General features: G+C 43.3%; 2 protein-coding genes, 2 long non-coding RNA genes and 1 pseudogene across 6 annotated transcripts; 3 read left to right on the top strand and 2 right to left on the bottom strand.

Moving 5' to 3' along the window:
- The first annotated feature begins 26,455 nt into the window (after positions 1–26,455).
- Positions 26,456–27,064, top strand: LOC110303439 (peptidyl-prolyl cis-trans isomerase FKBP1A pseudogene; annotated as a pseudogene).
- A 13,912-nt stretch (positions 27,065–40,976) lies between these two features.
- Aldh8a1 (aldehyde dehydrogenase 8 family member A1) lies at positions 40,977–60,463 on the bottom strand. Its single transcript, XM_021174063.3, has 7 exons — positions 60,265–60,463; positions 56,474–56,621; positions 54,982–55,137; positions 52,603–52,752; positions 48,243–48,499; positions 45,846–46,007; positions 40,977–42,184 (listed from the first exon to the last, which is right to left on the bottom strand). The coding sequence occupies exons 1-7, from the start codon at positions 60,400–60,402 to the stop codon at positions 41,732–41,734; spliced, it is 1,464 nt and encodes a 487-aa protein (XP_021029722.1). The 5' UTR covers positions 60,403–60,463; the 3' UTR covers positions 40,977–41,731.
- A 369-nt stretch (positions 60,464–60,832) lies between these two features.
- On the top strand, positions 60,833–63,883 carry LOC147002571 (uncharacterized). The gene is made up of 3 exons (XR_015048515.1): positions 60,833–61,390; positions 62,598–62,753; positions 63,784–63,883. It is a non-coding gene; the product is annotated as an uncharacterized LOC147002571 (long non-coding RNA).
- Positions 63,884–66,127: 2,244 nt separating this feature from the next.
- On the top strand, positions 66,128–69,884 carry LOC110302954 (uncharacterized). Its single transcript, XR_002378882.3, has 3 exons — positions 66,128–66,962; positions 69,570–69,711; positions 69,800–69,884. It is a non-coding gene; the product is annotated as an uncharacterized LOC110302954 (long non-coding RNA).
- On the bottom strand, positions 68,824–141,135 carry Hbs1l (HBS1 like translational GTPase). Of its 3 annotated transcripts, XM_021173802.3 has the most exons (18): positions 140,941–141,131; positions 138,293–138,358; positions 133,485–133,598; positions 130,257–130,451; positions 100,649–100,757; positions 95,777–96,042; positions 95,189–95,354; positions 92,541–92,658; positions 90,352–90,498; positions 88,368–88,442; positions 85,683–85,800; positions 85,115–85,183; positions 82,926–83,030; positions 79,267–79,357; positions 78,800–78,908; positions 72,812–72,912; positions 69,866–70,010; positions 68,824–69,390 (listed from the first exon to the last, which is right to left on the bottom strand). In XM_021173802.3, exons 1-18 carry the CDS (start codon positions 140,981–140,983, stop codon positions 69,379–69,381), a joined length of 2,049 nt encoding a protein of 682 aa, XP_021029461.1. In that variant the 5' UTR covers positions 140,984–141,131; the 3' UTR covers positions 68,824–69,378. The 3 variants fall into 3 exon arrangements, with proteins under 3 accessions (XP_021029461.1, XP_085698804.1, XP_021029460.1); XM_085842678.1 differs by lacking the exon at positions 68,824–69,390 and having other exon boundaries at positions 69,845–70,010; positions 140,941–141,132; XM_021173801.3 differs by lacking the exons at positions 68,824–69,390; positions 69,866–70,010; positions 72,812–72,912; ... (9 more) ...; positions 95,777–96,042; positions 100,649–100,757 and adding an exon at positions 124,189–128,948 and having other exon boundaries at positions 140,941–141,135.
- Between the last annotated feature and the right edge of the window lie 3,044 nt (positions 141,136–144,179).

The raw sequence follows: 144,179 nt of genomic DNA, 5'->3' as shown, positions 1-144,179 counted from the left end.
TAACTTGGAAAGGAGAACTTTAACACACACACACACACACACACACACACACACACACACCCTGCAGCCCAGCAATATTGTATTATAACAGCCCAAACTATCACAACTTCCCAAGCAGTCCCACGTCTGCCTATGATAAATGAACAGCAGGCCTCTGACACTGGCGTTCACTGAGGTCTCATCCCACATCAAAAATAAACTTCGCCTGCTTCTCTGAAGACTTCCCACTTCATCTTAGCCAAAAAGCCACGAAGGAAATCTAATGGCATTTATTCTAGTTCATTCTCAAGAAGCCACTGTAGGTTCAAGTGTGCAATAGTAGACGTGATAAATGAACCAGAAGACAACTAACTGTCCAATCAGATTGATCGTGATTTCATCAATCACTTCCTATGCAAACTTCATAATACAAAGATCACTTCTATAGAGTTCACCAAATTCTCTAGAAGCATCTAAGTATTGTTCCAGGTCCTTGGGGACCCCAGGCACCCTGGATGGCTTTATCAACTTAGATTCTCCTTGTACCATTTCTGTATGTGACAGCCATTTGTGAGAGCAAGGGTTGAGAGCAAAGGGAGGCTTTCTCTGCAAATCTCATATATCTGGGCCTTTAAGGGGACAGTTTGGCACCAGTCTGCTCAATTTTCAGATCTCCAAGTTAAAACAAAATGTTCCAAAATATGCCTACTTGTTGTGGATTTGGTCTAACACTTGTATTATGTTAATTGGGTCCCCAAAATTGCACGAGAATCTTCACATAGGATGCTGAGGTTGGTTTTGATAGGTAAATAAAGTTGCCGGAAGCCAATGACTGGGCAGGGAGACAAAGACATAGGCTGTGTCCTATGCTGTTTTCACAAATAAACTTGAGGCAAGAAAAAAAAATGCATAATCTTGTGTGAAATTTATCTGATTAAAGAAAAACAGCTTAGTTCTGAACCTCTACATTCAAAGGTCACTTGGGAAAAGAACAAGGAATTAACCGTACCTCTAGCATTGGGGGCTGGTTTTTGTTCACTGTGTGTTTCAGATGCAGATTTCTGTGCCCAGAGATCTGCCTGCAGTCCTGACCTTGTTGTCCATCACCTCTGATTGGCTAATAAAGACCAGGCCACCAATAGCTGGGCAGGAGCAGGACTTCAGATTCCAGTCAGGGGGTCCTAATGACAGAGAGAGGGGAGGGGAGGGGGCAGGGAGAGAAGGAGGGAAGGGAAAGAAGGGGAGGGAAAGAAGGAGGGAGGGAGGGAGGGGAAAGAAGGAAAGGGGAAGAAGAGGGGAGGAGAGAGGGAAGGAGAGGAGGGGGACCATGAAGATTTGCCCTGAGTGGGCTTCAATTCTCATGAGAGGATGACAATTGAATGAATCAAGAAGAGCCAGGGCAAAACTGAAAATTAGGCCAGGCCAGCATAGTCGGGTTAAAATATCTCAGTATCTGTCCAGCTATAGTTCAAGAAGTTCATTAATAAAAATATCATGTCTCTGTGTTATTATTTCAGGGCAAGGGTGGGTGTAGATTTTAATCCTGAAGTCTGTAAAAGTTTTCCCACCTTTCACCCACTCCTTAAAAACTAATCGGCTGCTTTGAAGAGCTAATTTTTTCCCTCAAGGTCTATTATTTAAGAAACTCTCCATAGACACATTTTTTAAAAGACAGAACCTTTTATTGTAGACTAGGCTGCCCTAGAACTCACAGCTATTCTTTTACATCAGCCACCTGAGTCTGGAATTAAAGGTACGTGCTACCACACCTGGCTAATCTCTAGTAGACTTAAGTCCTAGAAATAAGACAGATTCTATGTGTGCTTAAATTGAGCAAGTTAGAGACACTTAGGCCATCATCAGTTATTACTCAGAGTGGAACATACTGCTTTCACAAACACATGTTCATCCAAAGAAGAGAAAATAAAAATTGTTAACTAAGTCTCAACCTTAAACTTCCTAAATGTACAATTTTTATTGTGTTGCAGTAAATCTCCAACCCAAATATGCTCTGGCAATGAAAACACAACTCAATTAATATGAATACATGCTGTGCGCCTAGATTGGGCAGACCTACTGCTACACTTGGAGAGAGAGAAGAAGGAGAAAATGGAAAAGGGAGAGGATGCAGAGGAGGAGGAAGAAGAAAAGCGGAGCAGAAACACATGGCCTGGAGAAACCGCAAGTTCTAAGGGGTCTCTTATATGGAGAAGATGGTAGTGTAGTGGTAGATCTGTCCAATCTAGTCACACAACATGTATTCATATTAATTGTGTTGTTTTCATTGCCGGAGCATTATTTGGGTTGGAGATTTACCACAACAAATTGTGGTTGAAAAACTGCTTTTGAGCATAGATAATTGAGCCCTGTTCACACCAAGAATATGAAAAATGATTTTTCTTCAAAACCTCTGATAACATATGGCAAGTCTGAAATCTGCTACCAGGGGCATTTTCATTTTGTTAGCTCCTAGGAGGCTACTGCAGATAAATTCCATCTCTAGATACCATAGTCGATAAGAAACAACAGAGTGGGCTGTGTCTCAGTATTAAGACATCACTGTTCCTAAGGGAGCTACAGATGGACAGAAAACATATAGGGTAATAATAGTGCCCAGGGTAGAGAACATGTTGTCATAACAGACTATGGTGTGTGTGTGTGTGTGTGTGTGTGTGTATACATGCATGCCTAGTACATAGACCCACAAATACGATAGTAAAGGAAGCATGAATTCAGATGAGTAATAAGGCAGGATGCTGAACAGGTTGAGACGCTTATTGCACAAGCCTGAAGACTTGAGTTCAATCCCCAGGACCCACTGAAAGGTGGAAAGAGACATCGAACATGACATAGTTATTCACTGACTTCTGCATGCCCACCACAGGGCATGTACACCTCCTACCACACACATATATCATATACATATGCACGCAAGTACACATGTATATACACGCAAGCATTCGAGAGTGTGTGCAATGCCCACAGTAAATGTAACTGAAACATTTTTACAGAGAGTAAATGTAGCAGGTAATACTTCCTTTCACCGAGCTTCATTTGCACAACAATGCCAGAAATTAATAGAAAGGAATTAAATCTGTAAGAGCTAAAGTCTAGGCAATCACTCTTGCTATTGATCCAAATATTTTTAATTTAATTTTAAGACAAGATACGCATTTTCTATTTTAAATAATGAATCAAAGTCAGAAAATTATTTGTGCAAGAATGAGATCTGTACTAATCATACAGTGGATAGCCTGCAGCTAGTGCCCTTTCTTTGATTATAATCTAATCTCAAAGGAGCCCACAAAATCAGACATAACTCAAGTTCTTTTATTTCATCTTTATAATCCTTACACTAGCTTGTTTATTTTATTCTACTACTCAAGTGCAATAATATCCCAATGAATTGAAGATATAAACTTTATCAGTACTGAACTTGAAATATTGTTATGAGCTTGCCCCAGAAATAGGCTTGTCCTAGTTAGAGTTTTCATTGCTGTGAAGAGACGCCATGACCAAGGCATGTCTTCTTATAAAGACAACATTTAATTGGGCCTGGCTTACAGATTCAGAGGTTCAGTCCATTATCATCAAGGTGGAAACATGGCAGCAACTAGGCAGGCAAGATGCTGGAGGAGCTGAGAGTTCTACATCTTGTTCTGAAGGCAAACAGAAGAAGACTGGCATCCAAGCAGCTAGAAGGAAGGTCTCAAAGCCCACCCCTACAGTGATGCACTTCTTCCAACAAGGCCATACTTCCTGATAGTATCACTCCCTGGGCCAAGCATATTCAAATCACCACAAGGCTTAAGTAACCAAATCATTGTTATGTTGAGAGCCAACTGGATAGTAATAAAGGGCAAGTAATAAATGTATAGAATACACACAGACACACACACATAGACACACACACAGACACACACACACAGACACACACACAGAGACACACACAACATACACACAGACACACACACACATACACACACATATACACACAGACACACACAGACACACACACATATACACACATACACACACACACAAGCTTGTGGTTGGCACATACATTATTGGAACTTGTGTGATACTTAAGCCAACAACAGACTTTCTTCCAGGACTGTTTCATCCAGACTTAGAACTACTTTATTACATGGCTTAGATTTAGCACACACTGATAGCAAATGGTGGTTTACTGGTTGTCACTTTTATCGATGGTAATTTGTATTGCTACATAAAGGTCTGACCCAACTGGAGGTCCACCCTCCATCTACTGCTACATCCTACTATTGGATTGAAGATACATATATGTGAGTGTTTTGTATGTATGCTCGCCACATGCATGACTGATGCCTGCAGAGGTCAGAATAGAGCATCAGACCCCTGGAACTGGAGTTACAGATGGTTGTAAACCACCATGTAGGTGCGGAGAACCAAACCCAGGTCCTCTGCAAGAGCAGCCGGTGTTCCAATTGTTTAGCCATCCCTTCAGCTTCTCTGTGCTGCCTTTTGGACTGCTTCATTCAAACATGCATGTAGAGAATGGTGGACACTTAATCTGCTGTTTTAAGATGCTATTTGTTTGAAACTTAACTAGCTCTCTGTAATAACTTTGAGTATTCCATTCACCTCAGAATTTTTCTGAAAGATTTATAGAGCCTGTTTGTGTTCATAATGGTGAATATTGAAGAGTTATAAGTTATTTAATATGTGCAGAAATGCCCAAACTTTTTGCTCATTTTAATGGCTCTGGCTTCCAAATTCCAAGCTTGAACTCGTTTTGATCCCATTTTAGAAATGTGTTGTGAACAGGAAAAGGCTACCAAGTTAGTTGTCCTAACGCCTTTCCCTAATATATTCACACCCATATATATCAGTGGTGCTAATTAGACATAAAACTGGTCTGAGAAAGAAGAAGACCAAGCTCGACACTCTAACTGAGCTGTATTTGCAGATAATAAACCCAAATGCTCAACGGGTCAGAAACTATCACATGCACTGGGGATCTGGGGTCCCGAGGTGGCCTGCACTCCACCTTTGGAACCTGCAATGACGACAGTGCAGTGGTTGGGCCAAACACACCTGTGTTTCCCATTCATGAGCACCTGCTGACTAATACCTCCGTGTTGTGCCATGATGGCCAGCAAACTTCTTTACCGTAATATTTTAACCTGGTCCCTCCCAGCAGTGATGCAGATGTCTGTGTCTTAATCTGCCCCAACTGCACATACACAGCGGTAACCTGGAAGCAGCTTGTATCAGCTGTTGAAAACTGACAGTTAGATAGCCTCGCCCCCAATACCTGTGCCCAGTAATTTGCACTTGTGACTTAAAATCAGCCTGATAAAAACATTTGTAAGACAGAAAAGTTCAAACAGCATAAATCCAGGGGCTCACTCCTTCTTCCTCTACAGAGCCTGTTTCTAAACATTTTCCATTAAGTAACAAGACGTACACATCTATTCCTATGTCATTTTTGTAAACTCTCCCAGCTTAACCACTAGCAAAAATTCCAAGAACAAATATATAGCAAGGATTCAAAATTTACAGGAACCCCCCCCCCAAAAGGTCCATGACAGAGGTCTGAATTCTTTCTGCATAATGTAAACAGAAGGAGAAATGGTGTGTTGGTTCAGGAACACACAGTGACTCTGTAAGAAGGGCAGTGTCCTCAGAGCGAGAGTCAGTCTCGGCCAGAGCCCAACAGACAGCGTTCACTGAGGCTGGTGTAATGAAATTATGGGCAGCTTCAAGGGAGACAAAGGTGGTGACATGTCCAGAGGCCAGCAACAGAGAGTAGCCGTTCCCAACCCAGAGTCTATAGGACCAAACTGGGAGATATACAGAGTCAATCGCCAAGAGCACTAGCAGAGAATGTTCCAAACCGTGATAAGCCAAGACCCAGAGAAGCAAGAGAAGATCAAGACCAGACATCTCTAGCACCTATGGGGCAGCCAACCAGGGAGTCCAGGGTGCACACTCAGGCGATGCAGGCACGGACATAGGATGGAGAACACCAGAGGACACAGACCTGGGCAACAGAAGGAAATGAAGCAGCCCACCCCACCCAGACTTGCTTTCCTTTCAGTCTGGATTTGTTCTTCCTCCTCTGCGCAGCCTCAGAGGCGTCAAATCACTCTGCCATGCATTCGCACATTTTGACTTGGTTGAGGTTAGCCTACTGTGACTCCAACTTCAAGCAGCACTCAAATGGAAATCACTTGTATAACGTATATAGAAAACCCACACAGATTAGAAAATAGACTAGCAATGTGGAAATACATCATCTTTAACAGGCAAAAACAAAAGTTGGAGACATCTTTCTTTCAAACAGAACAGCAATAGCATTGTAATAGTTCTGCAGACTTGACCAGCTAAACTGGGGGATTGCTGGTGGGTCTCTTGAGCCTGTCACCCCACAGCTTTCACTGAGAAAGTGCCCCGTTTCTACTTCTTATCTACACCACAGATATAAAGACAGTGCATTTTAAGTTTGTAAAAGTTCGCCAGGCATAGTGGGGTACACCTTTAATCCCAACACTCAGGAGGCAGGGGCAGGTGGATCTCTGTGAGCTTGAAGCTAGCCTGGTCTACACAGTGAGTTCCAAGATAGTCAGAACTACATAGTGAGACCCTGTTTCAAAGGGGGGGAAGATGGTAAAAGTTGTTGCTATGATACACACAGCAAAATGATAATAGCAGCCACTCCCACCCAGTGAAGCATTATGTAAGAGGCAACATCTCTTCATGGTTTGGCTAGTGTAATTGTTGTCTAGGGCTGACATAAGAAACTGCCACAGACTGGGTGGCTTAAACAGCATACATCCTTTTTCTCCCAGTTCTGAAGTCATGAGACCAAAACATGGGTTCCCCTGAAGGCATCTTGCTCTACTAGCTACTATGAACCTGTTAGATACGGTTTCATCTTGTTTTCTGCATAACAATGTAGCAAAGAGCTACATTTAAACAAACAAGCAAACAAACAAACAAACAGGGCTTAAAGAAAGGTCATTAGTCATTGGAAGAGTGTCCTCGGAAGGAATTCGGGTATTTTTCCTTGTGAGACCCCCAGTTCTCATTGTGAATTCCCTCTCTGTCCCACCACAGTGAACCCACCTGCCATGAGAGCATCTCTGGAGCTGAACAGAAGCCAGCATCCTGACAGAATACTTTTAAACATACCCACCTTGAGCATTTTGGTACAGTAAATAAAAACAGACAAATGCACTGGCGGGAAGCTGCTTCCTCCAGGGTCTTCCCCCTGTGTCTTCCTACATCTTAATCTCCAGTTCTTTCATAGGGATGAGGCATACTTGTGAGGGTCTACCGTTTTGAACCTATTGTCTTTGTCTTGTCTTTGAAGACTGCCTCCAAATGCATTTACAACCTGGGATGCCGAGGGTTCGACTTCAATGTAAGAATTGTGTAGAATGTTCATACAACGTCTCTCCTACGTATATCATGCCACAGGGGCCTTGGGGTGTGTGTGTGGGGAGGGAGTGGGGGAAGGGGAGGGATCTACCATTGGCCTTCCTTAGCTTCTCCTTGGTCTAAATGTATCATTCCTTGGCTCCTTTCTACCTTCACATGCTCAGCCAAATTACCTGATTAATTATAGTTGAAAAGGAATCTGATTCTTTCAGCATGTGGGCCTATTCATCTCTCCAGTCACAGGAGCTTTCTTGAGACCATGCCAACACTGATACAGGACTAGAATGCAGTGATTCCAAATATCTTTAAGGACAGAAATAGGGGTGTCTGAGAAAAGAGGATGATTTGTGCTCTGCTTCAGGCTAAGAGGAAACAGTAAAGGGCACATGGCAGGAGAGGCTGCATCCTTGCTAGTTCCTCCTGTACTGAGGCAGATACCTCACACATCATCACTGCCCCTAACTTGAATGGCCTTTGTCTTGATTCAGAGTTCCTGAAAGTCTTTCCCTACAGACTTCCAATGTTCCAATGTGATTTTATAAAAGCTTTTGAAACAACAAACTCTCTCCAATTTCTCTTAAACAACTTTAACAAATTTTAACAAATATTCTTAAGGTGAAAAAAATTTTTACTTTTAATCATGGTTTTAGAACTGGGATCCACGAACTAGTGCCTTGGGCAAATGCTGCCCTGTTTTCTAGACATCCCTCAGAGTGAACTTCCTTCTATCAAACATTTTAAAAAGGGGCTCGTGACTTGTGAGACTGCATGAAACTCAAATGGCAGAATTTTATCCAGAAATGAAGTTAGTGACACATAGCCTTGACCATTAGCCTCCATATTGTCTGTCTGCTCTCACACGGTAGTGAGAACACTTACTAGGAGGTCAGAAGGCACATGAAACCGAAAAGATTTACTCTTTGGCCTTTCACAGGATAGGTCTGCCAAGCCTCATCTAGGTCAGTAGTGTGTCTACATCCTCCCTCCCCTCAGATACTCCTCCCCTCTGTGATGCTTCAGTCACCAGGTTTACCTGCAAACGGCCAGAGCCCTTTCACCTCCAGGGCACCAGAATCATCACTGCGTTTACCTGGAATTCTCTGGTCCTGACTGCTATCACCGACTTCCTTCTCCTAGGGATTTAGTTCTAAAAATCAAATCTCCCAAGAGGCTTTTTTTTCCCCCAGGCATTCCCTAAAGCCACTTTCCAGTCTGTGCAACTTCAGTAGTCTTCCCCCAGTTACACACACACATACTAAAGTGTTTAGGTAAATTGTAACTTTTGAGCTGTTGAAAACAAAATAATTGACTGAGGTGTGTGTGTGTGTGTGTGTGTGTGTGTGTGTGTGTGTGTGTGTGTGTTAGGTTAGGTTATATGGTTAGGTTATATGATCATGTGTGTATGTATGCGTGTGGGCATCTATGGGGAGGTCAAAGGTCAATGTTACACATTTTCTTTTACTCTCTACCTTGTCTTTTTGAGACAGGATCTCTTTCTGAACCTAGAGCTTATGAATTCAATTGGACTGGAGGAATCCAACTACCTCTACCTCACTAGCACTGGGACTGCAGATGTGCAGGACCCTGCACAGCACTGGGACTGCAGATGTGCTGGACCCTGCACAGCACTGGGATTACAGATGTGCAAAACCCTGCACAGCACTGGGACTGCAGATGTGCATGACCCTGCACAGCACTGGGATTGCCGATGTGCACGACCCTGCACAGCACTGGGATTGTAGCTGTGCACCACCCTGCACAGCACTGGGGTTACAGATGTGCACCACCCTGCACAGCACTGGGGTTACAGATGTACACTACCCTGCACAGCACTGGGACTGGAGATGTGCACCACCCTGAACAGCTTTTACTTGGATGCTGAGGATCCAATCTCAGGGCTCATGCTGGTCCACCCAGCTTCACCAACTAAATCGTCCTTCCAGCCCCAACTTTAACTTAAAAAAAAAAATCCATAACATATTTTCTTAATTTGATGTTTAAAAGTGATTGTCTATTGAGTAAATCTTGGAAATTATAGGAGATTGCAAAGCAGAAGAGAAAATTTAAATAACAACTATAGAAAATTCATCAGTGCACATGAGAGAGAGCAATAAGAAAGTGCGCTAGTGTGTAGAGTTGGCCTGAACAAGGGCCTCCTGAGAATGCTGGCCTTGAACACGGGCCTCCTGAGAATTGCCCTCTTTGAAGCAGAGAGAAAGAGCTCAGCAGGCTTCTAGAATTTACTAGAACCTTGACTTTGGACTTTCTGGCCTCAAGAACCAGGAACACTAACTTCTGTCATGTATAAATTGTCTCAGCTAAGATCTTTTGTTAGAACAGCCCAAATAGACTAAGACACTCGGCAATGGAATGGTGGGCATTTCCTCTCTAGGGCTCCTCTCTCTCCGGGGTGACCTGTGTGTTCTGAAATGGGTTGGATGGCCTGGAGGTCATTCAGAACTTTAGCAAAACAGTTTGTGTTTCACAAGCAGAGCTATGTGGAGAACGCATTCACTCTGTACACAGGATGTAGCCAGCAGCTGAACTGTTTTTTTTCTTTATTAGATATTTTCTTTATTTACATTTCAAATGTTATCCCCTTTCCTAGTTTCCCCTCCAAAAATCCCCTGCCCCCCCTCCCCAACTCACCCACTCCCATTCCTGGTCCTGGCATTCCCCTATACTGGGGCATCAAGCCTTCACAGGACCGAGGGCCTCTCCTCCCATGGATGACCGACTAGGCCATCCTCTGCTACATATGCAGCTAGAGCCACAAGTTCCACCGTGTGTTTTCTTTAATTGGTGGTTTAGTTCCAAGGAGCTCGGGGGTGCTGGTTAGGTTATATTGATGTTCCTGCTATGGGGCTGCAAATCCCTTCAGCTCCCTGGGTGTTCCTCTGGCTCCTTCCCTGGGGACCCTGTGTTCCATCCAATGGATGACTGTGAGCATCCAGCTGAACTGTTGCTCTCTTTATTTCTTCTTGAGGAATAGTTTTGGGTTTTTTGTTTTGGTTTGGTTTGGTTTGGTTTTTCAGGGAAGGACTTTGTCTTAAATAGGAGAGGAAACTCAAAATCATGAGAATATTCCAAAACTTAGTTCAAGTATAAATACTCACTGTTACTTCAAGTTCCTTCTTAATGTTTCATCCGTTGTCGAAAGACAGGAACTATACAACAGGGGTGGGGCCATAGGGTATTTTATTGCAGTTTCTTTCCCCAGGAAGACTTTCAAGAGCCATCACGTCACTCTGACCCATTTCATACAGTGGAGACCAGGGTGTTATAGACTAACTGAAAACCATTTGCCACTCCTGCCATTAGCCCAGTGCAAGAGACAAAGCCACTGGGAGAGACAGAGAATTCAGTTTTCCTGCTGCTTGTATTTACTGGTTTTCATTTTTTATTCAAACACAATGCTCGTGGACTGCTGGGAAGTCCACGGCTCTGAGATGCTCTGTTCAGGAAAAGTTGAGGTCCGTCAGATGAAATGTTTCAACTGTCCTTCCAGGCTTCATCAAATGTCTATTCATCCCCAGGAATGGCTGGGACTGGAGTGAACGCCACAGAGCCTGTTCAAAACTTGTCTGCACAAAAATGTAGATGACAAAGCAAACGAAGCGAGGCTTGATCTTCAGCTCCAGAGAGCGGTGAGTGACTGACAGGGGCACCACCACTTGGCCTGTTCGTGTTTGCAACCCACAAGGAGATGGATGTTCAGGGATGAAGATGGTGGAGAGAGGCTCCTTGGAGTGTCTCCATGCTATCATCCATCCTGTGTGTGTTTGGTTGTCCAAAAGCTCTGGGCCTGTTCAGTTTTTCAAAAAAAAAAAAAAAAAAAAAGTTAAAAGAGCTTGAAGGGCAAGACTTGAACACATTTTAATAATAGAATTTTGACTATATTATGGAGTGCTCTTGATTAGTAGCAGTGAGGTCTCTCAAGATTTACCTGTCTCTAGGCTCAAAGTCATTAGTCTACCAGACTTGGTGCAATACCTGTCACCTACACACTGACATCTTGTATATGTGTGTATATATAGCACACATATACAAAATGCTCTTCTATTTAACTCTGGTTTCCTTCCGGGACACTTTTAATAAACCAAACTAGTTTCCATAGTGACTCTGGGGGTTATCATGGTTCATTCTTGTGCCTCGCTATCAGCAGTGAGCCACCAAAATTCAACCTCTTTAAGAACTTTGTCATTCACCCTCTCCTCTCCGTACCCATTGCTGTTCCCAAACTCTCTTTCTTTCCTAAAGGCACAGCTCTAGCCTCGCATGGTCTTAGGGCCCTGGCTCACACAGTGTTTGGTACCTAGTGGAACCCCTATGCTGTGTATTTTAGCACAAATTCTTGTTTAATTTAGAAGAACTTATGGCTGCCCGGGCATAACGTGAGTAGCAGTGGAATGCAAAAGTGATTGAGCCATGCATCCCTCCTAGCAGGATTACCTGCCAGGAATCACCACTGCAGAATAGGTTCAACTGAGCTAAGATATTACATCTCCAGGTGGCCTGTGATAAACAGTAATATATTATCCGAGGTAAGAATTCTCACTCCTGTTCATATCAATGTGCTTTGCCAACTCTTGAGATTGGGAGAATGTAGAACAGAGCTGAGTCCCACAGGTGACCAGATCCACGGAGATGTGTCACATAAGGCTCTTGCCGTGAGAAGGCAAAGGGAGAAAGCTCAGTGGCAAATGTAGCTCAGGCTGTGCCTCTAACACCAGACACACCATGAGAAAAAAAAACAAAAAACGATAATTCACATTTGAGTGAGAAATAGGAGAGTCTGTCCCTCCTCTCTGGGCTCTGCTTCCTCACGCTGCTTACCTTAGGAACAGTGGCTCTTATTCTAGGTGATAATCTAATAAAGCTCTGGTTAGATTTCCTGAAATTTTTTAACTGTGGATATGAATGCATTCCCAAAATCTTCCATGTTCCTCTTGAAAGGACATTTTCCATGATGTTGGGAGAGGGGATGAAGGCCACTGTCAGGCATCTGAGGGTGGCTGCCACACTTGACCAGGAGGCAGGGAAGATTTATTCTCCTTGAGATAAAGGAGCTGCTGAACTCATCCTGCGATTTATCACCTGCATCAAAGCAGGATAAACTGGGAGCTAATAAAACAATCCGCTTGGCCAGGGACCATTTCAGAGATTGCTCAAAACCTAGTGAACCATCTCAGCTTCCGGAAAACGCCACTGATTATTAAGCATTGCTACAAATAACCGGGTCTTTCTCCCACCACACCCCCTCTCTCCTTCTCTCTGTCCCTCATTCTTTTCTCATTTCTTTCTCATCTTTTGTGTCTCTGTTTTCTTCCTCCCTTCCTTCACTTCTGTTCCTCTTTATTTCCTTTTTTCTCACCTAAGCTAATTTTGGAGATTAGTCAAGCCTGGAGAACTTGAGTGACATGAAGTGGTGTCCGCAGGTTCTTGCACGCGAAGCTTGCTTCTGTGCTACTAACTGTTTTGCAGGTCGTAGATCCTTTAACTGAGGTCTGGCTCCATGATGCACATTACTAGGCTGAAGACTGGGAAGTTCAAACCTTTCCCTTACCCAGCTCTTTTCAGTCCCTAGGCCGCAAGCACACTGTATTTCCCTCTGCTGCACATCCCTGCCATCCTGGACTGAGCCAGATCCAACATATTTCACACAGAGAGAGAGAGAGAGAGGGAGAGGGAGAGGGAGAGGGAGAGGGAGAGGGAGAGGGAGAGGGAGAGGGAGAGGGAGAGGGAGAGGGAGAGGGAGAGGGAGAGGGAGAGGGAGAGGGAGAGGGAGAGGGAGAGGGAGAGGGAGAGGGAGAGGGAGAGGGAGAGGGAGAGGGAGAGGGAGTATAGAAAGCTGGTGTTGGCCGGGCAGTGGTGGCACACACCTTTAATCCCAGCACTTGGGAGGCAGAGGCAGGCAGATTTCTGAGTTCGAGGCCAGAATGGTCTACAAAGTGAGTTCCAGGACAGCCAGGGCTATACAGAGAAACCCTGTGTCAAAAAACAAAAAACAAAAAAAAAAAACAAAAAACAAAAAAAAAAACCGGAAGCTGGTGTTGGAGAAGTGGTGTCACCACTGTCATTGGCCTTGGGGACCCGTCTGTGGGCTGAATTTGGAAGACTTCAGAGCTAGCAATACCCTCGAATGATGTGAGTCCCCACTTCATGGGCAGTTCTGATTAGAGTTATGAGACCAGCAAGCTAAGAGAAATGTAAACAGTCAAGATTGCACTCCTGAGGCTTCAGGTGGGGACTGAGCTAGAGGTCATTCAGCTTATATCCTGGCAAAGAATATGGCTAGGTTTTTCCCATGTCTTAAAAGTCTAAGTGAAGATGCTTCAATATGAATGCGCTAATCTGTTTGACGGTATTCCAGTGGCAGGGTTACTGCTCGCCGTTTGCAGTCAGATTTATAGTGAGCCCAGAAGGGAAATGGCAAAGCCTAAGAACATGAAAAACTCCTGGTCTGGCAAGAAGATGAGTGTGAACTCAGAGTCACACGTAAGGCAGTTGTGTTAATAAAGGCGTTGCCACGAAAGAGTCTGCACTTCACAGTGGGACAATGGAAGGAGTCTCGTAGGAGTCAGACTCTACTCAGCAAAAGCTGTAGGTTATAAAAATACTGATTCTCTCAGGCTCCCCAGGCCTGCTCTTTGGCTCACAGATGGTTTTCTTTTTCTGCATCCATTTCCAGTGTGCCCTGGCATCTCTATGTAGGTTCATCTCCTTATAGGGGCACCTCAGTAAGGTTGCATTAAGGTCATTCTAAAAGCTTCATTTTTAGCTTTATCATCACGCTGAAATCCATCACATTTTGAGACAAAATAAATTGTAATTAACGTATTGGGAAGAGGTGAAGACACAGCTCAGTCTGTAAAGCACCTCCTGCTTCCTGTCCTTCATCTCTTCCTTTCTTTCATTCCAGGTTTTATTTTCTCAATAAATACTTACTGAGGACTTAGCAGGGGCCAGATACTACAAAGAAAATGAGACAAAATCCTCTACAAAATCCTTTTTGTATATACATACACACTCTCACACACACTCTCATACACATACACACACACTCACATACACCACAGACACACTCATACTCACACATACATTCACACACCACACACATACACAGTCACACAACACACACTCACACATACACCATACACATTCACATTCCACACCACACACCATACATGCACATTCATGTTCACACATACACACACTCATGCACACACACCACACCACACATACACCATACACACACACTTATACACACACCTACAAAAGTCTGTTCTGTGACTCCTCTGGCATCTTCTAACATTGAGACTGAGACTGGTTCTTGTCACATTGCAATTAGTGGCAGAGACCTTACTAACCAGCAGGGTCAACACCAAGACAGTATGGGATAATGGCCCCACCGATTATACTCGCCAGGAGGTAGATTTGTGATAATAAATGAAAACCAGTGCCCAGCGTGAGAGATGTTAAAATCAAAGTGCTTTTGGTAAGGAAGAAATGGCCCGTGCTTGAAGGGCCACCCGGAAGAGCGATTTAACCTGAGTAGGGCTTTTTCAGAGAATAGCTTGAGATAAGGGAGGAAAGGGAAGTTGAAACGCAGGCCGACCATTGAATAAAGGCAAAGATAAGGTTACGCTTGTAGGCGGCTTAAAGGCGTTGAAGATTCTGGGAAAGAAAATGAAGCATCACAAACCGTATCCTAGGCTAACTTAGCTGCCAGTTATAAGCAGAAGAAAGTGGCTGTAAGGTAGGAAAATATACCCCAAAGCAAAAGAGAAGTTTAAGACCACAAGTATATAATTGAAATCAGAAAAGAAATCTGGCTCTTAGATAAATTTTTGTGTTGATGAGTATACTAATAAGACATTTCTAAATATTAAGCCAAGGGAGCGCCTTCAATGAGGAATTGAAGAGGATGGAGAGAAAACGCCAGAAAAGGATTCAGACACAAAGCCCACGAAAAACAAAGCAGGGGATTAAAGATGGCAGTGAACAAGGTTTCAGAAATGACTTGGTTAAATTTCATAATATCTTACAAATAATTCATAATAAATAAGTAAACTAATGGGTTATTTAACTTTCTGGCATAGCAAAGGGAGGGCAGCTCCCCCTCTCAGGACATTAAGAATATGTGTGGCGACCTTATAAAAAGCCTGCTTGCTTCAGGGCCTTATCCAGTGCGCAAGACTGGTCAGGGGTTTGCAATTGCTCTGATGTACATCTCAGAACTCACTCATTGTCCCCAACACATTTTTATTCTAAGGTTAAATCACTACACTCATTTTACACCAATGTTTTTCATAAGTGAGGGTGCAAACTCTAAATTGCTAAAACTGCCCCAGGAATCAAAGCTTCAAACCGGATGATAATCCCTCCCTCTGAGTGCTTGGTTCATGGAGCACACATAGCCTGGAGAAGTGCAGTCTGGTTCTGTGCTGGACTTGAGTAAAGCAAGGATTTGTTTGTTTGTTTGTTTGTTTGTTTTTATTGGAAGCTCAAGTAAACAAGGTCTCCTTGGTCCTGTATTTGTTCGATTTGATTGTACTGATACCAAATGGGGCCTATATTTTATCTTATTTCCTATAACTACAGTTCTCAGTGTTCTGCTAAAATGCCTGACAGAAATGCCTCAAGGAACGACAAAGTTATTTTGACTCACAGTTTGAAGATGCAATCCACGCTGGCAGGGAACACATAGGTCAGGAGTGTGAAGCGGAAGTTCACAGTGTGGCTGCAGCATGAAGCGGAAGTTCACAGAGTGCCTGCAGCGTGAAGCGGAAGTTCACAGTGTACCTGCAGCGTGAAGTTCACAGTGGTGTGCCTGCAGCATGAAGTTCACAGTGTGCCTGCAGCAAAGGTCGAGAGCCACGAATGCCGGTGATGATTGTTTTGTGCTTTACTCAGCCCAGGATGGCAGCCTCTGACGTGGTCTAACCTCCACTCGGGGTGGGACTTCCCTCCTCTGTTAACCTCTCTGGAAACAGCCTGACTGATACAGTCAGTGGGCTCTTTCTAGGTATTTCTCAATCCAGCCAATACAATGACAGAGATTACCGATCACACTTGCTTTTAGAATCTCCTCTTCTTGTTCTTATTCCACACTGGTTCTGATACCTGATGTTCATCAGGAAGTATTTGGTAGGTAAATAATGAGTTTCCAATGTTCAATTAGGTCAACAGGTATATTAAACCTGACCAGTGTACCATATCAGTTAGGGATGCTTCAGCCAGTGAGTAATAGAAGATTTCTCACACAAAAGTCTGAACATGGAAGCAGAGGCCCTAGGCTCGCCTTGCTGCTCAGTGACATCCCGGGAGACCACGGCTCACGCCATCTTTTCATACCCATAATACTTAGCAGATGCTTTCATCCTGGTTCTTTGCTCTTGGTCACAGTGTGCCTGTTTCGTCTGCACCATCAGGGTATGCTCCAGGGGGGAGCAAGGGATGCCAGCAAGGCTTGTCTCTCCTCTATAAGGAAAGAAAGAACTTTTCCAGAAGCATCCCTAAGCATTCTCTATGTTGTCTCATTGGCTAACACTGGACCCCACAACCATTCCTAAACCAGTTACCAACCTTTGAACATCATATAACTCACCCTAGCTGAAATTGGTAAATTAGTTTAGGATAATCATTTGTCAATCACAGAATCCAAGGGTATATTCTACACCCCTGAAACCAAAGAAGCCAAGCAAATGGGATTCCATTGGCTTGGAAACAAGGATAGATGTAGGCTAATAACAGAAAATGCCTTTTATTATGCAGTTTTGGGTGAGCAAGTATTTGTATATCTCTAGTCAAGGTCACTAAGCCATATGTAGACTTTACTAGTAGACCCTAAACATGACCTGTTTTCCTGTCCAACAACATTGCTTAATTTCCACCATGAACCTAGAAAGGGAATTTAGAGCTGGAGATACAGCTCAGTGAAATAACATTTAATAACATTAAAATTTCAGCATCTCACACACACACACACACTTACATACATATATATACTCAAACACATATACACATTTACACACATATACATACACACACTCAGACACACATAGACACCCACTCATACACATATATACATTCACATGCACACATACACACTTGCACACACATTCATATACACGTGTACACTCACTTTTACACTCACACATACACACAAAGTCCGGGGGGCAGTGGAGATGGCAATAGATGTCTGGCTGATTTGATGAATCCACTGGTATCTGGCAGTTTCGTGTCTTCCCCTTATGTTCTGTGCTTGGCTTTCCACAGAAATGTGAATGTTTAGGGCTTTGCTCATGCCTTATCCACACCCACATCAAAAGACCTAGCACAGCAATTGGTATGAGCTCAATAGATATGTTTTTAAATAAGTTCAAGCTATGGATGGATTAAACAGAATGTTACAAAAGAGAGAAAAACTTCCTGGAGACTTTTATGGTTATGACTGACACTGAGAAGTTTGGTTGTTTATTATCTGAAGAACTATAGAGTGTCAATACATATTTTTTAAGTATTCAACATCCTCAGCTATCAAGGAAGTACAAATGAAAACTCTTGCAATTCCATTTTACCCTAGTCAGACTGGCTATTATCATCAAGAATTACAAACGCTGGTGAGGGTCTGGGGGAAGGGGAATCCGTATTCACTGTTGCTAGGAGGATAACCGGATGCAGTCGCTGTGGAAACCATATGACCGAGCTCTATCACTCCGAGGCATATAGGACTATATACGTGTCTTAATCAAGACTGTATTGCTGCAACAAAATGACCATGAGCAAAAAGCAGGTTGGGGAGGGAAGGGTTAATTCAGTTTATAAGTCCACATTGCTGTTTATCACTGGAGGAATTCAGGTCAAGAACTCAAGCAGGGTGGGAACTTGGAGGCAGGAGCTGATGCAGAGGCCATGGAGGTGTGCTGCTTGCTGGCTTGCTCCTCCTGGCTTGCTCAGCCTGCTTTGTTATAGACCCAAGGACCACCAACCCAGGGATGGCACCACCCACAATGTCCTGGGCCCTCCCTCACTGATCAGTAATTGGGAAAATGCCTTACAGCTGGATCTCATGGAAGCGTTTCCTCAACTGAGGCTCCTTCCTCTCTGATGACTCCAGCGTGTGTCAAGTTCACACTAAGCCAGCCAGTACAATACCCTATCATACTGAAGAGATGCCTACATGTGCATACTTATTACTGCTGTATTCATAACAGCAAGGGAGTGAAATCAGCCTATCTGGTCATCAGCAGATGAAGGGGTAAAGAAAATGTGATACATATACACAGTGGAATTTGTTCCTCGATAAAAAAAGTAAATAAAAATGGCAGAAATTTTGATAGAACTGTAAAATACTATATTATATAAAGTAACTCAAGGCTCAGTAAAACAAACACCACATTGTGTCTCTCACATACAGACCTTAGCTTCTCATTTGTATTTGTGTGTGTTTCTGTGGGAGTGAGCATGTATACAGGCCAGGAAACTCAAAAGTCACCTGCTAACTTGTTGGTCAGGAAAGCCTGAGGCTCCCAGAACAACACAGGACACTGCCGCTGCAGTTGGCTGCTCAGCAGATAAGATCATAAGACCCTACTGCCAAAGACACTGTCGCCTTTGGTTGCAGGACATTCTAAGTCAAGCTGGGACTGAGCTGGAAACTTCTTTCCCTGCTGGATGGCTTCATAGTGCCAAAAGTGCCACGTGGATTCTGGGAAAGGACTGTCCTCCCCAGATTTTCTCAGCTGTGGACCTTGCATGATACACTCCACACTTGCCAGGCAAGATGGTCTCACCAGTGCATAACTTGCATAATTTGGTGACGTAACTGCTATGGGAGTAGACTGCAGCTTTCTAGTTGAAGTTCACGCCCATGAAGTAGGAGATAATCCGGGCCTGGTACAGCCTGGTCAAAAGCCCATAGCTGGCAAAATTACAAGCCATAGTATAGAAACTATGCTAAATTGAACTTTTCTATCCACCAGCCTGCCTTCTAAATATTTCTTCGTATGCCCACAGATAAGTGGTGTTCCTAGCTGGTTTTGAAGGTTTGTTTGTTTGTTTGTTTGTTTGTTGAGGAGAGGGCTTTGCAGGTGGTGAGTTTTTTTATTTCTGTTTACTTGCTTTGTTTTGCATTACTACAGAGACCATGACTGGTCAAAGTGCGTCTTAAAAGTGAATAGTGGATGCTCAGTTCTAAATGTGGCATCTCTTCCCTGTCCCCTCGATGGCTCAGGGGACATTGTGAAAGAGGGAGCAAGCATTAAGAACACAAAAGGAGGAAACAGGAAGAGAAGTTTATGTGGAATTGCGGAACCTTGTGCTCTGGACAGGACATGAACAATTGAGCTCACAGCAGTTATGATTGCCAGACAAGAGCTGCACAAGATCCAGTTTGTCAGCATCCCCCCGTGGATGAAGGCCAGGCTCAAGAGGCCTCACCCCTTCCTGATAATTTGTGGGCAGTTCGGGATCACCAGCGGAGAGAGACTCCACAGCTCCCTGAAAACTATTGGCAGTTAACGGCCACAGGGGGAAGGAGAAACATTTTCTTCAGTGCCATAGCCCCTGGTAAGTTGCCTGTGTTACAATAAATAACCCCTTAGGCTTAAGCATGCATAAACCTTAGTTAAATTCTGTGCATCACCACAAAACGATGGAAGGGAAACACGGAAGTAGAAAGGGTTCCTTAGGAAGGAGTGGTGGGGAGACAAGATGGGAAAATGGGGCAATGAACAGTATCACAGCGTATTACATACATGTATGCAAACATAATGAAATTCACGGTTACATATAGCTAATATATGCCCATAAAAATGTAAAGAAATGGGTAGATTATATAGTGTGCAAAGTGTCCATGAATAATAGTTGTCTTCGTTTTATGTTGTTACTGGTTCCTGAACAATCCACTTAGAGAATAAGCTGTGTTGGCTCATGGCTTTAGAAGCCACAGATCATGGTCAGCTGTTTTCATTATTTCTGGGCCTGTAGTGAGTCAGAACATCATGGGATAAGGTGTTGAAGGGCACAGGCATTTGTCGTGTGGAACCTGGGAAATGGAAAGGGATAAAAGAAAGGACCAAAGACAAAGTGTCACTTCCTTGACCCCAAGGACCCACCTCCTCCAACCAGACCAGGTTCCTAATTCCACTGCCTCACTTTATGCTGTCACACTATAAACCCAGGAGCAGGGCAAGGGTAAGTTTCCATTTAGGAAGTTTTCCCCATACTGTGTAGCACCAATCTGCATGAAGTTCCAAGAAGACCCGAGACTCTAGCTTTTAAAGAGTCTATCACTGCCAAGTGTGCCCTTTAAGTCACCCTCTTCTGCTGGCTAGTGTTAGGTCAACTTGATACAAGCTAGAGTTATCTGAAAGGAGGAAGCCTCAATTAAGGAAATGCCTCTATAAGATCCTGCTGTAGTGAATTTTCTTAATTAGTGATATATGGGAAGGGCCCAGTGCATTGTGGTTGGTGCCATCCCTGGGCTGGTAGTCTTGGGTATTATAAAAAAAGCAGGCTGAGCAAGCCAGTGAGCAGCACTCCTCCATGGTCTGTGCACTAACTCCTCCTGAGAACCATTCCCTGCTTGAGTTTCTGTCCTGACTTCCTTCAATGTTGAACAGTGAGGTGGACATGTGAGTCAACTAAATTCTTTCCTCCCCAGCTTGTTTGTTGGTCATGGGGTCTCATCATAGCAACCTAACTAAGTCACCTATGTTCTACCTAGATTGAAAATTTTGGTATCATTCAAGTTTCAACAAAACTCATTTCCATATGTCCCATATAAAATCTTCTCCCTTTGTATCTTTCCCTCTGCCATGGATCTTCATAAAAGCACATCAAACAAATCTGTTTGACCATTTTAGTTAGATAATGTACCCTCAAAGGAACGGAAAAACATTTTGGAGGGTAGGAAACTAGGGATGGAACCCAGGGCCTCTTGCATGTTCAACAAGTGTTCGGCCACTGAACTGCATGCCCAGTTCATTCATAGTTTTCATTGATTTGTAAAATAGAACAAAGAAGAAAACAAAAGAGATAATTTGCTCTTGTCAAAAGAGACTAGGTGTGAGTGGCTGGTAGAGGTGTGAATGGCTGGTAGAAGTGTGAAAGGCTGGCAGAGGTGTGAAGGGGTGGTAGAGGTGTGAATGGCTGGTAGAGGTGTGAAAGGCTGGTAGAGGTGTGAAGGGGTGGTAGAGGTGTGAAGGGGTGGTAGAGGTGTGGAGGGGTGGTAGAGGTGTGAAGGGGTGGTAGAGGTGTGGAGGGGTGGTAGAGGTGTGAAGGGGTGGTAGAGGTGTGGAGGGGTGGTAGAGGTGTGAAGGGGTGGTAGAGGTGTGAATGGCTGGTAGAGGTGTGAAAGGCTGGTAGAGGTGTGAAGGGGTGGTAGAGGTGTGAAGGGGTGGTAGAGGTGTGGAGGGGTGGTAGAGGTGTGAAGGGGTGGTAGAGGTGTGAAGGGGTGGTAGAGGTGTGGAGGGGTGGTAGAGGTGTGGAGGGGTGGTAGAGGTGTGAAGGGGTGGTAGAGGTGTGGAGGGGTGGTAGAGGTGTGAAGGGGTGGTAGAGGTGTGAAGGGGTGGTAGAGGTGTGGAGGGGTGGTAGAGGTGTGAAGGGGTGGTAGAGGTGTGAAGGGGTGGTAGAGGTGTGGAGGGGTGGTAGAGGTGTGAAGGGGTGGTAGAGGTGTGAAAGGCTGGTAGAGGTGTGAAGGGGTGGTAGAGGTGTGGAGGGGTGGTAGAGGTGTGAAGGGGTGGTAGAGGTGTGAAGGGGTGGTAGAGGTGTGAAAGGCTGGTAGAGGTGTGAAGGGGTGGTAGAGGTGTGAAGGGGTGGTAGAGGTGTGGAGGGGTGGTAGAGGTGTGAAAGGCTGGTAGAGGTGTGAAGGGGTGGTAGAGGTGTGGAGGGGTGGTAGAGGTGTGGAGGGGTGGTAGAGGTGTGGAGGGGTGGTAGAGGTGTGGAGGGGTGGTAGAGGTGTGAAGGGGTGGTAGAGGGGTGGAGGGCTTGTAGAGGTGTGAATGGCTGGTAGAGGGGTGGAGGGGTGGTAGAGGTGTGAATGGCTGGTAGAGGGGTGGAGGGCTTGTAGAGGTGTGAATGGCTGGTAGAGGTGTGGAGGGCTGGTAGGGTGCAAGCCTAGCACGTGCGAGGCTTGGGTTGGATCCCTCAGAGTGTGAACATCACACACTGCATTGTAATACTCCCTGCATCCGTTCTCCATATATGAACTACAAAGAGGTGCATAAGGAAAGAAGAACTGAGGAGGAAGGAGAGCACCATGCACTGAGGAGAGAGCATTGGTGTGTCTATCGTATTCACAAACAATGTTGACTCTTTCTATGCTCTGGCTCAATCCAGGCCCAAGAAGTGCTGCAGGTACAACCAGAGGTGGATCTGTGCCCAGAGCAACAGTGCCCAGCTGCCTGCCTCCTCCACTGTGGAATCTCATAAAGACCCTCGATGGGTGTCCTAGTATCAGAGCACCCAAGGACAGCACACATGGAGGTATTCAGGCTGCCTAAGGGAGGAGAGGAACAAAAGCCAGCAGTAAGATGGGTGACAGGCCCCTTTACACACTACACTGCTGTGAGTTCAGAGTCCCGAGAGACCGGCAATAGACAAAGGTGACACTGAAGTACCATACTTTGAAAGATCAATACTTACAGATGGGTAAGCCTTGTGTTGCCAAGTATAAACCGATAAGGACATGTGTGCACAATATAAGATTGTGGATCTAAGTACCTCTCAGCACAACACTTGGCTATAGCTATCAAAAACTTTTAGGATTGACTCTTCAGCTAATAATTCTACATTTAATGTTACTTTATGTTTTTAAGATGTATTTGCTTTATTTTATGTGTTATTAGTGTTTCCCCATCTAATGTCAGTCAACAGGTGTCACAACAGAGGGTGGGAGGCCAAACCATCGGAAGTAGTGGCCACTAGAGGAGGCCTGTATATAGATATAGATGCATGAATATAAGCAAATGCAAAAGGAAGGAATAGCCCCTCAAGGCCTTCCAGAATGTGCCCAGCTGTGAGACAGCACTGAGCTCAGGTGGGCCGCAGACATGTTGAAAAGAAAAACATATGTCTGGGACTCAGGGCCTAGCCTCGGAACCTCAAGCTACTCCTGCTGAGCAGGTCATAGAACTAGGCTCCTTCCTGAAGACAAGCTGAAACAACCCAAAGACAACCACTGAGAACAGAGCAGCAAACTCTCCCCCAAGAAGTCCCAACACTGCCAACAGTCCTTCTAAAAGCGCCAAGCGGATCAAGCCATAAGCCAACGATGGACCCTGTGGCGTGAGATAATAAAAGGGCAAATCACGCTATCACTGGCAAGGTACCAGCGGGCCATGTTCTCATCTCTGGAGGACTCTATAACCCGGAGCTCCGAAATTTTGCCACCCGACAGGCTAAGTTCCCACTGGTAGGTCACTACCACACTAGCCCCACTCTTCCAAATTCCCACAGCCTCTTGGGGTGCACTTCTTGCAAACCCATGCGTTGCAGCCGTACCTTTCTCTCTGGAACCCGGTGAGCCGCCGCTTGAAGGAAAACACCACACAAACGTAGTTCAGACTCAACAGGTAACTCAATCGCTGGGCTCCACAACTAGCATCCTAATCATGTAAGCCATATTAAATCTAAATCCTCCGGTGGCAAATCCTGGTGGAGTCACCATCTAAACCGGGTGCCACTTGTAGCTACATCTTGTCCTCCCCACTGTTCCCGTCCAAAAGCCCGTATCTCTCTCCTGCCTCTTCTCTTCCTTTCTCCCACCTGGAAGTCCTGCCTACTCCCCCAGTGATTGTTTCTTTATTCATTAGAAGGATCATATGAAGTCCCGAGTATGTAATTCACTCCTCATCCCAGGCAGCCCCTCTTGGCGAAGCTGAATTAGCATCAAAATACAAACAGCACAAGGGCTACCCCATAACACTCCCCCTTTCTGTCCAATTAAAAGACTCTTTTACCTCAGCCATAAATTGAGCACAACTATCACCATTCTGTAATGTATAAAGTACAAAATACACTGAACACCCAGTCCATCATTTTTGTCAATTAAATAGAACACTGTTATCTATCCTAACTTAAAATAGGCTTATAAAGCCATGTTATAATCTGGTTTAGCCTGCATACTACCTGAAAACCATCTTCTCAAATATATTTTCTCAATGTTAATTGCCTAGGTTGGCTATGAGAATATAACTAGTCTTTCAACCCTGTCAGAAATCTGAGAGTGACCCACATTATCTGAAAATATAGGAAGCCTAACACAGCTTCCAGAACTGAGACAAGTTGTAGAGGCAGCTGCCTAGGTATACAGCCTCAGTAAGACAGGAAGTTGGAGAATCAGGACCCCTCTGAAGGGTTTAATCTAGGCAGGAGACAGAACCACAGGGTCTTGCAGTGAGATCTGTTTTAACCTGTTGTTTGCACCTCAAGTTAGTATATTACCACTTAGGGTAGGAGCAGAAGGTTGTCTTCTCAAGCTTAAACTTTGCCATTATTTTTCTTGATCAAATTTTATACCCAACAAAGGCTATTTGTGTCCAGTGACACTGAGCTGGAAATGCCAGCTGCTTCACCAGAGTCATGGGTGTGTCTAAGCCCCACCCCACCTCAGCTACAAAACCTTAATGGTGTAACTAACAGCAGATTAGAGCGGTCCAGGCCCGTTTCCATTCTGTAGGCGGCATGAATGGCTATTCCCTGTCTCCTTCTGGTGTTTACCCTTTAGCCATGTGGCCTGCAACCTGAACAAGGTGGGAGTCTCCACCTAGCAAGTCAGGCACCCAAACGTGAGTAGTCCAAGTTTGTCATCCTTCCAGCAGTGATTCCTTTCATGGCTATAACACTCTCTGGTTTTACCACAAGCCTTCTCAGGATAACTTGGTCCCTGTGAAGTGGGTCACAGGGTTAGAATGACTCTCCTGCAAACAGGAAGGGGTTTTGGGGAGTATGGGGACTCGTCCAACAGTGCCCAGAAGAAGTGGAGAATGACACTTTCCAGGCCACTGTACTGGGTGTCCACCCGGCCTTTTCTTCTCATGACCATAAAGACCCATGCTTCCTATATTGATATTGGTTGGCTCTGGCCACTCTGGATTTTAAACTTTTACTGAAGTAAAATATATTTGATACAAAACTTACCATCTTAAGTACACAGTTCTGTAACATTCATGTTGTATGACTATTGCAACATTTTCCCAAAACACTGTCCTCATGCCCACTAAGAGGCTGTTTCTCATAACACTACTATCTCCTCTCCTCTTCCTCCTTCCCTGCCTCATATTCTCCCTTCTCCTCTTCTTCTACCCACTCTAGAGATCCCCCCTTCTATCTGCATGAACTGAGTGCTCTGCGAATTTCAGATACAACCCTGTGTTTTTGCACCTAGACCTTGGCGTTCTTTCAAGGCTTGTCTGTGCTGTAGTGTGTGTCTGGACTCCAGTCCTGTTTACCAAGCTTAATTGGAAGTACCCCATTGTATCTGTAAAACTATTCTGCTCAGACATTTGTACTACACTTCTAACTCCCTCCGGGAGCCACCACTTATACTGTCGGTTAAGGAACTGGCTCTCCTCTTTTCATAAAGTCTGGCAGCTTCTCTTTGCTGGAATGAAAAACAATATGACAACAGAATAAAAATGAGACAGGATTTTTCAAACGCACACATGTGCACACATGGCTTACCCAGGCCAAGCCAAGCAATAGTTTTGGCTACACTGGGATATTCTGTGTCTGATTTTTTTCCCCAAACCTGGTTTCCTAGCTTTCTTATGACCATGAGACTTTGGTGGTGTGACCATGAGACAATATTAGAATTGGAAACCCAAGAGTTCTATCATCCATCAAAGCTAAAGAGGTGCCCTCTTTTATAACATCCGTTTTTTGTGGATATGATGTTTTTCCTTTATAGAGTATGTGCTATGACAAGAGAGGAATGAAGCCGAACCTTTGAACCACTGGCAGAACTTTTGAACCACCGCCAGGTCTGCTTCGGCTCCGCCTATTGCGTGCTGCCACCCGCATTCTTCTCCTCCTCTGCTGCCGTGGGAGTGCAGGTGGAGACCATCTCTCCTGGAGACCTGTGCACCTTTCTGAAGCATGGCCAGAGGTGCACTACATGGGGATACTTGAAGATGGAAAGAACTTTGACTCCTCTCAGGACAGAAGCAACCTTTTAAGTTTACACTAGGTAAGCAGGAGGTGATCTGAGAAGGGGTAGCCAGATGAGGGTGGGTCAGAAAGCCAAACTGATAGTGTCCTCAGACTACACCAATGGAGCCAGCGGGCCCCCAGGCATCGTCCTACCACATGCCATTCTTGGTTTTGATGTGGAGCTTCTAAAACTGGAATGACCGAAGTAGCCTCCTCCCTTAGCTCTGCATGTGGATCTGCCATGGAGGAATCTGGTACCTCCAGATGTGTGCACATGAATATGTGGGGAGCTTTGCCTGACGTCACCACCCTTTATAGACACCTACCCGACTGAATGTGTTCTGTCACTTAAGCTTTGCTTAAGATACCTCCATGTCCTCTTCCCCCTTCTGTATGTATGTTGTCCTAACCTATATGCCATAAACCTCAAGTTACTTTATTTGGGAGTGAAGACTCAGTTTCTGTCTTTCAGATCTAAGTTTCCAATGAAGTATATTGTCGTGTTAACAACACAAGTGATGGGTTAATTTTAGAATATGAATTGGTGTGGTGGTGGTGGGGGATTTGCAAGAATTTTTATTTTATTTTAATTTTTTGGATGAAAATGTTATCTATTATATATTAAGACATTCTGTTACTGTGCTGCAAAGCCATAGCAGATTCAAGATGCTGTTGAGGGCTGGATTTTTCTCCAGTGAGGGAGGTCCTGTTAAACTGAAAGCCCTACCCAAACTGAGGTGGGAAGGGAGGGAGGGAGAGAGCCTTTGCTTCTGATAGTCCTCCCATCTTCTGAAACTAGCTGCCTTTTAAAGCAGGTCCCTTCACTGCTGTGTTGGACACTACAATATCTGTCCCTGGGACAGCAGGGACCTCTGAAGCCTTCTTTGTGACCTGGGTTACTTTGTTTTTCTTCCTATGGTTTTTCTAATAGATTTTCTGGACTTTTGTAATCATGTATCTAACCATGCTTCACTCCCTAAATTTAAGAACTTCAGTGGACAGTTTGAATTGAAGGTGCTGTTTGTAGACTTACCACCCAACAGATGCCCAGCCACCACGACAAATCCCTGAGTGTTCTCTAAGAAAATGATGCTGGTCATCACAGTTTCAGCATCTCCTGGGTTTTGATGCTTAACTCTTTGCTGATCTTGGCTTCCTGGCTTTTCCGCCTTCAGTTCCTTCTCAGCCTCTGCTGTCCTTGTGTAGTGATTTGGTGAGAGAAAGCTTTTGTCCCCTGCCCTCTGTACTACATATGCAATTCAAGTTTTATTATTGCAATAAAAGTGCTTTATGCTGGCTTTTCTCAAAAAGAAGGCTTTTCTCAAAAAGAGAAGAAGAAGAAGAAGAAGAAGAAGAAGAAGAAGAAGAAGAAGAAGAAGAAGAAGAAGAAGAAGAAGGAGGAGGAGGAGGAGGAGGAGGAGGAGGAGGAGGAGGAGGAGGGAAGGGGGAGGGGGGAGGCGGGAGGGGGGAGGCGGGAGGAGAAGGAAGGTGTTCTGTGCCTGGCTATGATTACAATAATAATAATAATTATTATTATTATTAATTTATTTATTTAAATCAATTTGAGGGAGGGATGCAGAGTATAGGGGATAGAAAATGGGTAATTAGGATGGAAGTGTTTGCCATGTATTTGTTCTATTGGCGAACTGGGATTTCTTTTGAGAATGTGTGTGTATTTACTTTATTGTCTATTAAATCTGAGCCATGGTATAAAGATTTTCTAGTCAGTATTACTAGGTAGTATAACTGTCAATTCTGGTCTCCCAAAATTCATTGAGAAAGTTGAAATATGTTTCCAGAATAGGCTACATTTCCTAAGTGCTCTCTAGTTCTAAATACCAAGTCTCTCTCCTGTTTTCTTCTATAGAAAAATAAAGTTCCATATTCCTCATTTATTAAACAATTACTGAACACCTAAAATATATAATGCATTGGACAGAGATCCAGGGGCCCATCAACAAATAGGACGCTCAAGTTGTCCACTTGCCGGTATGGAAGACCAACTGGACTTAACAATCAAGCAAGCACATGAGGTTTAGCCTGAGCCCTGGAAGCTCTGAAGGTGGATGCCCCCCAGTCCAGAATGCAGAAAGAGCTTCCTTGAGCACAGATGAGTTAAAGCTAACAGTAGGCTAACTAGGACTTTCCTGGGTAGACCAGAGAGGGGAGGTGGAGTCAGGCAATCCAGAGCAGACACTGTAACAATAGTTCCATGATTGAAGATGGCCAACATCTCTGGCTCCTGAAAGTTCAATATTTCAGTTCTAGTTTCACTTCCTGCTTTTCCCGTGTATTTTTCTTCTTGAAATTTTTTGGTATACCGTATGTGATGTTATTACAGCCTGTGATTCACTGAAGAATGATATCCTGGACTTACATCATATGCAAAAGCAAAGAGGGTTTATTCAGCTGAATTTCCTGCATGCAGGTGTCTCCCCATTTGTGAATGTGACCCCTTGTTTTACTGTTAGTTGGGGGAACTCTAGAGAGGGATATGTGCTTTTTTACCTTGACTGGTTAGCTCTGTCTCTAGTGTCTGACTGATTCTACAATTGGTTAGGCTCTGGAAACTTCCCAGGGGGTGGCTTACTCATTCTAGCTACCTATTCTTACTTCAGGCCAGATGACAAGGTGTTCTCAGACTGGCTGCCTGTGGCTGTGGTTGGCTGACCACAGATTCCTGGATCTGGGTTCTCATTTCTGAGAAACAGAAATGTAGGCCTAGTCTCCCAAACTGCCAGTTTGCAGCCTGTCATGGAGTCAGCCTGGCTCCGGCAAGTCAGTCCTCTCAATGTTAAATTCCCAACAGCTCTTTAAAGTAAGAGCTATGGGGCTTGAAAGAGGGCCCTTGTCTACAGTTCATGTCTGTGCTGGATAATCTGTGTCAACTTAACACAAGTTACAATCATCTCAAAGGAGGGAACCCCAATTAAGAAAATACCTTCATCAAATCCAGCTGTAGGCAAGTCTGTAGAGCATTTTCTTGATTAGTTGTTGATGTGGGAGGACCTACCCTTTGTATGTGGTGCCACCCCCAGTCTGGTGATCCTGGGTTCTATAAGAAAGCAGGCTGAGCAAGCCATGGGGAGCAAGCCAATAGGCAGCATCCCTCCATGGCCTCTGCATCCATCAGCTCCTGCCTCCAGATTGCTGTCCTGTTTGAGTTCCTTTCCTGAGTTGCTTCAGAGTAGACATAAGCCCTTTCCTCCCCAAGTTGCTTTTGGTCATGGTGTATCATTGCAGCTATAGTGACACTAAGACAATGTCACCCCCACCTCCTTCCCTTCTATACACACACCGCACACTTAGCATTGCTGTATAATTCTCCTGATAAGGAAAGGGGGTGCTGCAGAATGACCTTCCCGATGCCGTCTGTCATCAGGGCTGCACTCTGTCTGGCACTGGTTTCTTCCTATCTCCCTGTGGGGATTCAGAGCCCCATCCTGGATTCTAGCAGAGCCCAGCTGTCTTCACCAGACTTCTAGAGCCCATGTTGCTTACCAGAATGTAAGACTCTCTTGTGCTCATTTCCATTTTATCGTTTTACACCTGGTAGGTAGTTCAGGGGTGGCCCCAAGCCCCTGGCTACCCTGGTAGCAGCCTCCAGTGGATCTGGCAAGCCCATCATCAAGGTGGCACTTCCTGTTTCTTTTCTGTTGGGTGGCTAGCCCTTAAGGAGCCACCTGCCTTAGTCCTTTTAGAGTCTCCACTGCAGAGTTCTGGTTGTTACTAGTTTGCCACAGGTAAGCAGGCCCAGTCATTCATGACTCTAGGCAGTAGAACCACCCACTCTAGCCCCCAGCCCAGGGCTCAGAAAACTCTATCCAGGCCTTGCAACTAGTAAATAGCACAGCACTAATAACTGGGATTTGTAGACATCGTTTAGATGAAAATATATAATTCATGATTATTTTACTTTCATTATTTGAGAAGCTTTGTCATCCACAGAGTGACATGTCCCTTCCTGGTCAAGACACTTCTGTAATGAGGACGTTTGACCGTGGTGAAGCTCACCTCATCTACAGACTGCCAGAGCTGTAAGCCAAGTGACTGAAAGTCACAGTGATTAGATCAGCATCTACAAGTGAATCTGACCAGATCTCACCTGCTTCCCTCCCCTAAGAGGGACAGGGAACAGGCTGTACATGGCTGCAGGCTTTCTATGTCCTACACTCTCAGCAGCCTGGGCCTGACTGCTCAGCATGCTGCAGGCACTAGGACAGTGGAAAGCACTGACAGTTCCTTCTAAAGCCGAGAAACTCTGAGGAGGGAGACGTTAGAACCCAGGCATCCCACGCCCTCACAGGTCAGGGCACCAGCCAGCCACACTGGACTTGTCTTTCTCTCTGTTTCTGATCTCTGGCCCAATTCACAATGGTGGGGGGTGGGTCCCCTAACCTATCCCCACTCCCTGCCACCTAACTAGAACAAAACCACTCAGCCATTTCCTTAAGAAGCCAGGTTGCAGAAAGGCCACGCTAGGAAGAGATGCCAGGGAACATTAGCTGTCACACTTTCTCACATGGTGTCACAGAAAGGTAACCTGATATGAATTCATAATCTTAACGCCCCATCTTACTTAGTCTTGCTCAGTGACACAGGAGCATGAACAGAGCTCTGAGAACAGGCTGTTCCTACCATATCTGAGAAATACCTAAGGGCAGGGGAGGGAGGAGGGGGAGGGAGGAGGGAGGAGGGAGGAGGATGATCAGTAATGCAAATATTTTAAAACTCCACGGATCTGAACCCTAATAAAACTGCTATGTAAAACACACTGAAAAATGTGAAAGAGGGCCAAATGTACAAGGAAAAGGAGAAGAAAGAAGAGGGAAAGAAAAGCAATTGTTTCCTAGTGTTGTGATACACAGCACAAGGGAAAGACACCTAGGAGGAAAAGGGCTTACTTGGCTCACAGGCCCAATCTCATCTGAAGGGAGCAGAGGCAGACCCCGTGATGCAAGTCTCTCACTGGCTCCCTCAGCAAGTTTTCATAGACAGCCCAAGCTCACCCTACTCAGAGATGATAGGGGATGATAACGCCCATAGTGGGCTGGCCCTCCTTCATGAATTACAAACCACAGGGTCTGGAGACGTGGCTAGCTAGCTCTTCCAGAGGACTCAGGTTTGATTCCCAGCACCTACATGGCAACTCACAACCATCTTCTACTCCAGTCCCAGGAGCTCCAGTGCCCTCTTCTGGTTTCTATGAGCACAGATACACACAGTACACAGACATGCAGACAAAATTACACCCACCACATAAAATTAGAAACAATTTTAAAAGAAGAGAATGTTCCACAGGCCTACAGGCAGTCTGACCTAGACAATTCCTCAGTTGAGGTTTGTTCTTCCCAAGAGACTTTGATTTGTATAAAACTCACAAAAAGGAAGGCCCACACAAGGCCTCCTGTATCCTTCCATCCTGTGTGCCCAACAGCTAAGGCACCTCATGGAAAACACTCATCACCAGGGGCCTCCCACTAGGGCCTACAGAGAGAGCTTTGTACGCAACTATTTCCTCAATCTTGTGGGTAGGTACGACCAGCCAGAGTAACAAAAAGTTATCTCAGGTCAACACAAAAAAGCTCTGAACGCAAATGAAAGTGGGAGCTGAGCCCACCCGCCCCACAATTCCTGAACAGTGTTAAATGGAGTTTGTTGGGCTCATTCTCGATGAGAAGAACTTGAGCTGGTACCAGTGGATTCTCATGTTGTTTGTTTATTTGTCTGTTTGGTTTTTTTTCTCCTATCTTTGAGGTGAAGTCTCTCGTAGTTCCTGCAGGCTCTGAATTCATAAGCAGCTAAGAATGACCCTGAACTTTTGATGTGCTTGCTACCTCCATTTTTCAGGTGCTGGGGTGACATGTGTGCATTATCACATTATCACATTATCACATCTAATTGATGATGTGCTAAGATTGAATCTGGGGATTCGCGCATACTAGGCAAGCACGTTTCCCAACTGCCATACATCTTCAGCCCAGGGTTCTGTCTTCTCGTTGGCTTTTATTAGTTTCCTGCCTCAGGTTTTGGCACTGTTCAAACCTTTGTAAAGAAATTGCAGGATGGCCAACGCTGCCAGACAGCCCTCAGCATTAACATTTTCTGTGCAGCAGACCCGCAGAGAGAGCACTAAAGACAAAGTAGGTCTGAGTGTTGAGCAGCCATGAGTGTTTGAGCTATGGGTGTGTATGGCTGCACAGCCATCTCTTCAGCTGTAGCCATCGTTTCCACGCTGAGTAAACAGTCGCGGTGCAGAATGTGCACTTTAAGCCTCGTCCCACCATATTTAAGGTGGTCCCAATCCACAAACAAAGCAACTTATAAACCCAGCCTGCAAAAGACCTTAAGGAGAAGTAAAAGGAGTGTTGTTCAGAACAACACACACGCCCTTGGATATGTGATTACTCAACCCAGGAAAGCCAGGCTTAGCTAAAAATCAGAGAATTAAAATAGGTGGAGACGTGCGTCAATTCCAAGCTAAAAGAATGAATATCCAGCAGGCCAAGGCCAGGTTAATAGGAGATCAAAATCCCTGAAGGAAAGGAATGAGAAGGTAGTGCTCATTGCAAACCAGATAGCTCCATCGAATGTGTAGGTCTCCAAATTAATCATAGAATGAACTGGGGGGGGGGGGGGTCTATGGCTCACATGTCCCAATCATAGTCCCTCGCTGAGGGCAAGCCATGGCGGGAACCCAAGTAGCAGTGGAGGCAGAAGCCATGCACAGCTGTCTACAAGCTTGCATTCCTGAAAGATGTGCCTGGCTAGGGATTAGGGTCTACCCTGAACCAGAGGACTTGGCCTTTTTCTAAGGATGCATATAGGAGACACAATAAAAGATAATTGTTATTTTTAAAGACATCTTTTGTAAGGTGGTAATTCCTGAAGCGTAGACTCGGCCTTCAGAAAAGACTTGAAAACATTTGTGAACACATCTGTCCCCCAGTGTTCCTGAGTGCTTCCTTCCAGTAGTCAACTAAGCCTCAGGTTTTCAGACCTCCCGAATATTTCTTCAGAAGGCAAATGCCAGTTTACTGTAACTAGCAGCCTGTTTTATATTTTATCTTTCAATGGTCTTTCATTCTCCCTCACATAAAAAGTTCTGTGAAGTGAGCGGTCATCGAATCTACATTCCTTCCGGTCTCCATTGATAAATCCTCTAAGTATGCAACGGGCACCCAGAACAGTCCAGTGGAATCTTGACACCACAATGCATTAAAAAAAAATTAAGTCCTGGATGAAATCTCTGCTCTGAGACATTACTGAAAAGATTTCTCCCAGATATAATTGTGACTAGAAGCACCCGGTTCTACAGAAGAGGGAATACGTCCACTTCCATGGTACACCACGCAGAACTTCCCTGCCACTGTCTCGAGATGTGGACACAGCTTAGTGTGTTAGCTCACCCTATCCAGGGGCACTCTTTCTTCGTTTCAGTTCTAGGCTAAGCTTGGAATCAGGAAGGGGAGGTTCAGACTGCGATTGTGCTTCATTGTGTTCGTGTGGTATCCTCGACTGTAGAAGCTGAGAAGGCCTGCTTGCTTACCCAGAGCACCCACGTCCCTGGCTCTCTAACCAGGCCTGTTTGGTTCTCAGAATATATTACCTGAGTATTCCAAATGTTTCTTCATAGACTTTGTTGTCTGTGTGCTTTATTCTTTATGGAGAGATATACTCAGAATATGCCTCTCTAAAATGTATTACTTTGGCGTAAGAATTACTTTGAGTGCAAGCCAGCAGAGGAGGAGCCCTCTGCCTTCCCCTGTGGACTTCAAACAAAGACCTTAGCTGTCTTGTGAAGAGTCACCTCACCTCCCATACCAGGAAGAGGAGGGTAGCTATCAACAGACAGGGACGTCCAGTGTGTCTGCATAAACAGGCCTCATGGAATAAATTGCTACCACTCATTCCTCATAAATACCTCCCATATTTACTGCCAACCATCTCTCCTTCCCTTGGCCATTTCTCCACAATTTATCACCAGTTGTTAAAATGGTTAGCCCAGAAGTTTAAATATTCCTTTAGTCTTCCTTCCTTCCTTCCTTCCTTCCTTCCTTCCTTCCTTCCTTCCTTCCTTCCTTCCTTCCTTCCTTCCTTCCTTCCTCCCTCCCTCCCTCCTTCTCTCCCTCCTCCCCCACCTATTCCCCCCTCTCTATCTTTTTGTAGAATCCCCATGCATATAAAATTAAATTTCAAAATGCCTTTTGTTCTTAATCTGTCCTCTCTAGGTTTCATTTGCCGGGCTCAGCTGAAGATATTTAAGAAGACACAACAAAAGCTTTCCCTCCCCGCCCCCAAACAAATACGGTGAAAACCAAGTTTATGTTCCTGTAGATCATGCACAACAAGTCACCGCTGCATCCTTTTGGGACTAGAGAATAACAAACTTTCTGGCCCAGGCTCTTATCTCCTTTCTCTGTGACCAGATCATCTTACTAGAAGACTTCATTTTATGGAAGGAATTCATTGTTTCAATGACTTTAATCCCAAGACATGCAAGTCCCTCTTTGGTTTTGAAATTCCTCCAAAATGCTAATCTGGCTTTAATATCTCTATAGCCTTTCCCTTACTGCACTGACTTGCAGTACCTACTCCCTCTCTTCTGTCTGAAACTATAGTGTTTGCTTCTTCTCTTACTCCCATCACGTGACCATTACACACTTACAAGGAGTTATAGTGCAGTCGTGATGGAGATCACAGCCTGTCAGCCACGCCTTGAAGAAGGGGCCCCCGAGGGGGTACAGTAGAGGGTCACACTTAATAAACTCCTGTATACAGTGCACTTATGCAGAGGGGGAGGCCAGGCCACACCTCCCTGAGAACGTCCATCCCCCAGGATTCAGACCTCTGTCTTCTGCCAAGCAGCTGGCCTCTGGCATCCATTGTGCAGTCTGATGAGCGGGGACCCTGGCTGAATTATTCTCTCTAGCTGGATGTCTGGGATGTCCTTGGAAATCAGTGAGAAGCTTGCTCTTGCTTTATAGTCAAGTGTGTGCTTTCTCTAGGACTATGAATGACACTTCATACAGTGATTCTGATTTTTTATGCAATTCAGTACAGCAAAGATTTTTTTATATATACAATTTCTGCTTCTGTCAAAGACAATGAGCTCAGATCTATAGCTATAAAAGCAATCTTGACAAAGATCCGATATGAACTCCCCCTTTTCAGGGAAGGTACACTCTGTGGAGAACAGAGTGGTGAAACCCATTTTTAGGACACCATTTCAGAAGCTCAAAAATTATGCTTTAACATATTTCAAATTAATATAAACCAAAGAAAGAAAAGAAAAGAGATAAAAGGCAGGAGACACTGTAAAAACTTTTGAAATATGGCAAAGAAATGTTGCTTTCTCTATGGCTGGGTCTCAAGCAGTCAGCACAGGATATAAAAAGCTTTGCATTACTGCCAGTATTAAATCAGTCTCCAAACTGTATGTGCAGAGACAAAAAGATGCATTTTCTGCAGCAAATGGGGGTGAAAGAATGTACAGTCCCTTCATTGCTGCATGCACTTGGGAGTCTGAAGCTCAGGCCTTGGCTTCTTACAGCAATTCTTAGTGAACAGTATATACAAAGGCAGAAAGAGCCACACTTGCCTTATCACGCCATGGGGGATGTCATAGTCTGTCTCGAAACAATACAGGCCAAAGGTTCAGAGGGAGTGGGGAGTCTGACCCCAAGCAGTTTCCTCTCCTTGTCATTTCGACAGTCACATGAACTCCAGAGAAGGGGTTTTCTTGTCTAATTATTTCTAACTTTAACACTCAGGGAGTTGGTCTTGCTGGAGATTAGGATGCACTAAATATATCCAGAGGACCCTTGCTCTAAACAAGTCGAGGAGACGCAGACTTTCTCCTTTATATGGGGCAGCAGAGGACGATGCCAGGTCGGGCAGCAGAGGGAAGGAAGGTCAGAGTAAAAACCCAGCAAGCATTTTAGTGTCACTTCCACGGAGGCAGCAGCCTCAGGGACCTTATCATATCCTCGCTGATGACAGAACTTGGCCTGAACACAAACCATTCACTGAGCCCAGGTCAGAGTCAGCGGCCCCAGAAACCCAGAGCTATAAATAACCCCCCAGCACTGATATTGAGTGCTTATCACTAATAAGCAGGATACCGCATCCCCCCAATGCAAAGAGGACTTCCAAAGGATGTAGCTTACTGAGCTTTTAGGATTAGAAAAAAAGTCCAAAAACATCCCTCCAAAGAAGTAACATTCTGGCCTATCTCTGTGATTCTTGCACACTTTGATTTCTTAAGATACTCCCTGCTTGGAAATTCATGGGCTCCTGCTCTTGCTTCCATAGGCGGTCAATGTGACCCCACATGTAAACTCATAATGGGATGATGAATCTAGAGAGCCGTGTGTCCCTCCCAGGACCTGCTCCCCCACACACACAGCAGGCGCCTGGACCTGCCGAGCCCACAGCTCACAGGCTACCCTAACAATTACAGACTGTCAAGTCTGCTTCCCATCCAGAGGCCCAACTGCCCCCACACAGAGACCACCAGCCGCAGAGTCCTCCACAAACAGGTTTCTGTTCTCTCCTGTCATTCACTTCTCTGAGCTGCAAGCATTAGAGAGAAGTTGTTCTTGTTTTAGACATAAATTCAATTCCAGAAGCTATGATTAAGAATAATTTTGCCTCCATAACTCATCTTCCGTGGGAGCAGAGGCCAGCTGCTTAGGATATGGGCTGAGAACTCTAAAATACTTCTCAGAATTCGAGATGACTTTTTCGTTGTCCTCAGAAGGCCTTTAACACCTCTACGTGTGTGTATTTCTGGGCGTCCTGTGTATTCTATACCAAGCACTACCTACAAACCCCTTTTGCTGTTAAGATTCTTAGCAAGCAGGTAACTTCGTTGGCATCTCATTGTTCATCTAAGGGAGGGGAAAGGGGCCTCAAGATCTCTGGCAATCTGATTTGTTATGATTCATTCACTTTATTTAGCCAGTCCTTAATATTCCAGTGAGTAATTTCCAAAGCTCTGGGGGAGATTGTTGAGTCACGCCGGAATGAAATGCAATTATGATATTGGAGAATAATGACTTCTCCATGGATAAGAGTGGACTGAGCCGTGTGGAGGAGGGATGGGAGGAGGTGTGGGATGAGAAACCCGTCATCACATTCATAGAGATGGCTCATCTTCAGATAATAGGCAAAGTTAGGCAAATCATTGTCACATAACGCATGGCCAGCTGCAATCAGAAATATGCTTCTTCTTTTCTTCTTTTCTTCTTTCTTCTTTCTTCTTTCTTCTTTCTTCTTTCTTCTTCTTCTTTCTTCTTCTTTCTTCTTCTTCTTCTTCTTCTTCTTCTTCTTCTTCTTCTTCTTCTTCTTCTTCTTCTTCTTCTTCTCCTTTCCTTCTCCTTCTCCTCCTCCCCGTCCTCCTCCTCCTCCTCCCCCTCCTCCTTCTCTTCCTCCTCCTCCTCCTCCTTCTTCTTCTTCTTCTTATTTATTAGATATTTTCTTTATTTACATTTCAATTGTTATCTACTTTTCTAGTTTTCCCTCAGAAAATCCCCTATCCCTTCCCCCCTCTGCCTGCTCCCCAACCCACCCACTCCAGCTTCCTGGCCCTGGCATTCCCCTATACTGGGGCATAGAATCTTCACAGGCCTAGGACCTCTCCTCCCATTGGTGACCAACTAGGCCTTCCTCTGCTACATAAGCAGCTAGAGCCCTGAGTCTCACCATGTGTTTTCTTTGATGGTTTAGTCCCAGGAGCTCTGGGGTTACTGGTTAGTTCATATTGTTGTTCCTCCTATGGGGCTGCAAACCCCTTCAGCTCCTTGGGTACTTTCTCTAGCTCCTTCATTGGGGACCCTGTGTTCAGCCCAATGGATGGCTGTGAGCATCCACTTCTGTATTTGTCAGGCACTGGCAGAGCCTCTCAGGAGACAGCTTTATCAGGCTCCTGTCAGCAAGCTCTTGTTGGCATCCGCAATAGTGTCTGGGTTTGGTGGTTGTTTATGGGATAGATCCCGAGGTGGAGCAGGCTCTGGATGGTCATTCCTTCAGTCTCTGCTCCAAACTTTGTCTCTGTAACTACTTCCATGGGTATTTTGTTCCCCTTTCTAAGAAGGATTGAAGTATCCACACTTTGGTCTTCCTTCTTCTTGAGTTTTGTGTGTTTTGCAAATTGTATCTTGGGTATTCTGAGCTTCTGGGTTAATATCCACTTATCAGTGAGTGCATGTGTGTTCTTTTGTGATTGGGTTACCTCACTCAGTATGATAACCTCCAGATCCATTCATTTGTCTAAGAATTTCATAAATTCATTGTTTTTAATAGCTGCGTAATACTTCATTTTGTAAATGTACCACATTTCTGTATCCATTCCTCTGTTGAGGGGCATCTGGGTTCTTTCCAGCATCTGGCTATTATAAATAAGGCTGCTATGAACATGCTTCTTATGAGAGCTGCCTGCCACCATTTGGCAGAGAGGCCTTGGAGTCATGGTGACAGTGGATTGCTTGGGCTTTTGGGTGATCAGCAATGCCTGAGTGCAGTTCAGCTTGACAGCCAAGATAGATGTGTAAATGTTCCAGACCATTCAACACAGAGATAGTGACTGCCAGGATGCATCCCAGAAGCCACCCTTTAGGTACTCACAAACAAAACATACAAAGACAGCACTCCCAAAGCCTCACTGGTAAGCCTGAATTGAGAGGCTTGTCCACGGAGGAATAAGTCTGCCTACTATGAAGAGTTGTGCACATCTGTAGGGACCCCTACAAAGAGGACCTTAGAAACTCACAGGAGACTAAGGCCAGAGTGAGATAGACTGAGGGTCTTAAAGACCTGGGATCTCAGAGCAGCCACTTGTCACCACATCCAGGGCAGGAGGGAACAGGTCTACCTCCCAGGTCTTCTAATGAGAGAAAGAAGCTCTGAGACTGGAGAGGACACTCCTTTGGCCTGACCCAGGCAGGTGTCAGTGGGGGGAAAGTGATCTTTCCAGTGGCCTGTGCTAGCCTCCCAAGATATTAGGCACTCTCGACCCTCTAAAAGCAGCTTTGTTACAGAGCTAGATGCCTGGTGTATCCCTCAACAGCATAGAACATGGTTCCATACTTCCACTTCCTGAAAAAGCATCACACAGGAGTGTGGAAATACGTCACTTTCTAAAGCCGGCTGGTAACAACATGTTAACAAGTGAACCAGTCAAAGAGAATGCACCGTTCACAAACAAAACAAGATAATCTATCTCTTCCTGAACACAGACATCTCCTTTCCCATCCTCAGTTCTTTTTCCAGAAGGGGGAAAAAATTGAGATACTTTCTCACTTTGTAGCCCAGGCCAACCTGAAACTCATAGCAATCCTCCTTCCTCAGCTTCCCAAGTGCTAGGATTATAGAAAAGTACATTTCACCAAATCCAGAGCAATCAGTCTTAAGTAGCTCTGCTTTTAGATCTCCAATAGCATTAAACTACACAACACTTACAGGTGTACGTCTGACTTTACGAACTTCAAGTAAGGATCTGTACCCTCGCATACTTTCCCGAGCCTGCTACGTCTATGTTTTACCTCCATTTTTTTCTAGGTTACATTACTATATTAAGGGTTTTGCTAGTTAAAGGTATAACTTTTTAAAATGTGCACTAAGTGTTCCTTTCTTGACTCCTCTGTGGTTGCCATTAGCGACCCATTTCTCGTCAGTAAGACAAGGAAGAATCCAGAGCTATGAGCCTCTGTTCTCTCCCCAGTCCAACTAGCCAGCTGATCAATAGCTACCACACAGATAGCAATTGCTAAAGACTAGGGCTACGGAAGTCTCTTCTGCTAATACTCGAGAATTGGTCTTGGACTGAGCTAACACAGGTTGTGGGCATTGCATTCTCTTCTGCGAGCTCATTCTGAGCCCCTTCTGTGGTGCCAGGCATCGTGGAATATATTCAGAGTTCAGGAGGGAGTAATTGATCTTGGGGCCTTCAGGAACCAGCCAACCGGGAATCAGATGGCAAATCAATAGTTTGAATCCGTGGGGAGCGGCAAGAGCTGGAGGGGGCTCCTAGCTGCACAGCCGTTGTACATCTCCCTCACTCAAGTGGGATGGGACCAATGAGAGAGGAAAGGCAAGGTGGGAGACCAGAAAGGGAAAAGAGACCCGGAACAATGTGTGCTGGAATCACAGTGCCTCTCCCCTTCTGGAGCGGAGCCCATGGCAGCAGTGAGGCTGTCAGAAATCCTGAGCTGTAGAATCTGAGGTTCTAATCCCACCTCTGCCCCATACCTTCTGTGGAGCCCTGAAGCTGCTATGGGACTTCTGTAAACTTCAACATTTTCCACACTGTATTCAGAGGATATGGGCAATGGGGCATTGGACGTATTTTTATTAATAAAAGTGTACTTTTAAGAGAATGAGGGTAAGGAGAGTAATGGACAGCTCAAGGCATATGCCATACTGGTGAACAATTTATTGCTTCTTTGAAGAATTAGAGTTGACTAGACTTGACAGTGAAAATGGACCAGACTATGTTTTGTGTTCCGAGTTAACCTCTAAAAAATAATAACTACCGTGTTTTCCCTTACTTGTATCAGACATATTTAGTAAGATCTATCGTGTGTGACGCTCACAAGCTCTTCAGACAACCATCACTTCCCGATATGAAGGGCTCAGCCAATTAGCAGTTGAAGTTGGGTAGTGGCTATGGGGCTGAGAGGTTCATCTTCAAAGCTTTGTCAAGGGAGAAATTGATGGTGCATTGTTTTTCTTCAGGCTTCTTGTTGTTGTTGCTGCTGCTGCTGCTGCTGTGTGTGTGTGTGTGTGTGTGTGTGTGTGTGTGTGTGTGCTGTGTTGTGTTATATACCACCAGGTCAGTCTTTTGCACTGATGCTGGGATCTGAGCTCAGGGTCTTGTGCTCATACAACAAGCATGCTACCCACTGAGCCATCTCCCAGGCCTTTGTTTTGTTTTTACTGTGTATTTGCAAATAAAAACACCTGATTTGGGCAGGTTTTCAAAAATTCATAAAAACTGCCTTTTTTTTTTTCCTTCACAAGCCGGTAAAAATGCCATCAGTGATCATTGAGAGCCAGTCTCCTGGCAAGCAGCGGCATGACTGAACATGTCCTAGGATCTCTGTTGACTGCACTGACGAGCGATTCTCTGCTGGCAGGCATCAACCACAGCAGCTGTAGGATGGTAGGGTCAGTATTTAATAGTAATGGTTTTTATTTCAGTAAAGAAGTCATATGAGTCCTTGGCTCCTTCTCTTCCTATTCCAGAGCTCTTCATCCCTCCAAAGGGCAGGTTCAGCTCCCTGATGAGCCAGCAGTTGGTCCAGACCAGCCCCGACTGAAGCTTCTTAGCTACCCTGTGGATGCGCCCCACATCCTTGGACCACACTGTGGCTGCCAGCCCGTACCTAACACTGTTAGCTCTTGTAGTCACTTCCTCTTCACTATCAAAAGGGACAACACACGTCACTGGACCAAAAATCTCTTCCGTCATGCAGCAGGACTCATCCTTAATGTCTGTTATCACCGTGGGAAGCATGAAGTAGCCTGCCTGGTTCCTGAGTGGAAGGCTCAGCTGGTCCACACCCTCACCACAGAGAATCCGGGCACCCTCAGTCTGAGCTTTCAAGACATAACTTCTGACCTGGGGGAGTGAAAACCATAATTACAAACCTCTTACTGTTGGGTGTTTCACACACATCAGCAGAGTAAGGTCAATGCTAAGGGATTTGGGGTTATCTTACCACAACAGCAAAGCTTAAGGCCGAGCAGTTTCCACCAGAGTTTGCATATTCCTCCCTTCTGGGAAAGGTTGCAGATTATTTCATGCCTCAGTACCAGGCACTAATGTAAGTGATTTTATGTATGTCACTTGTAACTCTATGGTTTTTTTTTTTTTCATCTCCAAGTTGTTCACCTTATCAATGTGCCTCGAAAAGTATAATAGGATCCATGCAACTAGTAAACAACAACGCTTAATTCACATTCAGGCATACCCTGTAGTTAGGTGCAAAACTCTGTGTGTATACGTGTGTGTGTGCACCCGTGTGTGAGTTGTGCATGTGTATATCTGTGTGTGTGTGTGTGTGTGTGTGTGCATTTTGCAAGGGACAGAAGTGTTTTCATTGTAAGAAGTTGGAATATGCCCTATAATAGGGTGGCAATGCCCTTATTAGACACCCCAGGCTAACAAGTAAAACATCCAGTGCCAGGAATGGATTACACCTATTAGAGCTATTAGCCAGCGAGTTCTCATATTACAGACTATTGCCTTTGCTCTTGCTTACCCTCTAGAACATGATGTTACTGAAAACATCAACATACTTGAATCACAGAACATGGAGGAATGAAGCTGTTATTGATGTGCAAACATCATCCCTACTGACTAGCTTTCATAGTCATGGAAGGTACTATGCACATTTCAAGAGGAAAAAGATAATTATCACAATTATCCGGATGTGAACCCTGCAAGCTACAATAATGGTGTACACAGACAGATATGTGCATTGGTCCAGTATTAGCATAAATATCATGGGATCAATAAATTGTCTTCTGGTTGGATTTAAGGTCTGCTCCACAAAAAAAAAAAAAAAAGGAATCCTTATCTGGTACCATTATCAGGCGTCAAGAATCTGTGACTCAACAGGCCATGGGCCCTAGAGGACAATCTACAACTATTATTTTGTTAAGGAGACATATTAAACTGACTCTTAATGATTTATTGTTATACCATAGATTAGTAGATTTCTCAACCCTCATCAGAAAAGCTTTTTACCCCCTAAGATGATGATAATTAACACATAGATCCACAACTCGTCAAGGTGCAGACAATAAGAAACTGAAGAGTGAGTGAAACAAGGCCGTCGTCTGCTACATATGCAGCTGGAGCCGTGGGTCCTTCCATGTGTACTCTTTGGTTGGACATCAATGGGAGGAGAGACCCTTGGTCCTGAGAAGGCTCAATGTCCCAGTGTAGGGGAATACCAGAACAGGGAAGGGAGAGTGGGTGGGATGGTGAGCGGGGGGACGGGGGATGGGATAGGGGTTGTCAGAAGGGAAACCAGGAAAGGGGATAACATTTGAAATGTGGATAAAGAAAATATCTAATAAAAAGAGAAGAAAAGAAACTGAAGAGTACTAAGCCATAAATGGGACATCTCTATCACACCATCTCCTTGGGGATCTTTGCAGAAGAAGAGAGCAGAAAGACTATGAAAGGCAGGCAGAACCAGTAGATGACCACACAGAAATAGTGTTTTCTGGGTGGCATAAGGCAACTGCACATATGAACTTATAGCAACTGTGACAGCACACAAAAGACCTGCACAAGCTCAAGACAGATAAAATTTCAGCATTGAGAGAGAAGTAGGCATGAGGTTCCCTCCCTTAGCGGAGTAGCTGTAGGTAGCTGACAGCTGCTTGGAGAGATTGGCCACATTCCAGTGGACAGCCATACACCCAAGAATACATAGGCGATACACAGGACTTGATGTGGTAAAACCTGAAACAAATTTGGGTGAGTATGGAATGGGGATGGAACTTGGAGGAATTGGGGGCATGGTGAATCTGATCAAAATATACTATGTTAATTCCTCAAAGACTTAATAAGGGAAGAAGAAGAAGAAGAAGAGGAAGAAGAAAGAGGAGGAGGAGGAGGAGGAAGAAGAGGAAGAAGAGGGAGGAGGAGGAGAAGGAGAAAGGAAGGGGAGAAGGAGAGAAGGAAGGAGGAGAAAGAGAGGGAGAAGGAGAAGGAAGAGGAGGAGGAGGAGGAGAAGAAGAAGAAAAGAAGAAGAAGAAGAAATAGAAATCTCTAATTTTCAGTCTTATTACTGATTATACTCTAAAAACAAATGTAGGTAATGTAGTGTAGCTGATTATAATGTAAAATAAATTATGCCATAAGCTAACCCAGTGACTCGGAGACAATGATGCAAGTACTTTTCTGAACAGAGGCTGGGTAATGGAGTTTGTTTTCCATTTGGAGTCTATGCTGATTCATGCCAGCAAGGGAGATGTCCAGAACCTGTATGTTTAGACCCAGTTCCAAGTACTTTAAGCCAAGCACCAAAGAGAATTTTTAAAAGAAACTAGGTACCTTGAGTTTAATGTTCTGAACACAGTTCTGAAACCCAGAATATAGTGTCACCACGATTCTTCCAATGAATACTGACAACTGCTGTATTTCTGGTGACTTTCTAAAGTCTCGGGACACAACAGTACATAAACCTGACTACTCTCTGCTTAGGGGGAGATGGTGAGTAAGAGAAGAAGTGCACACTGTGCATTAGGCAGTGTTGAGAATCATGGAGCGAGCTAGAGAGACGGCTCGGTGGTCAGGAGCATGTGATCCTGGCCAAGGATCTGGACAAGGACCTGGACTCAGTTCCCAGCACCCACGTAATGGCTCACTACCATGTCTACTATCCAGTGCCTTCTTCTGACCTCCTTGGGCTACATGCATATCCACAGTGCACAGGCCCACCTGCAGGCAAAACTCTCACACATTCAAACAATGTAAAACAAGAAACGTGAGAAAAAGTAGGCACTGGAGACTTGGGGGAGCTCCGGGCAGTGTAGTTAGGCTAGGCTGGAAAGCTCTCTTTCAGAAGGAACCATTTGCTTACGGATGGGGAGAATAGGAACAAGCACACGAGAAAGTGTCCCATACCCGATAATTTCTCAAAAATAGTAATATCTCAAGGTCTGATACATAGTATTCTGCTTATCCCGAGCTTCTCTTTAAGATTTGATTTATTCTATTTATTTGTGCATGTGTACGTATGTGTGTGTGTGTGTGTGTGTGTGTGTGTGTGTGTGCCCATGGATGTCAGAAGTGGGTGTTGATCCCTGGGAGCTAGAGTTACAAGCATTTGGAGCTTCTCAATGTGGGTCCTAGAATCCAAATTCAGACCTAATCCCTCTGAGTGACTTTTCCAAGACCTGAGTTCCACCCCCACTCCATTTCTGCTTCTCTCCCTCTTTCTTTCTGTCTCTCTCTACATTTCTCTCTTGGTTTTTTGTTTGTTTGTTTGTTTGGTTGGTTGGGTTTTTTTGGTTTTTTTTTGTTTTTTGTTTTTTTGTTTTGTTTTTTGTTTTGTTTTGTTTTGTTTGAGACAGGGTCTCACTATGTAGCTCTGGCTGTTCTAAAACTCACTATGTAGACCAGGCTAGCCTTGAACTCACAGAGCTCCACCTGCCTCTGCCTCCTGAATGCTGGGGTCAAAGGTGTGAGCCACCACACAAAGCCTCTCCGTTTCTCTTTACTTAAGAGCTTTCTGGAATGTAGATGGCAGAGATTCACTTACTTTCTCCAAATGTGCTTTGCTTATCAAAGCACCCATGTTGGCTGATGGATCAGAAGGAATACCAACTTTCCACTTTCTGGTAGCTTCCACAAACCTCTTCAGAAATTCACTGTAGATGCTTCTCTGGACAAAGATTCTGCTGGTACAAAGGCAGATCTCCCCCTGTCAAAAGGGAAGGGAAGAAAATGATGATGTTGGGGACATTCTTCACAGATAGATGCCTGCATAGTTTTGATCACCTGCCGTGTACCAGGCACTGGTCCAGGCAATGAGATCCAGCTGTCAACAGGACTAGTCCCTACCACACAGAACACATAATCTCAAAGGAAGACAGACAAAAAATAAATAAACATTCACTACACCATATGACTTCACAGAGTTATCAAAACAATAGAAGAACATTAGGCAAATGATAAAATTAAGAATTTCAATGAAAAAATTCATGGGGGATATTTACAGAGTGCCTATTTGAAGGGACTTGTGGTTAACATGAGGGAAAAGAGAAAGACATAGCAGGGTTGACCCAAGCTTTAGGCCCTGTTCCACTTTGGATGGAATACTAGAAGAGACACTTTTCCAGTGGGTGGAGAGAGAGGGCGGATCAAGACTTCATGCTGTGTATGTTCAATCCTGATGCCCACTAGGCATATAAACAGAGATGCTGAATGACCAGGGGAAAGGTCCTGCTAGGTTTTGGAGAGAAAAATAATCCTAACTGCCATTTAAATATAACATTAAGTAGTTTATGAGCCACATCTAAACATTTCAAAGCAAACTGTGAATGTGTATGGATGCACAGATATTGATAACATTTCATCGCGTCTATATTTAATGTTCACAGTAATTCTAGGCAACAGAATGATTCTAATTATCTTGGTATTTATACAAAGGCTTAGTGTCCAAAACAAGCGGTTAATGTTCTGAGATAATGAATTCTTTCTCCAACAGGACAACTATGAGAACCATCTGCCTGTGTGACTTGGAAGATGGGCAAACACCTGTTGGATTCATTTGCATAAGTTCCTTATGCAAAAGAAGGACGTGGTGGAGAGAATAGTTCTAACAAATTTCATCATTTAGTGCTAGGAAAATGTAGGTCACACTGAGCTCAGAAACGATGACTCCCAAGAAAGCCTCATGCACCGAATCTCCATGCCATTGCAGGCCCTGATTTGGATATTTTCTCCATGAAAGCTTTGTGGTGTGTGAGTATTCTCAGTCCATGATTAGAAAATGGAGTTTTGAATTAATAGATGCTCAAGGCCACCCTGGGAGTTCACCCCTACCTCGCTCGAAACCAATCATCTTCAATTAAGAGGAATATGTTCTGTCTGGAACTCATCAATCAGCTAAGCAAACAAAGCAAGATCGATAGTTTGCTTAAAATCCATCTTGGCTTGAACATCCCTTTTATTTCATTTATACCTTAAAACATCATCCCCCAAAGAAAGGTTTGATGGGCCAACCCAAATCCTAAAAGAATCCTGGTAGATGAGCATCTCCTTGCTTAGCATATGGCTACCTTACACAATGTGTCAACTGAGTTTCGTTCACTTCAGCTCTCAGAGTTTGTCCCTCTCGCTGTCCTGAAGCCCGGGTACAGGTAGTTTAGTGGTTTACTGATATCTGCTCAGTTTGATGATGAAATCATTTGTGTTATAACACGGACTTGTCTATCAATACCCAAACAATACATTTCTAGCCCTCTTCTTTGGAAATTATGGTAAAGGAAATAACCATCATTTCAATTTTCATGAAAATATTAATTAAAAGCCACGTTTCTTACTAAACGTTCACAGAATCCCTTTGGAACGTGGCATTGTTCAATTGATTATAACGGTAAAGAAATAGAGACCTTGTTCCCATCTGTGGGAAGCTGCTGTTCAGTTAATCTGGTCTAGTATTCTTAATCCTCGAAGAGGCTGTGCCTTTGAAGAACCTGAATAAACAGAGCCCACAGAAACACCTCTGATGTGATAATAATAGGAGATGCAAAGATGTCCTGAAGTTCTCTGTCATTCCAAGCTCAGAATGTTACAGGGAATGGGAACTTGTGCAGGCATCAGGAATAGTTCTGGGAGAGAAGAAAATTTACTGCCAGTCGGATGCATGACTGCAGGGAAGAGCCAGGCAGCTGCGTGAATAAATAAATGCAGCAGCCGGGAGTAACGAAGTCGATGGTTCCACCATGCTGGCACTGGATAAAACTTGTGTAACTTAAGATGAGGAACTTGACAGAAAGGCTCCATGACCATACCAGGCGCTCCCCGCAGCCAGAGTAGCTCTGTCATTGATTCCACTTTTAGAAAAATAACAGACCACTGTCAACCCCCCTGGGCTTTGCACTGTGATAAAATAGATCCAACCGGACAGGGCCTTAATAAGCCGGACTCATACCTGGTTAGCAAAGCTGGACCTAACGGTTGCCGGGATACACTCCTCCAGGTTGGCATCCTCAAAGATGATAGCAGGATTCTTGCCTCCCAGCTCCAGGGAGAGCTTCTTGCAGTGGGGGGCACTGAGCTGGGTAATCCGCTCAGCTGTGGGCTGGCTCCCGGTGAACGAGATCAAGGGCACCTCGGGGTGAGACACAAGGGCTTCACCAACCCTCGGCCCTGTTCCAAACACAATATTGATCACACCTGGTGGGACACCTGGATGGGAAATGAAACCAGTGGTAGGAATTCTCCCAGGGTTACCAGGATACTGGAAGTGGCGTGCAGACTCTCCTCTGGGAGTCCAAAAGCTGGTACGTGGGGGTGGGGTGGGCTGGTGTGACTGCACCTGGAGGTTTTACGACAAGCTCAAGTTAATAACAAAGCCAATCTACAAAGTCACCTCTGCTTATAGAATCCACCTGCTGGGGTTTTCTGGGTGCTTTGGCCTGGAAAGATGCAGAGTGGGGACATTCTAAGAAACTCTGACACTGACTAAGCCCTTGGGGCTAATGTAGAAGTACCATTGGGCAGACCAAACCTCATGTGGAGCGGGGACTGGCTCCAACTGGATACCTAGAAGTTGTAGACCAAGGTGACTTTGTTAAGTAAGTAGATATTTGAATCTGCAGAAATGTGAAGAGATCAACTCTCCTGGCTGAGAGAAGCAAGAGTAGGCTTCCCAGAGGGGGTGATTTTGACTCAAGATCCTGTGCCCTTGGTTATATACAGCATTGCTGCAACCAAGATCAAGTGACAAATACCAAGATCATACAAAAACCAGTGCCTCAATCTATTCTACTGCAAGACCCTTTAGACCCAAATTTACATGTTTGCAGGATTAAATTCTTTAGGGTATGTGCATATGTGTTGTTTGCATGTGTCTATGTATTCATGTGACTGTGCATGTGTGTGTACATGTGTCTGAGTGTGTATTTATGCGAATGCATGTGGATACCTATGTGTGTGCACATATGTCTGAGTGTGTATTCATGTGAATGCATGTGGATACACATGTGTGTGCCAATGTGTCTGAGTGTGTATTCATGTGAATGCACATGTATCGAGAGGCTCAGTGCATTCCTCAGAAGCCATCCTTTTGGAGACAGAGCCTCTCATTAGCCTGAGCTCCTGCAGTGAGCTACACTGGCTGCCTCTAAGTATCTGAGATCAACAGGCATGCACACATGCACACATGCATGCATGCACACACACAGGGATCCCCTGTTCCTGGCACCCGGATTTCTCCTGTGTGTGTACCTCCACACCTGACTCTGTTCCCTGGGCTGTACAGACTGAATTCAGATCCTCTCGCTATGAGATAAGCACGTAACTTACTAAGATATCTCCCCAACCATGAATCTACTTCTCTACATTGGGCACCAAGTGCAGAAGAACTATCTGAATCTTCTTCCCCGTTGTATGCCGTGAGCCATCAGTAAATGCTGACACACGCTGGCTGCTTTGTGAGCATAGCTATTGCTACAGGTAATGTGTGGTCATCCTCTGTTTTCTATGGTTTCCATTACCCAAAGTCACTTATCATTTGAAATATTTGTCTTTTCATTTGGAGAAAATGACCACTTGCACATCATGTTTTATTATAGTACATTGTTAGGCCTTTTCTATTCTATTATTAATTTTTCATAATGCCCAATTTATAAATTAAACTTTACCATGGGTATATATGCATATATAAAAAAAGGCACACAGAGAGACCAAAGCCATCCACCGTTTCAGGTGTCTACTCACAATCTGGAAACACATCCCTCCCTTATAAGGGGAGATTACAGATGGGTTTCTGGCCTCACAACCCTGTAAGGTACTCACTATTGATTATTAGCTTGCTTTTCTGGTGAGAAATGTGGCGAAGTAAAGCTAAATGATAATCAGCAGTCTGGTCAGAGCAGGTTAACGAATGTTAGCGGCTGAGTGCACCGACCTGTGCTTAGCAGTCAGCATCCGCACAGAAACAAGTTTAGAAATGGAGAAGCCTGACATGGTCTCATTGTATTTGCATCTAGGAGGTCCCTCTGTTTCCTCAGGCGACTAGAGCAGGTGCAGAAATCCTGTGTGAGAAGCTTTTGGAACAGTCCGCAGCTCCTGTCTCCTCTCCTTCCCCCAGTTAGGCATCTCTCTTCAAATCAAACCAAATCTTCAAGGATGGGACCTTAAAGTATAAATGATGCTTTCACATTAACAACCCAGTATTATCCAGAACTCACTTCTACTGAGCCGCACCATAAGCCTGGTCACTTTGAGGGGATGGTGAAGACCCCCTCGCCCCATGCCGTCACCACCAAGCAGCTCCTTAAAGGAGACAGGTGGGACGTCAATGTTGTGATGAATCTGTCAGTGTCACACCTAAGCCCTCAGCCTCTATATTCACTGTATGAGTTTATTGAGTCTAGTTTAGATTAATATTCGTTCATATTCATAGACAGAAGAGCTCCATGTACCATGTAGAAGAACTCGGTCCTCAGAACAAAGAAGATTCTAGAAGGACAGCCACTGGCAGGGTAAAAGCAAGGCCATGCTTCCCACCATCCCTTGAGGCCCTGAGCTCCAGCAGCGGGCCATATCATTGGGTAGTCAGTAGAGTAAAGGTATAAGGGGGGTCGAGTAATGTTAATAAATTCTGAATGGTAAAATGAACTGAGTTGTGTCTAATGCTTACTGTGATGTTCTAACAGAAGCTGAGAGAAAACACGGGAACACTGTGTATGTGTCAGCCCAAGGCAGCGAGCTCATTCCACAGAGCACCTGATTCCCACATGCGTTATCATCCTGACTCCTTGAGTTCTGATGACAGCGTGCTAAGAGGCAGCAGAAACAAAATGTTTGTACAGGTATCTGCCCTCTAAGCTTGTAAGAGATTCTGGTTACAAGAGAAGAACAGTTTAGTTGGCACACAGAAATTACAAATAAAACTAGGTTAAGTGGCTAGCAGATAATACAGGAATACATGAACCCACCAGAATGAAGCCTTTTAAGAACTAAGGCTTGATGAAAAGGCGAAAGAATTTTAAACTTAATGGAGCAGGTTAAAAACTCATGGGAAGGACTGTAAAATCTCTCCAGGAATAAGATGTGGTGCCTTAAGAAAACAAGGAGATTTGGAATTCCCAGAGAGATATTTGCTGCCTGCTTCTTCATGTCTTTGTTCTGCAGGACGATTGATCACGTTTGTAGAAATGCTCAAGGCTACACGAGTAAACACCCAGGATATACTGCCACTTTGATTTACCCTTCACACTCATGCCCTTCAAGGTTTCTCCTGCATTATAGAAAAGTAGAATTTCGTATGTATGACTCACACATCAATCCAATCCCAATGCATAACCAAGGGCAGTTTGAGCAGCAGTGGGGGAAGACTGGGTGATGCCAGCCCAGGGAGAAGAGGAGGCTGCCTTGGAGTGACGGCTAGGAAATGAAAGCAATAGTAAGCAAACCACAGAAAGTGGAAAATCCTTATGATGAGGGAGGGAGGGAGACACACACACACACACACACACAGAGAGAGAGAGAGAGAGAGAGAGAGAGAGAGAGAGAGAGAGAGAGATTTATCCTTGCTGCACATTCCATTCTGTGGAGGCAGAAGCACCCAGCAGTGCCTCCCCTGTGTCAAAAGTCAGTAGGCACACCACACGCTGACACAGACAGAAGGCTGATAAATCCTTCCCCACTACCCAGTCATCTTTTCCATCCTAGCTGTATGGGTTCATAAGCTGAAGATGTTGACAGAAACATCACTTGTTGGGGTTTAAATACCAGGGCAACATCAGGCTTCTCAATGGAGAGTTATATCCCACATGAAACCAGGAAGCCCACCTAGGTGTGGACATTAGACGGTTAGCTGAGAGAGGATGGGGAGCAAATGGTGGGTACTGATAAGAAGTTCTGTCCCATCCACTTCTGTGTGGTTCCAAAATAGGAAGAAACTGGGGATGGATATCTAAACCCCTTGAAAATGTCTGAATCTATTAAGCATGGTTCCACTACACTAACTCTAGGAACACCCAACTTCCAAGGCTGACTGGTAGCTCAAACCTAAATTTAAAGTGACTTGATGATACTATCTTGAACTCTAAGCCTGCAATATTTACTACAATGCTCTCAGCCTATGGGGTGATGCTGTTCTATGGTGACACCCCTATGGGGTTGATAGAAGAGAACCCTGCTGTGGATGAAGGCATACCTAGGAAGCATCAGGCTTACAAAATGGCAAGACAGCACTGGAGTCAATTTAGCTTTGGGTGAAGATTGCCTCTAACAGTTCTGCCCTAGCTCTGAGTCTTCTCCCTGTCCCCACACCCTGTTACCTGCTTTATCCAAGAGTTTACAAAACATCCAGGCAGTCACAGAAGTCAGCTCACTGGGCTTGGCTATCACGGTATTCCCAGCAGCGATGGCCGGAGCTATCTTCCAGGTCAGCAGGTAGAGTGGTAAATTCCAAGGGCTGATCAAACCAGCTACAGGGTAAGAAGAAAAGCACAGCTCTCACCATCTGCCTCAGAGACAGACAGCTGGGTGGCATTCCTCACACAATTCTGTGCTGCTCAGAAAACCCAAACTTCACTTTAAGCCAACCTGGCAAGTTATTCTAAAACACCTTGCAAGCAATCCACCCCATACAACAGCAAAGTCGATATATTTTCTATCCTCTTCATAAACTACAGTTATAATTAGGAGCCAAGACAATATGAACTGCAGGGCTCAAGGCTGCCAGTAGCTTGCCAATGTGTTCGGAATAGAATGCATATTTAAACCCGTAGCCTGATCTTTCCTTTTTAAAGAAAGCCTTCTCACAGGGCAGAATTAAGCTGTTTAGCTGCTGTTTCCTGCTGGGCTCACCCACCTCTGTCTCTGCCTCCTGACACTAAGACATTAAAGCTCAGACATTGCTGAATTGTGCATTCAACAGGCACAAAATAATTGTGACTATTTCACTAGGGACTGGCCAATGGCTACGTTGATGGACTCTGACATACAGACTAGGAAATCCTCCCTGGCAATGGAGGAGGTCTAAAATAAAATCCAATATAGCAATCTTTGGACTTTGTGACACAAAATTATGATCTACCAAGTTCATACTCAAGAACCATGCAATCAGTTTACTTTAAAATGACCCAAAGGGGCCGGGCAGTGGTGGTGCATGCCTTTAATCCCAGGATTTGGGAGGCAGAGGCAGGTAGATTTCTGAGTTTGAGGCCAGCCTGGTCTACAGGACAGCTGGGGCTATACAAAGAAACCCTGTCTCGAACCCCCTCCTCCAAATGACCCAAAGGATCTCATGATGTTATAAATAACTTACAATTTTGTATATTATGCCTATACACAGCTATCTTGAACCACAAGTTGGAAATGATGGAATGTATCTCACTGAAGTATTTTTTAAAGATTTGTTTGTTTGTTTATTTATTTATTTATTTTATGTATATGAGTGCTGTATCTGCATGTACACTTGTGTGCCAGAAGGGGCATTGGATCCCATTACAGATGGTTGTGAGCTGCCATGTGGTTACTGGGTATTGAATTCAGGACCCTCTAGAAGAGCAGCCAGTACTCTTAATCACTGAGCTATCTCTCAGCCCCCTCTATGAAATATTCTCAAACTTTCCAGTTTCTATCCTTAGCCTACACAAATATGAGGTCTCCCTTATGAATTGAAAAATAGATTTATTCTATTTTATATTTTTGCCCCATGGAAGTAAGTATATTTTATTGTACTAGATTTCCCATAGAAAAATCTGGTCTGTCAGAGTAACAAAATATATTCACAACAAAACATGTTCAGACGCTTCTTAGTAAATTAAAACTTCCCATGATGCCTTGGGAAATAATTTCTAGCGGGTTCAGAGAATCAAGAGAGTGAAATGTTTCATTTGCTCTCTTTTTGTAATCCGAATATTCGAGAAGAAAGGTGGTGTTTCTTCTCAGGGGAAATAGCGACATCTGCTGATTATAGTTATTTCAGACACTTAAAAGACAGCAGCAATATCTACTGATTAGATTTAGCCATTTCGGGCGCTTAAAGGACACCAGCGACATCTACTGATTATACTTAGTCATTTCAGACACTTAAAGGATGAGGCAAATAAAATAATAACTTGGTTAATGCTTATTTACTAGACAACTGACCTTACTTGAAGGGCCACATACTTATTTATTGGGTTCTTTTTTTTTTTTTAAAGACAGGGTCTTGTGTCATCCAGGCTGACTCCAGACTCACTATACAGCCAAGGATAGATAACCCTGTACTTCTGATCTTCCTGCCTCTCCTACCCTATTGCTGGGAATGACGCAGCACAGCCAGCTTACTAATTTACTCAATTTTTTTATCTTAGTGAATCATATAAAGATGAAAGAGAACGAACGTCCCAGTTTTCAGAGTTCTGAAGTGTGCGGAGAATGCAACCCTGACGCCTAAACAGTGGCACTGTCTGGATTTGATGTTTTCTTATTCTATTTACAAGCAAGAAAGCACTCCCGACATGCCCTCCTGCTTTGATCTCCCAGGATGAAGTTTCTGCAAAAGGGAGACTTTGACACATTGAGAAACTAGAACTAGAACTAGAAATCATTTTTAAAGCCAATGAATTTTCAGCAAAAGTAGAAAAACCGACCCCTTGTGTTTCCTTAGTCTGGCCCCTAGAATTTTCCAAACTTTCTGATACAGGTTCTCCTGGGATGCCACCTACCAATTCCCACCGGGGTGCGAACGGTGTAATGCATACAGCCCATGTGGCTCATCTGTGTGCACTCCGATACATGGTGCAGGATGGAGGAAGCGAAGAACCGGAAGTTCAGAACAGACCGAGGAATGTCCATGGTCCTTGCCAGCGTGAGGGTTTTCCCTGTGGAAAATGAACAACATAAAATGTTGCCTGTGTGTTTCACGTGGAGTCATCTGACCCTCCGCTCATTTCCAGCCCGCCCGAGGCACTTCTTCACCGCACTTGCATGGATCAAGCGATGAAATATTTGGGCGTGAGGTTGAGGTGGAGGTGGGTTTAAAATAGAGCGAGATCGTCTCTGTGAACACCTCAAGCTTTCATCATGAATGTACCAGATGCCGCCGTTCCACGCACACGGGCGTTAGCAGCTTTGAAACGACGGGGTTGGAAAATGACTGTGTGTGTCCTTAAACATCCTCCAAACACACAGAAGCCATCAAAAGGCCCGGTTGAGAAACAGCACAGGACGCTGGTTTCCGCATGGAGTAGGAGGGACCTTTCTCGAACTTCTCCCAGGTGACCCTCAGTGATGAAGTACAACCACCCACACAAGAACAAGAACAAAAGAAAAAGTGTCCTTTCCTTTCCTTTCCTTTCCTTTTCCTTTTTCCTCCTTCCTTTGTGTGGGTCAGGTGTGGGGAGAGTGGGAAGGGGAGTCAGGCTATCACTGTATAGCCTGGCTACCAGGATTCACAATCCTCCTGCCTCAGCAACCTGAGCAATGCGATGTCAGGCAAGCATCACCACACGGACTTTGAAGAAATCTGCTCTAAGGGACTGTCACCCGATTCCTAACTTTAGATTGGTTAATGGCAGGCATATTTCAATACTGCATGGTTTTTCCTAAAGACATTATGAAATTAATGGGTGCCCACGCTATCCCTCTGTCCTTTGGGAGGGAGAGAAAATGTGGGCTGAAATGCTGAAACACCACAGAAGCCAAGCTGCTCTTCACACTGTCTGTACTCGGGAGCCTCTGACTAGAGCAGCGGATTGCATGGCCATCTCTAGGTCCTCCTGTCTCCCCAGTCCATACTTTGCTGTAGACTTTTGTAGCTCCTTCCACCAAATAGGCAGAGTGTATTCTCCCACCTTGTCACTTTGGGATCAGCCCCTGACTTGTTGCAGTGGGGCAGAGCATGTCAGCCACAAGGCTTGGCCTTCTGCATCTCTCATGCTTTCGCCTCCATCTCTGCTATTGCCTTGAGAAGCAAGGATGTAAGCTGCCTGGACACCTCAGACAGGATGACATGACCAACTTGCCTCAAGTGCGATCCATTTGACTAAAAGGCAGAAGACTATTTGCCAACCTGGAATGGGGGCTCTGGGAGCCAATATCTATGCAGTGTACATCAGCTTTCATAAGCATCTGGTAAGACACACCTGTGCTCAAACCCAACCCCTGTTGGTAAAAGATCTTGGAGGGCAGACAGATCCTGCCAGAGATGCCTGTCACCTTGGTCTTTAGATTCTGCCTGAGCTAACTCCTCCAGAGACTGCTCCAGTACATCAGCCAGCCTGTTCAGGATGAGAGAACGTTCCTGGGGACTCCGGGATGACCAGGCAGGGAAGGCCTCTCTGGCAGCCTCCACGGCAGCTTCAATCTTTGAGAAGCAAAACAGAGATGGTCACGTTAGCACTGTGGTTTCTGAGGGACTGGCAGCATTCAAAGTCCATGACTTGCTTCAAACATGATGACCATTCTGCTCAATTTCAAGGATTCAGCATGTCCTAGTGCTAAACTACATACAAAACAGACGACACGGCAGTGCTCATGGAACCAACAAATAGGATTAAAAACAAAGGAAGGGTGTTTGTTGTCTGCCTCCCACTGTCCTCAGGCAAATCCAGCCATCTGAGTTCTGAGTCACAGCCACCATGGGCTCTAAGTGAATGGCAGCTGACCAGGTGAAAGCATATGCAAAGCCTTTCTTCCTTTCCACTGATTCTCTTAGGAATTTAGTCTCAGAGCCAGTAGCAGTCTGGCTCACACGCCACTGTACCGAGAGACTGGACCAAACTCTAGCATGAACTTCTAGCAGTACAACGACAAGCCAGAGAATGACCCCAGCTCCTGTGAGCAAGCCAGCCTGGGTACCAGGGATGGAATGGAGGAGCTTAGGGGTATCAGAACAACTGTTCACCTGGCTACACTGACTGTGCATAGGCAGAATGACTGTTTCAAAGGGTATCCTGTAGACCTAGGGAAAAATACCTGTACATCAGAGAGCTGACATGTGATTCTGAGTTGCCGCATTCAGTGCACAATAGCAGAGGCACCAGCAATTTCATTGGGGAACAGACAAAAGTTATTTCACAAAATGATGTATAAGCATGGTAAATACGAACAGGAGACGATGTCCAGTCTTAGTAGCCACTGTGTTCTGGGCTGCGAGTGTGGTTCAGTGGTATTTTCCTAGCATGCCCAATGCCTTCTGTTTGTTTTCCCAGAACCACAAAAAGAAGTGGGGGACAAAACAAAAAACTGGCAATCTCAAATGCTGGGAAGGATGCTAAGAAAGGAGACCTCTCATCCATTACTGGTGGGAATGAGAAAGGCAGGGCACTCTGGCAGAACATGACAGTGCCAAACCTCTTAGTCAGCCACACACACACACACACACACACACACGCTCTCTCCCCCCACCCACCCCCTGCAAGTCAGTAACACCCTCCCCAAAATTTATCCCAGAGAAATGAACATTTTATTTTCATGCCATTAAAATAAAAGGTGTTTGTAGCAGTGATAGTTACAGCCTCAGGCTGCAAGTGACCAGCTCTCCTTTGCTGGGTGAAGGGTAGCCAGCCAGCTGTGGCAGACACATGCTTGCTGCATCCTTCTTTGCACTAAAAGGAGCAAGCTACAGCTCCACCACCGAGAGAGCTGCAGAGCTGACAGAAGTGCAGCTCGCTGCCTTCACCAGAGCAGCTTTTCCTTTTACAGATAAAGCAACTATAGCCCAGCGGCCTGAGCCAGTTGGGCTGGATGGGGATCTAGGAGGGGCTAAGGCTACATCTCAAAGGGACTGATTGAGAGGCAGCCACTACACACACACACACACACACACACACACACACGCACACACACACCCGCATGGGCATACACTGCCACCACAGCAGCAGGTAGTTCTAAGGTAGGTCAGATGCTCAACTTGCAACTCAGAGTCAAATCCACAGACAGGAGCTGGGGGTCAGGAAGAGGAGCACGCACAATCTTTACCAAGGCATCTAAAATGCAGCCTTCAAGTACTTTGGAAAGAGTAATTTTAATTTTAAAAGAGGAGAATTCTCAACCATTTCCCAAAGAACATATTGGGTTTTTTTTGTTTTTTTTTTTGGTTTTTTTTTGTTTGTTTGTTTTTTTATCTAGTGTGGGATAGGAAAGTTGTCTAGATGTGTCAAACTTCCAAAGCTCTTAATTAAGAGCTGACAGTTTATAAAGTCAAGTCTTCACTGTGTGATCACGTCCTACGGCTGTCCCTGGCACTCAAAGTGACTAACTCATCAATTATTGAAGGAATTATAAATAAATTCTCCTAAGTCTACACCCCAAGTGCTGAACCCCTGTGAAAAGATCTTCTGACCTCCATCAGAGTCTTGACCCACAGGTTAAGAACCACGGTTATAGCATAAGTTTCCTCGCCCTACCCATGATAGAGGCTTCTGTTGGAAAGGGAGTGTGGGGCTCTCAGGGTAAATAGCAGATGCCCTCTTGTGGCCAAAACGTGATGCACTCAGAATGCATCTGTGTGCTTTTTTGCCCTCCTGTATGGTTCAGATTAAGTCCACAGGTTGTACTATTTCAGTTTGCACTGCATGCAAGTGCACGCGCTCACGTGTGCGCATACACACACACACACACACACACACACACACACACACACACACACGCATACACTCACACAGGCCCAAAATTTGGCACATATCTTGTAAAATCAACAAAGACACAGCTTTTGTGGAACCCAAAATATTTGCAAACTGGATTGCTGAGAAAATAAAACATACATATTACTGGAAAAGCAAAAGCAAATATGTTTTATTCTATTTCCTGAAGAAGTGCCAGCTGGTACCACACTCCACCTGCATCTCCTCACTTTGGAAACACCAGGAGATGGAGAAGAGAAGCCTTGGTCTCATGCAGTTTAGGTCATTGGAAGCAAGCAAAATTGCTGGTTACAATGTAACTAACAAGTTACCCAATACTCTGAAACTTTAGTACAGAGTCTAAAGTTGTTTTTCTCCTCTAGAAGACAGATTTAAAATTTACCAGTGAAGAAAAACAGTTGAATTTTTGAAGAAAAAACTTGGCATATAAGATATATCTATATAGGAAGATTGGAATTATATTATAATCGAGTTGTTTGTGCCTTGAAAAGAATAAACAATGGGCAGTTTGCATTTGGTAACCACACACACATCAGTCACTCAGCACACCAAACATTTTTTATTCTCAGTGCAATAATTCACAACAACAAATATATCTCAAGCATTTTACAAAATTCCCCATGTGACTTAATTCTTCATAACTAGAAAAGAAAGAAAAAGGAAAGAGAAATGAACAGGAACCCTCATTTTCTAAGTTGTTAAGTTTAATGAGATGACATGAGAGTTTAATTTTCAGCTTCATTACTCAAATAACTGGCTTTATTAGACTGGGTATTCTCAGAGATATGAGGACCTATCAGATGATGGTCTAAAATAAAGTACTGGGCTTTTGTTTTGTTCCCAATTTAAGTTTTCAAGACTTATTTTTATAAACCCATAGAGTCAGTGGGCACTTTGTAGAGAGAAGGATGCATTTCATATTGTAAGAGTTCTCTATAACTATTACAGTCTGTCTGAGAATTACAAACATTAAAACCACTGTTCCCACAGCTAACAACTTTCTCTTTTTTTTTTTTTTTTTTTTTTTTTTTTGGTTTTTCGAGACAGGGTTTCTCTGTATAGCCCTGGCTGTCCTGGAACTCACTTTGTAGACCAGGCTGGCCTCAAACTCAGAAATCCGCCTGCCTCTGCCTCCCGAGTGCTGGGATTAAAGGCATGCGCCACCACGCCCGGCTTCAACAACTTTCTCTTGAACATAGTAAACTCAGAGCCATTCCGGCTCAGACCTGTCCAGTCATATGATAAATTACCTTATAAAATGCTACATTTTCCTTCATCCTCACCCCTTTAGTTTTAGAAAATAGTTGTCTAAATTTGTCAACACAGTAAATATGTTTTAGTTTTCCAAGTGAACAGACTTACCTCTTCTTTCCCACTGTTTGGAACTTTGCAATAAACTTCCCCTGTTGACGGATCGTAAGAATCTATATATGAGTTACAGGGCAAAAATTTCCCACCTATAAAGTTCTCCAACATCAAAAGTTCCCTTTTTCCAGCCATATTAGGAAAGTGCTCTCTGTGTACAGCAGCCCTCTGTGACTGCCCTCAGGACTTTAGACACCCTCATCTCATCCCCAGGCCCAGTGTCCTCATTTGCATATCCGGCACTGGGAGGAGGAGACCCGCTGCTCTTCAGAACTTTCCTGATTCTTGAAGGCAACTCATAGTCCATTCTGAAAAATGGACACTGCATTAAACTAACATCAAGTTACATATGCACAATGTCTTCAGATTGTCCTTTCATATCAACTGTGTGTGTGTGAGATGATTTTATCGGCAGTGCACCATAAGTGCCCACTGTTTAAAGATGAAGTGCAAAGCATAAAGAAAATTGGTTCCACAGAATAATGTCCCATGCAGCAATCCTTACTTCCTCCTTTCTAGGGAAGGCATTGAGCCTCTGGAAGGTTACACAATGTGGCCAAGGTCACACATGAGTACTCAAGTACTGACAGGAAATGAGAAGAAACTTTAGCTACATTAACGCCTAACAGCCTGTGAGTCCATCTCAGGAGGACGCATCCATGTCCCTGTAGGAACTGGCCACAGGAGCAAGGGAGCTGTCTTTTCTACCCGGTAATGCTGGCAATGGTAGAATTCGGGCACGTTTAACCCTCCAGTGGCAGTGTTTAAGTGGGCACTCCTGGAGTTAAGGTGCTGCTCACAGCCTCGGTGGTGCCTTCATAACGGGCTATCAGTCATTTGTGCCTTCTGCCGCAGGAGCACAGCTACTCTGCCTGGTGAGGAAGTGGCAGAGGCAGGGAATATTTACCATACACAATCTCCTCACACCATCATCATGGTCTTCCCAGTCTCCAGAACAACAAGAATTCAGGTTCTCTCAAGTGATCTAATTTCAGTTATGCTGTCACAGCTGAACAGACCAGCACATGGCCTCTGAGAGGACAGGACACACCACCGTTCACTCTGCTGAGGCTCCATGGATAACCAAACTCCCTTGTGCACCATAGCTCTTGTTTTGTATTTTGTAAGTAACCCTCTGAAGATATTGTTCCTTCTGTTCTCCATGTTGCTATCTCCCCATCCTTCCTGTACTTCAGCCAACTGAAGGCTGTCTGGTGTTCTTTGGTGTTCCATTTTCACCACAGTGCATTTAGTGAGAATTTGTTCTTAACCGTGATTGGAGGAGGCTGCTTTTCTACCACTGGCTTTGTCTTTCACCAGTTGTGGAAATGTTTTGACTGCTGTATTGCTGTGTTTCCATTCTCTGTATTTCTACTTTGTAGAATGTTTAAAATGTAAAGAGAGCGTCTTCAGTTTCTTACTGACCATGAATCTCTTCCCTCCCTGTCTCTGTCTCTCTCTGTCTCTGTCTTTCCCTCCTTCTCTCCCTCCCTCCCTCCTGGACAGCTTCTTCCCCCTCCTCCTTTGACTCTGAGCTACACTCTCCAAATCTTGCCTCTACTCTCTGTCCCTCCCCCAGCTCCACAGCAGGGCTCCTATGGAGCTGATTCCTCAGATGGCAGCTCCTGCCCTGAACTCTGTTTCCTAGGCCTGCCAGCCAACACGCCATTTCCTAAGGTCCCTGCAGGCCAAAAGGCAGGATTCACCCTCTCACACTGGCCAGCAGGCTACCGCTGCTTCCAGCTAGAAACAGAACAGAACTACGGGGGCTGCCTCCCACTCCCTCTGTCCCTGATGGCCCTATGAAACTTCTGTGCTTGTTCCTTTGAGCTTTTCTTCAAGATTGGAATTTCATCTCCTTCTGCTTTCCAAGAAAAAACAAATGGGGAAAACAGGAAAACAGGGTGTCTGCTAGAGCACACACCCACCTCATGGCGGAGCAGGCCCCTGGCTCCTCCACCTAAGCCCACCAAAGAAAAACCACACCTGAAGCCAAAGGTTTTCAGGGTTTGTTTAAATGCTTAGAAGTTCTCCTAACAGGAACACCTGAAACAATGTTTGTGCTTTTCAACCCACAATTTTCTCTCTTCTTTATTTAAATGTTTGTTTTTCTCCCTAGCATTCGTGTGTTACCAAAAAATTATTCAACTCACTTAACATTCCCTTTAAGGTTCAAAAGTCATCTAATCTACGTCCACAGGTCAAATCAACTATGCTGATTACCATTCTTCAACCCTTAATTGACAACCAGTTTCCTTTTATAGACAAACTGTTACTGCCTATCCCGGATGCATAATTAACATGATATTTTCTCCCTCCGCCATCCAAAGCAGACTTCCAGGACTAAATTCCTCAAACACAGGTGCTTTTCTAGGATCGTAACAGTCTCCCACAGCCCGCTGCAGAGAGGTGTGTGGCATCATAGGCAATACGCCAAGCTCCTGGTACTTGTCTGGACTCCACCCCTACAGTTACCTGGCAGCCAGGTATGTTCCTCCCCACAGTTACCTGGCAATAGCCAGGATGGCCCAGCTTACTATAAAAGGAGCTGCTTGCCCCCTCCTTGCTCTTTTACCTCTTACTCTCTTGCTCTTACTCTTTCTCCCCTGTTCCTCCTCTCTCTGCCTTCCCTTCCCCCCTCTCTCCTCGTGTTCATGGCTGGCCTCTGCTTCCCTACTCTTTCCCTCTCTCTGCCTTTGTACAATAAATGCCTTAAAACCATGGGCTGTCTCTTCTCATCGGGATCCACCATGCTGGAGCAATGGAGCAGGCCTTCCCCCAAAGAGCCTCTGGGAGGCCTCCCTGTGCTCCAGCCAGGGCTTCGGCCAACCCAAACCACTGACTGAGTAAGCCTAGGACTCTCATCTCCACAGTAACCTCCCGGAGCTCATTCCTCCCTGCCCTTTTCCCTTTGGTCCCCCTGCCGGAGTCCGCCCAAGGGTCCTCACCCATTCTCAGCTCTTCCGAGACTTGAGAACCTGACATCCCTGGCTTCTGTGTGGCCCAGGGACCCCAGAACCGGCTCTTCCATGGCACCCAGTGGCGTTTGTGGTGCCGGAGAATCTGAGCCTAACTCTGGCAGGTCCGAGGGGACCCCAGACTGCACCTTTTCCCACCCCCAGAGCCGGGTCCTGCGGTTTCTCACGGCCCGACGCCCACCCAGTAGTTCTGTGTGGGTGCACACAGTCAAACTTCCTGTGTCCAGCCTCGCCTAGCAGCCCTAGCCCCGAGCCAGCGGCCCCCAGCAGATGCGGGACCCCATTTTTGACCCACAGAACTGTATTAAAGGATAGTAGCATTAGGAAGGTGGAGAACCGCTGCTCCAGAAAATAACTTTGTAAATCATGCCTGGCATTATTTTAATAGCTTCTTGCTTGCGGCTCTACCTTGTAAATAAATACGGGCATATGACATTTTGACCAGCTTTTTAATTCTTCAGCCAACACTCCACCTGCAGCCCAAGGAAGGAGGCTTAAAACCTATTTGAGCCATTTCAAAGCAAAGGCTTCCTTGCAGGGCTACTGGGCCAGAGCTGACTCTGCAGCATTTAACTCCTTGCTACTGCTGGTGCTGACTCGCCAGGTTTCTGCGTTTAACAATGTGCTATCTACTTGGGTAAGAGATTCCTCTACAAATTTTGTTTAGATGATCTCTAAGGCAGTATGAAAATTCAAACAGCTTTAATTATATTATTTAATAATTTTTCATTATTTATTTTTTGAGGGGGGTTGTGAGGGCTGGGCTACATAATTTAAGGCAGTTTTGATTTCATGATCTTTGGTGAGTCTCATTAAATTTGATTGCTTTTTGATTAATTCAATTAGAGATTTACCCAAAATTATCTTCATGCTTGCTATGGTTGTGAGAATAAACTTAGTCATGTAGTCACAATGTCTCCATATCTGGGATCAGTTCACGTATTTCAGCTATGCCATCTTAAGTTGTATTTTACAACTATAATTACACCACTAATCACGTCTTAAAGTAGCCTCACTGAGGAGAGGATGAAGCATCTTCCAGGCAAGAGCTGGCCTGCTGCTCACCTCAGGACACCTGAGTTTTGATGAACACTTACAATTCTCAAGAAAGGAAAGTCATTAAGCCCCTTCATTTATGTTGCTATTATTCATTTATGCTAAATTCTTAATTTAAAATGTTAATTTTACCATATTTCTAAGTATAACAACCCACTGTTTAGTAGAACCCCAAATTTCAGCACCCTACAATTCTCAGCTGTCTTATGTTCACTTCACACTGCTGTAAACATGTCCCAGGGAAAACCCCAACCATGGCCAGTGAGTGGATGGGTTTAGGGATTCCCCCCGTACAACCTCTTCCAGCCTGTCCCTGCTGCAGATAGAGGGTGTGAGAACACAGTGTACAGCCACCATGCTCTGTCTATAGCCTATCACTACAGAAGAGTCTATAGATCTCAGAGGCAAATGACCACCAGGGCAGGGCAAGCAGGAAAAGCAAGGCAAGGCAGTGTAGGGATAATCTCTTATGCACTGTGTGGAAGCATCACCTGTCAATAAAAAACTGATGGCCAATGAGCTCAAGCAGAATTAGAAGGTGGGACATCCGGTAGAGAGATTGGAACTCTTCAAGTTAAAGGTGGGAAGATTTCCTTGGGACTCTGAGGAGACAAACATATGAAGTTGAAGAGGTAACCAGCCATGTGGCACAAATAGAACAATTATGTAAGTTACAACAGGTTAGTCAGAGAACAAGTCTCAGAGGGAACTGGGATGAGGGTAGAAAAGACCTTAGTTACAAATGGCTCACGGAATATTGGGCTACAAATCCAAGCTTAGAGCCTGAGAACTCCCAGGTGGGAGACGCTGAGAGGCATCACAAAAGGTGGCTGTTTGCCAAAAGACCCTGCTGAATAGAAAAGCTGGTTCTACCAGGGCCTCAAGCACAGTATGGTTCTGAAAAAGGTTGGAAAGTGAGCTAGAGAGCTCTAGGTGTCCCATGGGAAACTGCAGCCCAATTTGGGTCCACCCAGAGAAAGGGACCAACCCAAGAGGGGCACAGCCAGGGCAACATGCTGGCCTGAGGAACCTGCAGAAGCCCAGAAGAGCAGAAGGAACATTTTCCCCGGAGCTGTCGTATGACTGAAGAACCCAGACTTCTAAACTGGTAATGTGTGAGTTTGAAAACAATAAAAGAGAAATTAGTTTAAAATTAATAAAATGATGTCCATAAAAACAACTAAATAATGTTAAAAAAATCCCCAGAGAAAAGGATGTAAAGGAAATATGGAAAAAGATATTAAATTTAGAAAACATTAAGAGAAATAAAGCCTCTGTCTGAGTCCGGTTCCATGACCAAGGCAACTTATAAAGGACAACACTTAACTGGGGCTGCCTTACAGGCTCAGTCCATTATCATGGTGGGAAACATGGCAGTGTCCAGACAGGCATGGTACTGGAGGAGCTGAGAATTCTACATCTTCATCTTAGGCAGCCAAGAGGAGGCTCTCTCTTCCACACTGGGTGGAGCTTGGGCTCTAGGAGACCTCAAAGCATGTCTACACAGTGACACACTTACTCAGAGACAAGGCCACACCTCCTAAAAATGCCACTTCCCATGGGCCAAGCATATTCAAACCACCACAAGCCTCCAAAGGGAGATAGGAAAATAAGTCTCCAAGGGAAAGAGAGAGCACTCAAGCGAAAATGGAGAACACTATAGAAGGCGTTTGGAGCCCATGGAGTTTTGTTTTGACTGTCAATATAAAAATAATTATATGTTCAGTAATGATTACAATTCTATATATCCTCTAAGATCAGAATAAACAGACTGCAATAAGGACAGGACTAAAAGACAGATACCAGGTTATAGGTCACAGAGCTTAGAGGATTAATTTCATCAGAATGAATAACTTCAGAAGCAGCCAATCTGGAACCAAAAGGTAGATGAGAAAACCCAGAGGGGCTTGAGGACTTCGAATGGCACTCCACAGAGATGGTGCATTCCGAGTTATGAATCCAGATTCTGCATAATGCTACCTTAGAGCAATGTCACACAATAGCTTGCGTTTCATTTTACAGTTTGGAGAATTAAGATATGTACATGTGTTAACACATCAAACGATTGCTACTCAAGATTTCAATGTTTCCACCATGCGTCCTGAAAAGGCTGATTCTGAGACTGTACATTAGAGGTGATAGCTATCTTGGAAATGTCATCAGAGATTAAAACTGGCAATGCTCCAGCATATGTCTAACAAAATGAAATTTTTTGCATATTACAATATAAAGCATATTACAGGTATGCCACACAACCCTACAGGACAAACAGTTGTAGCGAGATCTAATCATACTTTAAAGGCGATGCTTAACAAAACGGGTAACAAAGACCCCTAGAAATAGACTACATAGTGCTTTATTAACTTTAAAATTTTTGAATGCTAATAATAAAAACCAACAGCTGCTGAGAAACACTGGATTATGGGGAAAAAACCCTCTGAACTAAAAATCAACTTGACTATATTAACAATGTCTTAACCTCAGAATGGAAGGCAGGGGATGAGTTGTGTTGGGGACGAGAATATTCTTTTGTATCAATCAACAGGAGAAGAAAAACTATGGATTCATCAAAATTAATAAAAACCAGATTTGACCGGGGAGACCTCCTGAAGATCCTGACTACAGACAGGAAGAATGAAATCAAGTCGATCAACAAAATAGGTAACTTATGTTGCTGATCCCTCTACATGGGAACAGTTCTAGGCCTGGCCAGGACATGAAAATGTCTCAGCCAGGGCTTCAGCTGTGCACAGCCAATACATTTTGTTGGCTCCAGAATCTTCAGGATACACACCATCCTTTCAAATGGCATGAATGGAAACCTGTATTACAGTTTGGTCATATGGTCCAAACTAACTTATAAATTGATAGATGCCCATTTCCTGTTTGAACACAGATCAAAAAGTAATCTTTAACTGAGTTGTGCACATTGCACACCCATGACCTCTGAAAGTTTATACATTTGAAAAATAAAGATCATCAAAGGAGACAAGTAGCCCAGGTGATTCAAACTCACAGACTGCCTCAATTGCTGTTTCCCTGCACAAAACAACTTCTCTAAGGTTAGCTAGATCATCCACCATCACAGATCCAGTCAGGACTTCAGGGAAGCCCTGCTCCTGGCCACCCCCATTCCACTTCAAAGATGATGAGCATTGAAAACCTCCACATGGTGTTTGCTTCTATGTGGCAAACTTCCCCTGCTTCAACCGCAGACAGTATGGTGTCCACTGGTCAAACTGGACAAACAGGACACAGGGAAGTAGACTGCCAAACTTTGCAAGGACAAGGTAGGCAAGTGCTTCATAATTCCTGCGTCACAGAAAAGTGTGTCAGAGATTCTGGGCCCGAAGGCTGAAGATGATGCTCCAATGACCCGGAGAAATTTCAGGTGACTTTGGGTGACAAAGGCAGGAAGCATTTGCCTCCTACTCTGAGAAGATGGATGTCACTGAGGAGAGGTAACCAGCCATGTTGGACAGAGAGAACAGAATAAACAGGTGATTTAAGCTATGAGCTAGTTGGGGAGAGAGCCCAAGCTTAGGGCCTAGGCATTTATTCATAAACAATGAAGTCTCAGAGTCATTTGAGAACTGGGTCATAGGTAGAAAAGACTGCAGTTACATGAAGGGCAAAGGTCAAGAAAGTTGTCCCTCCCAGACTAACTCAAAGGTAGGATTAACTCAGCTTCAACTAAGTGAGCCAAATTGTTTTGAAGTCAACTTAAGGTTGTTTTCTATCAGAAGTATCTATAAAGTTTCTCAACAACATAGGAACAGAATGTTCTTAGTAAGTTTCAACTCAACTGACAGCCACACAATGCTGTTTTATTAAAGGATCACGGTATGAGAGCAATCACAGGGCTGTGGACCCAGCAGAACATTTAGGGTCTGTATTCAGACCATGTGGCTGGGACTCTTCAGCTGCACAGCAGTTAAGGTGGTATACACCTGCAATCCCAGGGCGTGGAAGACTGAGCTACACTGCAAGTTCAAGGCCAATCTAGGCTATACAGCAAAACCCTAAAAAAAAAAAATCAAGAACAAGAGCCAGAAAAGAGCACCTATTAAATGTGGGAATCCATGCCTTTTCTAATTTCTAAAATGTCTACAATAACGTCCTTCAGTCCCAGGCTCGGCTAAGGACACCAGATAACCTCAATTTCTTTGACTTGAGAAATGGCCCAACAAATCACCATTAAATCAATAACCCTTCAAGCTTGTTGCCGATACTTTGAAGAAAATCAGAGTCTTATTCATAAAGGAGCACAGCCTTTCCATATAGACATATAGACATGACCGAGACATGGTCAATAACCAATTCCAAAGGAACAGAAACCCCAAGATCTGGTTAGAAGAGGCTAAGACTAAACTTGGTTCAGCATTAGCATAAAAAGCAGAAGAATCCCATCAGTCCGTAACTCTTGGTGAAAAGATCCCACCCAGTGCCCGAGTCTCATCTGCTGATGGGGGAGAGACTCCCTCAGAGATGTCTAAGAAATAAAACACATTTTTGCCGTACATTCAAACTAAGGCATTTTATTAGCTGGCTTCTCAACTTAAGTAGCACCTTTGCTACCTAAGAACGGATTTCTGTCACTTCGCATTACACTCCAGAAGGCAGGCTTGATGGACGGTTTTATTTTCAGCACAAAATAGCTTTACTGTTACCTTCAGTAAATCTTTTCTTAGTGTTAACTAAAAAAAGCACCAGGTCAAAGATGGACTCTCCAAGCCCCACTAAGGTTCAAGGCTTCCTTAGAACACACACACAGCAGGAGAATGAAAACAGAACAGCGTTTGGTTTGGGTTTGGCTGGAAGTCGAGTCCACTGAGTTAAGTGTCTTCTGATACCTCCCACAAGTCTCAACACAACACACGTATTTACTGCCACCCCCTGGCAGCTGGCAACGGGGAAGTTTTGCAGAGTGATCCTTAATACTTGCTGGCAGCTAACTGTACTTTAGTTTCTCTCATCTAACAATCATGACTGCATGCTGTTTCCTTAGCTGCACCACTGAGTGCCTCAGGGGCTGACTTGCTCCTCTGGAAGCATGGTGAGATGAGGACCGGACCCGTCACTCTTTTATCTGTAAAATAAAGAAGATGAGACACTTTACAACTGCAGCGACAGTGCATGGGTGGTTCCCCCCCTTACTAGTTCTCCTGCCCCTGTCCTGATACCTAGCTTTTTAATCTTAAGATAAAATATTCATATTACTTATGAGAATGTAGAAGAAATTTGAACTACTGAGATTTCCTGCTTCAGTTCTAGGTATCCCCTTCAAATGCCATATGTTTCAGAAAATGTTTACAACTACATTCAATGAATATTCAAGTTTTTGGATGAATTATTTGAAATCACTGAAAGCCAGTAAGTTAAAGAAATATGGATTCCCATTCATGTGACTGTAAGTATATGATACTTTTCTCCTCTTATTTAAAAACTATTTAGTATAAATTTTAATTCCTTGTTCCAATACTGTGTATTCCCTTCAGCCACAGAACCTCAGCAACCACCTTTGGAAGATGAAACAGACAAAGTTAAGAGGACATAGCAGATACCTCAGTGACAACACCGGCAGCTACCGTGGAGCCACCATAACGCAGCATAAACCGCCCCAGCTCCTTGAAGTCTTTGTAGAGCTCAAGAGCCACTGGTCTTTGGGTCTGCAGCTCTACCAAGGCGTTCTGGCCCTTGGTCAGCAACCTGTTAGGAGTGCAGGGAGAAAGGAGGAACAGATGAGCACAGGGAAGGTGAGCGGCTCACCCCCAGTCAGCAAATCCACTCAGCCTTCCAAATCCAGGAGAACAGGTTGCATGTGTGTACGTTTTAAACACAAGCATATACCTTTGAATTTTTCTGGGCTAAAAGGAATTTAAGTAATTCTAGATTTAAGAACTACTAAGGAGATCTCAGGGGTGTGTGTGTGTGTGTGTGTGTGTGTGTGTGTGTAAGCCAGTCTTAAAATAGACCTCTATCCACGCCCTCCAGGCCCACTATATCCTATCCCCCATAATGCTCTAACATCCATCTCAATCCACGCCACCTCACCATTCCTTGGGGAAATCAAGAAGTTTAGCTATCTAATAAAGTAAATGATACTAAAGTTTAACATTATCAGGATACTAACACTTAATCCTCTTTTTAAATGTATTTATTTTTGCGTTCAAGAATTCAACCATGGACCTCACACATGCTAAGTATGTTATACTACATCTTGTAGCAGGTACAGGGAGAAAAACTCTAAAGTAGGTATGATAAGCCAGTATAAACTAAAGAGGTCCCCACACAGTTGTCTGAATCATATAGCCCAGACAAACAGCCCCACATACAACCCCTATCCTCTAAGAGGCTCCACACAGCAGCTGACTCAGAGGGATGCACACACCACAGCCAACAGTGGATGGAGCTTAGAGACTCTTATGGAAGAGCTGGGGAAGGATTGCAGGCCCCAAAGGGGATAGGAACTCCACAGGAAGACCAACAGAGTCAACTAACTTGGACCTTTGGGGCTCTCAGAGACTCAGCCACCAACCAAAGAACATACATGGGCTGGACCTAGGCCCCCTGCACATGTGTAGCAGATATGCAGCTTGAACTTCATGAGAGTCTTGAACAGCTGGAGCAGGGGCTGTCCCTACAGCTGTTGCCTGTCTGTGGAATATGTTCCTATAGCTGGGCTGCCTTGTCTGGACTCAGTGGGAGAGGAAATGCCTAACCCTGCAGACTTGATGTGCCAGTGTTGGGGCGGGGATGGGGGGGGGGGAAACTCAGGGGAGGCCTCCACCCTCAGAGGACAAGGGAAGGGAAGAAGGATTGTTGGAGGGGACAACTGGGAGGAGGGGCACTGAGCAGGATGTAAAGTGAATAAATAAAAATAAAATGAAAAAAGAGAAAGAAATACAGAAAATATGGCACAGTTGCATCAAAAGAAAAAGGAAAAGAAAAAAATCCTGTCTCTGTTGCTTGTAAGCTGTGCTGCTCTCCTGCTTCATGTGATTGCTGGGGACATAACTCACAGGAATATACTCATGACAGCCTAGAAGACATGGAGCTTGAGTAACGCCATTCTTCTAGTGTGGTGCTCCCCGAGCATCACAGTACACACTGATGTGATGTGAGAAGCTAAGGACTCCTTCAAGAGAGAGGCAGAGCAGCCCTTCCCTCCTGAGAGCAGACTCTCTTCACGGGCAGTCAGCACATCAGCCCAGGAGGAACCCCGGCCCCTAACACAGGTGCAGAAGGTGAGAGAAGAAGGGGATTTTGGGTGGGATTCCCCATAGGCTCAAGATGAGGGAAACTCCAAGTTGCAGGCAGCCAAGCAAACTGGGATGGCCTTAACCTGGACCAAATAAGAATCTGTATTTTGCAATATGTACTTTCATTACTTTATTTTTATGACAGGCTGCTAAGTTTCTCAGAAAGTACTTACTGTGTCAGAGAACTGTGCTGACTCAGCCTAGACACTAAGCAGTAATCAGAAAATCAAGGCAGAGGTGATGACTGCAGGAGAAGGGCATGTGGACAGGCTAGAAAAGGAAGGCACTAGGAGCATGCACAGACCCTTTTCTTAGACTAGGGGACAGGCTCACAGCACAGATGACAGAGGCAAGGCAAGCACAAGACTGAAATCTAAAACAAGTGGCAACAAATTAAAATTCAACTTTAAGATCAGAGGACTTGGAGCTGGAGAGATGGCTCAGTGGTTAAGGGCACTGACTGCTCTTCTAGGGACCTGTGTTCAAATCCTAGCTCCCACATGGCAGCTCACAACTGTCTATAATTCTAAAATCTGACATTCTCACATAGACATACATTCAGGCAAAACATCAATGTGCATTAAATAAAGGCAAATAAATTTAAATTTAGAAAAAAATAATATAGGACTAGCATTTGTAATGTCTTTGCTCCATCAATATCTGTGGCTTGATGCATACACATACATTTATATTTTTATTTATAATTCCCATCACTACCATACATAACCTGAATCATATCTAACACTCCTAAACGAAAGCTTTCCTGTTTGTGTAGTGTTTGTATGTTTGCATATGTATGTGCAGGTGACTGCACATGAGTGTTCATACATGCAGAGCCGTGTATGAAAGTCAACCTTGGATGCCATTCCTCAGCACTGCCCACCTTGCTCTTTGACTGGGTCTCTCAGTGAGCCTGGTGAGTGAGCTCGGCTGGTCGTGAGCCTCAGGGATCTGCGCGGCTCTGCTTCCTGCATGCTGCCATTACAAGTGGGTACACAACACCTAGCTTTCTTCTGGGTTCTGAGGACAAGACTCAGGTCCCCACCCTTGCACAGCAAGCACACAATTTATCAGCTGAGCTATCTCCCCATCCCTTAAATGTTTATTTATGTACATTACTAGTCACTAAAAAGTGTCGAGTAGAAAAGTCCTCTGGATCCCACTTACCCAGCACACACACACTCGAGCTTATCGCTAAGGCACTGCTTACACTGTTAGTGTCTACGGTTTCTGCATTAAAACACTCACTTGGGCTTCTTCTTTGTGACTTCACCAGTACTTTTGTTTAGGACACTAATCAATCGCTTAATAACAGCAGGCTCACTGACGGTTTGGTAGTGTAACAGCACCTAAAACAGACAGACAGACAAATGGGAACACCGAGAACTACTTGCTACAGCAGCCTTTGCTTTTGGCACATGACAAATCACTCATCAGTCACCACAGCGCCACCACTCCCTAATAACTCTACGTCCCGCGCTAGTGAGAGGCTCCTTCAAATGTCTAGCCTGCCCCGTGTGAACTTCAGTAGGCTATACAGCCTGCCTGTCCCCTGTCCCTCTGGATAGGTGAAGATGACGGTACCTTGGAATCACTGAAAAGGTTAAAAGCAGCTACTGTTTACAGCACTTACCACCATGGTGACATGATAAGGAGCCTTAGGGAATGACTCTAAGAAGCTAAGCCTTTTACTTCCATCTGTGTGCAGGCCAGTTTCCGTGGCCTATGCTTTTACAGCACTGAGGCAGGAGGAGGTAACGGGCCCAGAAGCACAGATAGATGTTCAGCAAGTGAACTGCTTCGTCACCAGTAATGAGGGAGGGAGGAAGATACATCATATCCAGCAGGGATCACTAATCCATTCTTGGGCCACAAGAATAAAATATTCCATATGCAGAAATAATGAAGGAGAGCAACATTTATAAGCATCCCTGAGTACCATGTACTGCGTAACAGAATTTAGAGGCAATAGTTTTATCTATATAGGAGACTAGACAGGGTTTAAAGTGTAACTCACAAGGGTTCAAATCACTTCCACCTGGGCCAACTTCCGTAACCTATCCACTTAAGGTCCATTCGCTAAAATGAGGATGCTCAGACATCGTCTGACATCAATGGCAGCCAGCACAGGGGAAGGTCCAAATACATCAGACCATCTACGGCCATCCCACCCTGAACACCCTGCTCTCAGCTGGACTAGATGATTATGTCATACACTGACTACTGTGGACTGAGTGTACAGCAGAAAGTTGTCATTTAATGTAGCTATGGAACTTCTGTCAGCTTGAATTTCACACCTCAGACAGTTGAAACTACAAATCCTGGCTCTTCCCATGTTGGCTTCCTAAGAGTCCCGTAGAAATAACATGGGCACAATTTTCTGTTTTAGAAAAGAAGCTTTTATGAAGAAAAAAAGAGAAAGCTCTAGCAGATCCCAATCAAAGTCAAAACACAGATAACCATCCTTCCTGAAATCATCTGCTGAGGGCATGCTGCCAGCATGCTGACATCTGAGAAGAGGGCAAGACTGCATTCTCAGGAAGCAGGAAGCCACCACACTTTTAAGTGCTCTGTAAGCATCATTTTGGGCCATTTGTAGAAACAGACATGTTATATCTGGAACCTCTAACCACAATAGTTTGCACTGTGGGAAAGAGAAGCCACCCAGGATACAGGTCGAGGATTTGCACATCACGCACTAGATAGTGGGTCCTACCCCCCCCCCTGCCCCCGCCATCCTGGAAGAAGAGTTAATTAAAGGAAATAAAAATTGTGCAGGGGGCTGTGGATATGCAAGCCTAGACTTTGGGAACCTTCGTATCAAAAGCAATAATGGCGCACTGAAACTCTAGTACTCCAAAAAGGTAACCCGATTTTCTTTCTCAGTGGTACTTAATGATGTGAAGTACAAAGACTCCAAAGTAAGGAGGCCCTGAGCAGGCAGAGCCGCCACATGCTGCAGAGAGGAGACCAGCTCCACGTACTCAATGGCTACAGACCTTAAAGTGCTACCCACTGAGAGAGAAATAAGATAAGAATCTAAGAGACATCTCTTCAGGACCAGATTCCCTACTAACCTCACACATGACTAGGTCTTCATGGTGTCCCAAATACCAAAGAAAAGACACAGGTGACCCTCATGAACCTCCCTGAGGTCTTCCCACCATTTGCTGAGCTGTGTGTAGACCCTAGAATAACACCAGGACTAACAACTGGGCTGTGAACGAACACACGGGCTTAGATTTCATTTTTTGTTCTCTCTCTACAGCATCCTGTATTAGCTAAAAAAAAACAAAAACAAAAACAAAAACAAACAAACAAACAAAAACACTGTTGGACATAAGTGAGACATCCATTTGAAAACAAGCGAATTTACTGTATATCATCTTGATGTCTTAATATTACATATAAATCAAACTCACTCATAAGGTAGAGCATCTCAGCACTGTGCTAACTGGAAAGTGATGAGAGACTGAGTCCTGGCCTGACCGTTCCTAGTCACCTAGTGACAACTGAACAAGAGTCTACTTCGTCTGTAAGCTGGACAATGCCAACACGGGTGCCGAGCTCAACCCCCCCCCCCAATCTGAAAACTCAAAGAGCGCTTCTCCTAAATCTGCTGTAAACTGTGCAGGCAATTAAGTCTGTTGTTGTCTTTCCTGTGTTCCTGACATTAACAAGTTACAACAGAAGCAATGTGTTTCCGACTGGTGTTGGGCGTTGCCTCTTCCTATGAAGAGTTTTAAACAGCATGTGTGCATTTAGTGTTCTGATAAAATTCTTAGCATTTCTGAATTCTGAAAGAGACCGGCCTAAGGGCATCAGGGACTGACTTTGCTTCACTGGTGATGAGAACAAAATCATCTAGTGTTTTACTAAGCTTTACTGTTAGGTAACTAATAAACAGCCTTCCTTAAGTAGCCTTTTTAAAACTCAGCAAATATATGGCCATCTGATATTCAACAAAGGTGCCAAGACTGCTCCCTGGGGAGGAAGCCGACGAGCCAACGTACAGGACAGGATGGCCGTGAGGCTCTCTCTGCCCAGCACCACACGGCCAACTACACACAAGACAAACCACAAAGCTCTTAAAGAAAACCCAGGCGAAGGCTTGGTGATGCAGGCTTGGACCCTGCGCTCATGGACTTGCCACCAAAGGCACAGATAAGGAAAAGAAACTGGATTTCTTCAAAATTAAGAATGTTACCCACAGTGCAGGACACCGAGAGTGAGAAGACAGTTGCTGACTAGACTATCCTCTTAAATCCTACTCAGATCAATCACTGCAAGGCTTTAGTCCCGGGATAAGGTTCTTGTTCTTATATAATTATATAACCATTGCAGCTGTATACTGCAATTATACAGAGTATTCCAAATCATGTTCTTAACAATGCAAAGTTTCTTAGATACAATAACTACAAAAATAAAATAGAAATTAAATTTAATACATCTTATAATTTCCTCTGTAGCTCACCATAACAACGAAGGGAAATTTACACATAGCTGTATACGTATCATTGCAGAATTAAGTGCTAACTAAAAAAAGTTTAATTGTTTAGGAAGAATTATTTAATTTTCTTCTACAATAGCAGGTAGGTATAAGCACTTTTCCCATTCCAATGTTACTGTGATAAGCAGTACAGTAGTGGTTCTCAACCTGTGGGGATGACCCCTCTGGAGTGGAATGTAGTTCCTTTGACTGGGTGCCCATATCAGATATCCTGTGTATCAGATATTTACATTATGATTCATGATAGCAGCAAAATTACAGTTATGAAGTAGCAACAACAATAATTCTATGGTGGGGCTCAACACAGCACGAGGAACTGTACTAAAGGGTCGCAGTGTTAGGGAGGTGAGAACCACTGCTGTAGTCTCTTAAAACAGAGGAAAAGCCTCAGCTGATGCTGGCTTTTAAGAAACTATAGACAGGAAGATAGTGTTACTCTTCAAAGTAACTGCCGCCTTGCCCTCCCTCCATTGCTAAATACTAATTACTCCGTGAGTAAACACGCCTCCCATAACCTCCTTTTCCAGGAATCTGCTTCATTCATCCCAAAACAATTAACTGCGACCTATTTGCTGATTGATGCAGGAGTCCTAAATGGTTAGCAATGAAATATTCAATTATAACAACTCTTTTGGTGAAACACTTTTTAAAACATGAATTAAAAATACAATATGCTTATTAAAGTATTTAAATGCCTAATGAACACAATGAGTCTATTTATTCAGAAATAAGAATCATACATAAGGTGAATATGAGTGTCCTATGTAAGTTTCTTCCTGGCTCCTCAAACACCATCAAAGCTTTAGCAAGGTGAAAGATCAATTTCTGCTCCTGCTTGACTTCACGTCTTCCCTTGGAAGAGGTTCCCAGGCTCAAGATCGGAATAAAAAGTGAAATTAGTATAGTTAGTCAATCCAGGCTGCACATCTTCCTAGATTACAATACGGGGTCAGTAATAATACTGCATACTTACGTAAGTAACAGCTTTTCTGAATTTATAAAAACAAGGGCTCTGTGTGGGGATGGGGACTTTAAGGCTGAGTTCTTAAGCTCACTGAGAAACACTCACTCTCTGCTGTCACAGAGCATCTGCACACTGATCTGATGGGGAAGGAATTGCCTGACTCTTAAGTTACAAATGCAGAGAACTGCACGAGTGTGTGGTCTTAAGTCCACAAGAAGAAAACGACACCCGACATAGAAACCCACAAGTACCATCTTTCTAGGATAGGAAACACTGTAAGAAATCCCCCATCCCACAGAGAAAGTGCTCAAGTGCAGTTACCTCATGCAGGGTCTGAATGAGCCGCTTTAGCACAGCAATTGTGTCCTAAAACAAGCTGAAAAGAAACAAACTGTGTGTGTGTGTGTGTGTGTGATCCACGGATTAAAGGAAAGCTGGGAGGGGTTGGTGGCGAGGCTGGTCCTGGAGCAAAGGCAGTAGAGTAAAACTACATGTAACACATAGATGCTGGGAAGATAGCATGTGAGCATGAAACAGACTATCTACACACTAACAGAAGGGATCTATAGATTACCCAATCACATAATATTCTTATTTCTGTGGCTTTCTAACCTTTAAAGCTAATCTATCAATTTTGTAATCAAAAATACTGAAAATATATTACATAAAATAGAAGCACCAAATTAAAAAGTACTAGTAAGCCTTACTATTCAGTGAAGGCTGTCGTCTCTCCCAGAAAAACTATAGTATCAGCAGTTTGAATCAACGTATTATGAACAATACCTTCTCTTGAAAAGGTCTCAAACTCAAGAATCAAATAATGGCTGGAGCAGTGTCTCAAGGGTTAAAAGCCCTGCTGCACTCTCGAAGGACCTGGGTTCTATTTGGGGTTGGCCTGTGGCTATGTATACAAATTCTGAACCCCAAATCTGGTTGCCATCCACACCAATCCATGCTCATGTATACTGGTCTTTGTTGTGTAAACCTTGCTCCCCAATTTAAAGTGATTGGTTGATAAAAGGCCTGTGATTGGGCAGAGAGAGAAATGTAGGACCTGAGAACCAACTGAGGGGTCTTGAGAGAGACCACAGGGGAGAAGGAGAGAGAAGATGGAGAGGGGAGGAGGCCACGTGATCAGGAGAAGGGCATCCTGAGGACAGGCTGATGGAGCAAAAGCAGCCCAGATGAGACTCACACAGAAGGTAGCAAGGGGCTATGATCTGGATATGGGTGAGAGCTGTGTAGAACCTGCCCAATCTAGGCTCACAGTTTGTAAATAAAATGCTGCATTTATTTGGGCTAGCTAGAATAAATATTTCATTAATAGGATTTGATTCCCACAGCTGCCTGTAACTCCAGTGCCAGGAGACCTCATGCTCTTCTTGTCTCTGTGGGCACACACATAATGTACCGACATACATGAGGACAAGCACCCACACACAGGAAATAAATAATAGGATAGATATAGACAATAATATATAGATAGATGTGTAGAATATATCTATAGAACTACACTTTATATAATATATACTATAGATAAAATTTACAGAAAATAGCATGCATATAATACACACACATATATATACACATACATACACACACACATATATATGAATCAAAATAAGAAACCAAAAAATTACTTTCAAATCCTAACTTATTTTCCTAATTAGCAAAGACGTTCCTGTGAAACAGCAGCATGTTTCAGGGAGAGGTAATACTTCCCCGAGTTCCCAGAAGCAAGGACAGAGCACTGGAAACTTACAGGAAACCCTTTAGTGATCGGAACTTCAATATTGAAGACGAGGATTCGGGCTCTGAAGCGGGTGCAAGCCTTAATGGGTTCTTTGGGGCCACAAAATATGCAGCCAACACTGTAACAACAGAGGGGGGGGGGGGGAGGAGAGAGGAGAGACAGAGAGAGACACAGAGAGAGAGATGAGTGAACCAATGTAGAAAGTCTACCTGTAAAGGAAGTACAACAATTACGCAAATAAGAAAATTCTCTTAAGGACCCTCTGCCCCAGCTACAGCTTCATGCATTACAGCTTTTATCCCAAGTACACACAAAGTCTGTGTGCCAACATGAATTAACTCCACTTTAGATGGGATTTACTAAAATTATATTTGGTTAAATAAAATTCTGGCTAAAATAAACTACTGGATTGCTAACTCATGCAGCCTGAAACCGTTGATCTGACACAAAGCCTGTTTAAACCTGTTCTTACTCACTTGATTTTGATGATGTCCATCCCAACCAAGGTAAGATTCACGTGATCGCCTGCTGCTGCCCAATCGACAGGCTCATCGTGCAGAGTGATTCCTGGAAATGAGGAAAACCAAAGCCCGCATGAAACATCTCTGCAGAGCCACACAACCAGAGCGTGCCTCACTGAGCCCATCACTTTCAATCTGAATGGCTCAGCAGTGACAAGTGGAACCTAGCATGGAGGAAGCAGACTTGAAGCTCTATAGCTCCTCCCTAAACACGATGGAAGCCCACAGGAGGCCAGGTGCTCCCCATGTAACCAAATATTTAAACTCATTTACACAATGAAGCCAGTCTCTCAGCAGGCTTGGTTTAAACACCGCTATTAACAGGCACAGGCAGTTAAGGCATATAGTTCAAATAATTAATATTATTAAATTATTCCTAATGGCATAAAGACAGGACTGGCAAAGGTGACACCAGTGGCTTATTCCCTTAAGCCTTCCTACCCTTCCTTCCATCCTTCCAACTAATGCATAGCCTAGGCTGGCCTTGCAGCCTTGCAGTCCTGGGATTCTCCTGCCTTGCAGTCCTGGGATCTGGGATCCTAGGAGTGTGCCCTTAGAGTGGACAAGCTGTTTTCAGTTAGAGAATGACCTAACGGAAGCCGTGTGCTTGGAGGTGGGTGGGGTCAGAATCTGAGGGCCCACTCAGCAAGCCCTTAACTATTCTTGCTCAAAGACGCCTTCCTCCTAGAGTCTGCATACCACCACTCATTACAGGAGGGAGAATTTAGGAAACAGCAATAAAACTTAACTTAAAAATAGTGCAGGACACCACCACCTCTATAACCCTATAACCCTATACACTTACTCATTCCAAAACAGTCCCAAAGAACAGCTCCTCATGGCAGTGTTTAGCTTCCTTATTCAATGGCTTTGAAATGAATTTCACATGGCTTCATGTGATGGGAAATATTTATGGGTTAAATTACCTTTCCCTGGATGTCAGGCCTGTGATGGGGACGGTGTGCAGACCAGCCATAGGAGGACTGCTCTGGACTGACTTGTTTTTAATAAATCATAATCCTCTCATTTCCTTATAAAACTATACTTTCCTCCTCATATGACATGTTTTTTTAGGACAATATTCTTAACTTTAAAAACTTTAAATATAAAATTGACTAATTTAAATGTTAGTCAAATATCAACTAGTTAAATTTAATTTTTAAATGTAACAGAAAATGGCCATATCTGTATTTCCTGGGAAACATGGATGTGAAAAATACAAGGTAGTTAATTTAATAAAGTAAAAATTGTCTTTGGACTATCTTTTTTACTGACAGATTTCCTAAAGTAGTTATCTTGGTTTTTCTCTCAAGCATCTTCCTATCTCATATCCAGCCTCTACGGGCTTTTCTCCTGGTCAGTCAGGACTCTCCAGATACTTGAGTGTCAAGTTTTGTCAGACATCCCAGGCGAGCCATCATCTAAGCCACGATGTCCCAGAAGTAACAGCATTCCTCTTGCCTCAGCTTCCCCAATACTGGGATTGAGGACGAGCCACCACTCTATAAAGTCTGATGTCACTAATGTGCGACTTGGAGTTGCTACTTGATGGCCATCAAGCCTCCATTCTTGTGGTCCATCAAACACGTACTTCACGTATTCAGACAAAGAGCGCAGACCAGCAAGGTGAACCCAGTGAAAACAGCAGTCAGAGTCATGGGCTGGGACCACTGGGAGCCCCAGGCAAGCCCCTCAGAGAGGGGACGTCTCTGAACAAGTGCAAATAAAGGAAATGCTTAGTCTCCGTCTGGAGAAGACAGCAGTGAGCAGCGCAGGCTTCCAGAGAGGTCACTAAAGGCACTCAGTATTAAGAGCTAAAAGGTCCAAAATGCTAATTTAGTATCATGTTCTTAATTAACAGCTGCTGATTAAGAATAAGATTTTTTAAAAATTAGTGTTTCCAAGTGTTTCAGTCTCTCTGTCTCTGTGTGTGTGTGTACACGTGTACACACATGCACACACAGGAGCACATACATGGAGGACAGAGGTCAATGGCCCTCAATCATCTCACTCTGTTCTGCTGCTTGTTCTGAGGCAGGACTTTGCCAAGCAGGGCTAGTTTGGCTGCTATCGAAGCCCAGAAGCTGCTTGCCTGCTTCTCCAGTTCTAGGCTTACAAGCACCCAGGCCAATGGTTGCCATGTGGGTTCTAGGGACTGAACTGAGCTCCTCTTGCTGGCATGGTTAGCACTTGACCAGCTGAACCACCTCCACACCCAGGGTCTTGGGTCTTCATCACTTTAAAAACAGAAGCAGAGAGCTGCACTTGCAAACAACAGGGTGATAGAAAGTTGTCTTTTAAAAATACTTATTATTCTTCATCTAAATAGAACCACCATGGTCTCTGTCAGGCAAGAAGAAAGTGGTCAAATGGAAACAGAATTTCTTTCCATTACCATATTATCTTTAAATACAGCTTGAGTATATTACCTAAACAGATATTTACTAATTTCTTATGATGCCCATGGTGGCTCACACATGAATCTCAGCACTTAAGCATCCGTGGCATACTTAAGGCCAGCCTGGGCTATAGATTGAGTTCAAAGCCATCCGGAGGTATATGGCAAACCATAAATCCAAATACCAAGCACTGGGGATGTGGCTCAGTGGTATTTCTACCTAACAGGTACAGAGATTCAGCGTCCAACACCTAAGTGGAGTTAGGAAGACAAGAGTAAGCAGTGGCAGGAAAGACTTAAAGTTCAAACTTTTTAAAAAGTACATTCAAATGTATAAACCTGTCAGGAAAACTATGAACACAAACTAAATTAAGAGTAGAAGAGTGTAGTAAAATGTTAACATTTCTTATAGCTTATACTTCAGCTTATACTTTTTAGAAATATTATTATTCTATCCTAAAACATCTTCCACTTTACTCTGAAGTCACACAATTAGCAAGAAGTCAGACTAAGGCTAAGTAGAACTGAGAACTTTCAAGCCAAATTTAGACAAGAGCTTATACACAGGAAAGGCTCAATCTAAGGTTGGAATAGGTATCAACCGTCATCAGTGTGGGTCTGGAAATACAGCGGAGGAGGCAACTTAAACCAGCTTCAGTAGTAAGCCTTTCGGGTTGGTCTCTAACTTAGGTCTTCCTTTATCTACCTTAAACACACACACACACACACAGAGAGAGAGAGAGAGAGAGAGAGAGAGAGAGAGAGAGAGACGCAATCAAGGGTATCACATATAGGTATAAACATCATCAAAGCTGTGAACTGATTCTGAAATACAAATTCTATGGTGACAAGCTGCCTGCTACTGACTAGCTATTATTGGGTGGATTCTTTAATTTCTTCTACAATTGTAATTTTACAAGAATCTGTCTGGTATGTATATGGTTGGTTCAGTTTTACACCAGATTTCATGACTCAGTGCCCAAAAGAGAGTGTTGCCAGGCTCAGAATGTTATGTGTACACATAGACATATGCCACAACAGGAAAACAATAGTTTAATGTTTTTACACTTTAGCGTTCAACAGTTAGTATCATTTTGACAGTTAGTTACAATTTCAGTAAGAGGATATTTACTCTGGAGTTGTAACTAGATTACTGAAGCAGAAATCTGCTGTCTCAAGGCCTCTTAGCAGAAGCATGCTGCAGACGCGTCAGTACCTTTAGCAGTACAGGTTTCATTGGGTGGCATGGCTAACAGTCGGTCACCAGTCTGGATATAACCAGCTTCAATTTTACCAGTCACACAAAAGCCAGATCCTTGATCTGTAAAACATACCAACAGCATGTGAAGCACACAGTAATGTTATCTGGTAGTTAATACGATGACATTTGTTTCCCACATGTTATAAAAGGCCAGGAGTCAAATGAACAGCAAACAATCGTCAGGTCAGCTTCGACACCTCTACTAAATAGAGCACCCACACATTCCAGTTTTCCTTGCAAATAAAAGTATTCAGATTACAGAAACTGAAGGCTCGTGCCTTTGCAGATATTCCCTGAGTAGTAAAGGCCAGGAGCTCTGTAAGCTCAGGTAAGGGAAGGAAAGAGAGCTGTTCACTGTAAGCAGCATGGGCCAGGAAAGAGAAAGACAAAGGCAAGTGCACTCCAGGGCCTCAACTGTGGCTTAACACACACACTGTGCACCCAAAAATCCCCAGCGGCACACTGGGGTGCAGGCTCTGGGTGAGGGACAGGGGAGACAGAGAACTAAGGAGGGATGCTAACAGCCTCAGTTAGGGGAACTCACAGACAGTAGTTCGTGAAAAGCAGGCAGAGGGAGAGAAAGGAGGCATGAGAACACTATTTCAGGACCTGAAAATGAAGCCCACACACCCTGGGACAGGCCACAAAAATGAGGTGGCAGGAGAAAGTGGGTCACAGAAAACCCGGGAGAAAAGTGTCACGGATGGATATGACAACCACCACCATCAAAAGAATGCAAATATAAGCACAGCAGGAGTCAGAACCATAGTGTGTCACCTCAGCAGGACAGCTGAGGGAGGAAGCAGGAAGCTGCCCAGAGAGAGAGCAGGAGGTCAGAACCCCAGTTAAACACACCACCGCTTGCTGTTTCCAACAGATAACCGGCATTTCAAAAGCACCGCTTTACCCCTGGACCTCCACCGGTCTGGAAGCCAGTCATGATGGTGACAGATTTCAATGCCGTCACCTCTTTTTCCACTCACAATCATTTCCTACTCTGTATTAAATGTATACTGTGCCAGGTATTGGACTAGAGTCTGCAGATCCCACAGACTCTGCCAGCCCTCAAGGGCTCACGATAGAGGGCAAAGAAAGCACTGTAACACAGGTACTAGCGCAGGGAGGAGTGCAGCGGGCGCCTGAGTGGCGAGCACAGCAGCCATCAGTGTAAGACTGCACAGCCCGATGCACTGCTTATCTTCTGAGATAGCAGAGACTTAGGAGACCACCCATGCTTCATAGCATCAGTCATTCCGAGGTATCAATATACTTTAGTTTATATCTTTTATCCTAGGCCCTTCTATAGTTTTCTGGATAGGGCCTTCTACACAGTTTTAAGTTAGAAGCATTCTCGGGTATTTGGTACAACACCTTCTCCATCACAGTTGGAACCTTTGCCTTCCTCAGCCCGAAGGTACAGGGCTTCCTGGTATCTCAGTCACAGGTCTGTTATCATAGTTAATGGTTCTGATGTTCACATTTCCCATTTAAGCCTACGTGGTACCATGTCCTACCCAGCCTGACACGGATGGGCAGAAACAGGCAAGGCCAGGAAGGAAGAATGGAAACACAGGTAAACACAGTGCCAATCAGGATCTTAAAAGGTGTGTGCATGTATGTATGTATGTACATGTACATACATATTTCATTACTTTTAAGAGTACATTTATTTAGTTTCTCTGTGTGCAGTCAATCACCAGAGTGCAAAGGTGTGAACACCAGGAGAAAACCTTCAGGGATTGATTCTCTCCTTCTGCCATGTGGGACCAGAGACCAAACTCAGGCTGTTAAGGCTTGGTGGCAAGTGCCTTTACCCAGTGAGCCATCTTGCCAGCCCATTACTCTGGATATTAAGAATGGTGAATTATCCAATGTGTTCAAGGTCAGAAAGATGAAGCTTCGAGCTCTTTGCCCCTGACAGGTGAATATATAGTGGAAAGTGGTTGTAAACTGAAGGGTGTTCAGGAGCCTAGGACTGGGCCTGTGATGTAAAAGTGCCTGTTGTTCATCCTTACATTCAGGCAGAGAATCAACCAGATACAATGTAACAATATAACAGTCCAAGAAAACAAGATACAGAGTAGACAGCCCCACCCCACCCCATCACCTCCCCCCCACCCCACCCTCGGCAGAACAGCACTCACCTTTGAAGACATCAGACACACATAATCTAAAAGGTTTGTCAATCGAGCGCTGAGGGGGCTTGAAGGAATCTGGTAGAAAAACACGGGAAAAAGCAAGGTGTGGTTTAAGTAATAGGCTGTGGTCACTGCTCGGCAGAAGGTCATGAGCAGAGCTTGGCCAGGGCCTGGTATCCATTCCTAGCTGCCTCAAATCTGAAAGGGACTTTTTTTCCTATCTCCACCATGCCCATTACTCTCTCTTCTTTCTAGAAAAAGAATTTATTTCGTACATACTAACAATAAATGACTGCCATTCATACCATTCATTTATAAACCATATTTCCCACATTAATTCATTTAATTTCAACTAGTTAATAAGACAGGTAGGGCAAGTTCTAAACTCACTAATGTGTCTTCAAAACATTGAGTATTACTTTAAATAGTCCGCATGATTTCAAGCCTGAGAACCTAGTTTCTCTGACTGCAAATCCTATGCTTTTTCATACACACTCTGCCTCTCATGGAGAACTCTAAATAACACATATCACACCCACAGCACATTAACACCGAGTGGCCACGGCATACGTACCAATTTGCTCCAATAAGCACATCCCTTTGTACCACTTCGTGAGGTCACTGGACTGTGACCTTGCGGTTAAGTTCTCACCGCTCAGACCGCTTGTCGGGATAAAAGCTACATCACTCTCCTGTGAGAAGACAGAGAGGACAGACATAATAACACGGCAACATAAGCCAACACTGCAGAGACTCAGCAGCACAATGCTTAACCAAGTCTGCTAAATGAACCACAGACTTTTCAAAACGGCAGGAGTTCAGCTTGCTGTTATCTCCATCAACATTTTGTTATTTTCGGGAGAATTTGGAAATTTCTTTGAAACCATTAAAGCAAATCACTTGCTCATGGAGGCATACTGCAGATATTTTGCAGGATAAATTCTTCTTCTACTAACATTCTTCCATGAATTTTTTTAAACTTGACCATCTAAAGTGGGAGGGAAATTTCTTATTTACATAAAACTCAGGTCAAATACTCAATATACATAACTTTTAAAAGGCAGGTATATACACATACCTGGAGGAAATAAAAAGAAAACTGGAATTAAATATACTGAGCAAAATAATATCGTGACAGAAGGAAAGGAAGGAAGAGGGATAAATAGCACTAAGGATTTCTGAACAGATGTAAGGAATCATATTATTTTATATTTCTCTAAAATCACATGTAATACATGTAAGTACATGTAGATACATATAGTTTCAATGAAGTTATGCCACTTGGGGTGATAACACTATCTCAAGAGACACAAACTGTCTAACAGAAACTCCAGTGCCCGATATGAGAAACCTCCTCCTTTCAAATTCCTGGTGAGGGAAAGTCTAAGAACTTCCGGAAACAATCCTCGGCACCTGTGTTGTCTTGGTTGTCTTCCAGAAGGTGCAAATAAGACCCTGCTACTGAAGACACCACACTTTAAACCCAGGGCTCAGAAGTGAGCTGCACTGTCCTGAACGCCTCTTCTCTGAGGATTAGCAAGCTACCGAGGGAGGGGAGCCATCAACAATAGTCCTACCCAGGTGAGACACCTCTGAGCCACAGCAAAGAGCAGCATAGGAAGAGAGCCACAAAGGTGCAACAGCGGCTCGTGTAACCAGGAGCTGTACGACCTCACCAGCCAGCTTAACCAGAGAGAAACCATTCCTTGCACTAGAAAACCATCCACCCAACCACCACTGCTAGTGGAATCATGGATCTCAGAGGAGAAAGGACTTGTATTTCCTAAGAGCAGTCTAAATATTTATGCTTTGATTTAGAGCTCAGTGTAGCTTCTCAACCTTCATCCTAGAAGCTTCTCACTAATGCAAATAGAGCCCAGGACAAAATCCCAACTGACCAAAGTGCAGAGGACAGCCAATTATGGGTTTCCTACCTCCAAAAGACCCACCTACAAAATAGTTCCTACACCTAAGTTTGAAGGGGCACGATGGAAGAGAGGTACAAAGACTTTAAGTCAGAGCCAGACACCACCTGCAACAGGCAGGACAGATGGCCAACCTTCCCACCCCACCCCACCCAGGGTCATGAGAACAGGCGAGCTGGCTGGCCCTGTCCCCTTGCCAGTTCCAGCCCTCTGGAGAGCCCACACCTCACCTAGGCAGCACAGTCGACTGGCCCTAGTGGCATGCGTGTGGGTGAGCCAGCCCCACGGGCTCAAGAGCAACAGAGCTGGCCCTGCCCTTCACTGGCTGCAGCACTGGGTGAGAACTCAATGGCGGCCAACTCCAACAGCCACCCAAGCCAAGATCCAACACCAACATCCACTGCATCCATAGATGAACTACTAGAGTGTGTGCAGGGCTGTCCTACAGATTCAAAACTGCACGATCCCTATGACACAGGCAACAACAGCATATCCAAGAGGAGTCCCTGTGAGGAGCCAGTATTTATACAGTAGCAGAAACCAGAGGCCTTGAACCCAGCCAATGGTCCACTGCAAGCAAACGTGTGGACTAAAGGGTGTACTGTGGGACACTCTGTGACACAGCACAGCTTCCATGATAACATTTTGTTGTTTGCTTTTACTTAGGTACTTGCTTGTTTGGTTTTTTTTTCTATTTCTATTTATTATTTTCTTTCTGGGGGCAGGCTGCAAGTATGGAGGGAGTAGCTGAAGAGACAGAGGTGAGTGGGACTGGGGTGCATGGCGTGAAATTCACAAAGAATCAACAAAAAGTGTTTTTTTTTTAAATAATCATAAAGAAAATTATATCAATAAGAAATACAATAAAAAATAAAAAAGGAAGAGCCTGAGGACCAGAAAGTCTGCTGCAAGACCGTCAAGGGCTACCCTAGACAAGAGCATGCAGCGGAGGCCTGCTGAAGGGAGGCCTGCACTTCCTCACGGGCAAGCAAGCCTCCAAGTTGATTAACCGATACCAAAACAGTAGGCCCTGAGATCCCACACTAAAAGGACTTCAGAAGCAACACTAAAGGGACTCGAGGGCTGGACTCAGATATCTATGCACACAGTTATCAAAGTAACAGCAGTCCAAGAAAAGAGGCCACGAATGTGAGAGTGAGCAAGAGGAGTGGCTATAGGGGAGCTGGACAGACAGACAATGAGGCCATGATACAAGTGTGGTGTAACCATAAAGACTGAAACCAAAAAGGAATTGTAATATATTAGCTTTTTTCTTCTATAAGTAAAATGATGTGGAGAAAAAAACAAACTAATTTCATTTAGAATTATCATACCTTAAAACCTGCTTGCTTGAGAAAGTGCCCGAGTTTTCCAGTAATCTCTTGAAATCTTTCTTGTTGCCAATTTACCTGGTAAAGATCCAATTTATACACAAAATTATACTTGAGAATATAACACATAAAATCAGAATTTCCAGTAAAATGTACATAGCCAAAATTATATCAAATATAAATTAAAATGAAAACTCAGGGAATGACCTAATGTGACCTAAGATGATCTGTTCTTAGAACAGGAAGCCAACAAAGACTCTCTAATAGAGTCTACTAGCTATGCTAAAAGAATCTCTAATAGAGTCTACTAGCTATGCTAAAAGAATCTCTAATAGAGTCTACTAGCTATGCTAAAAGAATCTCTAATAGAGTCTACTAGCTATGCTAAAAGTGACTTCAAACACAGAGAGGAGAGAGTAACTTGTTCCATCACGCCTTGATCAAACATTAGGTTGCAATAAGAGTACTAACCCCTGCCCTAGCCAATCACAGTAACCAAGTGTGTAATCCTGGCTCTAGCTATCGGGCAGCTAGGCCTATGAACAGCAGTGTCTACACGTATGTGCAGATGCACACGGAAAAGAGAGGAAATGTGAGCACAATGAAGTCTACACACAGTCTTAGGCAATGGCTCCAATATGAGCCAAAAAGTTTTCCCGTTTCCTCTACATTTGAAATTTTTCATGCAAAACTGCTAGAGAAAAACTAAAGCCCCATATAATAATAAACTATAAAAGAGCCAACTGGGAATATTGGTGAATATTTATCAAATGCTAGGGTGAAGATATGTACAATAAAAATAAGCACAAAACATATTTGTATATGAACAAATAACCAAAATGGATAAAGAGTAACTATACAAAGAATTTCCACGAAAATATACTTAAATAGTATAAATATTTATTCATAAAACAATAAAGTTAACAAATTGTGTTCTGTGAATAAATTAAAAAATGATTTTTTTTCATAATAACTGATTTGCCAGTTTTGGATCATAAATGCAGCTCGCACACCAAGAGTCAGTAACCCACACAGCTCGCCAATGGCCTGGGATCCAGAGACTTCCAAACCATTTCAAAATATGCACCTACGCATACCCAGACACACACACAACAAACCCTATAAATCTTTAAATTTTGACTGTTTGAATATATTATCTTAGTAGCATAGCCTCATATGAAGCCATTACATTTTCTTTACCCAAGTAAACATGCATAAGAGTACTGTCAACTTCTTAGGAAAGTGAGAATCATATGACATAAGCCAATGGCTGTGATGGAGAGAAAAACAAAACAAGTCATTTCTACAAAAATAAAACTGGTGGAGGTACAATGAAATGCCTTATACTTTCATTTTACAGTGGTGCATATTATTTTATAATTGAAAAGTTTTAAGTTCTACAAAGTCATTTTCAAAATAAGATATTCTTGCTTAAAAATTACAATAATCAGCTGGGCAGTGGTGACGCACATCTTTAATCCCAGCACATGGGAGGCAGAGGCAGGTGGATTTCTGAGTTTGAGGTCAGCCTGGTCTACTGAGCTGAGTTCCAGGACAGCTAGGGCTACACAGAGAAACCCTGTCTCAAAAAAACAAAAAAAAATTTACTATTATCATGTTCAGTTAATTAGAAGACAGCAAATTTATTTTTCTTGATATGGCAACTAGACTAACAAAATATATAGTAGTTCCATCTGTGGGCCTCTATATGGGCTGAATAGACTCTACTTTAAAATGACTTACTTTGTTTATTTTGTGTGCATGAATATTTTGCCTCATGCATGTATGTGCACCACACAAGTGTCTGGTGCTTGCAGAAGCCAGGACACAGTGTGGGATAGCTGCAACTGGAGTTGCAGATGGTTGTGAGCCACTGTGTGTGTGCTGGCAAACCCAGATCCTCTGAAAGAGCAACAAGTGCTGTAGCCCTGAGCCACCTCTCCTGCCCACAGAATTCATCTTTATCGACATTTAACCCTTCAGGTACCTGATCCATTTTATTGACAGCCACAGCAAGTTGTGTCACTCCAAGAGATCGGACCAAAAGGCCATGCTCTCGGGTCTGTCCTCCCGTCTCAAATCCAGCTTCAAACTCTCCTCTGCTGGCATCAACGACCAGGACAGCGACATCAGCCTGAGGAAGAAGGGAGGATCACAGCTAGAAGTAAGGCCACACCTCTTTCATTCAAAGGACAGCTCACTCAATTCACTGCTTGGTCAGATTTAAGGCAGGCCATAGCATGACCGCACAGCAGAGCACGTGGGTTATAAATTTCAATAATGGTTATATACTTCTGTGACACCAACCAACAGTGACATAGAGAACAGGCGGACAGTCAGCAATGGCTCAGCAGGTAAAGCTACTTCCTGCACAGCCTGATGAGACGGATTCTTTCTGGACCACATGGTGCCAGGAGAGAACTGACTCCCATATGAGTGTTGTGGCTCAAGCACAGCCACACTGCTACACACACAAATAAATAAGCATAATAAGAAAGCCTGTACTCAACTACATAAAAAAGTAAAATGCCTATCTAAAGGAGGGGAAGATAAAATTAAAACGAAGATGGCAAATATGCTCAAGTGTCATCTTTCCCAAAACAGAATATTAGTTAAGCTATAATCCAGGGGCTTTTCTCAAGGAATGCAATTAGCCAAAGTTTAAATTTATTAATGACCCCCATTTAAGAAAAAAAAAGTCAAAACTACATATTCCCAGATCCTACTTTAGGCGTCCCAGTGATTCCAGAGACACTGATTTCTCAGAGGCAGCACGTGTGCATCTTGTGCACACTGTTGTTGGAGGGCAGACCCAACCTCCCGAAGGGCATTGTGAAAGTAACTATAAGGAGTCCTAAATTATGCACATCTTACTTCCTATCAATTCCACATTTTGGAATTTACCTTAAAAAACAATTATACTACAAAACTATCGGTATGTTATCTATAGTGAGAAAACCTGTGACACAAATTACCAAAGGTCACACGTTTGTCTGCAGCAGCTAGACAGAGACCCTGGTAACACAAGCTGCTCACATTTCCCCTTTCCTACTTAAATCCACAAAACACATAAAGAAGCTAGCTGTGGCTGGGCAGATGTCTGAAGACCTCAGGTTCCCGGGACACTCAGGCTGACCATTCTTTATGGGATTCTACTTCCATCGTGAGGAAATAATTTACAAAATTTTGCAAAAACCTCTGCAGCACAGCTGTTTTTCCAAGTCCATTTTTATCAATTATATTTCTGCCAATGCCCTGTCTGGATATTGCCAAAGGATGTTGTTCATGTTCCTGTACACCGTCTTCTTAGCATTCTAACTGTCCTCAGAGATACCCAGGCTAATGTGGCTGACTAGACCATTGGAGACTGCTGATTCTGTCTCTCCAGGGGCTGCTGATATGATATGCTATGGGCTCTTGATACTGAGTCCACAAAACCGTTTTAGTTGTTTGACAGGTTTTGTTGTAATGTGGTTTACAGAAGATTTTTATCATGTAATCCTGACCATACACAGTGGGGGATAAAATGGTCATAAAGAAGGTCTAGAGTCTATACAGCACAGAACATTCTTTACAGAACTCCATCGTGTAAATTGCAGCTAGCAGCCGTCTATAAACTTGGTATGGAAGTAACACACACCTGCACTCGCAGCATCTGAAGGTAAAATGAAGACTGAGTTTGTAGTGAGTCTTGACTTCTTAGAAACTCTAGGTTACTCTGCAAGTTGCAGTCTTAAAAACCCAAAACAACAAAAGTGGTCTTCAGGTACTGTGGGACACTCACACTTTCTTCTTGTACTCTTACTTACTCAAATACTCTTTCCAGCTTACTTTCCAGTGTTTCTACTTCAAAGTGTTATCATGCCAGACTTTAATTTTAGCAGGAAGGAGCGGAGGGGGACAGAACAGACAAGAAATTTATACTTGCGTACCATCATTTTTAACACCAAACACACTCCTACCAAATGTGTCCACAGTTGTCCCATCAGGAAGCTTAGACAACAAGTAATTAGGGCATGGAAAATACAATGTACCCCATCCTTTTCTAACTACTCAAAAGTAAAACTTTCCATTTAAAAACATTTCATGAGTTAAAACCCTAGCCTTGCAAGCTGGGTGGGTATCAAGAACTGAAGCCACAGTCAGTGTGAGGTAGTCAGCTAAAATAGCAGGTACCTGGGCTGCTCCTGTGATCATGTTTGGAATGAAATCCTTATGGCCTGGAGCATCCATTAACGTAATAACTTTGGTTGTGGTTTCAAACTTCGTCATGCCGACATCCATTGTTACTCCCCTTAAACAAAACACAAAATGGTTAAAGAGTCGCTGATGTGGGCTAAAACTCTTAGTAATAGGCAAAATGGCAAACCAAATCCTTCGTCATAATGAAGCAAAGGATTGGGACTGAAATATTAGCTATAACTCATTATCCCTGTATGCTTTGAAAACAAGATTGCATAGATAATAAACTCTTATCAAAAATGATAGGTATTTCCCATTTCCTTAATGTTTTATAAGAAACCATAATTTATGAATAAAGAAAGCTATATACACACATTTCTAGATAAGAGAAAAATAAATACTACACATGAAGAAAGATAACATGAAAAATGATTACTTTCAAGAATTGGCTTTTCTAGCGTTCTGCGGTGCTTCACTAACTATAGAAATAAACTCATAAAACCTTCCCTTACAAAGCTGGTCAATAGTTATAATTTGGAGAAAAAAAAAGAGGTACGAGAGATAACCAACTAAGACAGATTACAAACAGTTTGCCTCAGATTTCACTTCATCCTTCTTGGAGACCAAGCCTGGGGCTCTTTTCAGCCAAAACAAAGATTCCAATGATAAGAAATCCCTAGGAATAGCTACAAGAGCCTTGAGTCATGTGACCTTGAAAACTTCAAAGGAGAAATCAGGTAGACAACAGGTTTGCTCTAATGGTTCTCAACCTGTGGGTGGTGATCCCCACAGGGGCTAAATATCAGATATTTACATTAAGATCAATTAACAGTAGCAAAAGTACAGTTATGAAGTAGCAACAAAATATCTTCATGGCTGGGGGTCAGCACAGCATGAGGAACTGTAGTAAACAGTCACAGCGCTGGGAAGGCTGAGAACTCCTGCTCTAGACCATTCAAGTGAAGAAACTCAGCCTGCATTTAACAGCAACAGTACTAACACCACAACAATCAACTCCAGTTTGCCGAGGCAGTCAGAAAAGTGGTTTCCTTAGTCAAGCCATTTGAGCTTGTCTAAGTGATGTCTAATCCTGGTTACTGTTCTTAATAGCTAATGCCTAGAGGCCACTTTAGAAAACTTAGGAAGGAGTCAAGGCTCAGCTCCTCCCTGAAGTGTTTGACCCACTGCAGTCTTGACTTAGCCCTTGTCTGTATCTGAACCTTTCGTATCCTTCCGTAAGGATACAAAAATGTTACCCGGCTATTAATATCTGTTCTTCAACATAGATTTGCAAATATTTAACATTTCAAATATATTTAAAAGAACATAGCAGTTTTAAAAATGCCATTCTACAATATATTGTGGAGTGAGCTACAATCTTGTAATATGTACTCCGAAGCTGTCGACAGAACAGTCTAAATTATACCATGGTGAGAAAGACAAAGCTAGTGGCCACAATAGCACCACAGTAAGTAGATATTATAGCTGGAAAACTAAAAAAGAAAAAAACTGGTCATTTTAGGAACAAGTGCACTTAGCTCACTTGCAGCTCAACCCACATAATTAAGTAAATTTTACTAAGCCCTTCCCCTTAAATTACACTCTTGTCAGTCTACTAATCTACAGGATCAGGTTACACAAAGGAAATAAAAGCCGTATACTTTGATAGTCTGTTTGTTAGACAGGTGGGAATTACTTGGGCTTCACTGTTTCTCAGTGAATTGACAGGTTAAGCTTTTGTGTGAGGGTAGGGAGCAGGGTCACAATAATATACAGAGAAAAAGCTATATAAGGGAGAAATACCATGAGGATACAAACACCCAGCTATCAGAAGCACTAGACTCATGCAACCTGTGTTAGTGAACTGCCTTACACATAATGGAGACAGGGACTGCAGGAAAATGAACTCATGCAGAGAAAAGTCTGCAAACCCACATATACTCTCTAATCACAATCAGATTAAAGACTTGAGAGATGTTTTGACCTGTTAACTTAGGATTTTGACAGGCCCTGTGCGTGTTGGTCATTATTTTAACTGAGTTGCTCTGCATCTGCCATCTCACCTTATATAGACAGACTTTGCTTCTCCATGTCTGATAGCCTTAAATGTGATATACGTTTATGCTTTAAATTACCTCAGAAGAGGTAACTGGCCGGAGATACGCGAGTATCTTCATCATTCTGCTAGAATCCACCTAAACTAGTACTAAGCCCCGAGAGACACTGAAAGAGTAACTGACAAGATAGATTCAATTGTTTCTTTCTGGACTGTATGTGTGTGTGTCTCATGAGAATGGAATTGTGAGCCTGTAGTCTGGACCTGCTGGGCAGTTCCTTTAAAACCTGGTGCAAGACTGAGTCAGATCCGACTTTAACAACCGGATATGCCGAGGGAGCAACAACTGCCAACTCTGCTGGCTCCCAGCAAGACCAACTCAGGGAGCCTCCCCATCCAGCACTGCTGTCTGCCGGTGCTGCTCCTTGTTTGGTTTGGGATATTCTCTTAACCTTCTTCTCACAGAATAAAGCATGACAAACAAAAGGAATTCTGAACGTTTTCTCTGATGCATTTATGTGTTACACATTCAACCTCCAGTGCCCACTTATTTTAAAGACTAAAAGCGTTGAAACATAGCGGCTACCTTTCCCTTTCTTCTCCAGTTTCATCCAAGACCCACGCATATGCAAATGAAGCCTTGCCAGCCTTTTTAGATTCTTGCTCATACTTATGCATAGTTCTTTTGTTTACATTACCCAGAAGATAAAGCATATGGCCCATCAGAGTACTTTTCCCAGCATCAACATGACCTAAGGAAAATTGATTCAGGGTTAATACTAGGTACAGTTCAGATGTTCACATTGAGGCATTGCAACACTAATTCAACAGCGTGTGTCAGTATTTAGTATAACAAATACCAATTTTTATCAAGGTTAAAACACCTAAATGGGGGGGGGGGGTTGAGGACTGCACACACAGTTTTAGAAAGGGCAAAGTTTCCCTTTTTTTGGGGGGGGAGATGCATCCCATTTTCAAAATGTTCACCAAATAAAACTGCCACAAGCTAAGTCTGATGATGCCCTCCTTGGTAACGCGGCCCCATTGCACCCTGGGAGACTAGAATGCATTATGATGCAATGCCTCTTTGCTTTATTTAAGCCTACACTGCTCCAAGAGGCTGGGAGCCTCCTGACGTCGTCCTGCTAACCCAGCAGGCAGAACAAGGGCATACCAATGACCACTAAGTTGAGGAGCTGCTTCCCGCCCTGCCGCTTTTCCAATTCCGCTTTCACATCTATCTGCTGCCTCAGCTTGCCAGACTTTCTCACTGGTGTCGGAGTGGAGCCCAGCTCTTCTGATGTTTGAAGGGAAGGAGGTGGGAGGGCAGATTTTGGAGTGCCGGTCTCAGGAATGTTAGGAGAAGCTACGCTCACATCATCACCAGGAGGCCCTTTGTGAGGAGCACGCACATTGAGTCCATTTTCCTCAGAAGTTAAGCTGCAGAAAGATCAGAAAAACTGTGAGAAAGTCATTTCAGACACTGCCCAACTGAGTCAGGCGGCAGGAGTATCTCTTGGCAACCCCTGATATTCTGGGTCTCAGCCTGCCTGTCTCAGGTCTGTCAAGCTGGAAAAGAGAAGTGACCAAAGCCAATCCACACCAATGAACACTGGGAGCCCTAGGTGTCTACTAAACATGAAGACCCCGCCCTGGCTGACAGCAGGCAGCAACGCTTCTGTATCCTAAGAGGTAAACACAGCTTTAAACTTTCAAATGTCGCTAAGATCTAAAAAACGCCCATTCCGGGCCCAGGCCTACACCCACTGCTTAGAACGGCAAGAATAAATTGGTAACAATGTTTCAGACACTTTGTCATATAATTTTATGATCTTAATTAACTTGATTTCTTATTTCTAACCGACCTTTCCAAAAGTGGAACCATCTGTTTATAAATCTAAAGGATTAATCTCCTTAACTTGGACACTTCAGACACTAAGACTTACCAGACTGAGTATTGATATCTGTCCTACATTTGATGTCTGAATCAATTCTACTTACCCATGTCTAGAGGTATAGTTACAATTCTCAGTATTAGTAAAGCAGAGTGTGCTCTAAGCAATGAGTTACCTCTTACACATGTACATGGAGAGAAATGAATTGCCAATGTGTATTTTACATTCTCTCATCCAAGTTCTAACTTAGTTTAGCTTCCACAATCAGTCAGAATCAGGAATGTATATTTGTGATGTTATGGCCAGGACTGGCTGTATATGCAATGATATAGCCAAAAATGAATTTTTGGATCAAATGGGTTTTCAAGAAAATTCAACACATTATGAATGTGATTTCTTGAACTCTTGGCAGCTTTTGTTTTCACGTGTGTGTGTAGGTCAAAGAACAGCTAAAAGGTGTTGGTGGTTCTCTTCTTCCACCAGGTGGTTACTGGGAATCACAGGCAGCAAGGCTTCTAGCAAACACTGCTACCGTCTCCCTGGGCCATCCGCATGGTCCATTGTTTAGGGTCTATCATTCTGAGAAAGTATGACTGTTATATGCTTTTCTCTGTTATATATGTCTGGACTCTTTATGAGACAGAATGTATTGAGTCATAGGCTGACCTGACACTCAGGACATAGTCAGCCTGCCTAGAACTCATGGTGACCTACCTGCCTTAGCCTCTAAAGCACCGGTGTTGCTGGGGTCTGCCTGCTAGGTCTGGCCTTCATATTTGACTTAATCCGAAAAGTAATTTGCTCATTTAAAAGTCAGAAAAAGGGCCGGGTGTGGTGGTGCACGCCTTTAATCCCAGCACTTGGGAGGCAGAGGCAAGTGGATTTCTGAGTTCAAGACCAGCCTGGTCTACAAAGTGAGTTCTAGGACAGCCAGGGCTATACAGAGGAACCCTGTCTCAAAAAACAAACAAAACAAAACAAAAAAAAACAAAAAAAAAAGTCAAAAAAAAGTTGAACTTAGGTTAAACAACCTATACGTTTTAGTTTTTCATGTTCCATTATTCAAGAAATATTTGTCCAGTGTTATTTGTCTGTCCATGTCTGTCTGCTTATGTTTTGAAGGCAGTTTCATTATGTAGCCAAAGCTGGTCTAAAACTTAGGCTCTCCTGCCACAACCTCTAGAGTATTAGGATCGCAACTGTGTAGAATGCCCAACTTCAGTATTATATATTGTGTGCTGTCAGACTACCAAAACTCTAATAAATTATCTGTATGTTAAGTGATATTTCAAACCATTTGATCTGAGAGGATCCTGTTAATCTGAAACACTGTGACTAAAAGCCTAAAATTAAAAAAAGAACTAGAATACATTATAATATATATGACACACTATATATTATGATTACCTTGTATACATATAGCAAATGTTCAAACACTCTCAAAGGCTGGGGCCCCCGTGTCTAGACATAGTGCTGAGACATGAAACTTGAAAATACGAGTCTACTAGAATAGTCTAAGAAAGACAGCTAGGACATGGTAGCCCATGCTTGAACATGATGGCACATGCCGTCTCAAGCACCAAAAAGAAACAAGTTATTGCTGGTAAGCTATGGACTGTGCAAAGGTGAACAGAGAGCTTAGCACAGTTGCAGAACTATTTACTCTGTGCTTCCCACTCACCGCACACCACTGAAATCAATGGGAGAGCCTTGCCTTGTTTCTATGGTTTTTCTGACTTTATCCAGATTATGAATCCTACAATGTATCCAATCCATCTCAATCTTTTCTTGGACATTTCGTACTCTATAATGAATTTTCCCACTGGGCCCTGTCAAAATGTTGACTCAAGAGACTTAAAAAAAAAAAAAAAAGAAAGAAAGAAAAGCTTTCCTACTTGGCAAATGTATGTTAAAATGCTCTATATTTCCAAGGCTTTTGATTAGTAAGTATTTAACTGATGTCCTGTGATGAGCACCATCTTCATGATGCATCTAGCACTGTGTGATCTCCTGGCCAGTGTTTGGGTTTTATGAAAGCTGTCCTTGGAAATGATCTTCTGTGGTTACTGTGTATCCAGGTGCTATTAGAAGCTGTGCTTAGATTTCCAATACAATGTATTACTTAAAGCTTATCTGCAAGCTGCTAAGACTCCGGAGACTCTCCAGATTGTGGCTGTGGCACCCTTAAAATAAGGGTTGTGTGTTTCAGTTATTTGCTCAATAAATGTCTCCCTAGCTGGACATAGTGCTGCACACCTTTAATCCTGGCACTCAGGGAAGAGGCAGGTGGATCTTTGTGAATTCATGGCCAGCTTTGTATATGTAGTGAGTTCCACACCCTGTCTCAAACAAAACAAGAGACTTCCATAAAAGAATTAAATACAACTGAACGCATCAAGGCTAAAAAGGGTATTTGTATTAATTCAACTCTATTTACGAGAGAAAAGGAAAACTTTTAAAATTGAACCAGAACTTAAAATTATCTGACTAGGTTAAAGCCGCATGACAAAGATTATTTCACCCATTACCTAATTTGTACTGGAGGAATTCTGTCTCCTAGACCTGACTTATCACCACACTCAATTTGAAATCAAGTGAATAAAGTCTTACTTTTAAGTCCAAACACTGAACATTAAACAAGGGGACATATATTCCCATCTCCACAGATTTTTATAAAAGGAGCCAACAGTAAGTTCCTGAGACTGAATTTCACATGGCTAAAAATAAGTCATCCTTGCTAGTGTTTGCTGACGTCTGTTCCTTTTATGCTCTGGCAAATGAAGGATACATACCATACAAAAAGCCCTCTTTATTTATTTTCTTTTTTATAAGACAGACCTCTGTCTGAGACCCCTAAGTAGCTGAGGATGGCCCTGAAGTCCTGGTCCTCCGGCTTCCACCTCCCAAGTGCTATCACAGCAGGTTCATGCCACAAGCCCAGTGAAAGTGGTATTTAGAGAATAAAAATTCTGACCGATTTTAAAGAGGCTAAATATTAAATTGAGATGCATGTAATTCACTTCCCTTCTCCACTAAAAACTACTAGAAAAATTCTAAAGATTGATTTAAAAATACCAAGTATTATCAGTGTTGACAGTCGTTTTTTTTAGATATCCCAAACTCTAGGAGTTTTTAATTGCATGTGTGATTGATACAGGGAACCATTTTATTCAGCATAAAAATTAAAAGAGGGGCACAAGACATAGCTTACAGTGTACAAAGCGCTTGCTGTACAAATGTGAGGCTCTGTGTTCAGACTGCCAGCACCCATGGGAAAGCTGGGCACGGTGGCTGCTGGGGTTGCAAGCACACAGACAGACCCCAAGGATCCCTAGCAGCCGCCTTCTGTCTCCACAGTGAGACAGTGACTGACCTACGTTCAGTTCCCAGCATCAGCCTGGGGGATTCCTCCAGCTTCCTCTTCTGAACCCCACACGTACTGCATTCACGTGCACATAACACACACAGGCACATTTACACAAAGTTAAAAAAAATCTTTAAAAATAGGTGAAGAGCAAGCAAGGAAAGCATCCATTAATCTCTGGCCATATGTTTACATTGGTGAGTGCATATACACAAACTTTATGCATACACACACACAGATACGCATACTTCATCCACACACACACAAATTTGCAAGCACACGCATTCTTACACTTATTACATCTTCACACACAAATATGCAAACACACAAACACATAGTTGCAAAAACATCAAGACAGTATTTTTATTTTATTTTTTATTTTTTTTCCTTTAATGTATTTGCACATTTATGAGCTCCAAGTGTATGTAATGCCTGCAAAGAGCAGAAGGTGGCGCTAGATCTCCTAGAACTAGAGTTCCATAAGGTTGTGAGCCTCCATGTAGATGCTGGGATTTGAACCTTAGTACTCTGCAAAAGCAGCCTGTGAGTGTGGCTAACCACTGAGCCATCTCTCCATCCACAAAGCAGTATTGTAGCTATTGAGTCACTCAAAGACAAGGCTAAAATCAAAACCAACTTCTCAGCCCTGTCTGTCCTTTACTCTACACAAAGTCCATGAGATAGCTGAATTCCAGTGCTTTATTATGCAGAATTGAACAGGCTGCTCTAATCAACCCATAGGAGGCCATGGAAGTTTTAAAAAGGGGTAGGGGCTTGCAAGTCTTACCCAGGCACTTCAAATCCCATGGTCTGCTTCTTCCCGGATACAGTCATTTTAGCAACTTTTGGCACAATTTCAGATTCACTCTGGGATGACCGAGATATAACTGATTTTCCTAATTAAGGAATAAAATATAAAAGGACAATTAATTTCCAGAAACATATGGCATATTATAAATTAGAGACTGTGATTGACTGACACAGACTTCACGCAGTGAGAGAAAGAGTGAGGCCCATGCTGGGAAATCCCCGCCGTCTGGACACCCATGTTCAACCCCACCAGATCGCTTTCAAATTTTGAGCTGACTGTTAAGTTTCAGTATTAAGAAACAAGGTGGTTTCTGCTCTGAGCCTTATTCTAACATTCTACCTAGATCCTCTACCTACCTCTGTGACCACACCCTTTCACAATACTAAAACTGTCTGGTCAGTTAGCAGATGGCTAAACTATTTTTGATTTATCAACTGATGAACAAGATGAAAATCTGCTGAAATTCTCTGGAACATTTCCTGTGTTTTACTTGCATAGAGCATTAGATACTGTGAGGTCTATGATACCCATAAATACAGGAAATGAGGACAATATAGAAAAATTAAAAGCATGAAAGATAAGCTATGAGCCAGAGTATGAGTGTGCACATTTGACTCCTCATACATAACTCTCTAGTTTTAAAAATTAATTTTCAAGGAGTGCCAAAAGGAATGGATTCACAAAAACATGGAAGCTACATGTTACACTACTAGTAAACACACCTATAGAGAGTGCCATGTCAATCAGGAAAGATAAATTAATGCACAGACTCATGAAAACGCTTACTATGTGCTCACTGTAGGCCAGGATTGCTTGAGATGCAACGGTGACCAAGATGATGTGCTCAGAGAGTTCAGTCAGGGAACAGAAAACACGTTTTAAAATATAAACTGTTGTTACTGCTAGGAGGAGTTCATATATGTGTAAGATGTGACGGCGGCACACATGAATTAGAGCCTCCCTAGACACGTGGGAGTTAGAGCTCCATGACAATCAATCAATCAATCAATCAATCAATCCACCAGTCAATCAAGAATAGGAGCCTACAGCATAACCAAAGCACACTCCAGAAGGCAGTCTGGTCACTGAGCCGGCTGTAGGAGAAAGCTGTTCCGAGTGCAGAAAGTGCACCATGTGAAGCCAAAGAGGTCAAACACACAGGACCACTGGGGCCAGACACCAGCCCTCCTCCTGTTCTAGAGCCGTGGCCAGCATGGGAAATGAGAGAAGATACAGTAACAACACGTGAAGACAGCCGTCTGAAGATAAAGAAAACTATGACATTCTATATTCAGAATCCTGACCACCCACCCACCCGACAGCGTCCAGTGGCAAGTAGGCACTTCACCAAAGTCAGACAAGGCATGAACTGTAGCCTGCCTGCTTTGTGGTTCATGAGCACATGACTGTAAGAGTGTTGGGGTAACCTATCCCCCTAGGCACACACATTGACTCAAATGACTACATAGGTGTGCCTTTGTCTTTTCAATTGTTAGGTGCTGTGCTGGCAGGATATTTGGTATTGTCATTTCTTAGGCCTATTACTTGCTTTCTATATGAGAATGCTTATCCTTCCTCACCGGCCCAAAAGAAGATTCTCTGAATTGGCAAGTAGCCAATTCGGGCCAAAAGGCAAGACATCGAGTGGACCAGGCACTGCCCTGTTGCTGACTGGCTCAGACTGGATGAGTAAGGACGAGGCTCTGCAGAATAAAGAGCTGGTGGAAGAGGCCGGGTTAGGACCAGCAGTACCAGCAGTGCCATCAACAGGGGCAGGGAGGCCAGAAGCAAGAGCATGAGAAAGGCAGGGAGCACCGTGTGGAGAGACACGGGTGGAGACTTAAGCAGCTCTCTCTCGTCAGGTGGGCTAGTAGAGAGACTGCCCAGCAAACAGGCCAACAGTCTTATACCATACAGACGGCTCCACATCTTTATTATTAGAACCCAAGTGGGGCCTCTAAAGCCCTGCGATAGAAGAGCATTAGAAATCTGAAGAGAGAGACAAAGGAACAAGCCAGGGTGGTCCCATTACAAAGTCCTGAAAGTACTTTCCATTTAAGTACACAGAAGCTGGAGAGCCAGGGAGAGGTGACACCAAGAAAGGGAACAGAGGGCCTACAGCACCCCAGGACTCAAGGCTGCTGACGATCAGGTGATAAGATGCTGAAAACTCAGAACAACGTGGCTTTAGATAAAGGTCACTAGTCGCTTACAAGAGCATTTTAAAAGAAAGAAAGTAAAAGCCAGAATAAACGGAACAGCAGAAGGCATGTAAGAAAGCAGAGACATACACCCCTATTTTTTCATCTGTGACTGGTAAGTCACCATTCCTGACATCTTTCAAGTCTTAGTAATTCAACTGGAAGCAAAATCTGGCATGAACTAACATGAGGCTATGGACAGCCTTTATTTCAGACACTCCAGGGTGGGAGGAGCAATGAGCTTGAGTACAGAGTCTGTCTGTTACTCAACCAGCAGGCCGGCAGACCCACGCTGTGTGCATTCACCGCACACTGTGTGCCTGCACTGCTTCTGTGAACCCGCGTGTTTCTGATATTCTGATGAGGACTACAAGTACACAGTGACTAACACTGCACAGCAGGAAGGGGAAGTGTCCAGGACCCCACTGGAAAGGCTTGCTGTGCATGCTGCCAACACTCACACGGTTAAGAACGCAGGAAGATCAGGGTCCAAAGCACAGCCGACACCAAGGTGGGGCTGAAAGGGAAGGCAGAAGGCAGACATGGATGTCTGGGAACTAAATGATGAGACTTTCTCATGGATAACTTCCTTGTTTGTTTGTTGTTTTAATATAATAGTTACTTTCCTGGTAAGACTGGAAAAAACTGAGACTTAGGAAGAATTTTTAATAACAGAAGAATAGTGTTACACATAAACAGAAATGTAGCTGGGCATGGTGGCACACAATTTTAATCACAGCAGAGGCAGGAGGAGCTCTGAATTTGAGGCTAGTCTGGTCTACGCAGTGAGCTCCAGAACAGCCAAGCTATGCAGGGATCCTGTTTCAAAAAACAAAAGAAACACACAGCCGGTGCTCAGAACCAGGTGCTCAGAACCCCGTGCAGCATCTGCCGTTCTGCGTCTGCCTTACCTCACTGGGTAGAATCTTTCTAGATCCATCCATTTACCTGCAAATGCCATGATTTTTTTAACAGCCATAGAGTATTCCATTGTGAATATGTTAGACATTTTCACTGTCTGCCTGCTGAAGGACATGTAGCTGTCTCTATTTCCTGGCTACTGTGAAGAGGGCAGCTATGAGCCCTGCTGAGCAAGGGTCTGAGGAGTGCATGCTGAATCCTGTGGGTGTGTGCCAAGAGTGGTGTGGCTGGATCACCTGGTTGAAGATTCTCCAGACTGATTCATAGAGCGACTGCACCAATCTGCATTCCCAATAATGAAGAGCTAGGGTCCTCTTTCTCCACAACCTCCCAGCAGGTGCTGCCCAGCCGTCTGTTCATCTTAGCTATTCTGACTGGGATGAGACGGAGCCTCACAACTGTTTTAATCTGCATTTACATGCTTTAGGTAATTACTAGTCATTTTTATTTTCTCTATCAAGATCTCTGTTTAGATTCCGAACCCATTTTTAAATTGGATCATTTGTTTCCTTTAAATCTTTTTTTAATTCTTTGTACATTCTGGATATTAATCCTCTTTCAGAGTCCGGTGAAGATTTTTTCCTCATTCGATTGTTAGAAGACTTTTAGCTCCATATCCTCAAATGCCAGTATATAACATGGAGTATACAACAATCCTAAAAACCAATCAAGTCTAAAGGACCACAGAGGCGGGGGCAGGGGCAGCAGGCACAGGTGACAAGAGGTAGGAAACAGTAGCAGGGAGAGGATGCAAGGTCAGTAAGAGAGAGAAGAGGAATAGTCAACCACAAAGCCATGGAGTAACTTTTATGTCTACCTAACATTATACTTGTACATGTACACACACACACCTTAAACACAGTGAACCCACTTAAACGATGCTCCCCTTAAAAACCATAGACTAACAAAAGCACTAGTACCAAGCATAAACTAGCTCCTTTGAAAAGGTTGGTCAGGGTAATCCAAGTGACTCCGAGATAATATAGATTATAGATGTGGCTCTTGGTTGTTTCTCAGGGATTTGGGGTGGCTCTCTTGCTGAAGACAACACACACTGTGGACACAGGCTCAGTTGACAGTCATCTGACCCGAAAGCCTCTATCCTGTGACCTGGCTTCCATGGTTCCAGGAGATCCTATGCAAGCTGCCAAAGGGCAGAGATAGCAACTACACAGTCCTACCCAGCTTCAATCCCTGTGGACAACTACCAGCATTAAAGCCCACTCAACAAGAAAGAAATCATGTCTGGACCTAGTCAGCTCCCCACGGCTCATGAGGTCACTCTATAACTCTATTACTACCATTTTACTACACTAGCTTAATTCCTTCCTTACTACACTCTAAATCTTATCCTTATACCCACAGGGTAAACGTGGCTACCATCCCTCAACACAGAAGCATCTTTTTACAGAACATGGAAACCACTACTGGACACAAAGCAGAGATCAATAGATCATGGGGAGCCCAGCAGCAGCAGATACATGGACATCACAGCTCCTGCATCCTATGGTGCATAGTGCATCCTACGGCACAGAGAACACTGTGGAGGAGGACAGAAAAGACTAAGATCTGAATACCAGGAAATCTACTGTGAAACAGCTTCTCCTAAGAAGGCCGCATGAACAACACCATAACAATGGCAATATCAACTGGTATATTAATGTGAAAGGATGGAACTCTCTCAGGGTCCAACACCTAAACACCTCTTTACAAGCACCCACGCCTGCGGAGAGAAGAGTTAGCCTCTCCCAGGATGAACCTCCTTTTGGCTGTTCAGTACAAAGTAGCTGGCCTAGAAACTACATACACACAACAGCAAAGAGAAAGAAGCTTTCACGCAGGGGCACATGAAAATAGTTCAAGGGAGAGGCTGGAGCAAGGGGCATGGGGAAGCTGATGTGATTCTATTCCAATTAAAAACATTTAAAAACAACAAAAAATTAGGGGGTATTAGACCCTTTTTACACTTTGTGGTTATTAATGAGACATTAGCAGAAAAGACACTGACTGCTGCATGCAAGATCAAGGTTCTACCCAGTAAGTACCAGGACAAAGTAAAACCTTAAGATATGACCCTCTAAAAAACTGAACTGTTTGTAGACCAGGGCCTCTAAGCTGGACACATGAGAAATGGAGAATACCAAATGAAGAGAACGGTCCTCGGGTCAAGAAAAGGCCATGGAGGCAATGGGAGTCAAAATAGATGTGAACTAGTCATTATGAGGGGAAGGAAATTCGACTGAGTGACTAAGTGGGTATCACTGCAAATGAAGCCAGATGAAAATCCTGGATTGGTGTGCACCATTGTATGGCATGATCATCAGGACCTCAGGAGGCAGGAGACAACTGATAGCCAACGGCCAGAGTCTTTAATGAGCAAGAAAAGGAGCTGTGAGGTTGTAAAGCAGACGCCTGCACAAGAATCAGCAGAGGCCTGACACAAGCAAAAGGAAACCACCACGGAGCAGACACAGGAGAGTTCCAGCCACAATGAGGCTGGGCAAGCAGGAAAGGAAGGGCTGGTTTCCTAGGTCCTGAGGCTGAGAATGAAGTGGATACGTCCCAGGAAAGACTGGGGCAGCACTATGGAGGGGTTGGCTTTTATGAGAAAAGCAAGGTCTAGAGTTCCCAGAGTGAAGAGGGAGGGAAGGCAGGAGATGCTTGGTGCACCATGACGGTGATGATGATAGTGACTGTGGTTGTACTGATGCTGCTCCTGCTGCTGGTGATGGTGGTGATGCTCCTGCAGCTGTTGAGGGTGACTGTGGTAGTGATGATGGTGATGATACATAAAGAGGGAGGAGACACCTGACTGGGTAAAACCAAAGGAGACAAGGTGGACTTGAACTTCTAAGAATAAGAAAAGGTACAGGATGAAAGTCCCACTCCGAGGCCCACAAGACTAACTCTAACTTCCCTTTAAGTTCATTTTTAGTACCTTCCAGTTTCATGAAAAACATTGATTCTTACATATTTACTACATTGAAATAATGTAATTTTTACTTGTAAGCATAGAGAAGTCAATGTGATGATCTTGCACTATTTTTAGGGATGCAGCAAATATTACTATGGTGTGTGTTTACTATAAGACTCAAGATGCAACGTTTCAATTCTTTGGTTAATCGAAAATAAACACAAGAATGCCAGTATTGTAGGTAAAACTACCACTGAAAGCACAGCACTAGCCTTCCTGTCTTCTAAGACAGATGATCCTTAAGAACACTAACAAAACCACAGGTCACTCCTAACTTCAAAATACAAACACACACACACGATTTTGCTACTTCCAAGAGTTCACACTGTATAAAGTCATTCTCATCATTAGCACCGGGCTGGATGGGAAACACACCCTACCGAGGTCAGAAATACACCAACAACTCAGTCACAGATACATATAAGCATTCAAATAAGCAAACACACACATACACACATACACACACACACACACACACACACAGAGGAGGGGGGAAGGGGAGAGGGAGAGAATATCATATCCTTCCCAAGTAAGTGGAAATCCCTTCACTGTGTGCAATAAATTTATTTGCAGTACATCTCACAGTGCAGCAGCAAAGGGGTACTGGGTAGAGAACAGGCCTCTGTGCCCCAGTCCTGCCCTTCTGTTAACTAGCTGATACCCTGCCCCTTTATAACTCTCCTCTCAAATTCTTCTAGGCAGTCACAGGTTTGCACCAGTGGGGAATTAACCCTTCCTGTGACATAGCTTCCAGCTGGCCCTTCTCCTTAGCAATCTGGTAAATGAAGTGTGTCACGTTTCCACTCACACAATGAGGTGAAATAAATGGTTCCCAGCTCAGTGGATCTATGTATAGACCACTTCCGACAGACCACTATGAGGTCAAATTCAAACATGCCATTCATTCTTAGAGTATCAAGAGCCGTGCTCACCCAGCCTCCAATCCAGGGCCATCCAAGGTGTGCATTCTAAAGATGCATAGTTAATGATTAGCCCTGAGTCCCCAGTAGAATGGGAAGAACTGCATACGTGGTCCATCCTTCATTAAAACTAAGTTATCCACTTCATCAAACCTGGCTTTTCCATTTTATAGATACACAGGACATACAAGTTAAACGATTTCACTGTAATAACAGGCTCTACAGCCTAAACCAATCACCTGCATGCCTACCCAGCTCACCTTCTTCATGCTACAGTTCCATCTGCAATAAAGCATTCTTAGAAAACAGCCCCTCCTGTCCCTTGTAGTCACCCTTTGACTGATGCTTCCCCCAGAACTGCCTGCTTCCTTGTTAGCTACAATGCTGGACTTAACCAAAGACTCTCTCACTGTGTACTTTTGTAAAGGATGCAAAGAGAGCATTGTGGCGTCATGTGAGTGTTACAGACTCCTGTTGGATTTAATGGTGATTCTTCTCAAAAACATATAAGCCACTCTGAGACACAACTATAAGAATGTGAGAAGCCTGGGCCTGAGTATACAAGGCTTCACTTTTAATCTGGCCCCAAACAGAACTAACAGAACTAAAACTCTAACAAACCAATAAACTTCCCAAAAAAGATTTATTTATTATGTATACAGAATTCGGCCTGGATGTATGTCTGACTGCCAGAAGAGGCCACCAGATCTCATTACAGATGGTTGTGAGCCACCATGTGGTTGCTGGGAATCGAGCTCAGGACCTCTGGAAGAGCAGACAGTGCCCCTAACCTCTGATCTTTCTCTCCAGCCCGCATGAATCAATAAACTTTTAAGAAATATGTTTATGCATCTGGTCTTTGTCTCCCTCCCCCATAACACATACACACTCACAGAGAGCTTTTCCATTTACTAAAGATACAGTAAAATAGGTAACATTCAATATTCTTAGAAATTACTAAAAACTGTGTAGAAATGGGACGGTCAAATTAAGACAAGGTAAGAGAAAAGCAAAAGAAACCACAAGTGATAATTGTGAATTACCCATGAAAACCCATGTGTCAACACTGTCTAATTCCTATACTTTCTCTACACCATTATAAAGGAATTCTCAAGTTTCTGCCTTAGGATCTCACTTGTACTCCATAGATACATAGTTTCCTCACTGTGGCTATCAATTTAAACAAGTCTCATGTGAAAAGAAATCTAAGAGTATACTACCAGAAACTATATTGGGCACAGCCCTTGTCACATCCACAAAATGAGTATCTGCTTGGGGATGAAGCTGAAATGCACGTATTTGCAAGAACACAAAAAGCAAAATCCCAAACAAAGCTAAAAAATCAACTTTCATTATAAAGACAGATTATCATTGAGTAGTATTTTAGAATAACTGTAATTTGAAAATAATCACTGAAGTTTGTTCTCAATCAAGATCATCAACTATAGTATTTAATTTGGACACTTCTATGTCCATTTAGCTTCCTGAGTTCTTACATAACTACAATGATAGGATCAAGAGTATCAGAACAAACATGAGCCGAGCCACACGATAGGAACTCAAAGTGCATTTACCTTCTCTAGAACCCAGTTCTATTTGCTTAAGAATTATGGTCAGTCTGAGAGAATGAGCAGTAACATGTATAAATCAGAAACGACAGGAAACCTGAACTTACAGCTATCACTCGAGACTTTCTATACAATACCCAGAGAATATTTAAATCAGGGAATGTCATTAGAGTAGCTCAATAAATTAGAGAATCAGCACTACTCCAGCCAGGAGGGATGAATTTATATGTCTGTTACACATTTAAATAAGCCAATAAGAAGTGAGCACATAGAAATAGACATGTACAGTCAGCCGGTCGTTTCCTGACAGCTCTTTCTGATATTCTGCTAAAGGAATGAAGGCAGAGGCAAATGCAAGGGTGATTCCTTTGAGCGTGTTTCCTCTTACAGAGAAGTATTTCAGCGTAAAATCTATTCTGGATTCATCAAATTCTCAAAAAGTAGGCTTCCTCTGTGTTACTGATCCTGAATGTGATCATTTGCTGCTGTGAAGAGACTGTCCTCAGCATTATCAGATACTTGACAACACTGCCCAGATCTCTCCAGACAGTGGAACAGGATTCCTTCAGTAGAGAACCCCAGCTGTTGAGAGTCTTAGCAGAGGAATTAAGTGCACAGCACAGATATTATATAAAGCCACTTCCGTCAAGCCAGCGACTCTAACACTCTTTCCCTACCTGTCAGCCAGGAAACTTCAAACATTTACTGCTGATTCCTTTCTTCAAAGTGTTTTCTACCCAACTAACACCACTTCCTTTACTTTTCTTCTCATGAACGCCATTCAGATTGGTGTCTTCCTTTCTCAACGACCGAGGACCCGATGTCTGCAGAGTCTGATAGTGTCCTATCTTCTATCCCTTTTCAATAAACCATCTCTTTCCTGTGTCACCGGAGTCTTTTCCCCCATGTTCACACTAAAATATATTCAGTGTCTCCGTACAAGGAAAAATAAAACAAACAAAACCCAAAAAACCCACTCTTACTATACACAGGCCATTGCAATATGGCCCCAGTGTATCGTTAAAAACCCCATCTCTATCTTGCTACTCCTGTCTGCAGACTGGGGTCCTTTGCCATCAACAATTTGATTCCTCAAATACGGAGCAATAGAAATACCATGTTGATGTTCTATACAAATGTCCTAACCTTCATGAAAACTATAGATTTATTATTATTATTTCAAGATTCATGAATAGGAAGCCAACTTCTACACTCAATTGAGATTTGCTATTCCTGTGAAGTAAAAACTACAAAACTGTCTCCCCTAGGTGACAAAGAATAGAACCCAGTACATATAAATCTGCATGCACCTTTGCTACCCTGTCAGAATACCAATAGTATACCCCATGTCAAGGACTCCAACCAGTCTCACGGAGGTTATCTCTGTGCCTAGTTTTCTTCTCAGTAAATTTATTTTTTTTTTATTGTAGTCTATATAGTGGGCATTTCTGATGAACTGAACGAATCCAGATACATGCAGTGCCTTAACAAGTGACTACCAACAGAAAGGACACAGTCTCTGTGGAGTTCTAATCAACCAGGATTACAGACACTCTGGCAATAAGTCACTCATGACAGAAAGAAGCAAAGCTCCAACTGTGTGGCACTGTGGTAGGAACTGGATAAAAACAGATCAAAATAGACCCTGATCATAACATTAAAGGAAGTCAGGATAGGAGGAAAACAGTAATAATGACAGCACTCCATGAAGGAACCCCACCTAAACGACGACAACACCAAGAGCTTTGCTCATGAGACTCTACTTGCACACTGGTGTTTCAGAGCTTTGCAAGTCAAATTATGACATCACCCTGAACACAAGCAGGGGCAGTAGTTTAGAGATTCATTCTGAGGGATATGTCTGACACTAAGATAAGATGGAAAGAAGTAGCATGGTTAAGAGAGTTCTGAGAGATGGGGGAGCACTGTGGCATGCAGGAAAACAGGAACTTCAGTGGCCGCTAAGACTAACCAGATGCACTATTAGAACATGGGTGAGATGATCATGTGGTCAATCAAATAACCCTATTGAGAAATGTGGTACAGAGCTAAACAAAGAATTCTCAACTGAGGAAACGCAAATGGTCGAAAAACACCTAAAGAAATGTTCAACATCCTTAGTCATCAGGGAAATGCAAATCAAACAACCCTGAGATTCCACCTCACTCCAGTCAGAATAGCCAAGACCAAAAATTCAGGTGACAGCAGATGCTGGCAAGGATGTAGAGAAAGAGGAACACCCCTCCACTGCTGGTGGAATTGCAAGCTGGTACAACCACTCTGAAAATCAGTCAGAGTTCATCGGAAAACTAGACATAGTACTACCTGAGGACCCAGCTATACCACTCCTGGGAATATAGCCAAAAGATGCTGCAACATATAAATAACAAGGATACATGCTCCACTATGTTCATAGCAGCCTTATTTATAATAGCCAGAAGCTGGAAAGAACCCAGATGTCCTTCAACAGAGAAATGGATACAGAAAATGTGGTACATTTACACAATGGAGTACTGCTCAGCTATTAAAAATGATGAATTCATGAAATTCTTAGGCAAATAGATGGAACTAGAAAATATCATCCTGAGTGAAGTAGCCCAACCACAAAAGGACATACATGGTATGCACTCCCTGATAAGTGGATATCAGCTCCAAAGCTCGGAATACCCAAGATACAATTCACAGATCACATGAAGCTCAAGAAGAAGAAAGACCGAAGTGTGGGTGCTTCCGTCTTTCTTAGAAGGGGAACAAAATATTCATGGGAACAAATATGGAGACAAAGGTGGAGTGAGACTGAAGGAAAGGCCATCCAGAAACTGCCCCTCCTGGGGATTCATCCCATATACAGCCACCGAACCCAGACACTATAGTGGATGCCAATAAGTGCATGCTAGACAGGAGCCTGATAGAGCTGTCACCTGAGAGGCCCTGCCAGAGCCTGAAAAATACAGAGGTGGATGCTCACAGTCATCTATTGAACTGATCATGGGGTCCCCAATGGTGGAGTTAGAAAAAGGACTGCAAGAGCTGAAGGGGCTTGTAACCCAACCCCTAGGAAGAACAACAATATCAACCAACCAGATCCCCCAGAACTCCCAGGGACTAAACCACCAACTAAAGAGTATACATGGAGGGACCCAAGGCTCCAGCTGTATATATGGCAGAGGATGGCCTTGCCAGGCATCAGTGGGAGAAGAGGCCCTTGGTCCTGTGAAGGCTCGATGCTCCAGTGTGTAGGGGAATTCGAGTGGGTGGGTGGGGGCACACCCTCATAGTAGCAGGAGGAGGGGGAAAGCAATAGGGGGTGAGGGGAGAATTGGGAAAGGAGATAACATTTGAAATGTAAATAAATAAAATATCCAATAAAAAAAAAGTTAATCATGGCACCAGCTTCTCCAAGAATAAAGGGAGGAAAATAAATGTCAGATGAACTCAAGAAAAGAAAAATAATAACGAGTGAACTGAGTGTTGCGAAGGGAAAACCATGAAAACAGGAACCTGTGACTGCTGAAACTCTGATCAGATACAGGAATCAATAGACTATGGTGACGACCAATCAACATGCAGGTAATGAAGACAGATGCGTGGGGTGATGGGCTGAGACTCCATATAAAACACCAGACTATAAGGCTACAGAGCAGAATGTGTACACAAGCCATTAATCAACTGAAGTCACTAAGACCCATACAGCTTACACAAGGTGAAGTGCAAGGAAGCAGCCAAGTAAAGAGTGCTCAGTAGAATATGTACCCACTCTCCTTGCAGATCAACTGAGGTTAAAATGGAACCAAGCTCCACATATTAGGAACTTTGACGTGGTCAAGCCCAACGTTTTATAGACAAATATTAGGTAACTACTCAAGATCGTGCAGGTGACTAAGGCTGGCCTTTACTCATTTTCTCCAGGATTTCCCAAGGCATCTTCTCTTTGATCCCACTGTGTCCTGATTGCACCTCCTCAAAATGACAGACATGTTTTCCCAAGAAAACTGAATCAGGGTCATTCTAAACTAAAACCCTGAGTCATGCACCTCTAGGAAATGCTAACATGTTGCCCACATCTGATGCTGTGAGTCTAGTGAGGCAGATCATGGATTACTGTCTGAGAAACTTCTGAAAAGGCAAGGCTGAAGTCAATCCTGCCAGGCAGGGTGGTGCCGGGCAGTGGGGTGCGTGCCTTTAAATCCAGCACTTGTGGAGGCAGACGTAGTGAGCTCTTCTGCTCATGCTGATTTTTAGGAGGTTGGAAAGGCATCAGATCCAAGCTATACATTCCAGTGAGATCTGTCAATTTTAGACCACGGGTAAAAGCAAAAGCTATCTAACTTATGAGTTGGCTATATGTACTATAGCACAAATTTAAAATATAGAATGTGTCTTATTTTTCAAACTGGTCTATTCTAGTTCCAGTTATTTTTGTAACAAAAATACCCTACACAATATACAGTCCAGTGAATGAAATATCCTAGGCATTCAAGTGTTTACTGCATAACTGTATAATTTTGTATATGGAATGAACCACACACTCTAACCTAGTGGTTCTCACATTAGGAGATGCAGATGGACTGGATAACTGCAAGCATGAGGACCCAATTCTGGATCCTAAGCACCCATGTAAAAGCCAGGTATGGATAACTGTGGTTTTAACCCCAGGGAAGCACTGACCAGCCAGTGAAGAGCAACCCTAGGCTCATCGAGAGATCCCTCTCAAAAGGCAAGGAGGAAAAGCAATTGAGGAAGGCAACTTGAATGTCGACCTCCACCTATGCCCACACAGAGAGGACACCTGCACACACACATGCACATACACCATGCACACAGATCAAGCACACACACAGACACATGCATGTAAATATCACATACATATACATTCTCACACAGACACATGCACATGGATATCACACACTCACAGATACACACCCCTCACACAGACATACACACATACCCATCTCACACAGACACACTTGGGCATACACACAAATCTCACACACAAACACACAGATACATAGACATTCACACTTCACAGATACACTCAAAGAGACATACACACCTCACAGACACAGGTACACACACCTACACACACACACACACACACACACTTATATACACACACCTCACGTAAGACACCCAGACATACACACCCCTCATACACACACTTTACACACGTGCACATATATATACTTGCATCTCATACACACAAACACCTCACACAGACACACATGCACACACACTTCACACACAAACCCATACACAGAAGACAGACAGACAGACAGACAGAAGGAAAACACTGCACCTCTGCTCCGCCCCCCTCTGAAGACTGTTCTCACCAGGAGAAACTGACTCTGACCGGCACCTTTCTCTAAGGAAAGAAAATAATAATTGAGAACCACTGCATCTGTCACCTGGGGTAAATCCCCCTCGACACACAGAGAAGTGGGGCTCAGAGAAGCTAATGCACAGGCTGGTCTAACACCCTTTGCCAGTCTAAGCACCTACCACTCAGTGCGTGCTTTCAGGCTCATTACAGGTATAAGCAAATTCACCCAAGAAAGAAACCCATTCAGATGACGTTTTAAGGTTTGTTCCCCTAGAGTTTTAATTGTAAAAATAACTACTTAGCCTACTAGGACTCTCTTTCCCTGCCACAGACATTAATCTCCAACATGATTGCAAAATACCTGAACATACACTATCACTACAAAGTACTAAACAAATAAAAACCGTTATCTATGGGAAGATCTTACTAAACTGAACTGAAAAACCAGGAAGCCCATAACCCATAACTAAAATGCAAGATTTACAAGGGACAGCTTTTAAATACAAGCCTGTAGTATCAGAGGGATTTTAACCTAGACCTGTTGTCAAGCATGGGTGAGAACCCTGGATTTGCTGCCAGCATTGGGGGGTTGAGGGGGCAGTATGGAGACAGAGAGAGAAGGGGTAGATAGAGTAGGGAGGAGAAGACACTATTATCAACATTTTTGTTTTAAATTAAAAATGACTTTGCCATAAAAGGCACCTGTTGCTAAGCATGGAGGCCTGAGTTCCACCCCTGAGACCCTTGCTGGAATGTGGACTAGGGTTTCCAGGAGAGTCCATGTTCCTATAAGTGCATTCAATATACCATAAAGTCCAAATACATTCACACATGTTAACATGTTCAAAATTTCAAGAAATGTTGATTTTCAAAAGAAAAACTTCAAATAAATCACTTCACTGAATCTAACCGAACATTAAAATTCTAGTTATCAGATGTACACTGAGACTTTGAGACTAGAGACTAGACCACTTCCTTCAACAGTACAGCTGCACTCTGGTCTGAACGATTCCCTCAAATCCATCATTCAGCACCCACTAATGAGAAGGGAACAGACAAGACAGAATCGCTGGGACCAGATTTCAAGTTTTTGGAAGTAACACCAAATCCATTAACTTGAGAAAACAAAACTTCAAGACCCGGGGAAAGAGCTCAGAGGTTGAATTGCTTGCTGAAAAAGCCTGAGGATCAGCATTCAGATCCCCAGAAACTCATCAAAATGTCGGGCTTAATGTCAAAGTTACAGGTGGATGCGACAGCCCACATGTAATTAGTGTCAGAAAGACAACATGGGATTCCTAGAACAAGCTGGCTAACAAGACCACCAATATGGGTAGTTCTGGTTTGACTGAGCTCCTGCCTCAGTGAGGAAAGCGGAAGAATCAACCCTGGGCAGCCACATGCATAGTACCTACTTGTATACACACACACATGCACAAACATGTATACACACAAGCATACTGTACATACACTCATTTACACATGCAGTAAGTAGATTTCAATGTATGCTGAGTTCCTCATAAGCCTTGATACAAAGTAAAAGTTGTAGCCGTCAGAGCCGTAACAACTTTTCTTGGTCACTTGGGAAAGAGCTGATGCTGTGCTTGAGAAATTATTCCTTACATCACTGTATTTGGGCTTGGGGAGACAGAAGCTGGTCACGTGTTTACTGTAAAGCAGGGCGACCCTGGTTTTAATCCTCAGGATCCACATAAGAAGCCAAGCCAGGGAGGAGGAAGGCAGACCCTAGCTCAGCGGTCAGGCAGCCCCTGCATCTGAGTGAGACCATGTTCCAAAACACAAGGCGGGCGGGTAACTCCTGAGATGACACCAAAGACTGACCTTTGGCCTCCATATGTGCCTATGCACAGAAAAAAACTCATATCTGAACAAAACCACATTTTATTTATTAATACTATTGCTCTGACCAAAAAGTTTGCTTGTTAGGCCAAAATTATAACAGCCTGAAAACTAAAGCCTTTCCTACATTACAGAAAGAAGTTTAAATCCTCACCCACACTCACCCAGGAAAGCCATCTATACAAGTATACTGCTGCTCTTCAGCACTCTATCGTGGGCGTTTATCTCATTTTCACTCCAGATTTCTCTAAGATCCCCATGAATTTCCTACTTTAAGTACCTAACACTTGACACTCATCTAACATCACGACTACTCTAAGAATTGTGTGTGAGCAGACTGCTTTCAAAACTAAAGCGAGCTTGGGGCTGACTCCGTGGTTAACAGCACGGAGCTGCAGGATCTGAGGTCTGTGCCAAGCACCCACCACCCACCCGGTAACTCACAACCATTTCCCTGAGGGGGTAAAAAAAATCTCTGTATATGTTTTGAGTATATTAAAGAACATACTTTAGAGTGCAAAAAAATGGGCAAGTGGTGGAAAGTTAGCAGATAATTCATCTAAACTACAAATCTTTGAGTTAGTCAGTTGGGCAAAGCGAGTGCCTCAGTTCACTAAAGGGGATTCTGAGAACCAAGAGCGGTTGCCTCAGCTTGGGCATTTTCCATCTGTGAGATGCTGTGCTCGCAAAATCACAGGGGAGCTTGCTTCTCACAGAGGCCTGTGAGGCAGACTTTGTCCTCTCCGGTAAATGGTACAGTAGCAATGCTAACACACAGCAAACCGCTCTAGGTAAATGCTACAGTAGCAATGCTAACACACAGCAAACCGCTCTAGGTAAATGGTACAGTAGCAATGCTAACACACAGCAAACCGCTCTAGGTAAATGCTACAGTAGCAATGCTAACACACAGCAAACCGCTCTAGGTAAATGCTACAGTAGCAATGCTAACACACAGCAAACCGCTCTAGGTAAATGGTACAGTAGCAATGCTAACACACAGCAAACCGCTCTAGGTAAATGGTACAGTAGCAATGCTAACACACAGCAAACTGCTCTAGGTAAATGGTACAGTAGCAATGCTAACACACAGCAAACCGCTCTAGGTAAATGGTCCAGTAGCAATGCTAACACACAGCAAACCGCTCTAGGTACCACAGTTTTCAGGCACTCTGACAGCTGGTGTCATGACTGCCCAAGAAGTGCCACATATCTGTCCCCGCACCTGGCAGCTCACTCACAGGTACAACTTCCATACAAATTAACACTCATCAATGTGACATGAAACCCTCTACTAAAGAGCCTCAGCAATGGTATTAGGACTCAAAATTCTATGTAAAATCAGTTTAATAAACATCTTACAACAGCCATCCCTTTCATCTCTCAGCTTCACAACAGAATCATACCTGTCACGAAATAACTGAGACTGCACAACAAACAACTTAAATTCACGAGTATTTGGTTAAATAAAATCACCAGACACTGCCTCAGTGGGCTACTACAAAGCTCTTAAAGGGGGCTAGAGACATGGGCTCAGGGGTAAAGCACACATACAGCCCTCTCGGGTCTTGAGTTCAGGTCCCGGCAGCCACTTAAGGAAGGAAGCTCACACCTGCCTATAACTCCAATCAGAGGATATGATGTTCTTTCTGGCCTCTATAAGTTGCATTCACACATGTGTGTGCATGCAACCACACATACATAATTAAAAATACAATCTTAGAAATACGATTTTAAGGAAGCTAGCTAGAGTGGCACATGGCTGCAACTGCAGCATTTGTGAGGCAGACACGGGAGGAGTGAGCAAACATCCCAGGCTTGCCACCCTTTGGGTTTTGAGAGCCCGTGCTCTGACTTTCTCTGTAACCCTGACGCTGGCATACTTCTCTCTGAAGTCTTTCTAGAAAGGAATAGAAAGTAGGGAAATGCTGGTTTCACTGAACTGATCTCTCCTCTCCCTCCACTGTGTCCCTCACTAAAATACTCAGTAGTAAGTAGCATGTATTCAAAAGGTATTCTACTGAAAGACTTATCATTGCCATAGAATGAAATAATTATATGTAAATATATCTAATTTTAATCCTGATAATTTTAAAAACAAAGTTATTAGGATTAAAAGGAAGTTCTACGTAATATTCAAGTAACTTATATGCTTTAAATAAAAAAGCTTTAAGAATCTAAAGTAAATTATTTTTAAATTAAGCAATTCATGCTTCAATGTTTCCAGTGTAGGTGTATATACGAAGAGACTCTGAGAACATTACGGAGTACTTAAGCTTCTTCGCTGAATTCAACCACTTCCTCTGAAAAACTCCCACATAATATTAAGCACAAAGCCAATTCATTCTCAGTTATCTTTACAAGATGTGTAAATTCTTCTTATTGTTTGAATAAAAATACTCAGTAAAGGATCAATTAGGGAAAACTTTCCAAGAAAATACTTTTATAATGGAAAATTAGAGAAGTTACTTACTCATGCCTATTTTAACAGCCTATAAACCCAGAACTGACTGCAGTAAAATGAAATATATATAAGTGCATTACTACTGCAAGGTCACATAAACTGAGTAGTAGTCAGACTCTCATCTTAACCCTTCATTGTAAAGTCTTCATACCAACCACAGGACACTTCCAGGATGCCATGAGAGAGGAGAGAGGCTGCAGCTCCTACCTACAGCCCATCCCCACCACCCCCTCGCTCTCACTCTGAAGTCTGAGGGAGCAAAGCACAAGGAGAAGCTAGGGATCTTAGACAGGAGCTTGGCACTCGTAGGAAATGACTCAGCCATGGTCTAAGGATACTTTAAACAACACCGTCTCCGCAGTCACACCTGGTACAGATACACAACACGGGGTCTGCATGATAAAGCCACTATCGAGACATGCTTTTTTGGGGTAGGGAGGGAGGAATGAGGTCCCTCTCTGTATAGTCCTGGCTAGCTTAGAATTCAGAGATCAGCCTGCCTCTGCTCTCCAGAGTGATGTGATTAAAGGTGTGAGCCACCCACCCCAGATGTGACAGAGTGAACACGTCAGAGAACTGACAGATTATGCTGACTTCAATCTTCTCTTATACACTCTTTTAACAACTCACTCATACAAACTGTATGGGTGACCCATTCTTAGGCTATATGCATTTTCTACTAGCGTGTTTTAACATATATGTTAACAGAGTTATCAAAATTAAGAAAGATAACATTTAATACACTATTTTAGAAATTACACGAATTACTATTAAAGGTAAGAGGTTTAAGCTATGTCTCAAAGAAAGAAAATGAAGTATTTATAAAACTGTGCTGAGCCTGAATCCAGAGTAGAATATAGCAAGGTCAAGAATACAAGACGGGGGCTGGAGAGATGGCTCAGCAGTTAAAGGCTAGGCTCACAACCAAAAATATAATACAAGACAGCCTAAGTTCGGCCTTGCACACTCCCCGTTATTCTTCAGTGATGCTGTTGAATGTGAACTTCCAGCAGCTGGACGGATGGCTCAGCAGTTAAGTGTGTCTCCTGCTCCTGCATGGACATGAGTTCTGTTCTGAGCACACACACTGGATAAACCACCTGGAACTTTAGCTCCAGGGGATTTTGATGCCATCTGCTGGCTCCTGTGGAAAGCTGTATTCATGTGTACATATAACCCCACACACATACAGAATTTTTTTTAATTAATTAATTAATTTATTTATTTTGGTTTTTCGAGACAGGGTTTCTCTATATAGCCCTGGCTGTCCTGGAACTCACTTTGTAGACCAGGCTGGCCTCGAACTCAGAAATCCACCTGCCTCTGCCTCCCAAGTGCTGGGATTAAAGGCGTGCACCACCACGCCCGGCTTCAGAATTTAAAATATGAAGTAAATATATTTTTTAAACTAAATAATTTCCCTCTTCCTCAAATAAAGAATATTCAAACGGGCTGAGACATGGAGATACTCTAAGAAAAATAAAGAAAACTTAACAGCAGACGAAGAATGCAGAATATGAATGAGAAAATACTTTTTAATCTAATTTATTTTCACTTTATGTACATTGGTGATCTAACTGCATTTATGTTTGTGCAAGGGTGTTACATCCCCTGGAACAGGAGTTACAGACAGTTGTGAGCTGACATGTGGGTGCTGGGAATTGAGCCCAAGCCCTGTGGAAGAGCAGCCAGTGCTCTTAATCGCTGAGCTATCTCTCCAACCACCGGAAAATAATTTCATATTTTAGCATGAACAATAGTAAAGATACTATAGCTAAGAAGAGCTTAAAGGATAAAAGATTTTTAGAACTAGAGTGAGGGGGCTGGAGAAACGTCTCAGCAGTTAAAGAACACTTTTTGTTCTTCTAAAGGACCGAGGTCTGGCTCCCAGCATCCACATGGCGGCTTGTTCTAGGAGATCTGATGGTGCCCCGCCTCAGCAAGGAACCAGGCACCCCACACATACACAGCCAACGTATTCAAGCATGCAGAAGAAGACACAATCAACAAGATGGAGAAGGAAGATCAGGAAGAAAGCTCCTGCACAGAGAGGAAGGGTAGAAATAAAATGAAAGCTACAAGAGATATGAGAGACTCAGACTGGCTAGCTGTATTAACTTGAGATAGTCCCAGACTCATCTGTTTAACAGACAGAAAAAAAAGAGAAAAAAAAAAGAAAAAAGAAAAAAAGCCCAGCTAGTGACAGGGCTTTGGAGGGATTTGAAACTTTCACAAGGTACAGCCTCGGTGAAGAAACGCGTTACAGGCTTTTAGAACCTGACCCTTATGCTTCTGGCCTTGTGGATTTTACCCCCACACCATAAGCGCAAATATTCCCCAAGCTGCTTGGAAGGCTCATCACAGCAACAAAAACAGTAACCAATATACTAGTCACACAAGAACAGAAAGTAAGAAAGGTACTACAGCAAACAAGGGACACAATCTGCTATTTGTCATGAAAATATAAGGCACAAAATCATCACCATGTCCTAGTAACTCAGAAACGATTCTGTGATCTTCTGAGAGGAGGAGAAGATAAAGGACTCAGGAAAAAAGACAACGATGGGTATGGTGGTACAGACCTGTAAACTCAGCACTGAGAGGGCTCAGGCAGGGGAACCCTGAGTTTGAACCAATCCTGGATACACAGCAAGTGCTAAACCAACAATATAAACTAATTTTATGTGTGCGTGTCATAAAATGATGGCCAACAGAATCTAGCATGGTGGAGAGGATCCAAGGGGCTGTACATCACAGGAGACTGATACTGACTGAAACCTAGGAGAACACGAATACTTAGTAACACTAGCAAAGCCTCTGTAGCCATGGAAACAGTGCTGTCTTCACTCCAGATGATGATGCTTTATGATCACTAAACATCCATTCTCTAAACTTTAATAGGGGAAGAAAGCTACTTGAAAATAGTTCAGAAAAACAAAATCTACAAAAATATTAAAACCTAAAAGAAATTCAAAAGTATTAGTAGCGCCCCAAGATAGAGAAAAATTTTGTATAAAAAAAAAATTGTATGTAACAGGGCTAATAGTAAACCTACTTTTCTTTAAAAGGTAAAAATATTTGTGGGGAAACCAAATTTATTATGTTAGCCCTTAGTATCACCGAATTAAAGACACAAAGCGAAAAAATAAAAGACTCTGTCAAAGGTATTAGAATAAATTATTTCATATTCATTAACATAACGAATCAGAACTTTCAAACAAAATATCTTGAGAAGACTGACAAACTTGTTTTAAAAACTGAAAAAAAAAATATATATCTTCTAAAATATAACCCAAGAGCTGAGAGCAGTGGTACACACCTTGTCAACTCAACAACGAGGCAGCTGAAGAGGAACGGTATAAGCTGCAGTCAGCATGGACTGGCTACACAGTGAACTGTGGGCCAGCATGGGTGACAGAAGAAATACTGCCCAAACTAAGCCAAAATTTAAGAAATGGCAAAATAGGAATCAGAAGTAACAATGATTATAAGGACTATTTTCTGTAGTCTATAAATACATACATATAATTCTGCTTTTAGATAAATATATATACACATGTTGTTAAAACTTACTGAAGTTAAAACAGAAAAAAGTAAACAAAAATTAAAAATGAAAACTTCTAAGAATAGAGATAATTTAAAAATATGGAAAGGCAAGAGAAAAAGTCTGCAGGGGTAGACACAATGACTCCAGTCTGAAGAGAACGGAGGCAGGCACAGGAGGCAAGGGGCGGGAGAAGAGGAAGCTCAAGGAATGTACTGGGAGACTGCATGGTGGATGAACTAAACACATTTGGTTCAGGGGCTTAGGAAATAAAAGCAGAACAATTAGGCAAACAAGAGGAAATGATCTGAACATCTCAGAGGAACTATACTGGGTCTGGTGCATGAAATATTTGAAGAGGTAATGCGGTCAATCAACAAACTCCTTAGCTGTTTCTGCAGTCCTTCCAAAAGCTAACAGCTAACGATGGGAACCAGTGGGGCGATGATGTTATGTCAGATCCCCTTGATTTATGGACCAAAAAATGGGTATACCAATGTTCTCCAACATGTAGTTGTAACTCCCAAGTCACACTCAAGGAACTGTGGCCATCCATCACTTACAGGCCTGCACAGAGCACTGGACAGTTTGAGTCCTCAACAGATAAGATCCCAAGTGAGGTCAAACATGGCAGCACTATTCCTTATTTCAAGCTCTCATACTATAAACACGGGCTTCTCAGTGATTTGGTGTCATGGTTTTCTATTTTTGTCTTCTTTTTTGTTGTTGTTGTTTGTTTGTTGTTTTTGGTTTGGTTTGGTTTGGTTTTTCGAGACAGGGTTTCTCTGTGTAGCCCTGGCTGTCCTGGAACTCACTTTGTAGACCAGGCTGGCCTCAAACTCAGAAATCCACCTGCCTCTGCCTCCCAAGTGCTGGGATTAAAGACGTGCGCCACCAACGCCCAGCTTATTTTTTGTCTTCTTAGAAGCAGAATACTGACATGTCTACAATCCCTAAACATCAGAAAACTATGAAATGTGTTACAAAAACAGTGCACAATAGATGAGATATTCTGTTAATTACCTGTGAGCTCACTGTTAATGCAGAAATGAGATGCAATAATACATATTAAGTAATCTCTCTTGAATAGACTGGTTAGTGTGCATGCCACCTGTGGCTCATCAGTTACAGGACACAGTAATCATAGGACATAGTAATACATGTCTTATACGAAGAATGTCTCAGTCGCCTTGTAGAATAGAATTAACCCAAACAATAAGAACAAGTTATCTACATGTATGTGTATCTAAATAAACACTTACTCCTGAGTCAGACATAAGAGTGGCAGTCAATTATAAGTTAGGTCAGGAAGAAAGGCATCAAAGATTATGCTGGGTCAACAGTGGACAATGCTAATGAAAAATCAAGAAGTAGCAGTTCAGATGAGGAGACAAAAAGAGAGAGATCTCTTTCGGAGTTACAAGTGTTGCAACTTGTAAGTAGAAGCCTACATCCAACCCTGTCTTTGAAGTAAGACTCCTCAGGCTGTTCACTTTGGCATAAGGCCTGCATCTAAACCAGTCTGCTTTAGTAAGTCAGGCGTGACAAGACAGGAAGTGTGCTCTCAATCCTTGCCCCTCCCACCATCACCTCAGTAACCTGTATGAATGTTTATGTTTCTATATGAGGCATAAAATATCAAATTACAAACACACAGGCACACAGGCATGCACAATTCCATGGGGAAAAAGAACTATAAATGATGAATACATTGGAAAAAATTCTTCACAGCCCGTGGCTTGGTTTCTGTCTATAGTAATATGAAAAGTAGTACTTTCTGGATAAATTATCAAAACACCATTCAGAAATACCAAACTCCTATAGAGACTTCTAATGGGGAAACAATGTTTTCATACTTGATTTAAGAAAACCTCAGAATTGTAACTTCTTTCAATGTAGCTTTTATAAAAATGTATATATACACTCAAAATGTGACAAGTTTCCATAGCATGAAAATTAGTTACACAATTACAGAGTCTTATGCAATTATAGGTACAAATATAAAAACTATCAGAGAAATTCCTATTAATTCTTCCCTTTCTATCCAATATTATCTTTGCTTATACACACTCATTTTATAAACAAATATATGTATATATACATATATACATTTGTGAACATAAGAGAAAGTTGATGATACATAATTCATTTTCAATATATATGATCCAAACACAAGCTGTTCGAGGCCAATCTAGAAGACAGCAGACATTTTACAAACATGTTCTTTTTCTCTGCACTGTATTCTCTGAAGTGCTTCCTTTTATAGTCACAACCCTTCCGTGGTGTCATCACTGGGGGTGACAGCTAGACACACGACAGCCCCATAGCAATATCAACTCTAACAGCTATTGCTATTTCTGAGAAAGGGTAGAAGAAAGGAAGGTCCAAAGCAGAGGGCGCACAGGGGGAAATGCAGGGGGAGCAGAACAGGAAAGGCAGGGCACAGCCAGAGCCTGAGCAGAAAGGATGCATGGTTCCAAGAACCATGAACTTTACAATGAGAAGGACAAAATGCCCACGAACACAACAGAGCTTTAAAGATCAAAGAGAACAAAGAGCAACAGACATCATTCTGAACATCTTTTCCATCATTTAGAACAAGTTTACTGTATTCCTATGTAAATGGAGGCATCTGATCATAGCACAAAGATGCCTTTGCGTGTCAACGTGGATGTTTGAAGTAGGAAACAAAGGTAACCCTAACACATTCAACATCCCTGTGTTACCAGACAGCAGCAGCTGTACACACTTGCTGTAAGCATAGTCACAATGCCTATTACCAATGAGCACACCCTGCTCTGTGCCAGGGACCATGGCAAGGGGGACAGACAGCAGGGAGACTCTCAGCTTCACTCTGAGTCTCAGAAACTGTAACATTCCCAGTCAGAAGGGCAAGACCTTGTTAAGCACATGCCAGACAGGTTAGGAGCCAAGTCAAAAGAAGCAGGAAGGCTAGGAAGTTATTTTTTAGAAGAAATTATATATATATACACACACATATATATATGTAAAATATATATCATGTAAATGTAATATATATATCTTTTCTGCATGAGAAAAAAACTAAGTGGTAGTTTCAATCCTAATCAGCCAACAAGTACACACAGCCCACCTAACTAAGTACAGTTTACAACATATTGTTTCTCTTCTTAAAAACTACTCTATCATAAAAAGTAAAATAATACTATCATACTCTTCAGTATGGATCAAGTGGAAATTGAATATGAATATTTGAATATATGGCTTTGTGTGAAAAGAGAATCACTTACACAGGGCTTAATCTATGAGGAGTACTACGCGTTACAAACTCTAAGAATACATTCAACTCTAAACTGAACACTACCTGCACATAACATCTAAATAGTTGGAATACTAAACCACTAGAGGTAGAAGACCAGAAAACCAAAGACAGTGGCTAAAGGTAACCCAAATTTTAATGCTAATCCTAAAATGCATGTTGTGGTTTTTATAGTCTCCTAAACATTAGAAATAATGAAATAATAGTTACAAACACATTGTGGGACTTGTATTGTGGCTCAGTAAAATACTGGATGTGGCAGTATCACATACAGCTGAAACTACTGGAAAAACCAATCTGAATATAAACACACACATACACACACACATACACACACACATACACATACACACACACATACACACACACACATATACACACACATACACACACACACATACGCACACATGCATACGCACACACATACACACACATACGCACACACACACACAGACACACACATACACACATATACACACACATACACACACACATACGCACAGACACACATATACACACACACACACACACACACACAACCAAATAGTGAAGTAGCTGCCAGGAAAAAAAATGTTTAGTGGGCAGCTACTCAATATTTATGAAGAAATAACATTATGCAAGGAATATTAACACTATTGTTTATCATTCTAGGCAAAAGACAACTATCCCTGATTAGTAACTTGTCCTTGATATTTCTGATTTTTAGAAATTAACTTGCTCTGATATATTTGACATTAAAATTTTTTACTTCACAATTCTCCAGGAGAAGCAGACATATGTATCACTTGATACATTAAGTATCATCTAGAAAATACATTCCCAAGGGCCTCCCTCAGAAACCTAGTCAGCCAGTCTGAAAAGCAGCAACAGTAACTACGTTTAGAAAATATTCTCTGGTGACTCCTAACTCTAGCTGAGGACCCACAGTGTAGAAGTATCCTTATTCTACTGAGCACAAGCACTCTCACGGCTCGGCCACTGGGGAGCTTGGGGAGTGCTGGGCACACAGCCACCAGGAACAAGAAGAAAGGATCCATATCTCATTATTCACTCTACAGCAACTGTCAGAGATCTGGTAAAACTATTTAAATAACATGCAAACATACTTCCAAATACATTCTACATGTTTATTTTAAAGAGGATACCTTAAAGCCTAAAAAATATATAATGTATAAAAATAATGTATGTATTAATCCAATTCCAATATATACATGGTCCCTTAAAAGATCTTCATCATCAAAAAATCACCTTAACCATATTTCATAGTGTTTGTAAAAATCAAGAATTTTAAGTTTTTCTAATAGGAAAGTTTCAGTAGTCACTTAAGTAAAATAATAAAACAGGAATGATACAAATAATAGTTGAAAGTACAAGCATGTCTCAGCTATGCTCTATTTCCTGAGAACAATCTTCAGACCATGACAATCCTAAGTATTTGCACTTTCATTTAAGAAAAAAGGACAAAAAATATTTCATAGAAAAAACTTCAGAAAGTTGGATATCAAATGAAGTATCTGAAGTCCAATTCACAATATCATGTTTCTATTTGCACATTGTAAACATACACTCTTATGAGCTAGCAATTTAAATGAAACCAGTCATTACTCCAAGATATCGGGGAAAAAATTCTCAGTGCATAAAAATCCTTGACTTAAGTTGTTATACTGGACGGACTTAAGACAATTTTAATAAAAATCACAATTAGAATTCCATAATATAAAATGATCCTACAAAACCTTTACATTGCATTAAAAAGCTTACAACAGTAGCCAAGTCTCCCTTGTGTCCCTATTCTCTAGTAAACGCCTTCTTTTGATTAGCTTTTACAATGTCATCAGGAGACGCTGATTTGAAGTCAAATGGCGTTATTGCTGCAAGAGGACTTATTTCTTTGTCCGATACATCTTGAACTTGTCTGCTATAAAGGAAAGTCTTGTAGAGTTCAAGAGTGCGCCTCTTGCAGCTTTTCAGTGGGTAACGAAGACACAGCGTTGAAGCGAAAGCTGAGGGCCTAGCAGCAAGGGCCTTGGTCCACGGCAGAGACAGAGGGGCTTTCCTAGCAAGGGAGGCTCCTTTGGCTTTCATACTGTCCTTAGTGGAACTGGAAGGTTTCCCTAACTTTGAACTCAGAACTTTAGTGTCTGGTGTTAGAGCAACTGATGGGGCAACTACAGGCTTTGGGACAAACTCTGGAGTTTTTATCAAGACACTAAGATCAATATTTGAATCAACTTCAGGACTCCTCATTTCAGATAAACTAAGCTCAAAAGAATCTCTCTTAATCTGAGAATCGTCTAGTTCAATCGTTTTTGCAATCAAATCAGAAAGGGATAAATTCTCCAGGTCTCTCGTGGGAGCAGCTTTACAAAATGCCAAAGATGACAGAGATCCTGTTAACTCTGATACTCCGTTAGCAGACTGCGAGCGGTTTGCCAGTTGTGACAGGGGAAGGGAACCCAAGCTGGCAGGTGACTGGTTACACAGGTCAGACAAAGTAAAGCACTGGCCAGAGCTGTTTCCTCTGTGTTCCTCAAACAGCTCAGCTAGGGATGGACTTTCACGCTGGGAAAATGGTAAACTGTTATTTTTTACAATATTATTCTTGGCACTTTGTTCAACTTCAGTGTTTATAGTGGAATTATTTTCCACTGGGCTAGATAAGAGCAGTGGATTACTTAAGCTTCCCGAGACATTCTGCACGGGAGTACTTTGAAAATCAGGTAGTGAGCTGCTCTGAATTCCCAAAGAACCACTAGTTACTATGTCCTCCCTCATTGGGGACTCTAAGTCTCGGATCCCTTTGAAGGTAAAATCCTCTTCAGGAGCACAGGCAGATGCAGGAGGTCTCACCTCATCAGCACCTAGGCTCTTAAGAAGCTCACTCTGCCCGCTGGCTGAGGGTGGCAGTCTGGCTGACGGCTGGCGTGCACAAGAATCTCTTGGCGTATCATGAATCAGGTGAGCTAGAGCCAGCTCTTTTGTTAACTTACATGATTCTAGTTCCTTTTCACTTTGGGATCTGTCATGTTTCTCTTTTCTATGAAGTAAATAGTGACGTGGCTCAAGTGAAGAACTATGGGATCCATATTCTGCTATTGAGCTACAACAATCAAAAGGTTTGCTACTGCTATCCAAATGATTTTCTGATTGAAGAAAAGAATGGTGAACATCTTGGGGTGAAACTCCAAAGGAAGAAAATAAGACTCCTTACCTTACAAGAGCCATTAATGTTCAGATGCATGAGTTGACATTTGCAGGAGACAGTCACAGCAACCAAAAGGAGACATGAAATGAGGCATTTAATTACTAAGTGCATCTCTTGATCATGATATAAATGATACTTGTTTATTATTTAGCAATAGGGACCATGAGGAAAATAAAAAGGAGTGTCACCTCTAACAACCTAAGTTACCTTCATGCTATGCTCACTGCGCATGTAACCGTAAGTACCAATGTTCTAGCTGTCATGAATTTATTGAATCATACAGTTCGTGACTGTGAAGGTCTATCATAGTAAAATTATCATGATAACCTCATTAAAACTTTAAGAAATGAAAAAAAACTGGGTTCATTTTATTCTGTATTTAAAGACATTAAAAACAGTAAGCAAACAACACCTGTGTTTTTTCTTTTTGTGTTTTAAGGACACATTATTAATACGAAAGACATCCTGATCAATTAAAAGTACGTTTCAGCTCTCTCCCCCCAAAGAAAAGGACTGATTTCAAAGTAGTTGGCTAGCAAATCTGCAGAAGTCTAATGCAAAGACTAAAGGACATATCAATCCAGGAACAAATGATCAACTCCCACTAGCAGAACTCGTAACAATTAGTACATGTGCACCACACTTCTCCATGTCCATAACATTCTATACCCCAACCCTATAATTTTAACATTAAAGATCTATTGTTTTCTTACATGTTAGCTAAAAATGAAAATGTGATGAGTATAATTTCAGTATTTAATATTATTTAATGATATTTTTAAATAACATGAAATTATAATCATCCACAATATAAACAGAGGAATTTTTAACATTAATAGCTAGGTTCTCATTTCTATCTCATTGAGATTTTTAAAAGACAATAGCTCAGTAAGAAACTAACAAGAAGGAAAATGGTTTCTTTCATCTGACTTTACTTTCTTTGTGCTACTGGTATGCATACACTTTAACAGGAAGGGAACATAATGCTCAGGTTGAAAATTGCCAACTCGGGCTAGAGTTGGTTCAGTGGTTAAGAGCATTAATCCCTCTTCTCTTGCAGCAGACCAAGGTTTGGTTCCCAGCACCCACGAAGTAGCTCACAACCATCCTGAACTCCAGCTCCAGGGACTGCACACCCTCTTCCGACCTCCTACAGCATTACACGAGTGGGGCACAGATAGAAATGCAGGCAAGACACTCATGCACATAAAACGAAATCAAAACTCTTAACAAAAGTGCAAACTAGAAGGCAAATGACACACAGAGAGCGAAGTGCAGCATCCGGGCAGAGCAGGTGAAGGTTCTGTACCTTTTGAAGGCTGTTCTGCGCACACTGCTCGCTCACTCTTCTCCTTCAAAGGCTGCACACCATCTTGTTCCAGAACCACGGACAAAGCCTTCTGCACATCAAATTTGTGTTTCAGAATTGCCTCAATCAGTATGTCATCAGGCACAGCGTCCCCCAGTACCTCTCTCATGTGATCAAGGCATGAATACAGGCGAGCTGGAACACAACAGATTAGAAAGCTGAACTATACAGTACCTTCAAAGAGTTCCACAGTGTCACAGTCGAGAATTGTAAACTACACTAGGATACTGAAAGGTCCCTTTTCTTTGGTAGAAGTTACAACAGTTAATTTTTCTACTATACACCTGCCTTCTCACATCTCATTAGTGAAGAAATCAATGTAATCAATGTTTTTGAATAACACCTGGAAAATACATATAAAGTGTATACAATTAAAAAAAAAAAAAAAAGCGGGGCGTGGTGGCACACGCCTTTAATCCTAGCACTCGGGAGGCAGAGGCAGGCAGATTTCTGAGTTCGAGGCCAGCCTGGTCTACAAAGTGAGTTCCAGGACAGCCAGGGCTACACAGAGAAACCGTGTCTCGGAAAAAAAAAAAAAAGTGTATATAATAATGCCCGTTCTCAATACAGGATGACGTTACATGTCTCCAGAACAATACTGCCTTTTGCTTTAAAAAATACAAGTGGATGGAGCTGGAGAAATGGTTCAGAGGGTAAGAGGAGGCACTATTCCTACAGAGAATAGTTTGTTCTCAAGCACCTATGCTGGGCAGGTCAGATCAGAGCAGTCTCTGACTCCAGCTCCAGAGGAGCCAACACCCTCTTTGGAGGTCTACGGGCACCTTTACTCCCATGCACAAGCCAACCACAGACATACACACACACATACTTAAAAATAAAAATAAAAAGCTTTATAAAATTACAAATGGCACACTGATAGACTGTGACAGTGGAATTTATACTCATCACTTTTATCATGCTCAAAAAGGAAAGGGACTTTGAACTACTTTGAACGTGGTGAACCCAGTTCATCACTAACTCTATTTCTTACGTGATTCAAACTGATAAGCTATTCACAAAGCCAACAAAAATTATCTTTTAAAGTTATCAAAATAATTTAGCACAAAAAATAATCAAGTCCGTAAAACTAAGACAGAAGTGAACATTCATTTTTAAAACCATATTTAAACCTGAGATGTAATGTTTAAAGATTCTCATTATTGTTATAACTAACATAAAAAGTCAGTCTTACACTCATCAGAAGCTAAGGAATAAAACAAGCACACATTTGCACACTGTAGCATTTGGCTATTTTCACACTGATCATATCTGGTCCTCACAGGAACGCTGTATGCCGGACATGCCTCGGAGCACAGTCCTCATGTACCCCACAGGCTGCTGTGAAAGGATCTACTGTGAGGCATCTCTGCTCAAGACTCCTTTGTAAACGCTGCAGTACACGCTTAACTGCACTTTTATTTATTAAAAACAATTTCCTTTAAATGCCAGGACATTTCTGCTTTATATCTGCGTAAGGTTTACTTTAAAAGGTTGACAGGCTTTCCCTGTGAATAGGGAAGAATAGGAATTAATCCATGAATCATTGAAATTGGAAGTCAGTAGTTAGCAGAGATAGCATCCAAACCTCTAATAACTACCTATAGGATCTATTCCCTACACATTCCTCAAGTGGAAGTGTCATCGGGGTGAAAAGTGGAGCCTGTGCAGGTAGACTGGCCTAACTGACTCACATCCTACTTGTGTCCCTATAAAGTAAGGCTCACCGCTAAGCAGTCAGACTCGGGGCGTTAGTGCAGTGCCAACAAAGCGCCTCGTGCGATGCATGACAATTATGCCTGTCGTGTGTGTAAACAGCTGCATGGCAGGCCAGAAAGCTAGCCTTCTTTCTCAAATATAACTTGGACTTTTGTAAGTCCTTAATTACTAACCATGGAAGCACATGTAGCTGAAAAAGGACTTCTAGCCTACTCCTACCTTCTTATCCCTCAAGACTATGCTAATACAAAGAAAACTCCAGAGTGCATATTCTAGTTCTGCCATCCACCAGATGCTCAAGTGAATCTACAGAGTTCCTAAGGAAAGTTTAATTTCTTCTATCTTTATTGTTTCTAACCTCTAATTTTATATATGTATGTCTTCTTTCCATTTATCCAAATTTTGTTAGCACTTGGCATCAAAAAAATATTAATTTATTTATAAACTTCATATGTATGAGTGTTTTGCCTGTACTATGTGTGCACCAAGTCCAGGCCTGGTGGCACGGAGGTCAGAAGAGAGAAGGGATGGATGGATGCTTGTGAACCACCACGTGAGTGCTGGGAACTGGACCCAGATCTCCTGGAAGAGCAGCGAGTGCTCTACTGCACTGAGCCATCTCTCCAGCCTCAGGAGTTGCTGTTTTATTAACCTTCAGAGATCAGCTTTCAGACTCACCACTGCTTCCTGTTTCCAGATTAATTATAAACTTACAAGTTAAAAACACATACAGAAAAAAAATCTACTGTAAGGGAAAATCGAAGCCTCTCAGCCTCCTTCCTTCTCACAGACGGCATCCATCACTCATGCCCTGGCCGGCCCAGTGCTCCTTTATCCTTTAGTCTGTGGCTTAGGGTGACACTTGAAGCAGTGGCAATGTGAAATGTACTTGCAAAAGGAGTCAAAACACAGTTCCTTTTCAAATGTTTCAGAGCTGAAAACAAGCAGTCAGCTGCTGCTGCGGCTGCGGCTGCGGCGGCTGCTCTTTCCTGACTCCTGGAAACTTCCCTGTCAGGCACGGCAGCAGAGCAGGGCAGTCTGCTACTCTGCTCTTTAGTGCTTTCATCTCTAGATTTCCTGGAAGCCATGTTCTTGTCAATAAAACAACTCCTGTCACTTAATCATCTGCTCTACGAAAGCTCATGAGCGAAGATCCTTTCCATGTTCTTATTACCAATCACTGGACTTTCTGCCCTACGTAAAGGATAAGAGAAGAAAACTCACAGTCCAAAGTCCTGTGACTGAGCAGCTGTTGTGTTCAATGCAATCATTTTTTCCACACACAACTCACAAGACACATCAAATAAAATGGAAATTTTCCTTCAAAGATGTGCTTGTACTGTTAATGCCCATAAACATTACTGTGAATGACTTCCATGAAATTTACAAATTCTTATTCGGTGATTAATCATTTTCAGCCAAAGAAGACATGCTATTTTTAAAAAGCCATACCTTGGTCAATTTCACTTAATTGGTGATTCAAAAGAGAATTAGAAGAGTCTCTCAGATCTTCATAGCCATATTCTTCTTCAGGGTTGTCACGGCGTGAGTAAATGAACTGAGCGGCTAGGATATAAAAAGAAAGCACAGTAGCACAGCCGATCCGCAGTAGGCTCTCATGTGTCTCTAACGCGAGTGAGGATAAATGAGAAGCGGCTCGAGCCCACTGGTAAAGTGCTTCCCTAGTACATGGGAGGTATGACTAGGTCTGACTCTCAGTATTAAAGACAGACAAAAGAGCTAAAAATTACAAATCCGGGAGCTCAGAGGCTGCCTTAGGGCTTACAGTGCTTGTTCTGCAAGCAACGCTAAGCAGTGACTACCCAGCACCCACAGGAAAAACCAGCAGGGCCGAACGTGCCTGTATCCCCTGTGCTGCCGAAAGAGACAAAACCCAACAGCTAGCTGGCCAGCTAGCCTAGCCTAAACAGCAAGTTTCCAGCTCACTGAGAAAGCATGTCTGAAGGCACTAAAACAGAGCAACAGAGGAAAATATCAGGCTGTTCTACTCTGGCCTCTGTATGCTCATACATAGGCAGCAGGCATCTGCATACTCACATGCGTGCATCACACACACACACATACACACACACAGGAACATGCACATAGACTGACATGCACAAATCTACATGCATAAATACACACACAGATCTCATTACCATTCACAGCCAGTCTGACAAGAATGATGAATTAGCAATGTCCCAGGATGATATAAATCCACCCAAGTTCTACCTAAGTCCTAAGCTTAAGGATTTACTACTTTCTCACTGTTGTTCTTTCCCCTACTTTCCAAGACCATTCCATGCATCTAGTTTCATCCTTGCCCACGATTATGCTCCTTTATATTCTTGGTACTGAGATCTTGAAGCACACATCAAACTCATTTACTTAGGAAAGCACCCCAAGTGTATTTTCATAGAGAAGCAAACACTAGACTAAATTTATTATCTAAGAAACACTAATTTTGATAGAATCCAAAAAGTTCCTGAAAGCATAAGCATTAAATTAAGTGTGTATACGTGTATGCATGCATTTTTAATTTATTTATCTAATGTGTATATGAATATGGTGCTCCAGTATGCATCTGTGCACCACACAGAAGAGGCACTGGACCCTCTGAAACTGAGGTGATGGATGGCCCCACAGTAGTGTGCTTAACTGCTGAGCCATCGGCTCTCCAGCACTCAACAGACCTTACATTTTGAGCAGCTCATTTTTCAATCATACAATGGCACAATAAAGCAGTCAGTCACTTCACACACACACACACACACACACACACACACACACACACACACACCCTGCCGCTGGCTTAGGCATATATTCGTTAAGGACAGTGTAAACACAAAGGCAGCACTGCAGAGCAGGGCCTTTACAGTATTCCACTTTCCCTAAGAACATATTAAGCCCAATGAACGCAATTCCTACACTGGACTTCTGTGCATGGCTCCAGGGAGGTATAAATGCTGAAGGAGAAACTACCTCCAAAATTTACAGATAATGCAGAAAACATGAAGTTACAGCCCATGTGTAATATTTATATTCAGAAATCAGAAGGCCACAAGTCAATGACCATATATAGATTAGCAGGGAAGACAAAAAAAATTGTTCTGTCACATCTTAAAATCCAAATGAGTAACATATTTAACAAGTACTGGAGAAACAGGTTAATCACTGGAGACTGAGCAGTTACAATAAAGAACATAGGAAACTTGAAAACTGACAAGAAGTCAATCCATGCAAGGAAACAGAGAACTAAAAGCATCTGTAGTGATCAGTAAAGAAGGCGTGAGGAGGGCGCCCCAGGAAAGATGCTTTGGTCTACAATGCCACCAACACTTCAGTGTTCTTTGCAAGTCTGATCTCTACTGCACCTGTAGGTACACTGTGGCAACACATTCTTCCTCAGTTTAGCTACAGCCTTGTTCCAGGAATGTTTAATGTGAGTGTCATATTAATACAACGCTGCCTTGGCAACATTACCCATCAGTCACAATCCTTACACCTCTTCCAATCAAGCTTTTACCTTTTGAAGGAAAAAGTCCTGAGCCCGTGTTCCTTACTAGAGAGCTAATCTATCTCCAAATGTGCAAGTACTTTCACTAAGATGGTTACTGGTTTTGTTAGTGATCTACAGGTCCTAACACCACAAAGTATTTCAACAATGCACATGTTATATACATATATGCATATTCTTCCCTATATTATGCAAGATAAAATTAGCATTACAGGAGAACACTGAAGAAACATACAGGTTCTCTAAGAATACATTTTCCACAGTTTAAATCACAGACCAGAGATAAGGCTTATAACCATCAAGTAATACTTACATTGACAGTCTTTTATTTCTAGTGAACTGTAAAGTAAAGCTTTGAAATCCTGGCATTTTAGATTTACTCTGTTTGCTACCTAGCGATTTACAGTTGTTTTCCAGGCTTTCATCAACTGTTTTTTGCTTAGCTCAATGTTAACTGTGTACATTCTCCACTGCCACCCACGAAACCTGCGACCAGCAGTGCTGACTGAGGTAACAATCAGCCGCTCTCCTCAACAAGTTTCACTAGCAACTGCAAAGCGGAAGTTAAAGCCTACAAGCACCTGCGCCATCTGCTAGAAGCTTCTGTTTCTGGGGAGGTTCCTACTTCCCAAGCCAGAGAAAGTAAAGGCAACTAGGACAAAGCAAAAGAACCCTGCACTGAGCAACCCCTCTCGCTGCTTCACACCACAGGGGAAGCTTAAGACACACTGGCCTGCTGGGAGTGGCAGTGCACATCTCTAATGCCAGCTTCTCGGGGGCAGAGGAGAGCACAACTCTGTAAGTTCAAGGCCAGCCTGGTCTACAGAGTGAGTTCCAGGACAGCGAGTTTAGTCTCTACATCCCCTCCCTACTGACACACACACAATTGACAAAGACCTTTCACAACTGGTTCCCTTGTCCCACCCGTCCTTTCATGCTGTGACTTGTATGAATTCTGTAAGGCTCCCAAAACCAACGTCACTCAGTGGCCATCACTCTACCTACATCCTCCCTAACACAGCAGCTTACTCACCCTTCCTGTCAGCGTGCTCAGACTCAAGTCAGGATTCTTCCCTACCCATCAGACTACAGCAGCACACTATCTGAACAGGACCTGACACCGCTGCTTTACAGTAAAAAGAATATATAGGGCAGACAGGCTCAGAACAAATATATCAAGGACTACTTCCCAACCTTTATCAAGAAATAAAAAAATGCATGCATGCATGCATCCGTGGCTAAAGTTTAGAAGTTTCTATTAATTGGTAAAGCAACTCAATTACAGGCTTCATTAGACCATGAGTGGAGTATGCTCGCCTCCTGAACAAATAGAAGAACGGAGATTGTTATTCCCTGAGCCTCTCAAGACATCATGTGTTCACTAATCCCCAAAGAAGAACTCTGCTGCAGGTTATTCGGACAGTGTGATCCTGATCCTGGTGTGTGAAGATGAAACCACAACAGAGGGACTGTCACAGAGCAGCCAACAAGGCCAGGGAGTAACCCTGATGTTCTGCCACAGGAGGCCACTGTTCCAAGTAACAGAACTAGTCCAGTCCCAACTCTTCACTTCTCAGGTCATGCCAGGGCACACAGGCCAGTGTTCCCGACATCAGGGAGGCTGCAGCAGGGAATGCAGACTGTAGGTTAGTCTGTGATGCATGGGAAGTGCAAGCCAGCACAGGCTAGGTTCCAGTCTGATGAGACTGCTACACCACACATTTTTCTTTTCTAGCCTGCTTTGGTGGTAGCGCTGTCACTACTGTCAGGGTGATGATGGTGATCACAACCTGGATCTCTCGCAGCATGCCTACTAAGCAACAAGCATGCCTACTAAGTACCCTGAAAATATTCTAGAAAATAAAAAATTCCAATTTACATGCTTTTGTGAAAAGTAAGTTTTTTTATCAAGCAAAAGCATTTAACCACCTCCTGTGTGGTGATGTCAACAGACTTTCAAAAAGTTCAACAGTAGCTGGGCGTGGTGGCGCACGCCTTTAATCCCAGCACTCGGGAGGCAGAGGCAGGTGGATTTCTGAGTTCAAGGCCAGCCTGGTCTACAAAGTGAGTTCCAGGGCTATACAGAGAAACCCTGTCTCGAAAAAACCAAAAAAAAAAAAAAAAGTTCAACAGTAACACAGAGCTAGGGTGTCAGGAACGTGACACACAGAAGTCTGTGATCAACCACCATGTAAGCCAGGCCACATGTATAACTCTCAGAGCAACAACTTCTGAAAGAATAACTTTTGTGCTGTTAGCACACAAGGAAAATGCTGCCTATCTAGAGAGAAACTTTGAATTTGCACTATTTGTGAGCAAACTCTGCTGTATGAACAATCTACTCTACTTCATACAAACTATATTCAACAAACCCTGAAGATCTCAACACACACACACACAGAGAGAGAGAGAGAGAGAGAGAGAGAGAACAAAAATTATTCATGGGTAAAGAAAGAAACTCTTGTAGGTGAACTCGGTGGGGGCATATTTACTTACAAATCCATCCAAATATGACCAAAGCTGGAGAACATCAGGAGTTCAAAGCCACCCTGGCCTATTTTTGGTTTTCAAATAATCTATTGTAAGTGTTAACATGTGTGTATAAAGACATACACACACACACACATATCTTTTTCAACATTACATATTATAATCTCATGAACATTCTGGTCCAGGATGACAATCATGCTCACTTGAATGTCTAGACAGCTCAGTCACAGAAACCCCTTGTTGAACAACGTACCTGTTGATGGTGAGATACAGTAGTCATCCTCCACAGACTGCCCATACAGATCATCATCTTCAAAATCTACAAGACAAACACAGGACTTTACAAGACAACCAGCCTTTTATATCAGTGAGGAAACACCTGGACTAGCTACAAAGTAAGTTAACATATCAACTTTCAAGGGGGCTGAAATGTCTACTTTTCCACAAATTCTAAGAACTTTTCCCACAAAAAAGTCATTCATTAACAATCTATGTCACTGACAATCTATACTTTAAAAACATACATATGTCTTTTGCTTTTAAGTTAATGGGGCTTTATTTAATTTTCTCACATTCCTCCTTCCATCTAACCACACATCTTTCCAGAAGTGGTAAGCACAGGGTATACAGGCAACCAGACAGACATTCTTGGTGGGGAACGAGGATGGCCTCAAAGAAGATGCTTGGTTGAGATTTTCCTAAGGTTGCTTCTTTCTCTAGGTAAGCTCCCAGAATCTTCCCCACCACCTTTACCTTCCAACAGCTGCCTCTAATTTCTTTTCTTCCAAGTACAAGATGTGTTTCAAAGCATGAGAAATCACAGCTCCTTCCTGGCAATAAGTACCTGGCATACATGGACCACTAACTTAAAGTGTTTATAGGTTAACAAATCAAAGTACTTTAAAACTGCAAGGAACATATATAAATTTATAGCAGAGGCTATTATGGAGACACTTCAGTACATAGCGTGCGCACACTCCCAGTTCTCTTAATGCCAAAAATCTCACAAACCAGAAAAGGGTGATCACAGACTCCACGAAGATTAGGCATCATGAAATACGGAGCATATGGGAACACGCCTGAAGTAGACATACAATTAAAGGCTGTTAAACTAGCGGAGAGAGTCTGCAAACATAGCTCGGCTGCTCTCCCTTTATGCACAGTCCTAGGTTCCGACAGCACTGTATATAAACCAGGCCTGCCAGCCCATCATCTGGTACTTGGGAGACAGAATCAGAGGCAGAAAGATTATGTTCATCACCCTTGGCTATACCGCGATTACAAGTCCAACAGGGGCTACATGAAACTGTCTCAAAACAAAAACCTATAGATAGAGGCAGTCCTGAAAAGTACTCGGAAATAAATGGTAAAGTAACGCAGGTGTTACACAGAGGAACCAATAGGTTTTTGTTTTTGTCCACAGACTAACTCTAATGAAATGAGAATACTTTTGTAAAGTTTTAATTACTGAAAACCCAAAAGGAAGCCTAACTGGGAAGAAGAAAAGTGAAAATGAACTTTTATGAACAGGAAGGGAGGAACATCCCAAGACAGGCTACGCTTGCTTATGATGTCACTGATTGTTACAAAGTAATCAAACCGGACCTCGGGTTGCCAAGGTAAGAAGGTATTCGGCAATCAGAGGCTACACAGAAATCCCCAGCCCTTCCCTTCTAATTTAGACCCTCTCTTTCGCATCGTTTCTATATTACTGTCATCACACTGTGGAATCTCTCATGCTTTAACCAGCTGTTACTGTAAACTGTCCTCATGTGTTAAGCAGTACCCTTAAATAGTCAATTATCACTGGCTGAGGAAATATATTGGTAATAAATGTCCCTTATTTCATAGCTACACAATCTCTTCCAGTCCAAAGTCATTTCTTAGTGGTAGTGGTCCACCAGGCCTTTTATACAGACACTACGTATTCTTACAGTGAATGCTTGTCAAGTAAGACATTCCAGGCAGACTGGGTCAAAGTCTCCAGATGCAGCCCAGGGTGTTGGTTGGTCAAACCTGTTAAGGACATTGAAGCTCACAATCCCCCCAAAGGGGGGGTGTTAATAACAACTGCCTGCGTAAACATTTCATGTTCTCCATTTTAAAAAGCAGCAGGTCTTTAGGATTCTTGCATTACTTTACATTTGTGTTTATTTTTAGCTTCTGTGATGCTTAATGATGCTTATTATCCTCCACTCAATGCCAACAAACTGCGAGTCCCTTTTTCATGACCTCCCCGCTGGTGTTATTTTCCATTTCCTTTTTAAAATCAATCTACATTAAGCACTGTGTGCCAATAACTGAGTTTATACACCTGAACATCAGCAAATCGACCCAATTTCTTGAGCCCTTTTAACAAGAATCTTTTCTGTTTCTCACGTCCCCAGTTTTGAAATCCGTTGGAAAAAAAAAAAAATGGAGCAGTCAAAAACGCAGGGACACGGGGACAACGAAATAAATCTGACGTTTGTAGTAGGCCGGCCGCAAGTAAGCGCTAAGCCAGCCTCTTTTCTAACTAAGGCCTCGTGGGCTTGTCTGAAGGAGTGCTATGAGACAGACGTCAGGAACTCATTGCCGGGTCCCCACAGGAAACAGGGACAGAAGAGGTGACGCTTGGATACGAACAGCATCGGATCCCGACCTCGCCACACCTCTGGGCCCTGGAGATGCTACACCCCTGCCCAGTCGGTGAACTAGCTGAGCTAGGAGGCAGACAACACGCCGGCTTCCTCCCCGGGTGTTCCTCTCAGGTCCTGCTCGCTCTCCGCCCGCTCCCTCCCCGCCGCAGACCCCAGTGCGAGCGTGGCTCCGGGGTCCAAGCCGGATTCCAGGGAGATGTAAAGCGGCCATGGAGACAGCTGGAAGAGCTCAGGTCACGGCCGGCGCGGCCTTACCACCCACCTTCATCGTAGTTATAGCCCCGGACGTTCCGATGCCGGGCCATCGCGCACAGACGGCGTCTGCCGCCGTCCCTTCCAGAAAAACTCGGCTCAGAAACCGACGAGGCGCAGACCGCGGGCGGGACACCTCTGCCGCGCCATCTTGTCTTCCGCCAGGCCTCTGCGCCGAGCGTCCGCGCATGCGCGACGTCATACCTGCGCACTACGCGACGGCAAGCTCTCGGGGTCACTGCGGGCCTCCCGGGAACGCGTGCGCGCTCGCGAACTGGCGGGCGGGGGTGGGGGGGCGAAGTCCCGCCCACAAGCGAATTGACTGACGTGGACTTCAAGGCCAGAAATGAAGCAACCAGAGGGTTGTTGAGCCGGGATCTTTCACCTACACCGGTTTTCAGGATTATTTCCCAACTTTGGTTTTTGATCATCTGAAAAGCTGCCTATTTCTCTCAGTAAAAACAAGGACTTTGTTTCAGCTTTTAAGCCTTAGTAAACACTATAGGCAATCAACAAACGTGTAAATTTGGCATAATAATTAGTCCAAGCTGTAGAGGGAACTTTTTGAATGAGTAATTTTAGCTTTGAAATGTAGCCACACTGGGTCAATATGCTTCGCATGTAACTCATGGCTTCAGGTATGGGCTCCATCTTAAATTCATTAACAGCTCTGGTAAACAACTGTCTGACCTTAGCTTTGTAAAATATTTCATTAGCACGAATTAATTAAGAAGGAAGCCTTAGACATTGATTGAATACATAAATATGTGAACTTGCTAAGGGTGTTTAGTACAGCTTTTCAGACACAGAACTAGCCTTGGGTGCTTATGATGTAGTAATAACACATAAATCTATAACCTGTTATTAAACATCCTTGTTTCATACAACACAAGGCTAATAATGCTGTGTAAAAAACATCAACCTTATTATCACACTGAACAAACCATTTTATTGTAGCTTGTGCTTTCAATGCCAAGACCTGGAATCAAAGGCGAATGTCTAACACCTCCTTACTCAGCTTTTCTAATCCACAACAATGAGGATAACACAAATTAAATCCATATTTGTAAGGGGCTCAGATTTGAGTTCTGACTGACTACCCAATGGTGTTCTTAACTCACAATGTTTCATATGGCTCCAAGGCAAAACTTTATAGACAAAAAAAAAAAAAAGAGTAGATGCTAATTTTATGATTTTTAAGTGTTTTGGTTTATACCTTTAAATAATCTCCACATTGCAGCCTATTTCTTTGTAAGTGAAGATATTATCTTATACATTATCAAACTCATAAATAATATTTGCCCATGTAAGAGGACTTAGCACAGGACATTAAGTGCTAAAGAATATTAAATGTGCTGGACCTGGTGGCTCAATTCCTTTAATCTTGGTACTCTGTAGACAGGGACAGGAGGACCAGGAGTTCAAGGTCACCCTTGGCTACACAGGGAGTTCCAGGCCAACCAGCACTGTTGAGACCCTGTCTCAACGTCACATACATAAAACTTAAAAACCAGGGTCAGCTTCTATCCCACTGTAAACGTGAATGCTGTTAATTACAAGTCACTGATGCGGCTATTGAAGTAAATGAGTTATAAACCGACCACATAACTAGTAGGGTGAATAAGAAAACAATCCTGCCTCAGACATGATGCATAACTTGGGGTGTGTGGACCAGTCTGTTTTGTATTGATTCCTGAAAATGGTATATTATTTACACCTGTTAGTTTCCCTGGCAAGGTGACATAACTCAGAGTCACCTGGAAATTGCCTCATCAGAATTGTCCTGTGAGGCAATGTCTTGATTGATTGATGCAAAGAGTTTCCACTCTGCTCTACAGGGCAACCTCCTTAGTAGCGGGGCCTGGGCTGTAAGAGAAAGCAGCCACGCATGAGCAGAAGAGTGGGCCTGTAAGCAGTTGCACCTGTGGTCCCTGCTTCAGTCTCTGCTTCATTTCTACCTTGATGTCCCTCAGTGATGGATTGTAACTTGAAAGTGTGGGGCTGGTGAGATGACTCAGTGGTTAAGAGCACTGACTGTTCTTCCGGAAGTCCTGAGTTCAATTCCCAGCAACCACATGGTGGCTCATAACCATCTCTAATGGAATCTTATGCCCTCTTCTGGTGTGTCTGAAGACAGTGACAGTGTACCCTTATACATTAAATAAATAAATCTTAAAAAACAAAAAACAACAAACAAACAAAAAACCTTGGAAGTGTAAGCCAAATAAACCCTTTCCTTCCATAGTTGTTTTGTTTGTTTGTTTGTCAGAGTCTTTTAACACACTGTACTGGCTGGGTTTGTATCTACTTGATACAAGCTAGAGAGAAAGGAGCCTCAGTTGAGGAAATATGTCCATGAGATCCAGCTGTAAGGCAGTGTTAAGTACTAAGCAGGTGAGAGTCTAGCCCATTGTGGGTGGTGTCATCCCTGGGCTGGTAGTCCTGGGTTCTATAAGAAAGCAAGCTGAGCAAGCCAGGGGAAGCAATCCAGTAAGCAGCATCCAGCTCCTGCCTCTAGGTTCATACCCTGTATGAGTTCCAGTCCTGACTCTCTTTTGGTGATGAACAGCAATGTGGAAGTGTAAGCTGAATAAACCCTTTTCCCCCAACTTGCTTTTTGGTCCCGGTGTTTTGCTGCAGCAATAAAGCCCTAAGACACACAGCAAAAGATAAAACTTGAAAGCTTCCTGTTGATGGTGGTACTGAGTAACTTTGAAAACCATAAACAGGACATATTTGAGGTCTATAATCTGGAATGTTTGCCCATATGTAAATGCCAGCGAAACCTCCAACCCAGTCAAGACAACATATGTACACTCTCAAGCATTTATATACAGAATATAAAAATATGAAAATGTCATGGGATCCTTCTGCTCCCACGGGTCCCTAACAAGGCCTTTGGCAACAGCAGATCAGCTTCTGTCACTAAAACTCCATTCGTATTTTTAAGCCCTTCATGTAGAAGAAACCTGACAGTACGTGTTCTTCTTTACATCTTCATTTACTCAACTGTTTTGACATTCAGCCACAGAGGTCGGTCCTTGAATCAGCAGCTTATTCCTTTTTCTTTCAGAAAGAATTCCACTGCGTCGAAGTGTAGGAGGAAGTGCCAGCATGACCGGACAGCCAGCCTCCTTGGCGTACTGCACTTCTAAGAAGCATGGCACACCACACTCCTGAAGTCAGAACACTGGATTCTCAGGAAGCGTGAATAGCTGGTGTCTGTCCTGTGAAGATCTGCACTCTCCA

Source organism: Mus caroli, unplaced genomic scaffold, assembly GCF_978045245.1.
Source record: "Mus caroli unplaced genomic scaffold, Mus_caroli_1 scaffold_9, whole genome shotgun sequence".
NCBI classification, from domain to species: Eukaryota; Metazoa; Chordata; class Mammalia; order Rodentia; family Muridae; genus Mus; species Mus caroli.
Note: the sequence above shows the minus strand (reverse complement) of the source record. Positions and strands in the feature narration are given on the sequence as shown.

What these genes read in the sequence shown, in the direction of transcription:
- Aldh8a1 (XM_021174063.3), bottom strand. Translation starts at nt 60,402, where the DNA reads ATGGCTGGAAAAAGGGAACTTTTGATGTTGGAGAACTTTATAGGTGGG. An exon ending in GGCAGAATCTAAAGACCAAG is followed by an intron (nt 55,138 to 56,473) that starts GTGACAGGCATC and finishes CATTTTCCACAG; the next exon opens with GGAAAACCCTCACGCTGGCA. An exon ending in TAAACTCTTGGATAAAGCAG is followed by an intron (nt 48,500 to 52,602) that starts GTAACAGGGTGT and finishes TTTCCCATCCAG; the next exon opens with GTGTCCCACCAGGTGTGATC.
- Hbs1l (XM_085842678.1), bottom strand. Translation starts at nt 140,983, where the DNA reads ATGGCCCGGCATCGGAACGTCCGGGGCTATAACTACGATGAAG. An exon ending in ATTAAGTGAAATTGACCAAG is followed by an intron (nt 130,452 to 133,484) that starts GTATGGCTTTTT and finishes GTTGTGTTCCAG; the next exon opens with CTCGCCTGTATTCATGCCTT. An exon ending in ACTGGAGAAGAAAGGGAAAG is followed by an intron (nt 92,659 to 95,188) that starts GTAGCCGCTATG and finishes GTTTTGTTTAAG; the next exon opens with GGGAGTAACAATGGATGTCG.